The 115,954-nt window shown below is 40.9% G+C and overlaps 3 protein-coding genes and 1 long non-coding RNA gene across 8 annotated transcripts; 2 read left to right on the top strand and 2 right to left on the bottom strand.

Annotated features, from left to right (window-relative positions):
- Positions 1-3,164: 3,164 nt before the first annotated feature.
- SOD3 (superoxide dismutase 3) lies at positions 3,165-4,664 on the top strand. Its single transcript, XM_031588738.2, has 2 exons — positions 3,165-3,323; positions 3,750-4,664. The coding sequence occupies exon 2, from the start codon at positions 3,775-3,777 to the stop codon at positions 4,489-4,491; it is 717 nt and encodes a 238-aa protein (XP_031444598.2). The 5' UTR covers positions 3,165-3,323; positions 3,750-3,774; the 3' UTR covers positions 4,492-4,664.
- An 874-nt stretch (positions 4,665-5,538) lies between these two features.
- Positions 5,539-57,460, bottom strand: CCDC149 (coiled-coil domain containing 149). Of its 5 annotated transcripts, XM_090139599.1 has the most exons (13): positions 57,335-57,460; positions 48,366-48,527; positions 47,810-47,848; positions 36,911-37,018; positions 31,420-31,536; positions 29,814-29,986; positions 28,290-28,362; positions 26,595-26,679; positions 25,284-25,428; positions 18,760-18,836; positions 17,407-17,439; positions 13,620-13,727; positions 5,539-9,571 (listed from the first exon to the last, which is right to left on the bottom strand). In XM_090139599.1, exons 1-13 carry the CDS (start codon positions 57,380-57,382, stop codon positions 8,979-8,981), a joined length of 1,761 nt encoding a protein of 586 aa, XP_089995725.1. In that variant the 5' UTR covers positions 57,383-57,460; the 3' UTR covers positions 5,539-8,978. The 5 variants fall into 5 exon arrangements, with proteins under 5 accessions (XP_089995725.1, XP_031444293.1, XP_031444294.1 ...); XM_031588433.2 differs by lacking the exon at positions 17,407-17,439; XM_031588434.2 differs by lacking the exon at positions 17,407-17,439 and having other exon boundaries at positions 5,539-9,568.
- A 13,457-nt stretch (positions 57,461-70,917) lies between these two features.
- Positions 70,918-79,535, top strand: LOC149918264 (uncharacterized). Its single transcript, XR_016466488.1, has 3 exons — positions 70,918-71,056; positions 77,567-77,722; positions 78,774-79,535. It is a non-coding gene; the product is annotated as an uncharacterized LOC149918264 (long non-coding RNA).
- Positions 79,536-82,470: 2,935 nt separating this feature from the next.
- Positions 82,471-100,219, bottom strand: LGI2 (leucine rich repeat LGI family member 2). Its single transcript, XM_031588435.2, has 8 exons — positions 100,038-100,219; positions 99,817-99,888; positions 96,790-96,861; positions 93,379-93,450; positions 92,762-92,833; positions 91,619-91,788; positions 87,360-87,524; positions 82,471-84,809 (listed from the first exon to the last, which is right to left on the bottom strand). Exons 1-8 carry the CDS (start codon positions 100,217-100,219, stop codon positions 83,992-83,994), a joined length of 1,623 nt encoding a protein of 540 aa, XP_031444295.2. The 3' UTR covers positions 82,471-83,991.
- Positions 100,220-115,954: the final 15,735 nt, after the last annotated feature.

Below are 115,954 nucleotides of genomic sequence, written 5' to 3'. Positions count from 1 at the left end.
ATGCTATGCAGCAGAACCGATCAATATCTAATAATGGAACAGGGAGTTAATGCAAACACTAATAATATCCTAAATGATCTAATAGTTGGGTATCACCTCTACTTTTTAAATTATATATTTATATAATTTTACATCCACGTGTGGAGATGAAATTCTATTATATTAGGCTGACAGAACCAGGAGTTTCTGAGCACAGCTTTTTCAGGAGGCTTCCTCACAGCCCCTCTCTCATAACACGGCTTCTTCTCAAACTATTAAAGAGGAAGCATTTCCATGATTTTTCAAACTGGTGGTTGCAGGCTTGTTTGACAGTCTGCATGATTCTTCTATTTTTTGTTTGTAGAAACTAGTCCCCATAGTGAACAGTTTTGTTTCCCTTTTGTGTATTTATTTAACTTGATTTTTTTATGAGTAATGCCTTGAAAAGCACATAGCTCTTTCACAAGGAGATTATAAATGGATGCTTATCTCAGGCACCAAACATCCCTTTAAATAGAACCACCAACTCAAGAAATGGGAATAAACAGGAAGAGAGCCTCGACCAGCGCCAGGCTGCACCATGCCAGAACAAGGTTTTTCCCGCTACCTCCTCTGGAAGATGCAAGGCTGCCTTGGCTGGCTGTCTCTTTTATGGAGCATCGCCCTGCCATAAACTCACTGAGAGAAGAGCTGGTGCTGGGGAAACAAGCAGGGCTGCTGCTTCCTATGAAGAGATGCTCCTGCACACAGCGCTCCTTCATCACGTTTAACTCTGTGTGACACAAATCAAACCGAGTGAAGCTGAGCAGTGGTGTGCTGCAGCAGTGCCACCCCCAGAGCAGCCAGCCCAGGAGGGCACAGCAGGGACTGAGATCCCGGTGCACACTGGCAGTTGGTGTTTCTCTGGCCAGAAGCTGTTGGTTGGTTGGGACCATGAGGCCATTATTTGTCGCCTCTTTTCAAGCAGGAAACTAAAACATGAGGGTGGGCACCAATAGGCTTCAAGGACACACCTGCTTAGTGCTCAGCTACTGCCATCCTGTGCCTTCTGTGCAGAGCATTAGAAAAGCCCTGCAGAGTGCAGCCAAGGCCCCCCAGGCTTTAGGGGCAGAACCCCAGCTGGTGCACACAGCACAAACACTGCTGAACTCAGCATTACTGCATGTAAGCAGCTACACTTTTGACCCCAGTTCCTATTTTAAAATGCCTTCTGAATGCACCTCTCCAGTGCAGAGGCTGCCAGGAATGGACTCAGGGCAGGGTGTGTGCTGTGCACTCTGAGCATTGGTGTCCTGAGGGAAAGACATCAGCTGTCCTGTTCCACAGATCAGGATCTACAGCCCAGGGCTGAGCAGCACGTTCAGTACCGCAGAGTCCCAAGCAGAACTGAACCTGGTGTTTCCCTGCTGACGATCCCATCAGGAGATGTTCCTTTAGTGATACTCTCTTTCATACAGGAAGACACCAGCACACAGAATCACAGAATGGCCAGGGCTAGAAGGGACCTCAAGGATCATGAATCTCCAATCCCCCTGCCACATGCAGGGCCACCAACCTCCACATTTCATACTAGACCAGGCTGCCCAGGGCCCCATCCAATCTGGCCTTGAATACCTCCAGGGATGGGGCATCCACAACCTCTCTGGGCAGCCTGTTCCAGCACCTCACCACTCTCTCTGTAAAGAATTTCCCCCTGACGTCCAACCTAAATCTTCCCTCCCTCAACTTTAAACCATTTCCCCTTGTCCTGCTGTTATCAACCCTTTCAAAGAGTTGATTCCCATCCTGTTTGTAGGCTCCCTTTTAGGTACTGAAAGGCTGCAATGAGGTCACCCCGCAGCCTTCTTTTCTCCAGGCTGAACAAGCCCAGTTCCCTCAGCCTGTCCTCACAGGGGAGGTGCTCCAGTCCCCTGATCATCTTCGTGGCCCTCCTCTGGACCCTCTCCAACAGCTCCCTGTCTTTCTTGTACTGGGGGCTCCAAACTTGGACACAGTACTCCAGATGGGGCCTCACAAGAGCAGACTAGAGAGGGACAATCACCTCCCTGTCCCTGCTGGCCACCCCTCTTTTGATGGAGCCCAGGATCCCATTTGCCTTCCAAGCCGCAAGGGCACACTGCTGGCTCATGTTAAGTTTTTCATCCATCAAGACCCCCAGGTCCTTCTCCACAGGGCTGCTCTCAAGGACCGCTCCTTCCAGTCTGAAGGGATGCCTGGGATTCCTCCGGCCCAAGTGCAAACTCTGCACTTTGCCGTGTTGAACCTCATCAGGTTCACGCAGGCCCACCTTTCTAGCCTCTCGAGGTCCCTCTGAATGGCATCCCTTCCTTCTACCATGTCAATTACACACAAACAGCAAAGTATCCTGGATCTGACCTAGAGCACAGCACCCATAGGATCAATGCACATTTTTACCATTCCAGCAGCAGACAGCCACACTCCTCTCCCACATGGCAGAAGACGTGAACTGGCAAAATATTTTTCTTCACCCTTTTCTTTACCCTTTTCTAATGCTGAGAATCATTCTGCGGTTTTCCCAGCAGCTCCCCTCTCTCTCTCTGTCTCTCTCTAGCCGCTCTCCTGTTGGCTGAGCCCTCGTCTTGGGCACAGCTCAGTGAGGCACCGGGCGGAGCTATGCCCCTGGAGCCCAGCTAGTTTCAAAGCTGGGGGATGGTGAAATGCAGCACGATGTGTGCCAGCTGGCTTCTGGGAAACGGCCCCGCTGGGCCCCCACTGACGTCTGCCGCTTCACCACTGCTTGGGAAACAGGGAGAAAACAGCTTCAGTGGTGCAGGGAACTGGGCAGACTGCAGCCCAATGGCTTCACAGATGTGCCTCAATGTATGACAGGCTGAGTCCTGCCTTCCTGGCTTTAAACCCACTGAAACTTTGCTGTACATCCACGTGCTGGGCACTTGATGTTGCTAGAGGACCCGACTCAATTTTACCTAATGAAGAAATGGAAACACAAACCACTCGGTGACAACCAGCACCAAAGCTCCCAGACCCGATGCCGCTCGCTGTGCAGAAGGGCGCTCAGTTACACACTCACATGGACATCGAAGGGAAAGTTGCTGTAACAGTCGGTAACGTTATTTACTTGTGTTTTGGCCAGTTTCCTCCCGAGCCTCACAGAGCAAGGACAAGCAGCTTAGCCTGCCCAAGACAAACTCTTGGTTCCCTCTGTCCCTCCCACAGCACAGCCAGTGACCCCTCCCCTGTGCGCCGTTACCCAACTCACAAACAACGCTCCCGCTCACATCAGCAGCTCCGGTTGTGTCCGATCCCACCTCGCTGAAGGGGAGTGGAGACGCAGGGCTGCTGCCGAGCAGTGCTGCAGACAGGTAACAGCTCCTTGGTTGTTGCTTTTTGTTTGTCATGCTGAACTCCTAGCCAGTATGGCAGTAGGTGGACCAAAATGAGCCTCCTGGCAAGCGGTCTTGCTGGACTTTGTAATAGGAGAAAAGTCTCTGAACAAACTCAAAACAGATTAAGCAATGCTTCGTATTACTTGGTTTCTGCAGGGAAAGAGAGGCGATTTTTAAGGTTAATATCTAGCGTAAAATACAGAATAACTTCTGTTTTTTTAAGGCATGGCTGTCAACTGTATGTGTCTTAAGTGTGCGTGCATTTTGATTTGGTCTCCATTCAACATGTTGGCTAGATGTAGAAAGTAGCAGCCCACAGGGACTTGCTCGGCTGCTCTGCTCTGTCCCAGCTTGCTGCCCCCAGGCTGCAAAAAGCCCCTGACTCTTTCTGGCTCCTTGCAGGTTTTGCAGGCTCTCAATTGCCAGGATGCTTCTGCTTCTTTCTCTGGTCACTGGACTGGCCCTGTCTGCCTTTGGTGTCGTGACAGAAACAGGAGCCGATCCAAGCTGCGCATCACTTCATGATGTACAGAGAAAAGTGAATGACCTCTGGCAGAGCTTGCTCTATCCAGTGATGGCTGATAATGAGACTGATGGGCTGACCTACGCCACCTGTGAGATGAAGCCCAGCTCCAAAATAGATGCTGACAAGCCACAAGTGACTGGACAAGTCTTATTCAGACAGCATTACTCACAAGGAAGATTAGAAGCCATTTTTCACTTGGATGGGTTTCCACTGGATAACAACCAGTCTGGCAGAGCTATACACATCCACGAGCTCGGAGATCTCAGCAACGGCTGTGACTCCACGGGAGGACACTACAACCCCTTCAGAGTGAACCACCCCCGCCACCCCGGGGACTTCGGCAACTTCTCTCCTAAAGAAGGCAAAATCAGAAAATACAAATCCAATCTCTTCGCCACAATGTTTGGTCCGTATTCCATCCTGGGCAGATCCGTTGTGATCCACGAGCAGGAAGATGACATGGGCAAGGGCAATAACAAGGCCAGTCTGGAAAATGGAAATGCTGGCAAGCGTCTGGCATGCTGTGTGATTGGGATCTGCAATAAGAACTTGTGGGAGAAGAAACAGGTTGAGTCTACGGACAAGAAGAAGAGATGGCTCCGAACCAGGCTCAGCTGAAGACCTGCAGTCGAGCTGCCACCTGGGCAGCATCAAGTACCTTAGGGTGCACTGTTGGCCGCTTAGATGGCAAAGGGGTTCCCACTTCCATTTTCTTGCTTCTCTGAGAAATGCATATCACTTTGTAGAGCCACCTTTCTGTAAGCTGATCAATAAAAACAGCATCAACTCAACACTGTGATACAGTGATTCTTCTTTTCTTGAAGATAGAAGGTTCCCTTTTATGCAGTTTGGGAGTTGAATGCATGTGACTAAGAGTGCTAAGATGAATGGCCAATAAAGAGGCTGCACATCACAAGGGGCTCTTAAGGGACCATAAGTTAGATACGAAAGACAAAAATAAATATGAATAAGGGGAGAAATTGCCTCTGATTAGATGCTGTCCCTTATTTAGCTGCAAACCTGAGGGTAAAAAGATCTCTGCTTTCAACAGCTTTGGATGTTATGCTGTAAGACTTTGGTAATGGACTTCCCTGGGGAAAGTACGGACATTTCTATGTTAAGCTTTGGGTCCATGATGTTATCCTACCTGGATTTCCAAGTTTTACTCTCAAACATATCTAAGCTTCTTAAATGGTTTGGACTGTTTATACACAACTATAGTTGAGTCACAGTATTTACATCAGAAAGCAGACATAAATACTCCAGCTTTCCATAACCCCCCAGCAAAAACTCCTGAGAGCCTCCAGTTTGTGACTAGAGGCAATGCCCAATAATGGGTTGCATTCCAGTTTTAATACTGCTTAGATGATGACAATAAAAATGATGATAAAATAAAAACGGCAGAAATTAGTACTGTTACTTTCAAAACCAAAAAATCCCGAGTGCGTATCTTCACACAAAAAATTGGGAAGTTAATCAGCCAAGTGAGACTGGGAGAAGTCACAGTGAAAACATGTAAGTCAGACAATGTTCAACAAACTTAGCAGTCTCACTCAAAGCTTTACTTTTCTCATTTTAAACAGCTGAAAATAGTAGAATACTAATTCATGACTATCGTTCATCTGATACTGAGAGGAGGAAATAAGCAGGTAGAACAAGCGTATCAGGAAATGTATGCTTTTATTCAAGATGACAAAATATATTAATAGAGTTGAACTATGTTGCGCAGTTAATCCAGGCAGGAACAAAAGAGAGGTTTGCAAATAAATTATACCATGTCATTTAAGAAGTAAAACTACAAAACAGAGGCTGGTAAACAAAACTCTATCTTTTAGAAACATAGCAGACTTTCAACTTCATCTCAGTTAAGATTTCAAAATACATTCCTGAGCTCATATGGATTAAAGAAATTCTGCTGTCTTTATTATACAAATTACTGTACGCTTAAAAATAGTCTCACTTAGAAAAGAGGCAACGTTCTAAATGATGCCCCTTAACCTGTCGTTTTCACACAATTATTTTACAAATTCACTGAGCGTTCTTTTTCAAATAACCACAACAGTTCTTTCAAATGAAACCCTTCTCATAGATAATGCATGAATTTGCTCACAGGTGAGGCAATGTGCTTCAAATCAATTTATGGAATGCATCCTCTCCATCTCCTTGCCACAACACTCCCCTTTGCAGTTTACTTCCCCAGAGCTCAACAGCAAAAGGTTTTACACCTGGATGCGATTTCTCCATTTCTGAAGTCCTAGAAAGAGGGAACAAGTCTAAAAGAGACACAACAAAATAGTGCTGATTCCACAACAAAACAGGAATGGATTTAAAACAAAACCAACAAAAACAAACAAATAACCCCAATAATTCTAACAGCACAAGAGCACCACTTGAAACAATATCTAAGACAGCTACTGACAAAACTATTCAATGTGAGATCACAGAGAGCAGTCTTGCTCTTACAGCTGCCCCAGTATTGAAGCCTTGTGTTCCTGGGAGCAGGCTAAAAGCACAGCCAGAGTGCCCGTTCACTGGACAGGATGGGTGGGAGCAGTATTGCAGCAGTGATATGGCACTCTAAATGAGCTCTCCAGAATCCAGATCTCTCGCTGCAGTTTAAACGACTGAGGGCTAATGAAGTGAGGATCGTTACCAAGATGACCTAATTGCAGGGTTGTACACCAGTTTTCTTCTCTCAGGAAAACCACACTAAAAGAATCAATGAGTGAGGCGCTGAAAAGCTGCTGCTGGTCCACAGCTACTTCCACCTGTTCTGATTTCTGCACTAAGCCTTTCATCAATTAATTGCATTAATTGGCTGTTGAGGGACAAGGAACAAATGTCAGCTCACACAGTTGTGGATCTAAAGAGATGCAGGACAAGGAAACAAAGGTCAAAACCAACCCTGAAAATTTCAGAGCTCAGCTATGTGAAATCCTGCCCTTTTTACTGGCTTGCATTAGTTCTGACTGCATTGATATTTAGCTGTGCATAGGATTAATCTGTGAAAGATGGAAAAGAATGCATCTCGAATAAAGTGATACCCGATGTAACATTCAAGCATTAAAGGAAAAAAAATCTGCCACATTCTCCTGGAGATCTCAGTTTCTGCAGCTATTTCTCTTCTGACTTGTCAGTACTGCCATATAAATGAGTCAATAGTGCAGTCAGTTCCAATTAATGGGAACAGCAAAACAATCTTTCAAATGCTTAAGTTCTTCTTGGTTTTCAGGTGATGAGGAACTTAAATTGTCATCAGGATAATGAAAGAAAAACTTTTTACTGCTTCATGTTCCTAACACACTTAAATATACAGCTGTTTTTTCCCTAAGGGCTGCTGCTTAGCATCAGCAAAATGCTGCAATGTCAAATTACCTTTAAAGAGAAAGGAAACGTATTTGAGGAGCGCTGTGACTACGGCTTTATTGCCTGCACAGACACTGAAAGGGTTACCTGGGTGCACCTGGTAGGGAAAGCACAGGACAACAGCGACAAGCCACATTTTTCACCTTCTCTCTATCATTCCTTATATTTGTATGTAATCATTTACATACAGCCCTTCTTCTGCTGAATACAAATTGCTCATGGACTCTGCCACCTTGATTATAGCAGCACCTGCTAGCTCAGTTTCCATATACAGAAGAGTTTGTCAGTATCGCTAATATAAACTCTGTTTATTCAGTAGCTGACAAGTGGGCTGTAAAAATTTGCAGCTGGCAGTTATTTGTCAAAGGAGAACTCAATCTGGGAGGGATTTTCCTTTTTATTAGTAGTATTTTATTAAATTTGGTTTAATTCTCTCTGATTGGTTTCAAGTTCTAGGAGTGAGAAATGAACATTTACAGACAATTAGGTCCCAAGCCAGCAGAAAAATTGCCTTGACGGCTGCTGGCCCATAGAAGCTCCACAGCTGCAGAGACTGTTCCTTATGCTACAAGCAGGAGAGGAAGGACGTGCCTCCCGTTCTCCAACAGCTGCTAACTTCATCGTTAAGTATTCCCTTGTTGCTGCCCTCCTTGGAGCAGAGTGGCACAGCTCCAGCATCAGGAGTGTGCTGGGGAATGACACAGCAGCCTCTCTCCCACACAGTTATTACAGGAGTGTTTTCTTATGATTGAATATCAACACAGACAGAAGTTAAAGACAGCAACAACACAAACCTACTACTACACCAAAGATTGGTGAAGTGAGGAGGAAACAAATATACGAAGAACGTTTATGTTTTCTAAAACATAAGAAAACAAACACAGATTTGGAAAGGAGGGCATGTAAGGAGGAGGCTGAAATCTACCACCCGCTTCTCCAAGGGCTGTTCCAGCTCCTGAGGGCTGAGGGATGCAATTCTGGAAACGTACATGAAGGAGGAGGATGAGGCATCACTGGTTCTCTTCTTGCTGCTCCCTTAGCTTTGGAAAAGTATTGCTATTTCTCACTGAAAGACTTCTGGCTCCTCAGATGATACTTCCTTCAGAGCATCATTAATTCACATTCTTACTATCTGGTGAAATAATTTCGTATGTTTTCATGAGATGAGCTGGGAAAGGGAGGGCAAAAATTTGTACAAACTTTTGATAGAAAAGTTTGAAATGAGATAATGATGTACACGCAGGGATGGTTTTCAGAAAGGATTCTGTTCCCTTATAAAGCAAGGGTAATTTTATTCTAAGTATGCACTTGCAGAGGGAAACAGAATGCAGTCTGAAAAACAAGGAAAAGCCAGCAACCTTAGGATACTTCTCAATTTATCACTCCAAATTCTCCATCCTTGGAAGACACTTCTAAGCATTAGGATATGGTCCAGCACTAAGACCATACACCTCACATGTACATGATACATCATTTACACTGGTCTCTTTGCTACACTGTTGTAAATTATTACACAGAATCAGAATAATTGTATCTCATTAGCTTCAAGTTCTTCCCCTTAGACAACTTACATTTTTGGTATACTGCAGTCAAAACTAACAATACTGGTATCAGACCAATATTAACAGACTGATGTAAAAAATCAGCTCTTCGACAGACTTTCTCTGTTCATAGTCACAGTAGCATACGCACTTGCAAGAGGATTACAGTGAGAAACTTGAGGGCTTGGATTTCATACCTCAAGCCAAGCTGTTATCCAAATATTCACAGTTTTCAGAAGGATCAGATGGTTCCTTGTTTTCAGTTTCAGGGAGCTCCTCAAAGCTGATATTTGTGTGCGCAGTTGTAGCACTGAGACTCCCATGCCTTTCGGGGTCCTCACTGGGCATCACATCCACGGTGTTGCCATTCTGATTCTCTCCTTCATGAGTAATTTCACAGTCACTCTCTGAGGCTTCATCACTGCCTTTCAGGCCCTCAGTTTCAGCTGTCTGCTCATTTTCTGAGGCTGAGGGGTCTGTAGGGTCAGACGGGACCAGGCTGAGTAATGGGAAGCCTTTCTCAGATGAACCATTAAGCTCTGCTCTAACCACAGTCTTCTGCTCTTCAGATGAATTTTCCGTTCTTTTTCCTTCCAGTTCTGCAACTGCCTGTTTTGTCAGTTTAATTATTTGACTTCCAAGCTTGTTTATTTCTTCTTCCTCAGAATGTAACTGGGGTAATGAAGGATAAAAGTGTTTATTTTGGTTTCTGTTATTCAAGTTTCTTTCCTCTGAAGCCATGGAATCACGTGCAACAGCATTAGTTTCTTCACTCTCCCTCTTCTGTTCTACTGAAAGAGAAACAGAACAGCAACATATGTCATCTACACATCTGACCCAGAGACCATTATAATAGCATCAGAGCACAGAGATGTTTACTTCAGTGAGGAATTTCCAGTAAATCTCTATCTTGTCCCAGATCCATTTCTTAGATTATAATCAATCAGCACAAGCATCTGGCTGGATCAGGACTTGTCTTCCCCTAACACTGACAACTTCCAAAGTTATAGTTGATATCATACTGCAGAACAGCACAGGCAAACCTTTTCAGAGGAGCATCAACTCTTAATCCAGCTGCTCAGCTGCAGAATATTTTTGGCACAGTCTAACATGAATCCCCAAACCAGAACCACTTTTACGGGTTAACACAAACTTCATTTCTCTTTTTGCAAGCTCTCATCCACTAAAAAGTTCTGTTATTGATCCCACATTTTTCTAACATAAAAGATTATTCTAATTTGAGTAACATCATAAAACAAAACAGTAGTAGGAGAATATGAAATATACAGAAAGCCAAACACTGAATAACGTGTCAGAATAGAGAAAACAGCAACACGCAAACAAACAGCTTTGTAAAGGAGAAAGAATTTGTCCTCCCCTCTGCTAAGTACAAAAAGCCTCACTGAAAATAAGCTCGTGAAGTCAAGTAAGAAAAATTAGGAAATGCCAGTAGTATGGCAGCACTGACAGCTTCAAATGACTCATGCAGTGCATATGCATTACCTTTTAGTATATGAGCATTTACTCTATTTCTCCCACAGGATCCCACCTTGCTCAATGTAAGAGCGGCTGCAGGGAGGGATATGAGCTATACAATAAAGAAGCCTACTGTCTCTATCAGACCTGCCTCATTTATAATTTGGAGTGAGAGAGACAAGGTTGGCACGAAGGGGACATTCTAACTACCATTAAGGAAGATGGGATTTAGGCCTGTGGAAAAGGCAGGGATAAATTAAATTTCAAAAGGTGATCACCCACTGGATCTAATCCTCATTATCTGAGCGCTCAGCTGGAAACAAGGAGCTTGACTTGCAGCACTGCTGTGCTCACTTTATATATACAAACACACACACTTGAAGTACTTGAACAACAGTCAAAACTTAGCTACCCCGAGTTGGCACTCAAAATTAGTAGGGATGCTACATTACTCTCTGTGCACCTCAGTTTCTTCCTACACCATTCCGCCACTCTGCTGCAATTTTGTGAAGACAACTTGCTTCAAGGCACCACAACACCAGAAAAAATTCATAGCAAAACAGCACTTTTGTCTTCAGAGAAGGCTTGAGATGGTGCACAGCCAATGCAACAGATATAAAGTGTGCGACAATGACAACAGAAGGGAAACAGTTCATTAACAGCTCCAGCATTCAAGTGCAGCATATCACACAACACTGGATATTGGGCAGATTGGATTAAGTAAGACTTTGTGTCAAAAGACAGACTTTAATTCATATGCTTGTAGTATGTCATCAGGCATTTTCTCACAGGAACTGCACAGTACACCCTACAGACTTCTATCACTCATCTTAACTACAACGATGATAACAAGTACAGACTACAGCAGGACTTGATGAGATCAGGGAAAGCAGACAGATTAGACCAAAAAAGCCTGAAAAAACCCTCTGATTATCCGTAGATATAACTAAAGCAACATCAGACATATATTCTTCATCAGAAATTTCTGCTATATGTTAACTCAAAGGCTGAAAAGGTTTCCTGGGACAAACACACACCAAATAGCAATGGTAATGCTTAAAGGAGCACAGTGTGCTGACAGGACATCGGGCCTAGTATTTAATGATACGCAAGAATTTCACTTCCATCACACGTATCTGTTGTCACTTAACTGATCGTTCAGCTGATAGTAAAATAAGAGTGTCTTTTGTTTTTATTTCTGAAATACTTCTAAATTAAAGGCCTTGCTTGTTTGGTAAGCAAAGGCTGATGAACACATTCCCATGTTTTTCCTAGTCACCCCATTCCTCCTTGCTTCGGAAACACACTGTAGGGATTAAAAACTGCAACACACACCAAACTCCTAAAACTCAACAACAGGCAGTCATCTCTGTGCAGAACACAAGTGAAATGTTGTCCTCATTTATTTAATCTGTCAGAGAGGTGGGTTATGAGTTCCCACTTCAGGTTATCAGGTACGCTGTGCTGCATGCAAATTAAAAACAAGCTGTATGTGCAGGCAGAGCAGTAATTTCTTAATCCACTGCAGTTTAAACACAGGATTTCTCTGTGATTCTATTATAGTTATGAAATGAGGAGGGGTAAAGAGGGTGACCAACTGGAAGCTAGTTCTTCTGATGATTGGCACAGTCCTAATCCTTGGCTATGTTCTCTCCATGGCTGTTTTCTTTTCATGTTCTCTTCCTTTGTCTAGAGCTTTGCTCCTGCCTGATATCCTGTTGTTCACCCACTGCCTCCACATACTCTGAACAATTTTCATCCTCCTTTTAGTGTTTATCACCACATCTTACTTTCACTGTAAGAATCTGCATTCTTCACTCCTATGCTTTGAGCTAGATGGAGGTTCCTCCTCATGGAGAATTTATCTTTTTCAACTCCTATCTATTCTAGCCTTCCCATCACTTTAAAGCCTTCCTTTCCTCCCTGCTTCAAGTTTTGTTCCCTCCAAGTTTATATTATCTAGAAGGAACAGCAGGTGCAGTTTTACCTACACTAGTAGCACAAAGAAAGCTCAACAGAATCACTGTTCTTTTTTTGTTGTTTTTAGCAGACAAGAACAATTCAGAATGGGGTGGGAACTCCAACCTAACTTCTCACAGGAGAAACCTTTTCCCCAGCTTGCAATTTCCTTGTCTATTAATTATAGGTATAAAATTCTTGAATGTTTACTTAAAACACAACAACGTCGTCATCAAAACTAAACATGAAAAAGTTACGTGGTTTATACAAAAGCTGCAGTAGAAAGCACAGCATGGTAAGCTTCAGCCTAGAGGTAAAGCTTGGCAGGGTAACAAAGCAACAGAAACAGGGTTTGATGAAAACTGACAGGCAGCTTTAATCAAAGCTGTATACTAACTTTACCTAGGACAAATACATAAAGGAAATAACATACCACCAAGTAAATACTTTCAGTAACTGCAGATTTAATTAAAAATCAATGATTAAGCTGGCAAAAAATGAATACTTACGAGCTGTTATTACCGGCTGGAGATCTATTTGTTATAGTTTCACTTTATTTTTAGCAAAAAATATCAGCTGATCAAGATTATAAAAACAATCAGTCTGACTGTCAGGTTTTATCAGATGATAATACGGATAATAAAGTCAAAATTAGGCCACATTCTATTTAGTTTCAGGACTAATGAATAAATTGTTTATGATGCTTCATGGTTTGCTGAGCAAGATCCGGGCATACCAAAATATTATGCTGTTAAAGAGCTTACCCAAATGCTGAAAGGCAAGCGTAATAATCCATCTCCCATCTATTATGAAAAACTCAGGAAAAAGTTGAGGTTATCGGAAAAACACTATCTTTTTGCTACTGTCACATAAAGCTTGAATTTGGAGAGGTGTAAAAGCTTGCTATTGGGGAAGGTTTTGAACAAAACACATGCAAGACTATAAAAAAGCAGTCAATTTCTCCAGGAAAACGAGGGGGATATTTCAATTTAACAGGCGCAATCAGGAAGCCTTTCATCTAGATATCAGCTATAATGCAGCAGACTGCTATGCCAGTTCCACAGACTGCTTTCCTACTGTGCATTTTAACAGAGGGAAAAAAAGCAGGAGGCTAACATAGATGGCACAAATAACTTCTCACAGTATCAAGTTATCTGGCAGGAAAATTCTTTGAAGCGTATGACCTGATGTCTAGCATTGTGCAATCTCTTCAACAGTCATTTTCCAGTGGTTCCTTTGCTATATGTACTGGGACCAGCTGTCCCTTTCCCTTGTGGATGATTTACTCAATCTCCATCAGCACCAAAACTTTGCCTTCTGCTATCCCAGCATGAAAATTTATTTTTATTTGGAAAGAAATATGTGCCCAGCTTTCATCGAGTTCCTTATACTTCAGGTGCTCACCTTGTACTTCTGCTTGCTGTGGCTTATCAGTAAATGCTAACAAGGGTGACCTAGACCGCTGTATAACAGGCAAGGATGCATCACTGAACGTTATCGTATCCTTTCCACCTGAAACAAGGAATGTGTTAAAACCATTAATTCACCAATTACATTCATTGTTCACTAATGACACGCAAACATATCCTACCATTTAACTTTTTTTTTTTTTTCTCTGCACTGTTATGAAAAGAAGTACAGAACAGAAAAAGCATCCCAAATGATCCTTCTACAGTACTGAAAAAAGTACTCTATCCTGGAACTGGGATATGCAAGTTAAACACTGAAAAATAATTTATTTTAACTTTTAATATCAAGTAGAGGACAACCTTTGAAAGAAGAGCGGGTGCTGTATACAGCTAATTGCATTAGCCATATAATTCAGAATATTACAAATCAGATCATACCAAAAAAAACTGGAAAAATTAATTTTGGGTAAGGCTAGAAACCAAAACACGGATCATTTGCATGCTATTGCCAGGGGTGTTCAGCACTAATTCTTCACTTTCTTACCACTTCATGGACATACCATGCCGCCCGATGTTACATATGTAATTTTACACTACAGGCTAACACATATTGTCCTACAACACTTCCTTAAAATAAAGAGGTAAATGAATAAAAATTAAAGATTAGCTTAACTAGGAGACAGGACAGAACAGAGAGAGCATACATTGCTGGGGAACAGGAGGGATTTTAATCTGAAAACTCCTCAAATATTTCTGAATATTTTTGTTTCAAGCCAAATGAAAGAGGGCAATTTTCCAGCTCTTTTGCAGAGAAAATTGTGCAAGAAACTCTTCAGCTAAGGACTCTGCTGTATATGCCTAGCCTTTACATATTCTAGCAATACAGAAAGCAACACCTGCAGACCCTTTAGGAAGTCCTCCACTGTTCAGGATACTCATGTCTGTAATGACTGACACTACCTTAAACCTAGAGGGGAGATGGCAGGAAATTTGCAAGATCAGCTAAGCATGGTGCTTGAGTGGCCTCCAGAACAACTGTCAACTGATAACTCATGGCTGGGAAGGTGGCAAGCTACTGCTCTATTTATCTCCATAACAATGGACATTTATGTAACAACCACTTCTCTCCTCTAAATCTGTTTGTACATTTCACCTTAAGGCAGCATCCTAAATCTAATCACCCATCCAAGACAAAGTCTTTCAAAAGAGCACCAGGTCAGGAGATACCCTGAATAAATCCTTCACTAAGAAAGTTCTGGAACCTCCCAAGAATGAATGAAAGTCAAGCTGTTCTCACAGAGTCAAACTGGGCTGCTCCATTTCTAACAGCTTTTGAAAGCACTGCCTGTTACTACCTTGATACTGAAGGTATTAATGACTTTTTAATATCCTTATAATGTTGGGGTATATACTGCAGTGATACGAATGTAATTAATGGTTTAAAAACAATGACCTTGTCAAGCTTTGATTCCACTATCAAGTATGCATCAGAATTCTGCTTCACTATAGTAAGTAATAAAAAAAAAACTAACAAAGCAGAGCCCTTGCATCTAAGTGTAAGGCAAAATTAATTAAAAGGAAAAAAAAAAATAAAGCCAAAAGAAATCAGATGGCAACTTTAAAGTGCAGAAATAAACCCTAGAAAAATGCACTTCAAAGTAACATTGAAGAAATTCTGTGTATATAGTCAAAAGCCAAATGGACCAAAAAAGTCCAACAGAGGTGGTCAAACTAACAGACTATGAATAAAGAATTTTGGGAGATGCAACTGTTAAGTGGAAAGCAGAGAGGGTTTTTTGGTAGTAGTTGTTAGATTTAAATAGTAAAGCCTAAGATAGAAGATTGCAACATAAGCTTCAGAAAAGAAATGACTTGACTTCCAGCCAAAATTTACACAGGAAACACATTCGCTTTCAGATTTTTTCTCTGAAAACCAACCCAGTTACAGAAAATAGAGCCAAGTTCAGTATCCACACAGCTCAGCAACAAATGTGGCCCAAAGAGTCCAATGCATATTATTTATTAATAGTGACTCACATCCATTCATGAAGGAGGGACATGGCTGTTGCTGTAGCATATTCTGTGAATCATTATCTGAAGTTGGATTGCACATGAAGACTTTCAATTAGCTGCCATGTAAGCTCAGTTTTATAACCTATACTGCTTTGTGCAGATCTCCCCTGTTTAAAGGATTTTAAAAGGACTCTGATGAAAAATATAGAGATCTCAAAATAAGGGGACAATTAAGTTATCAAAAGGAATAAATTAATTTGTTTTCTTCTCCAGGAGGAGCACACATCTCTACAAGATTCTCAGGCTTGAGGATCCACTCATAACCTCTGCTCTGTGAACTGCCCTATTCCACAGCAGCTGCTGTGCCCATTAATTTGACCTCATCACTGCTTCATGCTGATTACTGCAGAGGAAGAGGCAGCACAGAAACTTTCCTATCATCCCAGACAGAAAAAGGCTGAGTCACAGCTGAATCTTTTCTTAGTCTTTTCTTTAGTGGATATCTGGAATTTTCGCGAACTGATAGATTTATAAAAATAGAGAATTACTTATCTGAGTACCTAGTGACATCTTTTTGTAAGAGTAATAAACTGTGTTTCCTCTGTATTAATGCTGAACATACTAAACATATTTGAACCAGCTGTGATGGATGTAAGACAAGGCAAAGAATTAAACGCTTCTGCAAACATCACTTTCTCTACTTATTTCTTAAAACAAATGGTCTCATAAAATGAAAATCAGAGATATATCTATGCCCAAGATTATTTTCTATTTAGCAGTGAACCTCACAATAGATTCATTTAATTACAGCCCATTTTTCCAGACATGGGAGCTGAGAAGTTTGTGATAGGCAGAACTTTTACAGAAACTGAACCTACACAAACCATTTCACCATTTCAAAAATAAAATACACATTTGCTCTTGATTTAGCTTTGCTGTTGTTCATTCACGCATTTCATAAAAACAGGATGACAAATACATCACCTAACAAAAATAATTAGAGGCAGTCAAGCTCTTTCTTGCTAATATCATTTATTAACACAATTTGGAAGATATTAACTCCACGGTATCAGTGGATGTTATAAATGTTATATGGACAGCGATGCCTAAGTAGGAACATTAACTTCAAATTAAAACTCTATGATTTGTAATGTGTGTTCCTTTCAGTGGTAGACTAAACATCAGCTTTTATCTGCATATTTTTCCAGTGACAAGAAGTTCAACTCACAGTCAAATAAAGCTTTTTCCTCTTTCAATTTGAGACTGCCTAGATAACTTCCGTGAGATATCCTCCATGTTCTGCCCTTTGCCCAACCTAGCATTCAACTGCAGAGCCTACTATGAGACTTCCTACTCTATCCATTTCATACTGCCTTTTCATGGAGCAGTAGCTTTCCACACCCTGAGAAGTGTTTACTAGGCTCTCTGTGACCACCTTGGAACTACAGCGCACTTGGAAACAAAGCTACACTCCTAATTTAAAAGTGAGGCAGCAAATCAACAAACCAAACTTGGTGCTCGACAGAACACACAGTCCAGTGTAAAATTCCAAGATGATCTATTCTTACTATTTCCCTCACTTCAAACAAATTGCTTTGTAGAGCAGCCTCTATTTCTCTTGTGGTCATCTTAATTCACTTGACTAAACATCTTAATCTGACAGATAGAAAAATGTTTAGATAACATTTCTATTTATTTACATGCAGAGATAATATTTAATGTACTGCTAAAATAAGTTACTAAAAATATACATGTCAAGCAGAACCTACTCCCAAATCCCACTGAGACATTGTAGCTCAGGCCTTCAGGCAGCAAAAGAAAGGAAGGAAAGAAACAGTTGTTAATGTATAAATATTAAATGTATGTCTTACCTCCACAGATAAACAATGGAGCCATTTGTTCCCACATTTGTTCCTTTTTGTTGTTGTTGTTGTTTTTAAATACATTTTATAAAGATTAGAAACGCTGCTTTTGTTAGTGTACTAATTTCATGGTTCTGTTTCTGACAAAATCCCTACAGCACATTAATTCGGTAGGTTTATGATACATTATTTTTGCTAATGTACAGAACTACATCAGCAGAGTCTTGACAAACGTTACACCTGCCCCCCTGGGACAAAGGCATTCAGCGCTCCATGCATATGAGGTGACTACCTGAAGAGTAAGCCATGGGAAGAAATTTGGGACCTTCAGTTCTGGAAAGCATCAATGAGAGAGAGAGCCAGTTCCAGAAAGGTGATTCAGAATACCTACAATATTAGGCCAGAAAGCTAAACCACACTAGTTTTTCACATCTCTTCAGCTTTGTCAAATGTTTCCTTCTAGATGGAATGTTTAGGTACAAAAACAAAGAGCCAAATAAGTTTAAGTCTAACCCATGCTAGTTCCCACCCCAAGATAGGAAGCTGTAAACAACAATGCCTAATGGTGCAAACACCAACAATGGAACAATATAATTTACAGTGGTTAAGAAAGATACAATTAAGTGTAATGGGGAGAAGAGAAGCAAGAAGTAAATGTAAATTAAATATTGCTCATTTTCCTAAGAGAAAGGTCTATTAGGAAGCAGATTAATCTCCCATTACTTGTGTAATTCAAAACCAAGTACAATACTTAAGATGCTATAGGGAATAATCCTGTTCTGGAAGGACAGACTACAAAATTTCAGATCATTTACATTTCCAGTTTCTCCGAGATTAACATTCTACAGAAAAATATTACAAAACACAGCAATAAAATTCATGGAAGTAATAAGACGTACAAAGTCAATATATAAATCTGTTGAAAAACGTCATGTTTAATATCCTGTGTGTATCATCTTAAACAATGGTTTAAATAAAATAGTTCTAATTTTGTTTTTTAACCTGCAAATTATGGAGAAAATTTTGTTATTTCCAGTATTTAATTTATTTGTAGTATCCATATTTGAAAGAAGGCTTAAAGAGCCTTGAGAGTTTTGGCTTCAACTTAACATTTATTGAAGGCCTCAAATTTTGCAAGCACACAGAACAGTGCATTCACAAAATAACTGTCATTAAAACACTACAGCCAAGCTTTTCTTAAATGCGAATATGCCCTTGAAAATTAAATAACAAAAGCCAATCTCCTGAATTTTTACTGACCTGGAAGACTCCACAAGCCAGCAATTTCCAAGGTTCTCAATTTCTTTTCTAGTTCCGCCACTCGATTACCTAGAATTCTTTGGAAAAAAAAAAAGAAAAGAAAACAAGAACAGAAGTCAGGGACATTCAGTTGAAATGTGATTCTCTATTATATTAAGGTAACCAAAGCCTAATTGTTTGTGTGACTGCAATTGAATTTTGTACTTGTTACTTAATTAGTGCAGTAAACCAGTTAACAATTTTACTGATTTTTACTAATGGCATTGGACAGCCTCCCCCAGAGTTCAGAGAGAGCAAAATATAGCTGCCTAATTTATATCATGATTAAAAATTAAAACAAACAAACAAAAAAGAACAAGAAAGATTAAAAAAATAATCTTGGATTAATTGGACATTCAATCTTTGCATAACGCTAATGACTAAGAATAGCAACTCCCAGTATTTCTATTTTTTCGCTTGCAACTATTTCTTCCCAGCTACTTTCACTTTCTCCGCTGCTAAAATCAGAAGATAACAGCTATGCAATCAAAATGTGCAAAACTCAAGACAACATCTGGATTGATTCAGCAATCCCAAGGCACAGCTTTGGCCTACTCTTATTTACAAGGGTTTGTCTGTCGGTAAGATTGCTTAATACAGCACAGAACAGCCTTTTTAGGTTCTGAACTGTTGTCTTATTTACTAAAAAGCTTCAAGCTCTTTAGTGCTTTCACCACTCAGCAGCTCTGTTTTCACTGCGTTTCGTGGGTCATCTCTTCTTTTATATCTGATTCCTAAATAAATACTATTTGCAGTTAGCTCTCCTGCTGGATTTAACTTTTAGACTTAATTCTCTCCCAAGATCAAATGAGAGATTCGTATCTTGCAAAGCTCTTTTTTTTTCTAATGAATTTTTGAAAATGTTTCTCTCACAGGCACAGCAAGTCTCCTAGAATCAAAAGTCTCTAAATAAATCCCAAACAATACTCAACAGAGTGAAAAAGCTAGACGAGACAGCAATTCCAAACATGACAGCAGAGATAATGGACAGCAAGCTGTACTCATCAAATTACAGCAACAGGATAAGTCAGTTAAATTTGAACTGAATGCTGAGAAGCAGTATATTGCAACACAGCAAGGCAACAATATCCTCCCAAGCTCACTAGAACTGTGTAATACTGCACTGCATGCTCTCCACCTAGGGCTTTATGCTGCAAACATTTGAGCATACTGGGAATGTCATTACTGACAGAATGACAGAATCTGGGTCAAGAAGGACAGCAAAACCAGCAAATATTAAACGGGCTAGAGAAATTGATTAACAAGGACTATGCGTTTTTGAATTCTCCAGTGTGAGGGCTCTGCAATGATATAATAAAAGCTTTTAAGTATTTTAAAGACTACAAAAATAACAATTTGAGAGGGAGACTGTAAAAGAGAAACCTTAGAATGAACATCAAAGCAAGCACAGGGCGGTACAGGGATATACAACAATTAGAAAGCAAACAGCCCATCACATTTACAAGCAGAGGAGAAAAGACATGTGGCAGCAGTTATTTCTCCAGTGAAAGTCAGCAACCAAACAGGCTACCAAGGCTATGATAGATCTATTACCACCTTTTCCAATAACTGCTCGAGACTAGATTTCGCTTTCAGAACGCTTCCTTCTGGTACAAGGGACTCAGTCCTATTAACTTTGTTTTCATAGCCCTGTGCATTGTGCTGGCCTGAGGGCCCACTGAAGGTCAGCTGAAGGATATGGAACTCCCCTGGCTTAAGGACAGGGAAGAAAGACAAATTGTGAAATACTCCTTCCAGTACGTTAGCTTTGTGAGGGAGCCAACAAAACAAAGCTGATGCAGGTAATGGTTGTCACTACAAACGTGGTGCGATTTTGCACTTTTGCCAGGAAAAAAGAAAACTGGTTATTTCAATAAGTGTCTCACCAGTAGGTCCAGAACAGAAAAGGTGGAAAAGACATCAGCTAGGTGTATCACAGACCGAAACTAACTTGACCTTCTACATTAAGTTCAGTTACTGCTCCTCTCTCATTATTTAGAGAACAGCAATTCTCTTGCTTCTCTTAAACTTTATAATTCATTTATCTGCTGTACTACAGCAATTCTAAAGATTTTTGTGCAACACTATCCTGGTAATTCCTACTGAAGCCTCAGAAGAGATCCTGAGCATTTTTTCTTTTAAATCTCTGTTGCAGGTTCTCATGTAAAAGGATCATTCTGCAGCAATGAATGCTGCTCAGCAGAAAGAGAGGACAATCCTTAACCACAGTCCTTTCATTCAGGCACAGAGCACATCTATAGAACATGATTCTAGTTTGCTACAAACCACATTACTGGAAGAGAAGCATGAGAGTAATTAATCCTACATAAAGCTGTGTGTGCTAATGAAAGCATTTACTGAAAATCCTGAAAACAACATGGTTTGTCCCCAGTTTCTCCTTTTCCCTGTGTCCCTCCAAATAATTTGCCATCTTGATATATGCTATGAAAAGTCTAAGTTGTGCTGGCCTGGAACAGCAGGTATTTCTGAAGAGGCTGTGTGGGTTGCTAGCATCCAATTCCCAAATGTTTTCCCCTCTCTAGCAACAACAGACCACATCCTTTAAAGAAAATGGAAGGACTGTGTCACTGACAAAGATGCCAATAGCTATTCCCACTGCTCTCTGGTTATGTGCTTAATGTAACAAGGGAGTTTGTCCAAACCTCCCTCCAGGATAAGGCTTTAGAGAAATACATTGTTCAGGTGACAACAACAAGGCTCCCACCTGAACACAGAAGATCCTTCTGGCAATTCCAACTCTTCCCAGCACAGGCATAATCTCAAGGGAGCTGTTCTGATTTACAGTACCTGAGATCCACTCAAACTCATCTTTAACTTAGACTTACTTACAGAAGGCATATACCTTCATATAGACACAATCTTCCAAACACCCATAAATAGGGTCTGTCACAATAACTTATCTAGTTTTACACATCACGTGGAAACATTTATTCACAGGTTGAGGCAAGCTTTTTAGTTCTTTAGAAATAACAGAATTAGTGTAACACGTCTAAGCAGGAGAACAACTATGAAGCTCATCTGGCTTGCATGAATGCTGGCAATTTCATGAATAAATTGCACTAAACAAAAAAAACCAATGTAAAAAACTGTTTATTGCTGGAAGCGAAAAAGATTTTTATCCACTTCTCAGAAGGGTTAGAACTGTTTATTTTCACATTTATTTAACTATTTAGTCTTGCAATACATTACTGCATACAGAATTCATTTAAAACTTCTTTTTTCAAATTAAGCTGATGTGCTTGTAAGGAAAAAGGATGTTACTTAAAATTAGCAGCAGCACCGATCATATGGGGAAACCAACCCATCTTCTTTCTAAATAACTTATATATCTCTTTAATCATGGAATCATAATACAGTTTAGGATCCTTTCCGACCCAAAGACCATCTAGTTTCGATCCCCCTGCCATGGGAAGGATTGCCATTCACTAAATCAGGCTACCCAGGGCCCTATCCAACTTCACCTTGAATGCCTCCAGGAATGGGGCATCCACAGCTTCTCTGGGTGGCCTGTGCCAGTGTTTCATCACTCTCACAGTGAAGAATTTCTTCATTATATTTAATCTTAGTATACCCTCTAGTTCAAATTCATCACCCTTTGTTCTATCACTAACACTCCCTGATAAAGACTCCATCTCCAGCTTTCTTGTAGGCCTTTTTCTTGTAAAAAAGAAGCTAAAAAAATTACAGGCTGGACTTAGCCCTTTCATTTGTAGGCACTTAGTCCCAAACTTCGTTTTACTATACCAGATATTTAGAAAAACAGTAATAATCAAAGTGCATCTGTTTCAAGAGCAAGTGAAAACAGATATTTGTTTTAAACTGGCTAATAGCAGAAAGTTAACTTCAACTGTACACTCAAATTACAATCCATCCAGAAGAAAACCTACTGTCTTGTTATTATTTCCATTAATCAAAACACGAATTTAGTGTTATTGTGAAGTTAAATAGCCTTGTTTCAATAGTCAAGCAAGAAAACAGGTTATGACTTTGGAGTAAGCTAACTTGTGGGAGGGAAATAACAGTCTTGAAGAGTCCCATTTACTGGTAACAGAATCACCAACAGATGAAATACCTATCATAAACCAAATGTATAACTTTTTTCCTGAATAAAACAACCACTCCAAAATCTCATGTTCTTTAACCAATTTCATCTTCTTCACACAACAATCTGTGTGATTAATTGTGTTCTCAGAACATTGTACAATAAAAGCTTGACAAACACACTAAAAAGGTTGAAGGAGAATTCTTCAACATTCTGATTTATGACATTTTTGTCATAACATTTTTTTCTAGTTCCACTTGCTTCTCAACTTCCTAGTTGGAATACAGCAATGTTTTCAGCAAAAGAATGGATCTACTGCTAGTGTCAAGATTGTGGACCTGCCTATTCAATTGTGCAGCAACCTAAATCTCACATCTAACCTGCACCAATTAATTGAACAGTTTTCTACTAAATTTCAGAAGACATCAGACTTCACTCTTAACTTTTGAAATAGCAATTAAGTGTCCTCAGCAACCAGCTAATGCACCTGAAACCAAGGATGTTTTTTTCCTGATGTCCCATTTGCATTGCCCTCTTTCACTTTAACCCTTTTGTGACTCAGGTGCTTTTACATGAAGTTGTTCCCATTCCTCCCAATTACTTAAAAGCTTCCTTAATGAAACTAAAAGCCAAAGGTGAAAAAAAAGAAAAAAAAAAGAACAAGCGTACTGTACAGGAGTGTTCCTGAGGCCTTTCACTCAACTTGCCCAGTATTTACCATTCTGTTTTTTCTTTTGAGGCATCCAAAGCACACTAAAGTTCTAAGCATGCTTCTTCCTCGAGATAGAGATGGACTATCACCACTCTAAGATTTTATCTCCTGTTGGTCACAAAATCCAGCTCCGAATGTGTTTTTGTGCACACATCCAATCTCTATTCCAAGGGTTATACCAGCTGGGCACACAGATAAAATAACTGTATCTCTTAGTGAAGACTTGTCTCAAAAAAAACTATACACAGTAGTTGAAAATAGAGTTATTATTACCAGAAAGTAAAGCCATCATCCCACCAGTACATTTGAGAGACTAAAGGACTGCAAGAGATGTAAAATTAAAAAAGAAGCTTGCTATGGTTATAGTCAGGAGTATGCAAATTACAGCACCAGGAAGTGACGCAGTATCAGAAAGTAAAAGACAAAGACTGGAATAACAAGAGTTATTCTCTTACTGTTTTTTCTGATATTACATTAGCAGCAAGGAGGGAGCAAGCAGACTCCTCATTTATGCTGCTCAGTGCAGGAGCTCACCTTGCATTTCACAACAGCCTTAAAAGCATGAATTGACTGAGCAGCCATCAGTTGGAGCTGGGCTACATTCTCACTTTAGTCTCCCTTCAGCTGATTAGGCATTTACTTTCTCAAGAGTATTCAAGAGTGGCTATAAACTGCTCCTCCACTTCTGCTGCCACATCCCTAAGAACTATGCAGTGAAGTCTGCCTAGTATCATAGTTACAAATTTTCAAAATGAATCATCTATTCTAGCGCAATACAGTTCACTTCAGAGCTACTCCTTCCTTTCACGAAAGATAGCTGCCTGTTTCTGACATCTGGTCCTGATGTGCTTTTGAGAAGTCTGAATAATCTCTGATTACCAGTAGTGACTCAGTGTTGCAAAAAGCCCCCTTAAAACACACACACACACACACAAAAAAAAAAAAAACAGAAAAAAAACCAGAAAACCTGAGCATAGAATTGAGGAACACTTCCTAGCTCTGATTTTCATACACTACTTAAGGACAATAACATCAGAATGTCAGAAAATGTGTCAAAAACATTATATCGTGCCATGATAGATGTTATACAAGATACAATAAATCCTACTGATGAGTAGAACGGCTAAAGGTAAACAAATCTGAACTGAAGTTTCAAGGAGAATTTTAAGAAATCACATGGTAGCAATGTAACTGTGTTTCTCTTCTAAAACTTTTGGCAAGTAACTATAGGAGCAACAGCCATCATCCACAACACATAGGCTACTAGCCTGTAACAAATGTCACTAAGGCTTCTCATACTCTCTGCTAGGTGTAACATTTTCTATTTCCTCCAATGTTTAACAGTTGATCTATCTTCTCCATTTCAAGGGTGTCAATCCTCCTGGCTGCTTTTCTTTGGCCCTCTCTACAGATTACTAGCAAGAAATGCCAATTCATTATAAGAAGCCAAATGATTTACTATGGTTTGTCTTTAACCTGAGCAGTAAATCAGTCCTTGCCTAGCAGTGGCAGTCAGGTCTCTTTGAACTATATTATTTTCTCCAAACACATAGTTTATTTTCAGTTCTAAAATCCACAGTACCCACCCACCTGTTAGCAATGACAAGTTTTCTGTGAAAATTCCTTCCCATTTCCCTGAAACTCCTCCCAAAACTATGACTTTTCCATAGCTTAGTAAGTTCTGTTTTACTTAAAAGTAATGCTACTTACTTGTTGGTTTGCCTCTGGTGTTGTATGACCATGTTTTTTTCATGGATTGTTTCCAACAATGCAGTGGCCAGTGATTTGAGATCTGAAATGGACTGTGGCGTGGCTGGTAGGCTACATCCATGATCCTCAGACAATAACTCTTGGACTGTAACATTAAAAACACAAAAGCATTTTGGCTTCTCAAGCACAGAGACATCACACAAACATTTACTTAGCATTAAAGGATTACTGTCATTACTTAAATTAACATATATAATTTCCTTCAAATAACAAACCCAGAAGACCAGAAACATAATATAGGGCTGGCATAAAGATAGTGGCTTTCTGAACTGACTGTTCAGAATCCACACCAACTGCCAGAGTAAGAATAGGCAGAAACGTTTTGGGTCTGGAGCACAGGCCTTGTGAGGAGCAGCTGAGGGAGCTGGGATTGTTCAGTCTGGAGAAAAGATGCTCAGTGGCTACATACTTCAGGTTATTTCCATTTGATGTGAAAACAGCCATCCAAGAATTTCCTTTGTAGTACAGAGCCTGTTTACCTCTCAATCAAATTACAAAGTTCACCAGTGTCATCAACTTCTATAACTAGAATGCGGCTCTGTTTATATTTGTGCAGGTCAACAAGTACATGCAGAAGAGTAAAAAAAAAAAAAAAAAAAAGGAAAAAATGAGTTTTAACTCTCATGACAAAAAAATACTGATCTGACCTGTGTGTATATGAACATATTAACAAGATATACTGTTTGGCACTGAGAATTTTCTCCAGTATTCAGCTCACTATTTCTGTTTCTTTGTTTGAAGTGGGAGATTACACCCCTTTGCTTCCCACAAAGAAACATGGGAAAAGAAAACTTCTTGCAAAGTATCTGAATGTAAAACCTCCCCAAAATAGGAGTAGAAAGCCTAATTTAGGGCCCCCCCTCTATCCATCAATAGATTTTTCATTGGAGTATGAATTGGGATTGCCATTGTTAGCAGAGGAAAGAGACTGAATAGAAAAGTGAGGTCAAAGAAAAGTCAGCGTTGCAAACAGGCTTAGAGATAAGACAAAAATGCATTTGATCCAATTGACTGGTTGGGGGGTGAGGGGGGGGGCATAAATGGCAAAAGAATAACAAAAGAGAAAGCAATACTCAAAAGGCAAATTTTTTTTTATCAAGTCAAATGAGAAAATTATGAAAAGTTAGCGCCTGATAATAAACAGAAAATAAATATGTTTATTTGTTTGGTAAGGAAAGTGTTACTGAAATTGAGAAATAAGAAGGGATGAATTCATTGAGACACGCAACACCACGCTGAGTTTATTAATACCTTGTTTTGCAGACAGGACTCCAGTCAGAGCACTGCTACTGGATCTACTATGAGTCTTCGAATTTTTTCGTCTTTCCAATGCATTCTAAGGAAACAACAAATACCTTATTCAGTAAAACAGCAGGTCAGAAGTTCTACTTTGTTCCTTCTATTAGGAGTAAAAATCTGAAACTTTGGATTTGGGTCTCAGAATTTCACAGGCCTGAAGCTACACTAATAGTACCCTACAGGAGTGTGATCTTCCCAGAATATTACAGCAAAAACCATCTCTGCAATGTTAAAAGACTCATTCTGCCACATTGAAATCACAGTGCTTCAGTCTCCCCATCCCTCCCCTACCCTCGTGTATTTTTCAGACTAGCATATTTTCAAATTCATGAGTGCCAGTGAAGATACTGTAGTATTCTGTAGAGAGTATCAGTTGAGAACAAAATCAGTCTTTCCCCAGCATTTCTTTGGATAGGCTTCAAAGAAAAAACCTCAAAACTCCATTACCAGAGCTTCTAGAAGCCTTACAGGAGGACATACAGGCTTTCAGGACTTCACAGTAGAATGCTCCAGAAACAAGAGTCCAGTTTGTCCTGTGAAGTCCATGATACCACCATAATACCAGATGCTTATGCTCCAAGATACCCATGTCACAAGCACGAACAGACACTGACACAGACTTGGCAGTACTCTCAGGAATTTTGCTCATGCACAAAAAGCACGCTGTTTCACATTGACCCAGATGGTTAAGCAGCCCTACTGACAGTCCTAGATACACAATCCTGTCCCATGACAAGTAGATCTCTCCTCCTGTGCACCAAAATCACATCAGAAGATAATATAATGCTTGACTGCAAGAAAGAGCAAGAATATTTTGCCCTCGGAGTTCAGTCCTGAAGGGTTAATACAAAAGAATATATATCTTAACTCAGGAACAAAGTAATAATGAAGACATAGCACTCATTAGGGTATGTGACGCTGTTAGGGAACAGGAAGACAAGACCTGTTTGTGATGGGAGCACAGACACACTCATTCCCATACACATGACCTGATACTTTTCATCCACAGCAGGCTCCTCCTCCTGCACGACTAACGAATGTACAGCTAGAAGAGTGGCGAGGTTAGGATGGCATTTTACAGGATTATAGTTAGAAAGATTATCATGGTGAAAAGAGACGATCAAAAATGAAACGCTCACCCACATCGTAGGCTTGCAGTAGAAAACTTCAAAGGAAGAGATCTCCACAAAGAGATCCTCCCCCAGTGGCAGTCTGCCTTTAAATGGGGTCTATGAGAGGTGCAGCCAGGCTCCATCCCTTCTGGCAGCACAGCTGCACTGCCTTCACTTGTGCTCCCATGGCTGACTCAGTGCTCACTTCAGGTGATCAGTGGTTCAGGCCGTGACTCAGCAGTTCCCCCATACATCCTCCCCAAGAGGTGTCACAGAACTTAAAAAGGTCACTTCATTCTCTTTTCTAAGTCCCCCTAATGGGTACCACTTTTGTACTACACTGGCTGAGAAGTCTATAAAAGGAAGATTACTGAGCATGTACAATACATATGTGCTAATATTGTCAGAGTGTTAATGGGGGATTTTTCTTTGGAGGCACAATTTTATTTAAATACACACAAACTTGAGAATGAACAATAATCTCCACGAACAACAGAGCACAGATGAGATGATAGGTACATTGAGAGGATTTTACCTTATATTTAGTAATATTAGACTTAAGAAGGTTTACTTCCTCTTGAATTTGCTTTAATCTCTCTTGGAGGTACCTGGAAAAAAAGAAAAGAAAAAAAAAAAGAGATCTTTCATATAACATTACCTTCACTATTGCCTCAAATATTCCTCTTTACTATTTGGAATGACTCCTCCTTTAGCTACTGAGAATGCTTTTCCCTTTGCAGCTTTCTGAGGGATAAAATAACAAGATCTTACTGCTTTTGACCCCATAACAATTTTGGCAAGGAAACAAATTGCATCAGAAAAGTAGGCTGCCCTTCTCTTACATTTGTCAAGCATCCTGCACAACCATTTTACATAGTTCTTCAGGTTTTTGTTAAGGGAAGCTGGAATGATATATTTATGTCTAGACGAAATAGTCAGAAAACCTTTACTCATCTTCTCTGAACTTGAAAGTTGGTAAGATGAACACCTAACATTCATATGTATGCCAAAACAAGACTCAACTATGCAGAGGTTTTGCATTGCACTATTACTCAATTCACATGGTACTTCCCATTAGTAATCACAGAATGTAAAATCTAACAGCTGAAAGATGATGTACATAAACTAAAACAATACTGTTCTTCCTCACAAAGTTTAGGCACTTTGGTTAGACAGCAGTTTCCATACAAGAAGTACTTTTTAATGCATAAAAAGTTTATATAATATCTTCTTTCTCACAGCTCAACCACCCCTGCATTAGGGTCTGTAACAATTTAACTATTTAAAAAAAAAAAAAAAGGGATCAACACCCAGAGAAGGAGGAGGCTTAAACTGATACAGAACTAATAGACCACATAAAACAGAACAAAATGAAAATGCTGGGAGGAAGCATCTGGTTTTACACTTTCCTACCTGACCAAGTCTCTATGGTTCGCTTTAAGGTAATTGTTGACATTAAGGGAGGTACTGCTATGATTTTCCCAGTGTCTCTTCTGTTGATCTTAGTGGAAACCATAAAACTTTTTTTTCCCCATGGAAGTGGCAAGAATACCTACATGGGTGACTTCACAAGTACAGTGTTGTTGGAAAATCACACCTTGTTGACAATCGCTCCTTATGGTGAGAAGTATGTCCAAAAATGGTACCTCAGTGTACTTGAAATCCCTATTTACAATTCAGGATTAGCCCACTGCACCTCCCTATGAGTTCCTTAAGACACCGATTTTTAATGCTCTTGGTTTTAGTGCCATACAGTGACAGGAATAAAAGGCCTGCACTTCTCTTCCTTGCCCAAGACAAGACATATTAGGGAATATCACTTACATCTTTGTAGCCAAATAAAACAGCATTACTAATTTTCTGCAGCATAACTTTCCCAATATTCTTTGATGGTTAGTTACAGCAGAAACAAAATAGTCAAAACAAATGACCAAATCTTTCAGTTGTAATTTTTGGTTGCGTTTTCTTTAAGGTTTTGTTGTGACTCACTTCCTGGTGCTCCTTTTGAAGCAATATGCTACTAGTTCTAAGGAATCAGTGAGGTGTGCCATGCACTCACCTGTTCTCCATACAGAGAGCATCTATGTCAATGATACGGTTTTCATGCCCTCCTAAAACATGATTGAGTTCTTGGTTTAGTCTATCAGACTTATCTTGATAAAAAGAGCGTTCTTCTTTAACATCCTGTAACTCATCTAGTGCAGATTGAAGATCATGTCTCAGAGCCTCAATCTGAAAAGAAAGGAGTCATATCACTGTTTTGGAGTCTAGTAAAAAGACTGCACAGTGACCAAACTGAAAGCATCTATAATCAAGCACTACGTCTCTGATCAGGATGGATTTTGTACAGTCTTTCCAAAGCTCATAACTCTGGTACTTTTATCCTATTTTGTTATTATTCTATTCATTTGAATTTAAATAACCTTAGCAGTTAGACTTGTTTTACAAAATTTCTACAGAATAACTAACACATAACAGCAAAAGAAATCTTAATTCATATTATAATCTTGCTACAAACATACTAAGCTAGTTTTAGAACATAACATCTAGGTCTCTGAGAATGAACTGAAACAAATTATAACTAGGCAAATTCGGAAGATTAGTTAAAAGAAAGTCTGTAAGTGGGAATTTGTACTACTTATAAGATTTTCAGCAACAAAGCTCCATACAGTAAGAAAAGGAACTGAAAGAAGTAAAAAAAAATAAGCCAGCATGGAATTGACAGGGTGAGCCCTGCTATTAAGCAAAAGGGTAAAAGAAATTAAAAGAACACTCAGGGACACAGAGCTTCAAATTTCCAAGGAGAGGAAACAAAAAAAAATGTTGAATAAAGTCTGCAGTAAGTTGAGAACTCTCCATGGGCTGATCAAAAAACTCTGATGAACTAGAAAAAGACAACAGAAAAACAGGCAACAAGGCTACAAGCTGAACAGACATAGAACCTGGGGACAGAGATCACAGAGGAATCATACTGGAAGAGGAGTAAGAATAGGCAAAAGTCCTCCTGGTAAACTAAGGCAGTAATGCACTTGATGTGTAAACTGAAGAATAATGAGAAACTTGGACCTTTTCCCAGACCACAGAATGGCTGATTGAGGGTAGAACTGCCATTGCTAGGAACGAGCACAGGATCAAAGGAAAACAAAAATCCAGAACTGCTCAGAAAGCTATGTATCACTTTTAGGGAAAGCGCCTGATGGGCTGGATAATGCACAGTATGTGATATTGATATTTTATCAAAAGGGAGGAAGGAATGGCTAAGATACAGGAGGAAAAGAAAACAAACTTACATCTTCTACGGAAAATTTGATTCATAGGACATACATTAACCACCATATACTGTTTTGAATACTACATTTTAAACTGCTTTCACTAAAAAGTCTTTTTCATTGCCAATACTCAATTGTCACAAGCTGTTGATACTGTACATGACAAAAAAGAGCATCTATAATCTCGAGAAGAAATAGCTGAGATCAGAAATCTCACTCTTACACAAGCTTAAATTAGTGCTCAGTAAGAAATGCCCCAGTAAAAATCCCAACACCTTTACCACTATTTGCAGCAGTAGACAGTGGTACCAGTCTCAGAACGCAGGGGAAACAGCCATTTACTTGCAATAAGGCAAGGTCTATAAAACGCAACAGTATGTGTTATTTTGTTATTACTTGTTCTCGAGCCTTCTCCAGTTGTTGAACAAGATCCTCACGTTCATGTGCTGCAAAGTGGCGAGCTCCAACTTCATCATCTCCAAGTCTTTGCTTTGCTATTGTCATTCGAAGGAGCTGTGATGATAAAGATGTATTTCGTAAGCAAGAGATCACAGACTGTAGCATCAGAGTACCTCTAGGTTACAAAGTAAGGCTGTTAGATTTCATCTCTTCCAAGCCAAATAGCTGGTATTATTTAAACCAGATGGAATTTTCTAGCTGAGGGCTTAATTCTGTTCTCAGGAAAAAATTCCTGTCAAACTCTCCGAGCATAAAAGGTGCTGCATTACATCCCGCAACAATAATCATCAGAGTATACAAATGTCCAAATGCTGAAAAACCAAATAAACACAAACATGTGGTCAATGATTTTTAGAAGTGACAGGAACGAATTCTAGACAATTCTCATAAAGCCATTTTCATATTCGGATCATAAAATTATCTGCAGCAGAAAGTAAGTTTCCTAGTTAAGGGAAAAAAAGACACGAAGTAGTTCGCTCAACATCACTTTACCTATGCCACTTAAAATCCCACTGTGCTACACTGGTGCAAAATTTGCATTAACAACTGCTTATAAATTTTACTGCTCTTTTTTTTTTTTATTTCAAAAAAGTTAATTCATGCTAAAAACTAACAAAGAAATGGGCCAACAGCAAACAACTTGGCCAAGATATGCAAGAAGCTAATGAACTCATCAGCTTTGCGCTCGCTGAAAATAGCCTGCCTTGAATTAATACACAGCTGTATTAAATATCTGAGGCAGATAGGAACTACCTTTGAGAATTATCAAGTATTAAAATAAGACTCTATATGGCATTCAGCTTATACTGTGCACAGCCAGGCAAAAGCATGGCCTCCCCAGGGCCTAACTTGTAGAAGCTCCACAGAGACTGCAGAAGCTCACAATGATAACCAGCCTGAGTTTCCCTGTATTTGACTGTACCAAGGAATTAATGTACATCATTACAGTGCAAAGTTAGAAAAAAAAAATCAATCTTCTGAAGTAGAAGATGGTACATTAAAATTTGTCTTTGGTATTTATGGGATGCCAGTCACTGTAGCTGCAACATGCTAATTAAAATCCTGCTGATACAAGACAGGTTAGCAAAATCACCTTCCCTGCTTATTTCACCTACAGTTTAGTGCAATCCAGTGGAGTTTGTATGACTCTATCTGATAGGCAGCTCACTTGTTCAGGAGAAGCACTGCCCCCAAAACTAATGCTGGGGAATACATTTCCCTCTCCCCACCAAAAAAATACTGCACAGTCAGGAAGGTTGAGTGGATTGTAGAAGATACAATTCCTGTTAATTTCTTTACCAAAAAAATAGCAAACTATTAAGTCAAGAAGACAACTAGCAAATTCTGGAATGATCTCAAGGCTATGGAATTATTTTTTTAAAGACTAAAAGGTCAATAAGCAAAAGGCATGATGACGTGATTTAATGCAGTTAGAATAATTACATTTCTATAATCTTTCTCTGAGATAATCAGCAAGAAAGGTAGCAAGAAACAAATGCAGTAACATTTTAAGACTCAACCTTGTTCAAAACAGCTGGAAATAGAAAGGGGATTGCAGTTTACCAAGGCCTCGGTGCCTGCAGCACTGCAGCACGGGGCTGGGAATGTATCAGGGCTGCGACTGTGCTAAGAGCAGCATCCCTCCTGCACAGGAGGGGTGATCATCGGATGCAATTATATCCGTGAGCAATTAGTATTTGGAAGGTTAAACAGTCTGCCAGTAAAACGAAAACTATTTACTAAGAAGTCTGAGATAAAGAAAAAAAAAAGCATGAAGTCTTACAAAAAGAATGCTTGAGAACCCCAAATTCCATCAGTAAAAGTACAACATAGATAAAAGAAAGTAAAACACCAATCCATAAAACAACACAGTGCTTCTCCCAGGCAGCCAGCCAATCAGAGAGCTGGCAGGGCACAACAGGCCAAGTCCTTTAATTCTGCACTGCAAAAGCCTCACAAGGCAGCACCACCTGCTGTAAAATTCCCACTTAAAACTCTGTGACCCAAACATATACTAAGTGTTATGCCAGAGGGTTAAGAGTTTGTTTCATATTTTAGTGCTTTAGTATAATTTTTATACACTTGTCCTCTGGCTGCTGTATTTTTATTTCTATCATTCAGAAATCACCGAGTAAAGAATCACTCAAGTTCATTTTGCAGACACAGAACAGGTTAATGCTGCCCCTCAGGAACCTGCAAACAGCATTCACAGCAGAGCAGAATGGAGTTAACAGCACCTCAACAGAGGTATCTCCTGTTTGTCAAGAACCAGCATATTGTTAACTCAAACACTGTGATGCTGCAAGCCACCAGTCTGTATTGCTTATATATTACACTTCTCTCCTGATCAGTGTCAGCTAAAATAGTTATTCATAAAGTAGCAGCAATAACACAATGCCTCAGAGAGGTTTCACTGCAAGAGCTGCTGTGCCAGCTAGAGACAAAATATAACGTCTGTGCCAATGTTCTATGTCCCTGGTTATCTACAAAACATGAGAAGGAAAAAGGGAAAATAAGCACAGACAGTAAGTTCTTCATGGAAGGCAGAAACCATCATGTTTAGCTACAGTCACTGACAGCCATTATCTTTCCTAAGTTGCCTATAAAATCTTAAGAAGTGGATGAGAACTATGCAAAATTGCAACATTAAGTCCCATTTCTGCCAAAACATATGCACCACATTTAACATTCTGCACTGTTGTTGCCTTGCAATAACAAACTGTCAGTAATACCACAGCTATTGTTTCCCATGCAGCTTCCTTCCACTTAGCACTGCCCTCCACAGCCTACATTTCTTTGCGTGGGTAGGAATACAAGTGAAGACAACTGAGTCATCTAGTCTTCCAGAAGCCTCCAGTTTCTCTCCTACCTTCCATTTTCTTCTACTTATGAGAAAGAATGAGATCTCCTAACTACCCTCACTCAAAGTTTCAGTAATTGTTCTCCAAGTATTGTTGTCAGTGTTAGAAAGGAAAAGGACTGTATCATAAACATGGAATAGTTTTCATGTTTCAGAGCTGATAAGAGATTGTGATCAATCATAAAAATAAATAGTCTTAGATATCTGCTGCTGGAGTGTTGCAGTCTGACTGCTGCTGTATTTCTGAAACTGCAGCAACAAACCCTTCCAGAGACCGCCTAAAGAAGTTTTATTTCTGTCTATTTGATTCTGGTTGAAACTAAATGGAAAAAAACTGGTCTACTTAAGTCAAATTCAAGTACTTTGTCATTACCTATTAACATACTTAACGTGATTTGAAAAAAAGGTAACATGCAATCACTGCAAGGTCTTCTTACTAATCCCAGTAACTGTACCCAACTAGCAGCAAACATGAAAGCAGTTAAAAACAAGTCAAGCCATCAATACATTTCTTTATCAATAGAGCTAATGTGCGATATTTAAAGATTTTTCTTTCTTTTTTAGCCCTACAAAGCTCTTGCCATTCAGTGACAAAGCCTGCATGAGTCACCCCTGCTCAGACATAGGCAGAATTGTTCATCCATAAGCAGCTTCACTTGCTGCAAAAGCAGCTGTTTGTTCATCTCTTGCCAGAAGTAAGGTTGACGTAGAGCAGCTGGGCAGGATGCCCTCCCTCACTTTGGAAAAAGCAGAGAGCAGAATGCAGAGGAAGAATGTAAGAACAAGCAAATTATTATAGTTCTTTGTTTTTTTTATATACCATATATTATTTGGACTTTGTGCCTGAAGTAACCCAACAGCCAGTACAGGAGAACTGATGAGCAAAACAGAATGGCTTCAGGAACAAGCGTAGAATTTTATCACCAAAGTTGGAATGGAGAAAAATCTGACACAGGAGGGAAGCATTAAACCCCTCAGGGAGATGGCAATGTTTTTTGGGGGGCCACTTCAAAACATGTAACCTGGCTTCAAAATAAGCTTTATTTCTCATTTACTAGTAAAGTAAATAATGTGTTCCAAAAATGAAAATCCCAGTCTAAATTAATCCCTGTCTGATGTAATTCCTGACCACCACTCCCCATCCCCCTTTATTTAGTGATACACTATTTTGCACATTTTGAACAGGGGCACAGTGGGCAGAATGACCCTTTCTGTATTCCATTCCTTATGAGAGTCATGAATTTAAATTTACTTTGACAATACAGATATCAGAACGACAACCAGCTACTATCAAATTAATTTGTAAGACAGGTTTGAACAAAGCCACTTCAAGCACAAAGAAGTAGATTCTGTATTACCAACATCATGTATTGAGAAGGAGTTGGAATAAGTACATAACCTTGATATTTAAGTATGCTTTAATTGTACTACCTTTGTGTTCTGTCTGGATTAACAAACACTTGTTACCAATTCAGGACTGGTGTGGCAAAGGCTGTATTGGTTCTGCAGAATGGTACTGCCTCTAATGCTGTAGTATAGTTCAAACAATAGACAAACAAAAAGTACCTGGGGAATCCTTTGAAGACTTGAGCAAGTTACACTGAATGTTACACACGTGACAAATTCAGGTCTCATATGGCCATTTCAACAACTCCATTTGCATTCTAAAGATCTTTGTGACAAACAATGCATAAAACTGCTTTATCACAAAATACTTAAGTTTGAAATAAAATAAAATGGAAAGAACAAAATTAACCTGATCAATTGAAAGAAAACAGTTTTTATTCACATTTATATCCTGTAACTTTAAAGAGGTAGTTGGAGAAGGAAAGTTATCACTTCATGTTTCACTTTTTACTTTGCAAACTGACTCAACTGGTCTCAAATTCAACCTTCCACTAGTTTGATCTCTGATGGTACTTCTGCATATGCTCCAGCTGTGAATGTTACACACATTTGGCATGAGTTTAAATATTTCAATTAACAGAGACAACAGGAGTTTGATTAATACCAAATGGCAGATTTTGAGCAATGTTCCACATAACTTGCTAAATTTAGCAATAAAATAAATTGGTTATGTAACAGGATGAGAGCATTGTACTAAGCTAAATATACTTTTTTTTTTTTTGATGATCCACTCCATATTTTTGTAGGGAAAAATATGCCTTCCTGGTTTTATCATCTACTAATATCTTCCATTTTCATTGCAGTGAAAAATATCACATGCTGAAGATGAAAGGCTTATGCATGTAAGAGGAAATAACACTAATGAAATATATTTAAAAAATAACCCTGAGATTATTAAAGCAAGGCTGGGTGCAATATTTATAATTAAGGACAAGTGAGTAAAAGCAGTAAATCAAAATATCTAATGAGCTGCATTTGCTGCTCTCTTATACAGAATTCTTTTGTTTGACTGTACTGAGCATTTATTGTAATCCAAATATTCTAGAAGTTCTGTATCCCACTGTTTTGATTTAGTTCTTTGTTTTCCTAAGAAGCTAATGCAAAACTCCAGCCCCGTTTACATATTCCAGTCCATTTAGTGATAAATTAAGTTTATAATACCTTATTGTCCCCTTGTACTTCCCCGAGTCTCTGCTGAAGCTCCCTAATCTCTTCTCCAAGATGTTTATTTTGATCTTGAGCCTCACTCAGAAGTTGAGTAAGATTTGCCTAGAAAAGAAACAAGTATCAGTCAAAAATCTGTGCCTATGGAGAGAAGTGTAAGTGGTAATTGCAAAGAAACACTAGGGTTAGCCCTTATCTGCCAACAATCTTTACTTTTATAGTTATTGGTATTCAGACTTCATGCTTCACTGGAGAGTCACCAGGGTTCCTTCATCTTTAATAGCAGAAAATACATATAGCATACCCGCATGTGCTTTTCCAGAACAGCACACAAAACCCAAACAAAATAAAATGAAAATATTTACACTAGTTCTGGCATCTTGGCTGGCACCAAGAGAAAAACATAGAGTACTTTGACAGTATTTATAGAAAGTTGCCAAAATTATAGTTTTAAACTTACATGCAATTAGACAAATGGCATAGCTGAGAAATAATTATGATCTAATTATGTTCTTTAATAGTCTTTAAAGCAGATTCCTATTCAGTAAGGCAGATGCCATTCAGAGTCACTGCCCCTGTATGGAGCTGCACCACAGATATCTAATGGCACAAAACTTCAGACATGGCCTGATTTGTGGTCTTAATTAGCATAGAGACTTCATGAAGAGCAGAAGTGAAAGCTAGAGATGAATTCACCTGGAGGCAGGGAAGCTTCCTAAGTAAGTCAAAAGTCATCATGCACGTTATCTTACAAAGTCTATAAGGTGAGCAATCTGGTGTATAACTTCACAATTCCATCCACTTGATCACTAACCAAAAAACAAGCAATATCCTCCTTTCCTAAGATATCTTAAAAAGAAGCAAATACAACCAACAAATTTACTGTATTTTTTCCCTAAAAAGAACTCAAAAATACACAAATATTGATTTCACACAGGGAAAGTCTATCAAAATGACATCTCTTCTAAGAGCATTATAATTGTAGCAGCTAATACGTAGCCTTTAAAGACATCCTCTATGCCAGCTAGGTATGTCATCTATTGTCATAAATCTGAAGGATATAAAAAGAAATGGAATAAGAATTTTCAGCTTTTCTGAGGCAACATTTCTAAATTAGCCCTATACAGAGTCTCTGGATTTGAGGCCAATGCATCAAAGACTCTTCCTTGTTCTCTGTGAATATTTTAGTTCAGTTTTAGCATCCTTACTGTTGCTCTTTTTATTCCCTCATTTCTCTATTATTATATCTCTTTATTTTTTGGTCCTGCCTTTTTACCTTGTCAGTTTCATTACCAGGCAGTCTCATAGGAAGTCTATTGGTCTTTCCCTTTAAAACCTGTACACTACTGAACCAACACTACTGCCACCCCTGCAATCTCTCTGTTTACTGAATGCTATTTCCACACTTCCTGTTTTATATTTAAGTCAACTATTAACATGAATATAGCTAAGCATGCATCTGATATTTCCAGGATTAGACTATTAAACCAGAACTTTTGTACAATGGTATACAAGGAAGCTGGCTCCAAACTCCAGCTGGCCTAAAATAGCAATACCTTCTAACTTTTAAACAGGAAAAATAACTCAAGATAGTGATATGTCCTGCTAGATTCAATGATTCAAGCCTGATACACTGCTATAATTTCGACCCTTCTGTTGCTCTGAGACCAAAGGTACAGAAGAAAGTAACTTTTCCACAATTCTGGAATAGATTAAAGCATTTTTAAAATTACTGATAAGCCTAAAGACTGCAAATAAAATCGTATGAGAAAAGAGTGTAATTGTAAAAACTGTAAATAACCATCTGCAGGGCCAATATTACCTACTCATCATTTTATTTTCAAGACAACAATCATTTAAGGAATATAAATGGCTTCTCAAATATGCTTTGGTAGATTTTTTTTTCCTATGTGTTAAACAAATGAGTAAAAGTCATTTATGTACTGAATGAACCAAGGAGTTTCAGAACGCATTCAGTCAATGGTTCTGATAGGTACTTCTTAATGGCTGCTTAGAAGAAATAAAACAAAAACCCTATGCTTACATTAAACTGTATTTAATCTGAAGTACACCCAGCTTATGCTCAGATGCTTTTTTTTTTTTTTTTTTTTTTTTGAAAAAAGCTGATTTTCAGTCAAGTCAATCCAATCAGTAGAGCAAAAAAGTTGAAAGGAACACTATTTGCACAAACCTCTCTGAAAAAAAAAAAAAAATTCTATCTATAAAGTCCCTTTTTATGACGAGTCTGAACAACCCCTAACACTGCAAGAGCTATTTCAACACCAGGGAAGACCTCAGTCTCACTAATCTGTCCCTAATGGCTACAACACCAGGACTCCAGCAGTCAGTACCCAGTTTCCAGTAAGTCCAGGAAATGCATTACCATGCTTGTACTAAATCTTCCTGCTCAGATTTATTTCCCCTAAAACCATTTCTCTTGCAGTGTGACTCTATGCTGAATTTTATTTTTCAGTCATATGAATGACTTAACATGACAAAAACCTTTCTACTTGAGACAGGTATTTTGGAAGAAATTTTAAACGAAGAATTTTAGACACCAAAATAAAACAGCTTCATTTAAGCATACTAAGAGCATTACAATGAGCTAGGTATAGGCCTGCTCCTTAATGCAAAGCTTCTATTATATTGGTGTTAGACTAAAACAACTGAGCTATGTCACAGGAGCAGTCTCTAGCAATTACTCATTTCCCTGGCTTGGAGGTACCATACAACATGTAATTTAGATTGTTCCCTGTTTTAAAGGTTTTGGCAAGAACTCATTAAAGCTCTGCTAAATGTGGGTAGAAGGAGAATTATTTGATTTTCAGGTGCTCTGCTGGGCTTCAAGAGAGCCAGCCAAGAAGACACTTTGAACAACACCTGGACTTGGTACCAGTACTTTGGCACATAGAAGAGAACATACCATATGGTTGAAAGATGATAAAATTAACAATGAAGGAACTCTAAGAATATATTTTATGAAGAAAAGGGAGAAATAGTAATCCAAGGAAGGAGAAAGGTGATTCATTTTTCCAACTGGCAACTTCTCAATACTCACAGAATACATACAGAATTCACTTAGAAATTCAAGACAAGTTACTTTAGCAGGGAAGCTAAAGTTTGTATCATTTACGTGCATATCAGAACTCTCAGAAAATTAGTCAAATTCAGCTTCCCTAATGTCAGTTTCTTCAACAGTTTGATGCTAAGTGAAAACTTAAAAAGAATCCTATAACTGCCAGAGATTTCACTTCTTTCACTTACGCTATTCAAAGCTGCATCTTTGAATGATGTAGATAGATTTATAAGCTGTGGTTAAAGGAAGAGAATTGTGGAATGGCTTGCATGGAAGGGGCTTGCATGGAATGGCTTGTGTGGAAGGATCATCAAATTCCAATCCCCCTGCCACAGGCCGCTACATCACATACTAAATCAGATCGCCCAGGGCCCCATCCAACCTGGCCTTAAACCTCTCAAGGGATGGGGCACTCACAGCCTCTCTGGGCAGCCCGTTCCAGCACCTCACCACTCTCTCAGTAAAAAACTTCCCCCTGACTTCTAATCTAAACCTCCCTTCCTTTAGTTCAAAACCATTCCCCCTTGTACTATTACTACCTACCCATGTAAAAAGTTGATTTTCCTCATCTTTATAAACTCCTTTGAAATACTGCAAGGCTGCAAATAGGTCTCCATGCAGCCTTCTCTTTTCCAGACTGAACAAACCCAGTTCCTTCAGCCTATCTTCTTGGGAGAAGTGCTCCAGCCCTTGAGTCATCTTCATGGCCTCTTCTGGACCCCCTCCAAAGGCTCCACTTCTTTCCTGTGTTGGGTGTTCTAGACTTGGACAAAAGACTCCAACTGGGGCCTCATGAGGGCAGAATAGAAAGAGACAATCATCTCCCTCACCCAGGGAGAGGGAAAGATGCAGAGGTCTATATCCTTCTGCAGCCTCATCTTTTCTTGCCTCTGCAACAACCCAAAACAGAGGAAACTGTGTGCCTCCTGTCCTCTCTCAATGCAGCCATTTGTTTTTCTAGTTAACAAAGAGTATTTCATTCAAGTATATCAGAAAATCTCTCCAGAGCCTGGTCAACCCCTAGTTTCAGCTTGGGGTATATTTGAGCCTCCACAGCGTTATTCTACATGTCTGCTACAGGAAGCATGCCTGTATATTTCAGCACAGTTCAACCCCACATTATAGTACTGGACAGAAGAATCTATGCCAAAATTGCTTTTTGCTGCTAACCAAAAGCAAGTGCAACATATGGCACAGATCCCACTAGAAGCTGAGAGAAAAAGTGTGATGTGGGAGTGCCTACTGGGAAGTGCTTACTTTTTTTAGCTAGGAAAAAAAAAGCAACACAGAGCAGACAAAAAAGATTCAGTGGGACGGGATCATGAAGATTTTACACTTAGACTTCTGCTAAAATTCTCAAGAATATTTTGAGGATAGAAGGTTGAAGTGAGCCTTACTTTCAGCCATGGACAAACATCTGAAACTACTTACAAAAATACCTATAAATATGAATTTACTAATGCAAGTCAGCTGTCAGACAGCAAGAGATCTTTGCTCATTACTTACCCACAGAATTTGAACTGATGACCTCAAAGAAAAACTATAAATAACATGGAACTCCAAACAGTCATCTCTGGCATTACACACTACCCTTGAATTTGGATTCCTCAACAATTTTGCAAATCTAGCTACACATTCACAGTGTTATTTTTCTTCACATCACTTTAAAAAATGATGGATAGTAACACAGGCTTTAATATACCTCTCAATCCTCTTGCACATAAATCTTATCTGACATTTAAAAAAAATAAAAGACTTTCTGCCTTTAGATGCTGTCTGAAAAAGTAATTTGTTAAGGGGACGAGAACTTACAAAATACTTTTACAGTTAAAAAAAATATTTTAAAATATAAACAGGTATTATTTCTATACCACAGCTTACAGTCTTTTGCTTTTTTCAGCCACACCTTCAAACAAAGAACTGAGTTCTTTGAGTTCTTAGGACAGGTGGAAAAAAAAGTGTGATGAAACATTAAGCACATTTGATTGGTGTGACTGATAGCAAATTTAATTGCAGTTTCTCCTGCAGTGCTTTTATATGATTGCAGTGGCTGAATTAATACAGAAAAACTTGTTTTGCTTACCAACTACTACTGTTCACCTACAGTTTCCTTACAATAAGGGAGCAAAAATCATCTTTCTTTTTAAGTTGAAAGATTATGCACAGAAGACTTCTACGTTTGTATGTCCAAGGCACATTAAATACACAAAATGGGTCATATTTCCCCAGGAAAAACAACACCAAAAGTCAAAGCCTTGCCAAGCAGTCGAAAAAAGAGAAGGAATACCCCTCTTCTTCTAACTACATGCACTTTGAGAACCAGGAAGGAATCCCACCACAGAAGTAAACCAGTCAAAACTTGACAGGGCTTTGCTGAACAAGAAAAACTTGCTAACATTCATCTACTTACAAGATACTCAGCACTCTTGCTTATAAAACTGTTTTTATTGAGTTGTTTAATAACACCAGAAAGCCATTTATCGCTAGGCATATAAGCCAAATACTCCTACCCTCCTTTACAATGAGTTTTCTGTGTGTTAGCTTAGCACAGTGTTACACAGGATCAAACAGCACATAGGCAAACCTAAGTCACACGCTGAAGACTGACAAAGAAAGAAATGTTACCATCAACTACAGACTCTTAAGAGGATAGTTTTTGCAAAGCAACTTGCTAACATAGATCATAAGCAGCAGCAGGTGTTAGTATTAACTTGTAAAGCCTTTCTTGTTGCCCCTGGCATCCCTGGGCAGATTCAATTCCATGTGGGATTTATATCTCCCCCAATTCCATCCCAGTTGTTCATACAATGCACCTGTACTCCTCCCAGGTTACCTGTCCATGCTGTCACTTTCTGTAGGCTTTCCTTTTGTGTTTGAGTTTGTCCAGGAGCAACTTCTTCATCCATGAAGGCCTTCTGGCATTTTTGTCCAACTTTTGTCAAAGTCTGCTCTTCCAAAACCTCACCACTCAAATATTGTGAGAAGTTAATTGGCAGAGATTTCTTCATAGTGAAGTTTCAGTAGCGTGCTTCAGTTCCCTCATACTTCATACAGACAAGAGTAGGGCATCAGTTTTTTGTTGACAGTAGATGAACGTATTCAAAGAGAAATAATTAATTTTTACTTATACAAAGACTGCCATACTAGGGCAGAAGATTGTTTCATTGGTTTAACAAAAACGGTTGCTTTGAGACTCTAGGGACAACCTAAACTTTGTTATAATGCAAAGAAAGAATCAAAATCTCTTAAACACATTGAGTGCCCTGACTAATTAACAGAATATTTATCAAGAGTATTCAGGTGCAGAGGTGTGACAAGTATCTCTATTCCATCAAGGTAAGACACAGCAATCAGAAGAGCAGAGCATGTGACAAACATCAGATCTGAACAACACTCAAAATTTTAAAGAGCGACAGTCACATCTGTTAGAACCAGCATTTCATCTCTCCAAGCCTCATGCTCACTGCAAAATCTACAGGTGGAAGAAACAACAGTGTCATTTCAAAAAACATAATTCACAGCATGTTCAGGAAATTCTTGATTTTGCATACATGCAGAAAACAAAATCTCTTCCTTGACTGTACTCTCACATTTTGAAATCCATGGGAATATTGTTCTCTCAAGTGTCACAAAGGCAAGTGATCTCACTGTTCTGCACCTGCTGCCTCACGCTGTGGCAGTCAAACATGCACCTACAAACCACAGCAAAGCACACAGGTCTCAATCTGGCACATGCATAATGTTTTTCATCTTCAAACCCTCTGAACAAAGGAGGAAATCACATTAATCTTCACAGCACTCGTGAGAGATAAATACAAAATGATTGCTTACCCCGTACAGTGCTTTATCTGAAGATTTTATCTCACAGGACTCTGAACACAGCTTTTGTACCTCAGCACAAGGCTAGTAAAACTTCCTGAATTCATTAATGAACAAACAGTCACAGTAATCATTTTTTTCCAACGATGTCAAAAACGGTCATAAGGCAAACCCTGAAGTTTGTTTTGAAACTGTATTGACAGTTGAGTACATTAAGCTGGAAGCAGAAGTGAAAAGGACCGAAATGGGTCCATTTGCAACATGTCACAACATATTTCAGTCTGGAACCTCCAGCCTTTATGATGTTCTCCTTGGCTCTAAATGCCACACTCATGAATTTATACATTAACAGAAGTCAAGCTGTCTAAACAAAGTCTCAGTGAGTGGCTAATGTGCTTCCATGATGTCAATCATGACTGAAGCAGTAAGAGTTTTGGCTTGAATGAATCACCTTGGGACATGTATGGATATCTATAACGGGGTCAAATACCATGACTTTCAGGGAAGAGGCACACAGATTCTTGATGAGCTTTCTGATCTGACAAAGAGATTAACTAGAAAGCTGTGCTTTGTAGTATGATTATGTCACCATTAAGTTATGAGACTCCTAATAGCAAGGTGTTCTTAGCATAGGACTCTCATCAAGGCTCTACAGCTGCTTGGAAAGCACTGGACCCACTTGACTAAAAGAGAACTGACAGAGAGAATGAGTACTCAACAAACATGCAAGGAAGATGCAGTAGGATGATTAAGGAGTTGGAACATCTTTTATGCTCATGTGAGGAAAGGATGAGAGACCTAGAACAGCCTGGAGGAGGCTCAGGCAGGATCCCTCCAATGTCTATAAATTCATGACAGAGGGACTGAAGAAAAAGGAGCCAGAACTAATGGACACAATTTAAAATGTGGATTTCTACCCAAACACAAAACCTGTGAGACACAGGAACAGGGTGCCCAGAGAGTCTGTAGAATCTCAGTCCCTTGAAGATGTTCAAAACCCAGCTGGACAGGGCCCTGGACAACCTGCTTTAGCTGACCCTGCTTGAGCAGGGGGTTGAACCAGATGATCAAGGGGTGACTTCCCACCTCAACCATTCTGATTCTGAGCTGTTTAGTCCAATTTAATTTGTGACTTCACACATTTAAAATACAAACATAAGACCTTACCAGGGAGCACATGCATTACAGCTTTACTCTTGACACACAGCAACAAAGCTTCTCTCAGACTGAAGTTATACCAAAAATTTAAACAATGTGGAAGACAACAATAATCATTATAAATCAAGCTAGAAATCCCACTGATCTTTTTTTCTTTAACTTTTCCAGCAGTGCTGTGCTGCCCAACAGATTCCTAGTATTTGTCATAAAATGTCAATGTCATCAAAACGTTCTGTATCACAGCAAATGCATATAAATGCATATAAAATGCATATCACTGCAGAATGGGAGATTTTCAACTTACGTAGGATGCACAACAGAGGCTCTGCAGGCAGACTAATATTTTAACATGCCTTTCAAAATAGGCAATGTCTATTGTTTACGATCTCTGGTGAATTCTAACATCAAAAATCAACTCTTCATTTTTCCTACCTTCCTGAAACATTTCATCACACCATTATTTATCCAAAAATTACACCTGACATCACGTGACATTACAAAACTACATTACCTTCAGCTGCAGCACTTAATATTGAACGTTTGGTATAAAGAGGGGCCAAGAACACATTCATAGCTCATAGGCTGTGACAGCACTACTAGTGGTAAAACACCTACTGTGAGAGAAGAGATTACAGCAACACAATTTCTCATTCCCACTTCTGCTGCTTGGCAGAATGGTACACTTCTAGATTATGTCAGAGATGTGTACCATCACACACATGGCCTCAAGAGGAAAAACACTGAGGAGTGTTGCATGTAATGATACCTTTTAAATGAAACCAGTCCATATGTGCTTGCTGATTGAAATTGCCCAGTTACATGAGATCTCCATTCCAGAGAACTCTGTGCTGTGACAAATGAGAAAAAAGAATGCTATTGAAGAAAAGATGTTTTAAGAAGTCACAAAGCATAATAAAGGTGAAAAATGAAGAAATGGAGAAGAAAGTAGCAAACCCAGCCCAACCATTACTATTAGGATTGCGGACTGACGTTTTCAGCAATAATTTTTCATCTGCAATACAGAAACGTAACAGGCAGCAAATTGTTCAGCATGTGATGTTTTCATCTCACTCCTGACCGCAAGAACAGCATGTACTGTTGTGTCACACAAAATTCATTACAGGATCAGGATCTTTTATAAAGTGACTGCAGTAACAAACTTCTCCCAGCACGTAGCTAGATTTTCTGGGTAAAAAAGGGATTGGAAAAGTCCAAAAGAGCACAGAGAACATAACTCTTTCTTGAGTAAGAAAAGGTACTCAAATAAATGCATTTACAGTAACAGTGGAAAAAATACGACTTTCTTTTATTATGCTTCGGTGCATTTCTCAAAGTAAAAGTATTCTCTTCCTGAGAAAGGTTGCCCTGACTACTCCAGATCAAACATCTTGTGTGTTATAGACACACTTCCTGAGAAAACAAAAACTCAAGAAGGGTGCTAACAGCCTATTAATATACAGGTTATAATACAAATTGTCCTTCGGGGAGATCTCTAAAATGACTGCATCTGAGAACAAGATTTTCTTTCTTTCTCTCTTATCTAGCATGAATACATCATTTCCTCACAGAAAAAGACTCCTAGCTAGATTAAATGACTTTCCAAGCACCATGATGAAATTTGCCAAAACTTAACATAGTCACAGCATCTGAATTCAGAATAAATTCTACCAGTATTTTAGAAACAAGCATCAGCTTTATTTGTTTTGAAAAAATGTAAGAAGAATTAGAACAGCGTCCATGAGATGCTGCCAAGTCTTCCTTCCTATTCATCTCTGCAATGACCCATATACTACATTGCTGATTTTATTTTTTTCATTTTATTGTATATTCTTCGATCCCAATTTGAGTAGTGACAATGTTCAAACCCACTTCATAAACTTTCATTAGAATTGTGTTAATAGAATTTAAACAAATTATGCAAAATAACAAGCACGTTAAATGGTTCTGCATTTGCAGAGACACTGAGACACTGACTTCTCAGCAGCTATTTGTTTAAGTGCATGAAGCAGTAATTACATTGCCTCTGAAAGTTTAGTTTAAAACAACCAAAACTCTATGACTCTAAAATTTTAATAAAAAGCAAGAAATACATTCAAACTCCAAGGGAAAGGATGAACAATAAAAATTCTGCCACTGATACCCATGCAATATCCATGGTTCAAGCAGTCCAAGTCTGAGACTTTCAAGACTAGCAATTACAGGAACAACTTTTCTCCTTTTGGATACTCAGTCTTCTCACATATTTTCCTATGGGCATTATATTTTTTCTAAAAGTCAAGATAACATCAGGGTGTGACAAATAACATCCTGCAATAGGGACACTGTTTATAGATTTGAGGGGGGGGGAGAAGTAGGCATTAAGATTTTCAAGGGAACCATAAAATCCAATTACTGTTTTTCTTACCACTTATAACCCACAGAACTCAAATGACTTGGGAGAGTACCTAATGGAAAACAGTACCCACAACAATAAACTAACAAATATGGGATGCAGAAAACACAATCCCAATCTGCTTCTGAAGTACGAAAAGTTCAGTCATGAACCCATTTTAGAGTTCAGTGCAAGCAGGATAAACAAGAATGATCTCACATTTCTGTACACTGCCCAGATTCAGTGCCTGGTGAACATAAAAGCAATAATCATACATTCTAATTAAATTAATATATCGGGATATTTCGGGATTGAATGTTTAGAACAAAGCAAAAGATGTCTGAATTTATAACTTGACTGTTCAATTTGCAGAAATGTTTGCTTTTTACCAGATTCCATAGTTAGCATTTTCACACTTTTGCAAAAAACTTTCAAAGCAGATAAGTAATGTTGAACAAAAAATAAATCCTACCTGTTTCCTCTTTTCAGGAGGAAGGGATGGATCTCCATCCTACAAATAAACAGATACATGTTATTGGCAAATTACTTCTTAAGCTTTGAGTATCACTTTTTAAAACATAATTTTAAGTAATTTTTTTTTAAATTGTTTCGAAAATACTGCATCTTGCTTAACACCAGTAATGTTCATTTCACCTTACATTTTTTTCTAAGGCTGAAGATTTTTTTGTCTTTCTAAAACAGCAGGTCATTACAAATTTATTTTGCATTGTTTTTCATAACGGTACATTAAGTTGCTATGGAATAATAATACTGCAGTCAGTTTTTAAATGGAATTATGACTGAAACTAATTTTCTCCAAGCACAAACTGTCTTACTGTGTCTTATATAACAGCCACTACCTCATCAGTGCGGAACAAATGAGTAATAATATGATCAGGACTGTACAACTGCAGGGCTACTATAAACAAGTACCTAAACGCTTTCTACAGCACTCATTATAGAATGCTTTTGATAGTCAAGTTGCTTCTTGTCCCCTCCTCATGCGACATACAATAAGAACAACCTACAATCAGCTCCCGGTACTTCTTTTTCAGAGACTGATGTCGTTCTCGAAGCTGGTTGGCCATGAGCTTATACTGGTCTCTTTCCTGTTGACAAGTGTCCAGCTCTTTGGAGAGGATCAGCAATGCCTCCTTTTTACTTTCGAGCTTCCTCTTGCACACCAGATACTGCAGAGGAGAAAAAACAACATGAATGTTACCAGCCACTCCTACCCCAGCCAGTACTAGATTAAACAGTCTCCAGTTTTTCATAGAGAAGATGGAAGACAACTCATTGCACAGAATGAAACTCTGTTACAAATCTTCTTAGCTTACTGTTAATCACCAAAAAGAAATTTGTTATTTCAGAATCATGAAAATCCATTTGCAAGGCCACATGCTCTCCTGATTACCGTGAGTTACAAAATTTAGCAATTCATATTTCCACTCTTTTCCTTCATACATAATGGAATGAGAAGTCTCACATTTTGGCCTGAAAGCCCAGGAAGGTTGCTGGAAGAAGCAGCCTTTTCAAACGCCCTTTTCTACTCGATTCCACAAGAGCCAGCTCTGCTAGCCACCAGCACTTCCTGCCTCATTCTCTCTGCCCTCCCTCTTTTCCACACTACCAGGGATGTCCTCTGGACTCATACTTCTTACAGGCAATGAAAGAGGGCTCCGTTATGGCCAAAAGAGCAGTACGAGGGCCTACCAAAAAGTACCTGAATCAATTTTGGTGTGTACCCTACAAGCACTGACAAAGGAAATTACTTCACTGCCTCAGTGTGCTGCAATACTGCACGTGCTTGTTGATATACAAGAATGTGAAATAATGCAAGAATATTGCAAGCATTTGAAAGGAGAGGGAAGACACAAGTGAGACTTTCTCTCCTTTCACCACCTCTCACATGTAGGGCTTATACGCAAAGAAAAGCAGAGCTTACAAATCTCATTTCTTCTACATTTATCTGATCTACTTTACTGCCTTTCCCTGTGGAGAGGAGAAGAGACCAACATCTACAGCAACTGAATTTTACCCATCAGAAGCTTGAGGCAACTTTTTCCATTTAACAGTGGTCAGTCAGCAGATTCTTCTCACCCACCTCCTGACACTACTCATTCTACGTAATATTTCTAATTCTGATGTTACTCACATGAAATGTGGCACTAAATACACTCTGACTGTGCTCTGCAAGAGACCAAATATCACAGCATTCATGAAAACAATTTATAGTTTCATTACGAACTCTGACAAGAATACTTTGTCATTATGGGCTCTTGCACAAAGCAAGAGCATCAGCACTTCCACACTCTTCAAGTAGTGCTGTTCTTTGGGATAAAAATCATCACCCATATGTAGTACTTACTTGGAACTGACTTTGTTAACCTCAATTTCAAGGAAATGAGAGAGGGAAAGGAGAGTTTAGCACAGAACTACAGGCAACATTTTCCAAAAACGGTAAGTGCTTAGTTGCAAAAAAGTCGAAAGGGAATGAGAAAAGCAATTCCAAGAAGGATTTGAACTCTCAAAAAGGACACTTCTACCTTGGATTAATTTTATTTCTGGCACTACTGAAGTTGAAATCCTGCCATAAATTTTCTGGATTATGATGCCTTCGCATCAACTTTACAAAGGCAACTGTAACTCTGTACTTATGTCCTTACTGATACCTTACACAAATGTCAAGTCCCCTGATAAAACATGGAAAGGCATCAGAAGCTAAAGTTTAATATTGTCAGCAAAAGATTATAGTGACGTGGTAAACTGCCCTAAACTTGATAAAATCATTCTTTCACTTACAGTGAAATACTTGCCTTTGACAATCTATTTTCTCTTTTTCCAGTTTCATTTCATGCCTTAGTCAGTTCAAAAATATGCCTTCACTAAACTCTTTGTAAATAAATACAATCTGACACAGTAATTACAAACTCCCCCAGTTGCTTAAAAAACACAGAACAAAGCAAAAACCCCAAAACCTGAACCAGCCCCACTCCTTGCAAATGGTCACTCCTGGGGTGCTGTGTGAAAGTCAGAAGCTGATGTGGACCGTGAGCTAGACAACAGAATCCTTACCAGGCAGGAAACACAGTGACAAACAAAACCTGCTTCTGCCACTACGATGCACACCTTCAAGGCACACCAGTGGGGCTTCACCTTTTACAGCAGCATTGGTGAGAATAAGGAAGGTCTCCATTATCTGTTATACCAGCAGTGGCTGAACCCTAAGCAGGATGCAGAAACAGGAGTTCAGGGCCTACATGAAAAGCAATAATCCTCTCCTCCTTGCATAGAATAAGTTTTAACTTGGTTAATTAAATGCTGATGATGGACCTTATGGAAGAAAGTGGCCTGGCATCTCTTACTCTGGATTTTACCATAAAAACCAGCATCTAGTGGGCTTTTTGAAGCCATTTTTGTCTTCTGCATATATTGAGTTTCCCAAATACATGGCATAAAAACAGCAATAACGTACAGTAATTTGTTTCCATGGGTTTATGGTACAAGAAACAATAAAGTCACAGCATTCTTGTGGAATTTGATTATTCGGCAGAGCTATGTTTCCAATTCCAATTACCATTTTTGAAAGAAAAACGAATTACACAAAGAAAGACCTCAAGGAAGTTATTCAATATAGATATGCTTCAGAATATATATTAAAAAAAAGAAAAAGAAAAAATGTGATAAGTGACCGTAAGTTGACTTAACCGTGTGTAACAGATAAGAACTATACTTGCAGAAACAACTGAGTCCCACCAACAGTCTTCTACACATGAGCAAAGGCGTGCAGCCAAGCTGGTATGTTTTCAAAAGGAACACAGGACTTTAAAAGTCTTTATGGAGCAATGCAAGCACTAAGAAAAAAATTCCAACACAGTCTGAGAAAAGGAATTCAACAGATGCTTCTGGCATTTGTACAAAGATTTCTTCCACTGCACTTGACAAAAGAAGGCAATGTCTCACATACAGCCTATCAGTGAGACAAACAAGTGCATTCTGTTATCTATTGTAAGAATACAGTATATTCTTGTTATTTTTTGTTTCCTTTTAATCGACATTTCAAAAGAATCTTTGAATTTAAAAAACAAAGTTAAACAAGAACCAGCTACTACGCTTTCAGTCTAAAAGCTACTGTGTACAACTTCTCATATCTGTCTAGTGACTTTTATCTATATTCGCTGTTATCTGTAATAAAGCAAATTATAATTGCTACAAGGAAGATCATAATAATTAAAGGAATATATATGACATCCTACATTACTGCTTGAACTGCTTTACAACCAGATAACTATTTTAGAGGAGCTGAGTAAAAAAAGACTGACATTACAGGAGAGTGGAGCTGCTCCAAGGTGACTCTACATCAAACACTTACTATTTGTCCACTGCTATTTTTAGTGATAGATCCGGACACATCTCATTAATGGCACCACAGACATGGTCTAATAATCAAATGAAGCTGGGACACGTCAAGGTTTTCAACCTCCTTTTTTTAAACAAACAAACACACCAAATTGCTATCATAAAATAAATTTGTACAAATTACTGGCAAATAGTTGGCTATTTCATGGCAATTGGTGCCAAGAAGGAAAATACCTGAGGCTAAAAGCAAAGATATTTTTTCCAAGTTCTGCTTTGAAATCAATGTGGCTCGTACTTCACGTTCCCTTAACGCTTCAGGATTTTGTGTCCTCCCACATGCATGGGCCACCATGAGGTACGTGGGCCTGGAAATCCATCATTCACCACACTCTCAGAGAAACTGTAACCTCTATTCAACATCCTTTGGACAATAGATCCAACTACTAACTAACTGCCTTTAGTTTTATCAGATTTCACTTCACTTTGCTCTTGCAAGTAATTTTGTTGTTCAAGTAACAAGTTGAAGAGCCCCAAAATGCACTGCAACATCACTGTCTGGGGTGTTTGCTGGCCAGGTTTCAGTAATGTTGCTTCCCTGAAGTTGGAAGAGTTTAACCTGAAGTTATCTGGAAGAGCCAAGCACTCAAACTCAAAGCAATATGCAATTATTGGCCATTTGCCTCCCATCTCCAATAAAATCCAAAACAATGTACTTACCTTGGGTGTAACACAATACCAACTCCTGACCAGCACTTCCTCCTCTAGCTACCTCCTAACTTCTGAAGTTTGACACAAGTTTGTATCATTCACTGTAATGTAAGCAGCTTGCTCAGGACACCAGATCTTGTCCTGGTGACAATATTACACCAAATCATCTTCGCTGATCCTTTAAGAATTGTCAAGTCATCTCGTTTGGTAAAACCCCCTCACAACGTGACCCAGCCCTATGTTTGCATTCCAATATTTGCATTACGAACTTCACCATATTTGTTCCCCAGTGTCCTTGTGACTAGGATTCTATAATTCTATGGTTCTATGACTATCTTAGTCCAACCTGGAACATGGAGACACGAGAAGCAGACACTTGCTTTGCTGCCTGAAATCCCAGCAGGCAGGTCCCTAGCATCTCTCACAGTTACCAAGAACTATGGAAAAAAGTAAGTCACAGTGTAAGATCCTTCAGCATTTCCACTCTCTTTCCCAAAGGAGGAAGTCATTAATTACAGTGTCAATTCAATCACCCAGGGACCTCAGAGCATCCATTTCCCTCATTTTGTTGCTGGCATTTGCCCTTATTCTGAAAGCCTCTAAGATGAGTGGTTCCAAACCCTGCACAATCCTCTCAGATAGGTTTGGTTAACTACACTTCACACCCTGTTTGAGAAGTCAGAAAATTAAAGATACATTGTAATTATGAAAATCTCACTAATTTTCCTTCCTCTTCTCTTTAGTTCATTGTGCAACAATAAAGGTTAAGTCACAAGCAGGTTAAGTTTCCCACTCTTAATCAGAATTCACATCAGGAACAGCGGCTATTTCAACTAGAACTGCTGCTCAGTAGTTGTAGTTTAGATAAATCATTCCCCAAAACTATTCTTCCAAGTTTTAATCTGGCAATTTTTAGGGAAGGAAGCCCAAGAACACATTCCCTGTGCAGTGCCAAAGATCATAGTTAATAATCAAGAAATAGCCTCTTGAGAATGACAACTTAAATGAAGACTAAATTTCTTCCAACTAATTTTAGGAAGCACAGTCATGCATGAGTAGCTGTAAATAGCATAAAGTAGATGCTACAATATGTGGGAGGTGACAAGGAAAGAGTACCATCTTGATGTTGGATTTAATTCTGAGAACTGGCAAATGCAAGAGGGGAGCCATCAGAAAGAAGGGAGGAGAGCCACTCTAACCTATGAGTATCCTAGGAAACCTTCTTCCTTTCAGTGAAAAACACCACCAAAAGTACACGTCCTCCAAGCAGTATGACGTCAGAACTGGTGCCGACTCTCAGGAAAGTTAATGGCAGAACAATCCCTGACTTCAGTAGAAAGCACTGTAAAGACTGTACTGACAGAAGTCAGAAGGACAGAGATGATCTTGCACAGTATGCAGAAGAAGTGGTTTTTATCACAAATGATCTTCTGATACTGTTCAACTCATCTCACCACCCCATGATCATGCTAATACTTATTTCCTGATCACTATTTCTGTCATCATCTCTAGATCACACGAATTGCAAGACAGATAACATGAAAGTCAGGCAAAAACTGAAATCACTCTTCTCTGTAGCAGAACATTCAGAGTTGGTAGCTTCTACAACCTCTCAAAACTACCTCAGCTATCCTCAAACAGCGTCCATACACCCCAGCTTTCACTCCCATTAATAACATTTAGTTATGCTTCCTCTCATCTATAAAGGGAAGAAAACTGAGCCAGTAGGGAATTGACTTACATGAACTGTCTAAATTAGTAACTTAACTTATCCATAAGTTAAACTGGGAAGTAAATATGGACATTTAAAAATACTTAACAGCAAACAAAAAGAACTCCACAATGAAGATTTTGGTGATCAAAATTATTTTCACAAACTCTTTTCAGTGAAGAGCCCTGTATAACATCTAACCATAACAGCATTCTAGCAGTGCACTCAACCAAACAATATCAGCCATACTACCCTTTTTTCATCCTCTTCCTGGTGGGACAGATCTCTTGTTTGCATCATGGATTTTGGTGTGTTTTTTTTTTGTTTTGTTTGTTTGTTTCCCAAATAAGGAGACATTCAAAAACATGTTCAAAGAAACAAGCCCTCCCTCCTCTTGAGATAGTATTTTGAGATTTATTAAAATCACATGGTTTTGGAGGATTTAGGTCACCATCCCATCTCAGTCCAGCCAGCAAGAAAGTTCTTGCTATGACATTTGTGTCAAACAAAAAATTATTAACTAGATATTAATTTTACAGCTTTACATTGTCTTTTAAATAACTTAAGCATGGGCTACGCAGTAATGGAAATGGTAGACAAAAATCCAGACTTCAGGTAAAAATTATCTTGTAATATAACAGAGTGCTTCACCCTTATATATATTCATGCATGAAGAATTCTTGAACTCAGCTCAGGAGTGGGCAAAAATTACATAGATTCTCACTTCTGTAGCTTGCTCTTTTGTATTTAGTTTGCAAGATTGAAAGAATGACTCCTGTTCCTTCAGTATTTACAAAGTTGGCTTTGACCCAGCATGCCTTTCTGTGTCAACCTATTCAAAGTTAATGACTATTCAAGGTACATATGGCACAAAGACTGTTGAACCAGGTGCACACTATGCCTGAAAGGCTGTAGCACAAGTGGAAACCACTTGTAAGCATGGAGGCCAAACACATGCAAGAAGCTGGTGATGAGCATTATAAAAGCAGCGAAAGAGATGTGAAAGAGTGCAAAAGGCGCTAGAGTGGAATGACAGAAAAAAAGACAAAAATAGTAAACACAGAAAAAGAAAACACTGAAATAAGCAAGCACTCCTTTTTCTAACGAAGAACTAAGACCCAAACTACAGAGATATACAGCTGTGTGTACAAGTATTTGTGTATACACCTATCTGTAAGGATCAAAACTGCACACTACCACTTTTCCTAACACCTGCAATACCAGACTTAAAAATCTTACAATTGCTTTGACAAGTATTTCAACAGAAGTGCCTTACAGCTTTCAAATTTGGAGGACCAAGTGTGTGGAAATGAACAAGTATGTCACATTGATTTGAAACTACTGGCTTCTGGCCTTCTAGGTCAAGATTTTAAATCCCACTCCATGTTTTAACTGTCCATCAGCTATGTGAGTGTGTTTGTTTAGAGCTACCATGTCTCCTCCTGCCAGTGTTAAACCTTATACTTTGACAGTGCCTCAAAACGCTTGTGTAATGTGTAGGGAACAAATTCTAAATTGCCTAACTGAAACTAAGAGCTCTGGAAACTAAGCTCTATATCCTACCCTGAAATTGAACGTTGAGAAATTGAGTAAATCAGAAAAACAAATTACAATTTATTTAATAAGCCAGAGCCACTTTCTCACAGACCTCCTACCATGTAAATGGATAGATCACACAAAGTTAATCACAGTAGTCAAAGAAGTAGGAAGGCAGAAGAGAAACTGCATCACTTTCACTGTGTTCTACAGACTTCATGTAGAAACAAAGTTTATAGCCTGATATAGGAACAGATAGAAGGGATGTTACTATGTCTCTAACTGTTTCTGAAAAACAAAAATAAACAAAAAAAAACCAACAGGAATTATATAGCTAACGTATTTGCAAGAATGTAGCTTAGCACAGCCATTAAACTTTGCTACAATCAAGAAACCCTTAAAACAGAAGTGTTCAATTTCTGGATTGAGTTTTTAGGTTAAATCATAACAGAAGTCAGAAAGTTCTACAGTAACTCTAGAGGGTATTCAAAGCTGAGAACAGAGCTGTTTGCTTTGAACACACTTTGTGAACCGTCAGTAGTTCTTACCGTTCCCTGACACGCAGCACTATCCCTGCCCACAAACAGAACTCCCATTGGGAAGGGAGATGTCAGATGCAGTGCTGCACAGCCACGTACCGAAAGCATGCTTTTCATTTTCTTATGGGTTATCTTGTGTCTTTGAAAGTAGTGTGTATGGAAATACTTCAGTTCTGAATGCAGTGTACAGTTCTGGCATTCATGAATTCTGAATTCACTGGGACACATCAGGTTTGGCACTGAACTCGTGTACCTTTGACAGGGCCTTAGGCCATGTTTAAAAGCATAACGGAGACAAAGTCCTCCGGAAAGAGGAGTTCACTTCTGCGGACGGTACCCTACAACAGTTAGGTTCTCGTTTAGACACGAGCCTTTTGTGAAGGCAAAACGAAGTTTTGTTTGTTAGCTGTAAACATAAAATGGTATTTTGATGTTCTATAGCAATTCAATAAATCAGAATGCCAAACTGCTCAGAACAGCATGGTATTGCCTACTGATTTGGCTTAACACTGATGACACTCCTTTAAATGATCCTGGTGTCAGGTTGGTTTGAGTCTGGTAACGTATCTGAGATGAACACGTGCACTTGCAGGCATCGAAGAACTTTTAACGTGGAAGCAGCAGATAACATTTGCTCATCTTTATTCTGAAAACCCGCCTTCTACCTGCCTTAACGGCACTGTGGATGACAACACCCTGCCCTTTAAGGTCCGAGCACTCTAAACGCTGAAGTGCCCGCTCCGTCCCGCCACGCCCGCAGCCCGCAATGCCACGCAGGCGGCAGAGCTGCAGGTGCCGGACCTCCCGGCTTCTGCCAGCACAAGGCCTGAGGCCTCAGATCCGCCCGGATTTCAAACCAGCAGCGGCACCGGTGCGGACACCCCGCCTTCCAGCAAGCGAACGGGCGTTAAGGCGGGCGAACCGCGCAGCAGGGCCGGCCGCGGGACGGAGGAGGCAGCGCCGAGCGGGCTCAGCCGTGCAGCCGCCGCCGCACCCCGCCCCGCTCGGCCCCGCGCGGCTCCCGGCTCACAGCTCCCGCCCCGCATCCCCGTCGCTGCCCGGCAGCGGCCCGCAGCCGGAGCTCCGCCGCACCGCGGCCGCCCCTCACCCCCGGGCACGGCCCCGCGCCCTCCCGCCGCCTCACCTCGCTCACCAGCCCCTGCCAGTCGCTCTCGCTGCGGTGGGAGCTCATGACTCCGGCCGGCGTACGGCGGCGAGCGGCTCCGCCCGCACCGGCGCGGCCTTCCGCCGAGCGGCCCGCGGGGAGAGGCGGGGCCTGGCCGGGCCGCGGAGCTGGGCCCGGGGCCGCCTCCGCGCTCCGAAGGCAGCCTGGGCACGGCGCGGCCCGAGGAGCGCTGGTGTCACCGAGGAAGCACGGCAGCCCGAGCGCGCTGGGGACGCGGAGCTCTCCGCTCCTCCGGGTACCTCGGGGCTGTGCCGTACCCTCGCCCGAACTGCGAACGCAGCTGCGGTGCGGTACGGCCTCACAGACAAAACCCACCCAAGGCACGACCACCTCAAAAATGCCTAAACTGGGAAATCTGGGTGTGCTGTGGGGGAGAAGAATTCGATGGATCAAGAGCCTCAGATTTAAATGGACAAGTAACGTAAATCATAAAATGGCTTAGGTTGGAAGGGGCCTTAAAGACCATCAAATTCCAACCCCTGATGTGCGCGTGCACATCTTCCACTAGATTAGGCTGCCTAAAGCTCCGTCCAACCTGACCTTGAATAATGCTAGGGATGGGGCATCCACAGCTTCACTGGGAAACCAATTCCAGTGCCTCACCACCACCATACTGAATATTTTTTTTCCCCAACATCTGATCTAAATCTGCCCTCTTCTAACTCAAAACAACAACTACCCCTTTTCCTATCATATCTGTCCACAAGGAAGAGGCCACTTTCTATCTTTCTTACAGGTCCTCTTTAAAATACTGGAAGGTCTCCACAAAGCTTTCTCTTCTCCTGGCGGAATAACCGCAACTCTCTCAGCCTGTCTTCATCAGAAAAGTTCTCCAGCTCTTTGATCATCTCCATGGCCCTCCTGGGAACTCACTCCAACAGGTCCCTGTCTCACTTACTTTGGGGTTCTCAGAGGTGAACACTGCACCCATGGTGGTGTCTCACAGCAGTGGAGTGGAGGGGAAGGATCACCTCTCTCACCTTGCTGGCTGTGGTTCTTTCAGTGCAGCCCAGGATACCTTTGGTTTTATGGGCTGCAAGTGCACATTGCCACCTCATATCAAGCTTGTCATCCACCAGTACCTCCAGCTCCTGATCTGCAGGTCTGCTCTCTATCCACTCATCACCCAGCCTGTACTGATGTTTGGGATAGCCCCCCACAATTATTCTTTGTTTTAAATAACACAAGAAACAATTCAAGATGAAACAATAACACACAACACTCCTTACCACAATATCTCCATTGTTAGGATGTTGTTTGTGGTTTGGCATCTAGTAACAGTGTCATTCTGTTCTCTAAAAGTCAAGAGTCCTTCTTTTACAACTTCACAGCCCATCAAGCAGGTAACCCCTCAGTCTCAGCATGAATAACATCATCTCTTGCCCTATCCCTACACTTTCTTCTTCATCTTTCCTGTAGGTCCTCTTTAAACGCTGGAAGACTTTAAACACTGGAAGGTCTCCCCAGAGCCTTCTCTAAATGAAATAACCCCAACTGTCTCAGCCCTTCCTCACAGCAGAGGTACTCCAGCCCTTTGATCATTTTCATGGCCTTCTTCTGGACCTGCTTTTTTCTATTTCAGGTAAGTAATTAGCAGCCTATGTGGGAAGAAGCATAGGCCACATATAAACTCAGAAGAACTCTATTTGAATTAAGATTAACAAATCTAATAAATATCTATAGTTACCTGCATATACATATATATATATATGAAAGACCAAAAGAGCTGCTGGCTTTGGTATGGAGCTGTAGTTTGATAGGGTATATGCAGAGTTCATACATTTTAGGTGCAAATTATAAATCAAACTTAGACATTTTCTCCAAATTATAGACCATTTTCTTCTAAATTAGCTTTTTGTCATCTCTAGGCATTCTGTAACTTCAGTGCTCTAGAGGGTACATTCATCTTTCCTCCCTGTTCATATTTTTCTGTGGTCTGTTATTGCACACATTGTCATGTGTGCAATACATTGCAAGCCTGCACATCCTCTCAGGCTTCTCAGCAAACCCTTGCTGAAAAAGAAAGCGTGTCGTTCGCACAGGCAAATAGCAAATAATGAAAATTACATGAAAAATAGCTATAATTTAAATCCACTGATTAGAATTGTTAATGGTATTAGAAACCCCATAATTTTCATATTACTGTAACAGTTAAAGCTTTACCATTACGAGCATAGTTGAATTCAACAATCTTTTTCCTAACTTTAATTCTCATTTATGGAATGTGTCTCTGTTTTCTTGGTCTTGCAGTACTCCACACTCAGAATGCTCTTGCAGAAAGGGCTCTGCTTGTAAGATAACTCTCTAATAACCCTCATTTTTTGAGGGATGTCACTCATTTTAATCCCAAAGCTGCTTGCAGTCTTAACAGACAAAAGTTTTCATTTTTATTGATGATAATTATTCAAATGAGAAGTAAATATTCATGAAAGAGAGGTTATAAAACGAAAAGAATTCTCAGCATTTCCAGCTCTTATGATTTTATCAAACATCTGATGAGAGCTTGTGTTTTTCAGAAAGCCCAAGCTCTTGGATGAGAATAAATAATTTCTTCTGAATTAAAAAGCAAGATTCAGGGGAATAAATAAAAAATAAGCTGAAGTATGCTTTGAATGGACTTAATAGGATAAGAAAGGAAATAAAAGAACCCGAATATGTATTTTTAAATAATAACAATTTGGTACTTGATACTAAAGTCTTTTGGCAGCTTCTTCACCTTTTCCAATTCTCTCTGTTTTACTTACCAGTAAGTAAATACCACTTGCTTTACTCACCACTGCAATGCTCCTACAGAACGGACCTGGCAAGGATGAGTTACTCTGCTGGACTATGAGCAGATGTTCCTACCTCAAATCACATAAACAAGCCAAGAAAGTGGTTGAAAAGAAGTACTATCAACCCCAATTTAGAAATAAGAAGCGGAAGAGGAAAGCAATTGTCTTGCCCAAGAAAAGCAAAAGTCTCAAACAGAACCAGGAAGTGGAACTGCAAATTTCAGGAGTTCTGAAACGTTCTGTTGCTTTGTCTCCACGTTACCTCCTTTGCTTTCCTTCTCTATATGTTCACTAGATACATTTAGCTGCTTCTAGTGCTTCATCTCTTTCCTCTGCAACACTTTCTGTATGATCAAACTTCTTGGTATCTTGAGTTCATCTTTTTTTTCACTAGGTTACCCACCTTCCACTTCTTAAAATATTTTCTACGTTTCATTGAGAAGGCTACAGACTTTCTAGAAAGTTTTATGATTTATTTATTTTTATTATTATTTAATTTATTTGTGTGTGTGTGTGTGCTTGGACAAATTACACATTCAGAGGTGGATCCAACCTACTCTGGCTCTTTTATGCAGTTTCTCAGGTAACCATCTCTAGGAGATTTCACCAACAGTTTTCACTTGCGGATGGTTTAATCAACAATTTTAAAACACAGCTTTCAGAAATCTGTGTCTTTGTAAGACACAGAGAGAGAAAACAACCCTGTTTTTTAACCATGGATTAAGCCAATGAGTGGATCACTTCACATTTTGCTGTTTATTTTTGTCATCATTTATCTACTGCACTAACATGATCATTACATTCATGTCCAGCTCTAAAGAAATATATGATCAAAAGAATGGTGTAAATCCTTAAGATCTAGGCAAGCTACATAATTGAAATGTAATGAAAATATGTAGTACTTGTCCCCTGAAGGATGATTTAATCTGACTCTACACAGATGTTTCAGGGTTCCATTTAATCAGGGTTGAAATACCTCTGAATGAGGCTCTAGCCTATCATAGATAAAACAGATATTTTAGTACCTTTGGTAATTTATAACAGTGTTATTCTGGTTTGCATTCTTGTTATTGTTGCTGGATAAATACACACTCAAAGCCTCATGTGTGCATTTTGGAGGGAGCATCCCATGTTTTGGAGTGCATTTATGTGTTCCCCAATTTTTTTATTTCCTTTGATTTTTGCCTTTCCTCGTCAGAGGCTGCTTCTTGTCCATTTATATTCCAGCTGCACCTTCTCAATTTTCTCAGGTTCATTGCTGGTTTCACTATCCTGTATCAGCTCTTCTACTTCACATGCATGATCTGTCAGCAGGACAATATGATCTGCAGATCAGAAGCAGTTACTCATTTATGTTGAATCCTTTTGTGCCCAGTCAAGTCCGTGAAGGACACATCTTAGGCAAACAATAAAGGATCTTTAAAGTGATGGTGTTACTTTTTTCTTCCTCAACAGTTTTGGTCCCTTATTGTATTATGTTCTTTTGTATTTTAGATGTTGAGTGTTAGATTAAAATTGGAAATAGTTTCTTTTTTTTCTTTTTTTCTTTTTTTTTCTTTTTTGCTGTTATACGATTGTTAGCTGGAGCTACTGGATTCTGGAGTTCAGAGTTCAGTGGCTGCCTCCTCCAGAAAAAAAAAAAAAGAGAACTTGGGAGAAGAGACAGGATGACAGGACCTGACTGTGAATTGCAGAAGACAGCTCTAGGAAGGGTGAGGTCAGGCTGAAGGAAGGAAAAAAATACTGTATTGCCTAAACCTTAGGAAATATAGGGTTCCGTGAAAAACAGCTGCTTGATTGCCTACTAGCTTGCTATAGTGAAATGCTCAGAAAAATGGGTAGAATTGTGGACAGAGGTATTTGGTCTGGCCTCTAAAGATTGTCAGTAAACACCCATTACACAGAACTGCTGGGCTCAAACGCTCTCTTGAATGGACATAATCCTGATGTGAACTTCAGTGAAATCCCATGGAAGCAGCAGGCTATGGATGAGCATGTGGAAGGTGCTGGGCACAACCGGAATCCAACTCAACCAAGAAGGAACCAAGTCCTTTAATAGCACATGTGAAATTAATTGATTAATAACTTAATGGATAGTTTTGCTAGTGATAGTAGATAGCTCTGTAAGGTTTATGAGTAAATTATTTTGCTTTTACCAGCAGAATTCATGGTCCTCCTTTCCCTCGACATAAAAGTAAGGAAAACTCAGTAGAAACTAGCAGTAAAGAAAAAAAATACAAAAACTGAGAATCATATAGAATCATGGAATGGCGTGGGTCAGAAGGGACCTTAAAAATCATCTAATTCAAGCCCCCATCTGTGGGCAGGGTTGCCACCTTGTTGTTATAATCAAATATAGACTTAGTGTAAATAAATTCTGTTCTCCCAGAGGCATCAAACTCCTCCTGTCAAAAGCCTCTCACTGCCCTCCTTCTGCATTATTATTATTTCCCTTAGAATATCTTGCTACTGATGGAACTAGAAATGCAGTATAAGATCAGAGAAAATATTTTGTCAAGTGACTCAGACAGGCACAACTGATGGGTACCAAGGAAACGTGTACTGCATTTTATGTTCATCTAAGCGTGTTAGAAAAATTTAAGAAATAGTTCATTTTACTGAGGAATTCAGGTAGGGAATTAAGGCTACTTTCTGTTACTGTGAAATTGAAGAGTGCCCTAGTACTATCATCAGATCTGACATATGAGTGGCTTTTCAGACTTGTAAGTTCGCTTTTCAACCAGAGGAGTATATCAAATCCCAGAAAGCTGTCTGGCCATTTCAGAGACATTTATTGCTGTGACCACACACTCTTTGGCACAAAGACTATCACTTTCCATGTGTGGTCAATATCCAGCAGACGGTAAGCAAAAAAATGAGGTGGAGATCCTGCTCTTCCTAGTCATTAGGGGGGAATAAAAGAAAGAAGGATGGCTGACAGAGAACACAAAAATAAAACTGAAACAGAACTTGTTAAAAATATCACAGCAAAATATTTTTCCATTTGAAAACATCTATTTGAAAGAAAAGAATATGTATCAGTTTTAGTACACATTTTTTCTGGAGTCATGGAGGAATTTCTTATCAAAACTGACTACACACCTTAGAATGGATAATAATACCATGCAGAGCCACTAAGCTGAAGTTTGTGTGTTCTGTATTCAAATTCTGAAGACCTTTTAGGGCTTCAACTTCAGTCATTTCTAGGGGAAGTTTCTTGAGCATTCTTTTTTCTCTAGAAGCTTTGCCAATTGGTGAAAGCAGTGCAGTGTCAAGCGAAGCAATGAGCTGAATCTTGGATTCCTATGTTTCAGATAGGGTCATAACTGGTGGGATATAACCTCTTTCTCTTCACATAAATATTTAGTTATTAAAAAAAGCAACAGCTTTAACAAAAGAAATTAAGGAATCTGTTTTTACGTTCCAGGTTTTAAACAAGCAGAAAGAAAAAAACTACCATAATTCCTGTGTCACAGTACCCATGGGAGTGAATGCTGCTCTAAAATGTCTTGTCTTCTCCCCTACTGCCTTCTTGTACTGATCATGCAAAATCAAAGCACTGGACAGACACCTGCTTTATTTTGTCTGTATTTTCTAATTGCTCTGTGTTATAAAGCTTCATCTTACACCTCATAGTACCAGGGCGCTTACAAGCTCTTTTTAAGAATACATTCCTCTTCTAGCTATTCTGAACAATATATACATATTATGCAAAAACTGTCAAGTTATTCCAGAATTTCACTTGGCTTTTACATTTTACTGATGAGTTTATGATCCTGTTAAATTCTCAGGTAACAAATGATTGGTTCAGCGAAACCAATCTTTAATTTATTCATTGCTGCTTGTCTTACCTTCGAATTTCATAACTTTTGCTTTTATTCTTGCCTCTTAACTGCTAATTTTTTAAGAGTTCTCTTTCACCAAGAAGGGTTTTGTTTTCTTCATGCCTCTTGGTCACTGAATCAATTGAAAATATAATCTCCTATTCTGAGTGGATGGTACCATTTATTTACTCACTCTTACAAATGGTGAAGGCACCAAACCAAGCAGAACCAAGTTTGTACCAAGCAGAACCCCTTAAAACTAGGTAAGATAAGGTTAGAGAACTCTGATCTGTGTTTAGCAGTAGATAGAGATCATGGGCTGAAGTGGGTACTATCTCTGGTCATTACTTTGTGATCCAGAGGCAGTTTGGAGGGATAAATGAGAATTACAACAGCTTCTGAATCACAACTTTAAGCCAATCATACTGAAATAAATGAAAATTGATTTGAAATAATTTGTATATGCTACACAGGTCTGTGGTATCTTTAGTTATCTGTTTTACATCTGCCTTTTTCTGCAAGCGGTATTCCCTAAACCAGCCAAGAGCAACAAAAGGGTATGGAGGTCTGTATCAGCAGTATGGTGTGCTTGGCTGTATGTAGAGGTGGGGAGGCAAAGACTTGCAAGCCTCTGCTGAACAGGTCTGCTGTATGTTTTTACCAACATTTTGTCAATGAAAGGTTTTCTCTGCCTGAGACTTAGAAGTTTAGCTCAGGAGCCTTGCTGAGTTAAAGTATTTTTGCTTTACAGAAATACATACATTTAAAGCCTGGAACAAATAAAATTAATCTGTGCTTTCTCCACTGGAGGTGGGGCCCAGAGGACCACTCTGCTCACCTTCAGGGCTAGAAGATGAGGAGAGACCTACTGTGGAACACCAGGTGCTATGGGGAGCCAAATTCCCACCCACACTTTAAGACACCTGGCCTTTCTGCTTTAATAGAAGCAACTGCATTATCGCCTGAAGAAGTGTACTGAGAAATGTGGCCCCTTGTTATTTCAGTGTTTGAGGGGGGATGGCAGGCAGCTCGCATACAAAGAATGAGACTTTGGTAGAATATCTTGAGTTATTAAGAATCCCTCTATGAGCTCGAAGTGTTCGCTCGCAGTCATTCTCAGTACAATACTCTTCTCAGTCTATCTCAAAATAAAGAGAAAAAATCCTCATAGTAAGAAGAGATCAAAGCATGGTTAAAGCATGTGGACGCTTTGCTGATGGCCAGCACCAAGTGTCCTCAAAGTCTTCATTATTTATGGCTTTCACTAACAGCACAATGTCATTTTTCTCAACTTCAGTGGTTATGCTGATTCTGACACACCAGGAAAATGTATCTGTTTCAATTTGGAATTTAACAAGGTGCACAGATGGTGTTAAAAAGCAGGTAGAAGTGGTTAATCACCTGTGAATTTTAGGCATTTTTCTGCTATCCACAGAGGACTTTAGAAGTGCATTTAATGCACAGAACTCCCCACAGTGATTTGCATTTTTGAAGTTGTTTTCAGATCAGTCACTCCAGTGAGGTTTGCGACTCTTCACTCCAAAGCTACAAAGACCTACCCATGTCCACATTCCTACCACAACAAATGATTTGGGTCCTGCATCACGTGGCATTCAGTATTCACGTTCATGCACATCCGTACCTCACTGCACCCTGAATTGTTTCATTTTACTGACACCATCTGTTTCTTGTGCCTAAACCAATTTGTATTCCATTTCAGGAGTTGTCCCCTATGCTCTGCTTTCTGACCTTGTAAATCGATCTCCTGTACAGTGCGTAACAAATACTTTCCTGAAATCTGGATGAATTATGTCAATGATTTCATCTTTATCAATTCAGCAGTGCATTGAAATGACCCTAATACATTTGTCATACATGATCTTCTTTTAACAAAACTATGCAGCTTTCCCCTTACTAAATCACATCCCTAACTGAATTATAATCTACTCCCTTACAGATGTTTCCACTATCTTGCTCACTTCTAAGGCCAATCTTACAAGTCTGTATTTCCTTGGGTCTGCCACTGAAGTCAGCAATGGTGAAGTGCATTTCAAGTAAATATCATCAGTATGCTACTTAAAAGAAAGAAAAAAAAATTAAAAAAACTAGTTAAATATACTCCTAGTGTTCAACAGTGGTTTTAGAAATTCACTGAAATGAAGAGAGTAAAGGGAGATTTCTTTATAACTGGCAGTTAGTGGCATTGATGGATCACAGCATAGCCATTCTCAGTATGGCCAAATAATTTCACTGTATAGAATTTTATATAGCTACAGCTAAAATTCAATGAACTGATTCAGGAGGTTCAGTATAAACTATAACAATAAGTTAAGCCCTTAAATTGATTTGATATTTTAAAAGGATAGGGGGCAGCAAGATGCTTGCTCATCTCGTCTTCTTTCACAGATGTAACTTTAACTGGAACTGTAAACCCGAAGCAGAATACTGGGGGATAAGGGTATGTAATGTGTGATTTAAAACCTGTCCTAGAAGTCAGTGAGGATTTGAGTACATGAACTCTAAAACATAACTGGAGCATTATAAGGGTCCATCCAGAAAGAGAGGACGATATTTTTTTAGAAGAATAAAGATAAATTTCATATCTTAAGAGGCTATTTTTGAAGAGTACCAGGCAAGATGAGAAAAGAAAATGACTGTGAAAGAAGCAGCAGAGCAACAGAGCCATAGATAACCACTCATCCTACTATCCTCTCAAGATATGAGCTGGGGATGATTTCTATCAAGGATTTCCAAATATAACATTATTCGTCTCTCATTATGTTGTCAATCTAATTTGAATGCAAGTTATTCAGAGCACATGACTGTTTTGCCTTTGTGTTTGCCTGTAAAGCACAGCATGCTCCAAGCCAGGAAAAAAAAGAGAATTCTTGGATTAGAGGAAATAATGTTCTAATTGAAATTCCTGTATGTAAATGTTTGTTTTGTAATAAACTTTGTGAAACCTGTCCCTGCCACACCACATGGAGCAGTTCTTCAAAGGAAGTAATTGCATCTTATTTTATACTAACTCTAGACAGCTTTTTCACAAAGAAAGAATGAGAACAACCCCTAACAAATTACATGAAGTTTTGGAAGAATAAACCTTCTGAGCTCACAGGATTTGGTTTTGACTCATCACCTCAAGTCTACAGAGCTCTTATATTGAACAAGCTCCATGTTTGAGATGAAATCCTGAATTCACACTGAACTGAAACTGAATGTTTTTCAGTGACATTAGAAAGGCCACAGTTTCAATTCTTGGTTTGGATATAGGAGTTATAAAAGTTTTTGCATGCTGTGGTATGGCTACATCAAAACTGAGTTCCATAGAGATAAACTACAGGTAATGAAGAAAACTCTATTTTACTAGGTCAGTGAGATCCAACATACTCACTGTGACTCAAATAGTAACTCCTTATATGCTGACAAGCCCTTCTTCCTTCCTTTAACTCTAGCTAATAAAAGCATGAAAATTTAACTGAAGACAATTAGACAATTAGAGCTTGAGAATGTGTCTGCTTGCCCTTCGTTAGCCAGTAGGTTATCTAGCTTTCACCCTCCCTTTAACTTTCCCCTTCCCCTCCAATAACGATATATCTACTTTAAATCACCCTGTTCTCATTGTGCTGGTTCTTTTTTCTGTCTCTTGGTATTTCCCTTTCTACCTGTGCCTGACCTTTGCTCTATAAGGATCCCCTTTTCTCTGTAACTTCGTGCCTTTGAGCAGCGTTTCCTGCTCCCCACCCCAGGCTGGCTGAGGAACAAACTCTCTGTTAGGAAAGTCCAGATCAGAGGTGCTTTCTTCTGCATGCGACAATCATGGATCTGCCCACACGTGGTTGGATCATCACCTGTCCCAGTTCCCTTGGCAACACATGTGAGCCAGATCCAGCCCAGAGGTAACAATTAGGCCACTCACTGTGGGGATATGCTGTGGCTCCCACAGAGCCTTTGCTCCCTCCCTAGCATGCGAGGCAGGACTTTGCAAGTTGCCATCTAATGGTAGAAAGTGCAATAATTTAACAAATAGGATGAATACCAACTATATAATGCTGGGATATAAAAGATGTATTCTCGAGCTAAGCCAAGTGATGTGCAGTGACTATCCAGCTGAGAGTTTAACAGACAAAGACAACTCTTTTTCTGTCTCAGCCACCAAAGAAACTCAGCCAGCAAGCAAGCCTGGGTGCAGGGCCTTGAACACCTCCCCAAGCAACAGGAAAATGCTTTAAGTGTTACTCATGTAAATGCATTTTGTGCTTATTCTGTCAGGGTACACAAAGTAACAGCACACGAGGAAATATGAACAAACAGTCTTAAAACCCCACTGAAAGCAGGCCACACTGACCAGATCCAAAGATAGATTTTAGGACCATGGTCTTGATCAGAGAGAATTTTGCTTCCATAAATACAGTTATTAAAGGTGACCTCATATTAAGGTGTTACTTTCAAATTTATCTCCCCAAAAGCCTGAGGTGCTTGGAGCAAGGCTTTTCATTTGGGTTGTGCCTGTCACTGCATGAAGCTGCATGAAACTGCAAATTTGGAGAACATAAAATGGTTTGCTTGATCCCAGAACCCTTCCAGCACAGAGACTTACTGAAATGTGCTTGCCAGAAAAAAAGTTGGCTGTTCAATGCTACCACCATCACGGCTAGGAAATTCCCCACAAAACTGACAACACTTCTGCTTACCTGTGATCTTAGGCAATATGTAAAGTTGAACAGTAAGAGAGAATGCTCACCATCATTTAATTCCTGAATATGTATGAATATCCAGATACTGCAAAAATCCCCAGAAGTAAAAAAACAAAAACAAAAACACACAACAAATCAGTTTCAGTGATAGAAAAAGTATTCATAATAAAGAAAAATCACTCTTGATATGAACACCACTGGCAAACCAAATATCTGGAACATACCTGCTGCCTTGCCATCTGCTTATCAGAGTCATGACACTGGGCTTTTCTATCTTTGTTTCTGAATGGAGTTTCACATCTTCAGACTGTTTAGAGGCAATATGAATGTGAGAAAATGAAAAGAAAGGAGATTTTTTTTCTGGTCACTTGAAACTTGGATTTGAAGATCTAAATTATCTGCCTTATGAAAGCGATGATGTTTAGTCTGAAACAGAACAGCTTTCAGTCTACAACAGGCACCCTTTGCCTGGGATGCATGCTTCCATGGGAGAAGACTTCAAATTCAGCCCATATCCATATTAGCCATATTGGTACCTGTGTACCTTACCTTGCTTTATCTGTCTTTAGAAGTCTTTGTTCAGCAAGAAAGCTTCACTTTAGTCTTTCTGCAGATTGTTTTGTTGTTTACGATCCTCCTCAGGCTGCTGTTGAAAATGCTTTTTCCTCTTCCCAGTGGGAGAGTACAACATGCTGTTACTGTTTACAGCAAATAGACTATCATGACTATGCAAGCTAAGGAGGAGCAATACATATACTGGTTTATCTGCTGTGATATTTTCACAGTAACTTGAATATGTGCATATTAAAAGTAGTGTTGCTATCAAAATGCATAATTCTGTAAAGGAAAAGAAAAGAGCTCAAAATGAATTTGTGAAAAACATTGTGAAAGAAATAACTTGAAAGTAGAGCCTGCCATTTATAACTTGTTAAGAATTGGCTTAATTTTAGAGACCTCTTAGAGGAGTGTAATACCATTTAACCTACTTAAGAGTAATATATTTGTTCCAGAAAACAGATTTATAAATATGTATCAAGCTACAAGTTATTGCAAGAAGAAAGACTGAAAACTGCATTCTGGAGAAATTGTTTTCAACTTCACTTATATTGATGCAACTCAGCCTGTCAACTAGCTGACAAAGAAGTGGTCTAACCCTAAGGAACAACCAGATTTGCAGACTGCAAAATTCAACATTGAGATTGGAGCAGGAGGCTGTCTCAGAAGAAATGAGATTACTTGTAAACATGTAATGACTACTTCTTGACTTTCTGCAAGCCTTTTTTGTCTTGCACTTAGAACTCTGCCCACATCTGCCATTTGTGTATATATACATGCATTCATTAATACACATCGCTCTCTCTTTGAAATATGAAAAACTTGTCATTTAATGTCAAAAGGACTTTGGTATGAATTATAAAATAGTATAATAATTGACTCTAACGTGACCTTTGGAGGTCATTTGGTCCAACACCTTGCTCACAGCAAGGAAACATCAAAGTCAAGTCAGGTTACTGAGGCATGATGTAGTTATGTTCTGATTATGGAGATCCCACAACCTCCCTGAACAAAACAGCATGGTATTTGACTACACTCTTTAAGAAGAATTTCCTTTCTAATATCTAACCTGAATGTCCATTACAGCAGCTTCTGTCTCCTGCCCTTCAGCTATGCGATGCTTGAACATAGAAGAAAAATTGTTCTATGTTCTATCTAACACTACACAGACCTACCCGCATTACAAAGCAAGGAGAATGAAGATATTTTCTGCTTATTACAGTTTCTTTTTGCAGGCTGCCCTAAATTAAATTATACAGTCAATTCTCCATTATCAGAAGGTAATGGCTGAATTAAATGTTTTCTACTGATGCATCACACTGGTGTTCAGATACGGGGTTTCCTGTGCCTCAAGGCTGCCTTTATGAGGATTAACTAGTCTTCATTTCAATAGTATAAGTACTCTAGATGTTTCATATTTATGAGAAATATGAGACATTAGTGATATTCACTTTTTCTTCTACTCAGAAATTAAATTATTGAAAAGCAACCCTAAGAAATAATTATGTCTTAGCATTACTTATGCATTGTGTAACTAGGTGGCTTAGCATAGGCCAAAATGTCTATGGCTGGATGTTAGGGATAGTGAATAAATGACTAGAAAAATGCAGACGGGGAAAACAATCAACTTCAGTAAAAGCAAAGGGATGCTATCAGCTCTTTGTCTTTAGAATATGAGTAGCAGAGGGGTATTTACCGATGTCATAGAACTATAGTATGATTCAGGTTGGAATGGACCTTAAAGATCATCCAATTCCAGTCCCCTGCCATGGGCAGAGTTGCCAACCACCAGGTCAGGCTGCCAGGGCTCCATCCAACCTGGCCATGAAGGTATTAACTATTGAAGTAGCTAGTTAATAGTATGCATTTATATTAGCTAACATAGATAGGCTGTGTGGGACATGTCTGTATCTTCTTAGTCTGGACTGGTTTACTCAATTTTTGATTAACTGAGATACTGAGAGAGCCTAAATTATAATTTCCTTTTCAAAAATTAAAAATTATATTCATTGTAATGCTTTTTGAACCCATAACTAAATACTAAATTAGGTGAAAGTCCCGTCAGTCACAGTTGCTGAGATATCAGCTTGGGACAGAGCAAAATACAACTTAGGTCTTCAGCATCGTGACCTGAGTTTGAACCGTTCTAACAACATTATCTAACATGTTCTAACAACATTATCACCCACAGTTCTGTAATGCTGAAGTTGACGAGCTTCAGGCAGCCTTCACAGCTTTAATGCAGAGGAATTTGTCCTGTACTCACTAGGGGGAGCCCATGTGATCCCAGGAATGCTAAAGAAACACTGGTTTTGACAGAAAGAAATGGAGTGGTTTAAAGGCAAATAGCAGCAGCACCGATCTTTTCCCAACCTGGCTAAAAATGATCCTAGTCCCTTTTTTTTTTTTTTTTTTTTTTAATGTTGATCTGGGGTTTTTATACAGACTGCAGTGAGAGAGGGAGAGTTCTGGAGTATTATTTTTTGAGAACCTGGAATTTTACAAAGAGAAGAATATTTGTGCTTCAAATGCTAACATGGCCAGCAATGCTCTGGTCTGAACAGAATTTAACGAGGTCAAATAGCATAAGTGCTGCCTAGGTGCTCACTTAAATATCCCCCGATCAGCAGAACAACATTAACATACCTAGACACTGCTCTAGGCCCAAGCCCTGTTTATGGAACAGTGCATGAGATGACCTCCCCAGGCTCCTACATTGCACTGGCTTGAGGGGAGGAGTCCAGCCCACTGGAGGAGGAATGGACTCACCATGCAAGCAGCTGGGACAGACTTCAGCTTTGCCTGGTACCGTGCATATTATATGCTTGTACAAGAGATGCTACATTGCCTTGTTCTTCTTTTCTTCATCCAACTGTGCACTGCTGCTGTATCTTTGTCTGATGCATGATGAAACACAACCAGAAGATATACATATTCTACCACCGATCACAGCAGAGGTAGCTGAAGCATCATGGGATTACTCCTGTCACATGGAAGAGCAAAACAAACAGGGGCTTCCTTGAGGGCTTGGCTTTCCAGCACTGCACAGACGTGCCCATAGTGCCATTAGCACTGCATTTCACTCAGTTGTCTGGGCTCTTGCAATGCTTCCCATTCCTGTTTGAGGAGGCTTGTTTAATTTTGCTAACAACTCTGAATGAAGATAAGGCCCATGTGTGTAATAATAGACTAAAATTAAACTTCAAACAAATTATCTGTTAGGATTTAGGAGAATCTTATCTGGGGAGGAATTAATCCTCACTGCTTGTTTTGGGGCTTTAGCGGGCCACTGGAGACTTGAAAGAGAACACTTTCTCAGTCTGGCACACACACAACAACTGGGAGCAAAATACTTAATTTTTCTGGCTACGCTGAAAAAACTAAAACCCCAAAAAGACAGCTTAATGGCTGAAGTGTAGCTTGAACTGATTGCAAACCAAATGCAGCTGCTGTACATCATCAGCTGTCACTGTCAAAGCCCCGGTCTCCTTGTGACTAATGTCCCTGCTTCCTTCGTCACTGCTTATCAGGATAATTCTGAGAGCTGTCTCCTAAGCCCTCACTGCTCCACGCTGCGTGGTTTGGAAAGTAGCCATCACACCATCCTGGTGACACAAGGCTGCTGTGAGGAGGATGCTACTCAATCTCACTTATTAATCAAATTCACCAGAAGGAGTAATAAGCACCTATGGGACTTGCTGCTGGAAAATGCTGGGGCAGATCAGGGGGAGGTTGGGAATGGGATGAGACCTGGGACTGGCAGAGACTGGGCATGGTTGGCCCCATTTGAATGTGACCACTTCATGGCGGTTTGAGGGCTTTAGTTTCAGGGATGATTTCAGACTAACAGTTTTGTTCTGCTTCAACAACCTGGAAGTAATTCCCATGACAAAAACATAAAGAGCTCTGGCAATACCTTCTTAACTCTTACCATAGGAATACCTCAGATTTCCACCCAAAATAAATTCTTGATGGATTTCTTTTGTTTTCTCCCTTTCATCCATTTTTTCTTTCAGCTTAGCTGCCCACTCCAGTTTGGAGTGTGAAAGAACAGCAGCAAGAGGGAAAAAGAGAAAAAGAGAGAAACAGAGGAGCTTCACTAATCAGGAGGAGATAAACAGGCGCTCTTTAGAAACATATACTAGACCAGATAGTCAGGAAAATCACATGGGATAATCTCCAGAGTTTACTGAATTTTTTATTTTATTTTTTTTTTAAATCAGTATTTTTCTGGCAGTTCTGGGGCCAGAGAGTCTGCAGGCTGCAGGGTAAAAAGCACTCCCAGGACTGCACAACTGTACAAGAACAGGAACTACCTGAAAACACTGTCTCACATTTCTGTTATTCTCAACCACACAATGGAATAAGATGCAAATTTTAAGTGGATATACCCAGATGCCTGAACTCTGCAGAGGCTTCCACTGAAACTGATGAGTTTCTACTAACCATACTATTTAAGTATTTTCTATATTTAAATACATCACCTTGCTATCAGATGGTTAAAGTTCAGAGTACTTTAAGCTAACTAATGAGTAATAGCATGAGTTCCGTCTGCATCCTGAGACTATAGAAAACTGAACGTACACAAGGGAGACAAGGAGACAAGTCACTCTTGGCCTACCTCAGTGATGCTCTTTGTCAGGAATTTAAACAGAAGAGCACACACTGAAGCTCACTCACCCACTTGGCTCCCCTTTTCCCATTCCAAAGCTACTCATGACCCCACGTCATTTATCGCAAACGTCAGGTGTCAATAGAGGAATTGAGGGCAGGTGGACTGCTATCTTTGAAGTAACCTTTTCATCTCAAAGAGAGTGAGAAGGGAAGACTTCACTGCAAAAACCAAAAGCTGGCAAAGACACCAAACATACAGCCACTGAAGCCTGATAGCCCATCTCAACAAAGAGAAATGCAGGGTTGTCCAGCCCAACAAACTGGAAGATCCACCAGCCTAGACACACTGTGTTTGTGAAGCACATGTCTCTACCACCTACTGCTGTGCAAAGGGCAAACCTCCCTGCTCTTTTCTTCCTCGTAGCACCCAGCAGTGCTGCAATTACACCAAACGAACGTGGTACTCTGGGCATTTCTCTTATCCATCTGCAAAATGTAAGCCAAACCAAACTTGCAGCAACTGATATTGTTCTCTCTTACTATGTACTGAAAGGCATTGAAGGACCTGCTGGCAACTGCTACCTGCATGGTCTTTCTCAGTAGGCAGCCAGGCAGGACAAGGCAGAACTCCCTAGAGGTGCGTGGTCTTTTTTCAGTTCAGCCTTTAAATGGGCAGAGAGGTCACTACTAAGCAGCCTCTGGTCCGTGCAAAAGGAGTATGTTATCTTGGCAATACTTCAAAAGCTTTCTGACCTGAGGATTGAAAGACCAAAGGCAAGAAGTTATGTAGTTTGATATGCTGAACACATGGTATAAGACTCTTCTTACCTTTCTTGAATTTCCATCTGTGTCTCCTGCACAGCTCTTGACAATAAATGTTATATGTTTTATGGTAATAGATATTACTAGCAGAAGGCAAATTTATTTTCAAAGGACTGAATTTGTTGCCATGGGAGACTATGCAAATAATATGGGGTTAAACACAAAGAGACAAAAGAAAGCTCTTCTGTTAAAGTAAATAAAATCTCCTTGCTTTGTATTCAGCTCTGGAAGGTTCACGAATATCCTTGTTTTCCGTAACCTTGCACATTATTGAGAAGATCTTTCATTTACTCTTATTTTTTGCCATTACCCTAAGTATACTATTTCCTTGCAACTTCTGAGACTGAGATGTTTCTTTGTGCTTGACATACCATCAACATCAGCATGCAAAAGGCTTCAGAGAGAGTAGAAACTAACAAAACAAAAAACGAGAGGAACCTTTCATAATCATTACGCTCTTGATTTTCACATACTTGTGCAATATGATGTATCCAATAGTAGATTTTTCAGAACATATTTTTAAACTGAGAGAATTCAGATTTGATGACATTGAAGAAAAATCTCAGGGAAAGAGGCAGTTTTGCCTTTCTTACTCAGAAGTTACCTCACACCATAGCTGTGTGCTCACTGGGAGAATACTGTCAGTTTTATAGAGGAACTAGTTGGAGGACGGGTATTGATTTGAGAACACAAAATAAAAAAATAGTGGAATTTTACAGATGTGATGCTCACTGGAAGAAGCACTCATAATTGGATGGCCACCAGAATGTACACACAGTTGTTATACCCAAGCACTGCTCAAGGTCACACTGCAAAAAGGTAGGCTGTAGGAAGCCCCAGGACCCCCCTTGGCATAGAGAGATTTGGGCTTTCCTACTACCCAAGTTCTTACAACTAAGTGGGCCCAGCAAATATTCTCCTTCATCCACCCACAGGAGAGACCTTGGCAGAAACTCATGGCCTACTTCAGATCAGGGTGTTGCAAAAGACCATTTAGCCATTGTTGCCATAACTAGATAATTTTACATAATTTACCTCAGCATCACAGTCCACATAGATATCTACAGAGAGCTGGTCTTGGGTTGAAAGAGAAGTTCCTGAATTAGCTACCAGCATAGACAATTGAAGGTGAAAAGATGCATGGATCAACCCAAGTTGTTTTCAGTGAAGACAAACTTAATGCCTTGGGTGCAGTTGGAAGCAGTAGGAGTGACTCACTCTCTTCCCTAAATTATACCAGTGCGTGGGGCAGGCAGTAGACATTAGCTCCCAGTTATTCCAGAAGTTAGTACGCTGTGCCAACTCATTACTTCCTAAATAGCTTCAGTGTCAGTGCTAAGTGGCGACTTAACTGACTGTTGACATTCACCACAAGGTCACCAAGCTAAGTCTATACTTAGGAACAGTTTGTCACTGCAAATGACATGGAAGTGATTTCATCTATATATGTCTTGAGGAGGATAAGAGGAACAGAGAGCTAAATAGTCTTAGAATGGCTGGATTTTCAATGCAAGTTGTTATTAGCAGTATATTTCTTTCTTGCTCTCCTTCCATAGGAAGGACTTGAACTTATGAAAAAACAAACACCAGGCAGCACTCCTGTGCTATGCAACCATGGAGTGCTAGCACGCACTGCCCGGAGGCTGGATGCTGGTTTGGGCAGCCTTGCCCTGATGGAGCAAGAGTGGGACCAGACAGATCCAGAGGGCCCCTATATCTTAGCCATGCTATGTTCTGTGACTTTTTCTGTTTTGGCTCAAGTCCTGTTCCAATAGTCTTCAAGTTACCCGAAAGCTTTATCTCTGCTGATCCTTTCTATCACAGGTCTAGCTAGCACAGACAAAATAAAAAAAAGAGGATAGAAAACACTATTAATATTCAGGTCACTGAACAGAACTTGGAGGAGTCTCAAAAAGCAGATACCAAAGACAACAACACCGATATGAAATTGAGTAACAGCTGAAAAAATGAACAGTCCTGCAGTGTTTCTTAAGCAATCTAGTATGCTTCTGCTGATGACTGCAGTAGATGTGCAGCAGTTCTCACTGCAGAAGTCTTCCAGTTTTGCATTGCCCCCTTTATGGCCCATATGAGGACCTCCCCTATGAGGAGGGGCTGAGAGAGAGCTGGAGCTCCTCAGCCTGGAGAAGGCTCTGAGAAGACCTTACAGTGGCCTTTAGTACCTGAAGAGGGCCTACAGGAAAGCTGAGGATGGACTTTTGATAAGGGCATGTAGTGACAGGATGAGGGGAAATGGCTTTAAAGTGGGAGAGGATAGATTTAGACTATGTATTAGGAAGAAATTCTGTACTGCAAGGAGGGTGAGACATGGGAACAGGTTGCCCAGTGAGGCTGTGGATACCCCCTCCCTGGGGGCATTCAAGGCCAGGCTGGATGGGTCTTTGAGCAACCTGGTCTAGTGGGAGGAATCCCTACCTGCAGCAGGGGGGTTGGATCCAGATGGTCTTAAAGGTCCGTTCCAAGTCAAACCATTCAATGATTCTGTGTTGCAAGTGGGTTGCCCAGTGTCTGTGGTCAGACAGCAGAGACCTGCACACTGATCCATCTAGCAGCCTGCAGCTCTCAGCACCTCCATGAACTCTCAAATTCAAAGGATGATTTTCTTCTCCTTGACATGTTAGCACATCACCAAGTAGACTACTCTTATCTGCACCTCTCTTCCTGCCCTAGTATGAAACCTCTGTTTTGCCTAAAGCTCCACATGGTCTAGAGCCTGCAACCAAGCCACATCACAGAGACGAGCAGTGCCACGTTCAACTGCTAAGATCCAGAGTGAAACAGGACAGTTAAGTCAATGACTTTTTAAAAGAGAGATTTTGATTTTGCTTCATTATTTTCACTGATTAATAGCCTGACTTTCCCTCCATCCCTTCTATACGGAAGCTGCTCCCTTCTTTGAGGAAAAACAGGGCCAGGAGCTGTCTCATACCAAGCTACCAGAACTGTCATTCTGCGTCCACCATGACCAAGGACCAGGATCTGCACCAGTTGGTCCCCATTGACAAGGATCTGCACCAGTTGTCCCTCAGACAAGAAAAGGCAAGTTATCCAGCCTGCAGATATCAATATGAGTTGTCCTACAATAAAGATTAACATCTCAGTTATAATTTAAATGAAAATGGCATATGGATCTTAAAGCCTAATGATTCAGACATAACCTCCAAGAGATTAGAAAGAGAGGCAAATATATTAGGTGCAAAGAAGAAACAAAGGAAATTCAGTGGAGACAAATTCTCTGTTACCTCTCATTCTACCCCAAGATCTGATTCGTATCTGAGGAAAGGAACAAACCACTGTTAGTAGAAAGTCAGCATGAGATTAAGAAATGTATTTGCATAGAAGTATGCTCAATATTAAGTCAACAGTGACTAAAAGATATTAAAGTGCCAATTAGCTTACTCTGTCCTCTTGCATCAGATCAGATATATCCTTATTGCACATCATGATAAACCAAGCAGACACTGGCAGCAGGAGCCCTGGTCTCTTGCCCACTGAGTACTGCTCTAGCAAAGGGCAGCTCCATCAAACTTGCCTGTCCTGCTGTTTTCACAAACCTGAGGCTTTTCCATGTCATTGTATCTCTCTGCACTTCTTTGTTAGAAAACAAAGCTCCAAGCTCACCACGTCTGCAAAGAGATAGGGAAGAAAAGCAGCTCACAGAACCCCAGTATTTTAGGATTTTGCAGGACAAACTTCAAGCAGGAGGCTCCTTTCTTAAAAATCGTAAAAATCAGGTGGTTGCTCTTCATACGATGGAGGCAGGTGCAATACATTGGTGGGGAGTAACTGCAGGACTCAGTAGTTACTCACTTCATTAAGTCTTAATTGTAATGATTTCAAGGTGCAACCCCAGCAACATAATCAGATCCCCAGGTGACAGAGGTGCAGATAATTGCAATGAGCTTTCCTCCAAAATGAAAGACCTGTCGTTTTCTCCCCAGACACTAATGGTAGAAAACAGAGTCAGAAAATGCTGTCAGCAAGAGCTGAGAGGAGCTGGGATCCAAGGAGACCCCTGGGCTACGGAGTTTGGAAAATATCATTAAGCAGATTTGCTGATTTAACTTTTATTTCCCCTTTCTAATTCTAGCTTGCTCTGAGAAGCATCCCAAGTAAATCTCCACCATCCTGTCCTCATTGGCACTTTGTTTTCTACTAAACTCTGGCAAAACCACATGCCATGCTGGCAAAACTAGAAGAGAAAGAAATGGAAGAGAGTAATCAGCACCCAGTGAGCAGTACTGCTGCTTCCTTCCACCTGCCAGCTCCGCGCTGACCCTAGCAGTCATGGGTGATGAGGATTTCATGACCCACCGCCCTTTCATTCACCAGAAGAAAATGGAGAAGTAATTGCCAGGGCACACCTGCAGCTGGGGGACAAGTCATTGCCCCGGGTCTGCTGAGTCAGAAGAACAAGCAGCCACTGAAATCAGAAAATGAGCATTCTTGTACAATCCAGAGCTGATGTCCAGGCAGGAAATAGAAATGGACTTTGGAATAAAAATCAACAATTGCACATGAATAAAAATGGGAGCAATGTTACCAGAAGCCCTTCATCCTGATGATGTCATGGTTCCCAAATGCCCTTCAGAAATGCAAATTACCTACAATGTAATAAAAAGGGCATTTTCTAGAGTGTGCAGAGCTTGCATAGTTTAATTAAGCATAAACTAGGGTGACTCTGAAAGGGAAAGTGATGTGGATTGCATTCTCTGAGTGACCTTGGAAATGCATTTAGATGCTTTGTCTATAAAGCAATTAAACACACACTTCAAATTCTGTCATTTCTATTCCTTTCCTTTATTTAGAAGCATATATTCTTTTTGTTCTCCCTGATCTCACATTGATACATCTCAGTGCTTAGAAAATGTGATTTGTTTTCCTCTAGCATTTGTCTGCAGCCTCACCATCTCTGGTTTTCTAGTCCCTATTCCAGTATTTACTTATATTAAACTCCTGCTACCTGCTTTTCTTGCTTTTCACCAAACAGCAACCAAGCCATTTCATTGAAGCAGCAAAACTGGAATAAGGAGATGCCCACAGAAATCTCTCATCCCAAGACCCATCCATTCTCTCTCAACACATCCCACAGCCCTTTCCTTGCTGGCCTGTCAGACCGCATCACAGCCCTCTGTGAATGTTTGCAGTGTGACTCCGAGCAGCTCCTAAAGCTTCCTTTCTTCACAGATCTGCGATGTCAGGCTGTTTGCCTTTGATTTTACTGTGTGTGCTTCTGCACAGAACCATGGCCAACTTGCCGTGTAGGCAGCTGCCCACTAGGCAAAAGTTCCCAGACTAAGTTTTGCCAAACACCACTGCAGATCAGCTCAAGGCTCTGTGGCAATCGCATATAGGGGAAGGTAGTACAGGTGACTTTCAAAGGTGAACAGAAACCGACTTGCAGCTGATGTTTAGACCATGGCTAGACATTTCAGTGAAGCATGCACAAAGACCACTGACACACAACGAGATGGAATACCCAAAAGGGAGAAACCAGTCCTGGAGCAATTGCATCCCATCGTGGTATGCAAGCCCCGCTGTGGTTGTGCAGCTGTAAATTAGCAACAGAGAATGGTGCTGCTGCTGGAGGAGGAAGGGGAAAGAAAAAGAGTGATTCCTTGCATTATTAGTGACTCCATCAGTGATTGTGCTCAAGGGTTGCTTGAAATAACATGCATTCATTGTTGGTACATCTAAATTTATTTTTCAGTGTCAAAGTAAATGCTGACGACTGCATAAAATTTAATCAATCTTAAGAGACCTCACAGTAAAGATGTGAAAGTCTGTGGATTAATTTTAGGGTTTGGTGCCCATCCACTCCGCATTAAGAAACCCGCTTAAGGATCTTACGTTTTGAAAACGAGGATCTCTTGTGTCTGCGGTGAGGAAAAAAGACGAAAGGAAAAAAAATGCCTGTAACGCGAATCGCGGGACGCTGCAGCAGCTGCAGTGCACACTCGGTAACACTAGAGGGGGTGTAAGGAAAGACGGAACGGGGAAACCAGGGGCCGGGGATGCACGTCCGACTTAGCCTGGCACAGAAACTTCGGCTAAGAGCAGAGCTAAGAGCAGAGGACGGCTTCATTCCTTTCAGGCTCTCAGAACCACACACGGCTCACGAAAGGTCCGGGCTGCTGGGAGCCGGGCGGGGCCCGGCCTGTGTGCCCGACCTCAGCTCGGGGACGCTTAAGAAACACGGCACAGCCCTGTCAGTCTCAGTAACTACATTTTATTCATGGATTAAAGAGTACATACAGTGTCAGTAGCACGGAGTACATCACCTCTTTACTAAAAAGAGCCGAATGTGCACACAGCCTTCATGTGCTCCCGCTGCAGCACTGCGTTAAACCTAAGCTGACAGCAACTACTGCTCTTTACAGAATCGTGTGTATTTTAGAACACCTCAGAAGTTACCAGTGGGATGTTCTGCCATCCTGCCTCACATGAGATTTTCTCACAGCTGCAGTCCATTCTGGATATGCATAGATTATTCTCTACTTGCAACAATTGCTATTACAAAATACAGGAGACACCACTGTTGTCGCATATGAAAAGGCAGAATTTAGGTGCTTGGTTGCTTCACCCTGGGAGCAGGAAGAGCAGAGCAAGACTATGAGATGCTGTTAAGCCCTGAGGAATTTACCCTGACCCCTTTTTCCCACCAACCAGTGCTGTTCCGTCCTCTCTCTGGATCCTCTCCTCACTCTGTGCACTAACCCAGCAGCACAGGTCGCACAGCTCCTGCTCTGTCCTCGAGCGTGATGCTGAGCCCAGCTCCCCAAGCCCCCGCAGAGCCCCTCACACCCATGGCAGCCCGTCCACAGCATTCATTTCCCCCACTTTCCTCTCCTGGTCCCATGCGAATGAGCCAAGTCTCCTGCTGATCACTTCATCCTCTTTATTAAGCCCGTCTCTGTGGAGACCGTTTTAATTTAATTCAACTTGATAGCCGAGTCTCAAATCCCCTGGACTCCCTCACAACAGTACAATCTCCTGGTATTGGATACAAAAGCACTTTCTCACCGTCCTCTTGCTTCCCCTCAAATAGAAAATATCAAGATCCAATTTCTCTAAGCCAGCTTTTAGCTCTTGGATGTGTGCCATCAATGAGTGCATAGCACTAGCAGCAAGCCCTAAAAGAAAGTGCTGAGAAGTGCCCCTCCTCATCAGAATACGTGACTGTATTTAAACACATTAGACAGGAAAGAAAGAAAAAATGCCTTCCTACAATACAACTTAAAGTGCTTGTCAGCCAGTATGGCTGTATGAAGAGAGGCTTTTAAAAGCTAATGAGGAAAATGGTAAGGAGTTTCGTTCACATGAACTATTTCTTACTTTTGTGGCTTTGTTAGTTTGATCCTAAGAGAGGTATTGCTAGAATGTGGAGTGCAGAGCACCAATCAGTGCTTCAGAGGCTGTACGGGCGATACTGCCCATGTAATTAAAAATAAAACCAAAATGACCAACCATACGGGAAGAAAATAACATATAATTTAAAAACAGAGTAAAATGAATTATATCTCTGACAGGCCAATAATAACACTTTATTTCAGAGCAGCACAGCAAAACTTGGAGAAGGCTGTGATATCCCAGTCACTGTTAGGTTGTGGCTTCTCGTGGGAGCCCTTCGGCACAATCCTCATCTGCAGCACTGTTCAACCTGGATATGGGAAAACCTGCGAAAACATCTCTGGTTTTGGTAATAAACCATGTTTCACATGTCCAAGGCAAAAACGTGAAGCTCACACAGCAGAGATGGTGAGATGCTCTCAAATACGGAAGAACAAAGGAAAGCTTTGTTTGCTCTGCTTCTTTTGCTGAAGTCTCCACGGCAGAAATGCAGCAGCAAAATCCATGAGAAAATAACTTGATAAGCTACATAACATGAAAATATAAAAAAGCATAATTTATACATGGAAAAAAGAAAAAGCCTCTGTGTACAGCTGTGTTGGTTAGTATGTTAGAGAGCCTTTCCGGGAAAACAGATGCCAGCTGCTATCCTGACAGAGGCTCAGTGCATACCAGGACTGCCTTATTTAAGATGAATGAATGCCTTAGTCTGTAGCCACCCAAAATACCAAAGCAATATGGTCCGTTCACATCTTACTGTTTAACCTGCAAGACCTCCAGCAGCATGGCAACCTGGCAAAAGCCTGGAGCCACCAAGAGGAAACTCTTGCTCTTGGAGGCAGAAAACAGTCTAGCTTGGAACAGCTCCAGTTGCCCTGGTTTCAAAAGATTTGGTGATATTGAAGTCATATCTGGTCCTCAGCCAGGAGGACTCCCCAGATACAGCTTATGATGAATGAAACCTGAACTTATTGCTTGTGAGTTGTGCTGGAGGAAGAGCTCTAGAGAATAAATCATCTCACAGCGTAGAGATGAGGCACAGCATGGAGAACATGAATGTATGTTACAGATTCAGTTTAAGCTGTGTCTCATGGAAGAATAAGTCAACTGATCTCTTTGCTAATGTACCCCCGAATGTACTGGAACCATCAAGAAAAGTCTGAACTAGGTCATTCTGGAATGCCTATTAGTACACAAAGTGGACTCAATCTGCATTGTTTTCATTCATGGCACCAACCAGATCTCTTTTACTTTCTGTCCATATTAACTTGTTAAGATCACACGGTTTGGAACTGACACACCTTTATTTCCTGGCCATCCAAGTTCTCTGGGCTGAGCTATTTGCTACGTGCAATTTGTTGCTGAAACAGTGATTAAGAAAAGAAAGATAGTAACAGATTTTGACTTTCTGCTTCATCTGCAGTGAGTTAAAACCTCCAGGTCTTGTTATAAACACAAATAGATGCAGATTTTGAGAATAGGGCTCAAGTAACCAGAATAAAGCACATTCTGGAATGTTGCCATTTGCTTTTACAATTCATCAGCAACCATAAAAAACTGCCTCTAATCTTAAAACCTTTACTGAGATGTTAGTTTAAGACTCAAAAGCATTTCTGTGCTTTGGCACAGAAATTGTACGGCTTCCTTGTCCTTTTCTCTATGAGATGCTCAATTTATGGTATTTTCCTGGATAGAATTCAGATCTTTTCTAAGATATCAAAATTAATGCTAATGCACCGCACTCTCCTCTGAATGGCTGCAGGTTGCAAAATGTCTTTGAAAAAATATAAAACAGACATCTCATGCAGCAATCAAGTAAATGCACTCCCTGATTAATATGCAAGTTTTAAAAGTTCAGAAAATGTCATCATACTCCATAGGTGCACCCTGTTCTTGAAAAGGTCTCTGTTTTGCTTGTATATAAATGTCATTCTACAGGAATTTCATTCCAGCAGCTTTCATAAACTCAAGTCAATGATTATATGTTCAAATATTTGTGTGTTTCCTTTAAAACTAGAGGCAAAGAAAAAATCTCTTCGATCCGTTGACACAGCTGTGAAAGAACGTGGTGCTTGCACATAGATTTCTTTAAATAGCCTAAAGAGCTTTTTCTCACCATCCCACTGGTATATCTGGGAGAAGGTGTAGTCGCTTCCCAGGGCTAGGTAGTAATTATTCTTAAAGGAGAAAGGCTGCAGCGTCATGGCTCCTCGGGACGGAAGAGCCTGAATCTCCACAAACTGTTTGCTATTCCATTTCATAACTCTGGAGTCCCCAATGAATCTTGTGAGTGTTATGTACAGGTTGTTTTGCATCCTGAAACTCTTCACAGCCAGGACATCTTCCATGTTGGGGATTTCACCATGCGGGACAAACTTCTTTGAAGCTTTGTTCCACTGGAGTATAATGGGAACCTGTGAGCGGCTAGAGAGGATCAAATGCGATTTCCCATCTATATCAAGAAACTCAGCATCGGTGTCCCTGAACCACTCATGAAGGGACTGGTATGAGTAAAATCCTTTGTTATTCCACTTGTACACTGTTGACAAACCTGCTTTGGAGCTATCTGCTATGACAAAAAACATTTCACTGTCTATCTCAAAAAGCTCTATATCATTTGGCTTGGAAATGCGAGATACTTCAATATCCTGGAATTTGACAAACTTTGTCCAGCTCTCATCATACTTGTAAATGTGTGAGCCACCAAAGAGCTGTGCCACCACCACAAAGACTTGATCACCAACAAGAATGGCTTTACATCCCACTATGGACTGACCTAATGTCCAAAGAAAAGAGAAGCACATGTTAGCACAGTACAAAGCACCCTTTAAGCCACAGAGACATCACTGTATCACCCTCCGCTCTTTTAAATCTTCATCTCATAATCTGTCTTTTGCTATGCACTCTCAGAGCTTCTTTTCTTGCTTCCTTCCCCCCAGTAACCGGACAGATGACTTCAAATCACACCCCTCAAGGCGTGCAAGTTCCTCTTTATCCAAAACACATTTTCTTTCTCTGTCCAAATATGTGCTCCCTATTATCCAAAACAATTATTTGATCCAGTTTTTATTACTCAAAATAACAAATTATCTCTTGACTCAGCAAGAACTTGAAATTCTTTTATTCATGAGGTATCTATATTTCTGGTTTAACCAGAAAAATGAAATATATTCTGTTTTTCTTGAAGAGTCACAGCCAGCTTTTTGCTACTGTACGTAGAAATATTGTGGATATAGCCCCTGACTGCAAGGTGAAAAAGATAAATCTAACCTTGTTGTTTGTTAAGTATTTAAGTATTCCTGAAATTTTAGATTATGTTAAACTTAGAATATTTACGACTACATCAATTTTATAATCTCAAGTCACTAGACAAAATCTGCACCAAAAGGTAATAACCAAACTGTATGAAATGATCTGTTGCAGCAAAAGAAGTCTTCTCTGAAACACAGTTTATGTAGAACCACATCTGCACAGACTTCTCTGTATTTGCTCTGCTGCAGTCATTCCAACAGACTCGTGTTGACACCATAGCTGACCCCTACCCACTGCTGTTTCACAGCTGGCCTGTGATGAACTATCATCCTTCCAGAGCCAATAATGCTGGAGGGGTAGGAATCATCTTGAATACCATAAGATATCTGCAGTGTAGACAGGAATACTTGAGCTGATCATCCAGTCTCTTTCTGTTCTAATTTAGTCGAAGAATACTCTAGCAAAGATTTTACCTAGCCTGTAGATATCTCCTTTAGGAGAGGATAGCAACATCTATTTCTCTACATGCTGAGTATAAACACAATCTCAACAACTGATTTAGGTCCATGAGCCCACACTGTAAAGGGCTAAACTCAGACTAGTGTATAGCTAGTAGCAAAACTGCCCACAGAGTGGATAGCCTGCTCCCAAGCCCTGCAAATGCTCTTTAGGCTCCACAAAAAGCTCTTTGAATGCTTGAGTTTTCCAGCTCACTTACATTTCAGAGTACAGAGCTTAATCTGGGGCCTCCTAGGAATGCAGTAGAGTCATTTCAGAAATGAGTTTTGACACAGGTTCTGGCTATGGAGGTAGGGAAAAAGTCCTGAGGAGAAGTGTCTCTTAACTATGTCATTCACAGGAAGATGAACTTTGGAAATGACTCTCCACTTTGTTTCCTGAGCTCTTTTGGAGCTCTGCTAGCTACCTTTGGCCCATCTACTTCTTAATTAAATTCACTGGTACTTATTTGCCCTTCATCTACCAGAACACAATGAAAACCTAAGAATGCAATTTTTTTCATTTCCAAAATATCCTAACAGAAGTAGAATGTTGTTAACTTTCCCAAGTGAAACACACAGCTGACCTGAACAAGCTGGTGCTTGCTGTCTTTGCAGACACCTCAGAACACCAGATGAGAACACAGTATACTCTGCTTCCAAAACTTGAAAGTGAAAAAATAATCCATTATACAAAGCAAAGAACAGAAGGGAAGGATGCTCCATGGATAAATTTAGCCCGTAAGTTTTCAGAACCAACAGGCTGAAATAGGATGGAAAGAGGATGGTATATGACCAAGATCTAAAGACTCTGTTCCTGCTGCAGACAGTTCTCCTGAGCAGCATGCTTTAGGCAGCCCTACTTGAGCAGGGAGCTGCACCAGATGAACCAGGTGCCCCTTCCCATATCAGCCATTCTGCAATTCTGTGACCGAGCTCCATACAGCACTGCCTGTGTCATTAGGAACAGAATGGTTGTTAGCATTAGCAAGTAACCAGACATCAACACTGGCTTTTTATTTGGTAAGTAATCTGGCCAAATTCATGCAAATTCAGTGTTTTTGTAAAACATGGAGGCTTTACAGTACAGTTGTTACATTAACAGCTATGGTTTTGATGTATCTATGTTCTCTTCAGCTGTGAAATAAGCCCAGCCTGTCTAAATGCACCCTTCAGACCCATTTCCTTCTACATGCAGTAGAATATTTTTATCTTCTTTTTCTTTTTGCATGTACTTAGTAACAGCAAGGGCTCCCTTAACCTATCCTATAAGTTCCAGTGTGATTCAGGCAGTGAGTATCTGAGCTGGGCCATCATGTTATATTCACAGGAAGTATTTGTGCATCAGAACAATTTACAAGTTCAGACTGAAAAAGCCCAGTCTGTGTGCTACAGCAAGGTTAAACATGCATGTAAGAACAAGGTGCACTACTCATTCACATCCAAATATTGCACACTTTAATTGGCTAATTTCAACATTGACATAGGATGAAAACTAACTGGTCCCATCTATGAATCTCACCTTCTTTGTGAATTGCCAATAGTTCATCAACACTTAGAATCCTAGAGTTAATTACCTGTGATGTTGTCATAACTCCTGAAATTCATTTCAATATGATCCCACTCGAGCACCATGCAGTTCTCCATGCTGGGCTGTGCAATGGCTACAAACACATCATTTTTAGAGTTGAATGTATCCACTGACACTGACTGGTAGGGCAAAATCTGGTGAACAACAAAATCTAAAAAAGTACATTACAACAGTTAGGATACATTCTTGCTGAAAATGCAAAATAAGTAGTTGCTGATTACAAACAGCAAATGAGTGATATATTCTGAATTCTATATAAGCCTAAGATGGAAGTGTCAGTGCTCACGTTAGGCATGCAGCAACAGAGGAAAGTGTCTTCTTGCTTTAAGCATCCCTAAACTGTCCTCTGAAAAGAGAGTTGTAAAGGAGATCAAACAGGTAAATAATGACAGAATTTCAATTTTCCAGCTAGGCTGGCTGGTATCCTTGAAATCAGGATACATTCAAACAGTCACATGCTGTCAAAGAGAAGACTCTTTCCCCACAGCTGGAAGTTGCTTTCCCATCAAGTCAAATGGCCTTGGTAGAATCACTTTCAAGCTGAGAGCCAGCAACTTCCAGCTGAAGTCCAATAACTTCTTAAGACATGCAAATTTAATCACTAGCAATTTGTGTTACGCTAAACCAGGCAGAAAGTGAAATAATATCTGAAGTTTGCCTGGGGATAACCCCATTTTGGCTAGACGATAGATAAAATGGTGTAATCAAAATCTCAGTTAACGTAGCGTTTTATGGGGCATTGTAAAGTAGTTTAAGCATAAAATACAACCAACCTTCAAATTACTATCCAGTGGAAAACTTAATCTAAATACTAAGACTGAGGAGTTGGAGCAACCTGTAAAGACCAGCCCAAAGTTCAAGATTTTTGCTAAACAGCCAAATGCCTGCAGATTTAGTCCTAAAATTCACATTGAGCTAAGTCAGTAGTCAGTACAGAGCCAGCCTGGGGCAAAAAAAAGAAAACCCTGAATTTGATATTTGGCCCTAATAGCTTGGCAAAATCATCATTATCAGAAAAAGAAATAAATACAGCAGAGTTGACAAAGAAAAGCCAGCACTTAGAAGGTGCTTTGGTCTAGAAGGTACCAGAAGACCTGCATGGAATTTATGTGTAGATATAAGCATAAAGAAAAGGAAATGAATATTCCATTAAGATAGAGTTTCTCTGGAGAACCAGACACTGCCCTGCTTCAAGTTCCATTTGCTACATGCTTCTACCATACACTCCTTCTTTTGAAGGGCCTGAGCATTCAGGGATTTTGGTGAAATTCTAATCAAGTCCTCAATCTGGTCCCTCAGTCTGGCATGTTAAGAAATACTTGATTTTCAATTAAGAACTCTTTGTCTCTGCATGCATGAAAGCTTTTGCTCTTGAGGAGTTATGCTTCTGGAGAACAAAGACAGATGACAACCATCACGCAAACACAACAGGTTCCAGAGCTGCAACAGAAACAACAGTCACTATTCTTTGAGGGACTGCTACAGACAGAGCATGGGATTGACACAGTAGTGCAAATAGGAAAACAAGAAAGTTACCTTCATTCCCATGGGAAAAACAAAAAGACTGGGGAAGACCAACAACAAATTTTGCAGAAAGTAGAAGTAAGTGATAAATCATAACAGGTACCGAAGGATGGGATAGAAACAGATGTAGTCACAGAAAATTGAAATATTTTTAAAATCTTGAGGGGAAAAAAGCATAGCTCTAACACTGAAAAAGATATCTCAACAGTTTTGAAGCACTTTGAGGAAATCTGCAAATTAAAACAGACCAGTTTGTGAGTTAAAATCCGTTGCTCGTTCAGAAATGATTCAGTGTTAACACTGCTATTTTTACTTGTACCTGTCATCGGGCCCTTTATGTCACTGGATGACTAAAAATGAGTAACTAAATCAGACATAATCAGTAAAAAACAGCAAACCAAGCTGTAAATACCAGACTAATGTGGAACATAGTTACACACTAAAGAGATGTTGACACATCAGGCTTGCCAAAAATTTAGGCCTTAAAGGCAATAGAAGTGGTAAGACTCTTTTCATGGCACCTGAAAGTGAGTACACATTCCCTCAAGGGGGCTTATAACCAAACCACAGTGCCCCTGGATATATCTGTAGGAGAAATAAAAACAAACAAAAAAAACCCAAAGTGAAATGGATTAACCAGTTTCATGATGCAAGCTGTGAGAAATGGGAAAGACAAGATGGTACAACTGAAAGAGTTAGAAGTGCAGGTCACAGGTACTGCCAATAATTTTCACAGTAAGTGACCAAGCATTTCTTCCTCTGGATTTTCTTTAATTTGGCAGCACTTCTTTACATCTCCCTTTCTGTCACCATTGCATCAGTTAAGTAGATGCAATGAGCCAATGGAGCTGACGAGAAAACACTTTACCAAGCAAACTCCTTCATTACCACGTCCTATACTATTCATGCTGAAACACACCAGGGAATGAATGTGGGCATATTTAGTCTCCCTCCAGATCTGGGGGAAGCAAGGTCAGAGAAGGAAAAGGCAGTTGTGGCCTAACACCACAGGCCACCAGCAGGTCCGCTGGAGGGCTGCAGATTACAGCAAGGTAGCAACTGGTTCAATGCATGGGACATGATGCTGCCTGAGATGACACAGTCCTGAAGACTTACATTTATACTCTATTTGATAGTCTCTTATAGGTCGCTTCTGTATGAATACTATCCCTCTCAGATGCTCTGTAACGATGCTGGGGCCCCACTGCTTCTACACCTTCATTACAGACCTGAGCTCCAGGTTGCTGTCTGCTCCCAGGCCAAACAGGTTAGGCACAGTGTCCTTGTCTGGTTGGAAAATACCTTTTCCTATCTGAAGAGTATGTTATATCCATATGCCTGCGGCTAGAGCACAGGTGGCCTTTGAATGAAAACATTTGCTGTGCAATCCTTGCACCACATAACACCTTAGCTTCCCAGCAAAATCTACAGCACGTGATGTTACACTTATGCTCAGTGAAATTTCATTTATAGCAGACAAAGGGACTAACTTTATGGATGAATTTAGCCTGTAGCCATTTCAGTTCGTATCTAGATGTCAGCTATCTAGACACAAAGAAATGACACAGTATAGGGAGGTTAATTTAGGTCTGAGGGCCAGAAAGGTAAGACTTGTTTTCCCACACTGTCAGTGCTGTGCAATTTCTTAAACTAGACTGAAATCAAGTGAAGCTTACTTTTACACCTTATTTCTGCACCTCCATGGATTTACAGACACAGTAACCTGGGCAAAGTTCTAAGCTACACTGGTCACCTGCATTTGACATCCTTTTACGTGGCACGTTATCATGCTTTATCCCTGCTGTTCTTCTGACATGTTTTTTAATTTTTAATTCATTCTCTTTCCCTTTAAATATTGCCATTGGATTACCATTCATATCATGTCCCAAAACTTTATGTTACTAGTAATATGAAACGTCTCTACTGTCTCTCAATGATGAAAATTGATGATGATGACAGATGAAAGAACTTGAATGCCTCTGATATTACTGTATAGGAAAAAAAAAAGGCAAAGTGCTGACATCATATACATGAAACATGAAAACAATACCTGCAGCTGATATTCTCAGTTGTATGATGTGACTACATTTAAATACAGGCAACTGCTGCTATCTGGTCATGAAATATAAGCATACCCACATGCAAGTGTCTCTTCACTTCGGTCTGCATGCTTTACATTACCTAAAATAAAAATCAAGATCCTAAACAAGACAGTACTCAGAACATTATTGGACATTTATCTCCAATTTAATGGAGTATCATAAAGAACAGCTGGCAGTATTGTTGCCACATTTGGTGATATTAAATTGTGGTCCACTGAATAAAGATAGCAGATATAGCCAAATCATTTGAACTTCTCTTCACTGCTTTCTGTGAAGCAAAAAAGATTTTAGGAAGTTCATCTGACATAACTATATGGCCTTATTCCATACAACAGAATGCATGTTGTGATGAAAATTAGGTCACTAGCAAGTCCTAATCAAGACTTTAAGAACATGGCTATTCCCAACTCTTCTCCCATTATCACTTAATCTCAGTAAAAGCTGTATTTTGGCTTCAAAATGTAATTTTCTCATTTTATGCTTGTTCTAGTACTCCACAGTATGTTACCCTTTTTCCTCTTCCTCCCACCATGTCATGCTCATAGAGGTGAAATAGTGTAATATACACCTCTGATATTTAACTATTTGTAGTGTTCTTAGAAATGTACATTCTGAATACCTGTAGTGGTGCATTCATAATCAAAACTTGTCACATCATTTAACTTCTTATCCTGATATTCTGCTGGACCAATACACAGGACATCAGAAACAGTGGAATTTGTCATCTTTAACCACAAAAACAACCACTTGGCTTTGCAGTCACACTCAAATTTATTTCCCCTTAAATCTCTAAAAAACACACAAAAATAAACATATTTGAAAAGGTTGACAGCAATATGAATTTACAGAACTGTTAGCACCTCGACATAATGAACTTAAAGTGTAACTCTGATATGATTTTGAAATGAGAGGAGGAAAGACTTCTTAACGTGCTCTTAATATCTACGCTCCTTCACTGAAGTGTTCACCCTTGAAAAAGTTTCAGTCTAGGAAATAAGCCCAGGTATAATGCTAGTAATAAAAGCACTGTGATTCATGTAAAGTCACTCCTGTTTATAAGTTTTCATAGGATTAAGACTATAGCATAATAAATCCTCACAGAGCGCTTGTCTGCTGCAAGCCTGCATCCCATCATCTACTGCTGACACAGACAAATCCCATTCCTTCACTGAACTACAGGCACCCTTGGTGAGCAGGGTGGTCTTGCTGGTATAATTTCTGTGCAGATGTAAATACAGATGTAGGGCTAGTATTTTTAGAGTCACTCCTGATGTGGAGTCTAGTCAGCTTAACTAACGTGCCTTCAACCCTATGGCAATTCTTGTGGCTTACAATCTTTAGTTGAGAGAGCCAGGCCAAAAACAGAGGAAGCTGACTAGCAGCATAGATATACATGAAAACACTGGCAATAAGACAGCAATATGCTACAAATGCATGAAAAAGTATATTTGTAAATTCATGCCTTTGACTAAAATAATCTCATGGAATACTTGCAACATTAACAGGAAAAACTATTCAGAGAAATTGCTGTCATAAAATTGTCTGTTCCACTAAAAAAAATATATATGCAAAACATTTGTTTCTCAAATCAGTGATTTGAGCAGTCATTTTGGAGAAGTCCATCAAGTAAATAATATTAAAATGAGAAAAGACAAAACAACAAAGTGCACATTTACATACACAGCACCACACAAATGCACAAAACCACAGAGCAACAGAGTGATAATAGCAGGAGGTCAACAGAAAGATTTTCATTACTTACAGTTCAATGAGAGAATCTAAATCACTGAAGACATCCCTTGGCAGAGTTTTCAGATGGTTATTGGCCAAAGAACTAGAAACGAAAGTTAGAGCTTAGAATCATTGTTACATCATCTGTTATATCATCTTGTTGACACTTGCGAAGTCTGAACTCAGTTACAAAATGTTAATTATGGGATATTGTTCAGTCACCAGCATTGTTAATAACTACCAAGAACAGGCATGCATTCGTTATACTTATTTAAGAATGGTGGTTCCTCGAAGAATATGAAGCTGATGCAGAAGTAAAACATATAAAGCTGTTTTATTGGATGAAATGTAACAGAGAGCAATGATTGAACATGCTGGAGAGAAAGAGGAATGTTAACTACAAGTACGTAACACCACAGTGGCACAACTGGCAGCACCCACAGGCAAGAGCTGCACTCCAGCATGACCTGTGAACATGCACAGGCAGCTGGATGTGCTGCAGTGCTGACTGAGCAGGCATTTTTTAAAGGTCACTTCTTAATTTACAGAAGGCATATTACCAACAGTCAGAGGCGTTGGCTTGAAAACCATCTATCTGCAAGGAAGAGTTGTGCTCCAGTACAAATTACTGAGTGTTAAATAACTTACAGGTGGGTCAGGTCTCGAAGGCCACGAAATGCATTTCTTGATATGGTTTCTATTTTGTTTCCTTCAATGAATCTAAGAAAAAAAAAAGAAAAAAGAAAAAAGAAAGTACTTTAGAAGACTTCAAGTAACATTATGAGCACCATCAGTGCTTTAGCCTACGTCTGCAGGCTCCCGCGTAGCCCCTTCAGACTTAGACAGGGGGAAGTCTCAGTGGAGTTGGTCACACTGCCTTGCCACCTTTCCTCTGGTGTACTGCAAGAAGTGAAGTGGGTAGCACAAGGGAGAGCAAGCGACACAAATACACAGTAGCAGAGAAACAAAGTGAGCAAAGCAAAAGCCATTATTTCTTTGTTGTTTAATTCTCATGGAACATGTTGTATGAGGAAAGAGACTTGGGTAGGAGAGACTTCTGAGATGGACTTAAAAGCTCAAGTCCTGCCTTCCTCAACAACAACCTAAATACTGAAATGACAGGGCAGCACAGAGGTGCCAGGGTTCTGCAAGGTGCAGATGGACACTGCTTGCAAATTCGTGCCTGAAGGGATGATGCCCACAGCCAAAGGGCTGCATGTGCAGCGCCACCTTCACACACACAGAACCAGAAAGCTCCCTGCTGCAGTCACTGCTGGGTCACATGAACCCCAGCAGTATACTGGCATTCCAAGCCCAAAGTCTGCCTACATGGCAAGACCTCTGCTGAAAGCCTTGTCTTCTTGCTGCCATGTTCCAGTACTCTCCAGCCAGGACATCGCCTCTGCAGGGCTCCTTAACACACACAAGCCGTGGTCCTGCGTGCTGGGGGAACTGATAGCCACATATCGATTGCAGGAGTATGTTGCTCATCCTGACTGTATGTCAGCATTTAGAGAAAGAGCTGACATTTGAGCATCCTGCACCTAGAGCACTTGAGGACACATCCGTAAATACATCGGTTCTGCAAAGTGGCTGCAGCCAGGTAGCCATCAAGATATTGCGTGGTACAGCTGTATCTGGACGAAGAAAGCTGCATACTGACTTCAAAAACAGTTTATGAGACAGGAGTATCTCCTTCCCCTTTACAGGCCCTTATTTGCCATCCAGAAAGACAGAGGAAAAATGCTGCGAGTCAATGTCATTTCTTGAGCGAGTCAAGAAGGGGCTGCAGCTCACAGTGGAATGCAGGAGATGACAAAAGCTCTGTTTAGGCAGAGCCAAAATCTTTCATGAGTTGACCGGTAGCCTCACTGCATGCAAAGGATGCAGATGATGAAGTACTGCATGTGAATGGAAGGTGTCAGTTATAGGTCAACCATACTCAGTTACAAGGCAGCCTGGAGACATGAATTCAATCCAAACAGCACAAAGCCACAGTGCTCCCTGACACTGTGTCCCTGTACCCTGTACACAGCCAACTTGTCAGCCAGTGTAAATAAACACTGAACACAGTGCAACAAGATGGTGGAAATCTGGGCTGGGAGTCAGTAAATTTGCTGGATTCCTTTGCAACCAAACCCAGTCTCAAAGGGCTGCTACCCTGGGAATGCCAGCAAAGCTCCCACCTTTATCAGACATTTTTTTGTCCAGACTCTGCAAACGTAGCTGGGTAGATTTAAAGGTGCATGAAATACCATCATCAGTTTTGTGAGTGCAGCGTGACACAGCACAAGAGCCGCTCCTGCTAAGGGGTATACAGGTATCTGCTGCAGCTGCTCCCCTACTGCTCTTCATTTGGAAACTGCTCGGTACGCAAAGAGCCTTGATCGTGTTCATCAACAGTGTCTTCTCTGTAAGGTCTGATCATTGGTAACTGAGAGATATGAGTTATTACAATTGTAATGATGTTACCATCTGCACAGCTGGGTGGAAAAAAGAAAAAAAAAAGGAAAGGCCACTCATTCATGTACAGTTCCCAAAAGGCAGAGGTGAGATTTGCTGCAAGAGGAAGTGCCCTGGGGACTTGGCTGGAAGGATGACCACAACCATTAACTGAGACCAGTTAGTTGCTGTTACTAAAAAAAATTGAATCTCCAAGGCTTTACCAGTCTTAATTCTGTTCCCTGGTTTGCAATTAGCAGCCAGGGACAGAAATTGTCCATTAAATGAGATGAGGAGGAACAGAAGTCTCTTCTTTCAAACAGAGGTCTGGCCACAAATACCAGTGCAACAGCTATTGTAGTGCACGTTGTTGTGGCAAGGCTCCATTTTAGACTCATCAGCACTTCAAAGCCTAAGCAACTCATCACTGAAACAACATAAAAATATTTGCAGGGTTTTTTTCCTCCTTTTTTACCAGCATTCTGCAAATTACCTTTTTCTTTTTCCTGTAGACACATGGAAAAGAGAATGATAACTATCACTCAAAAATCTAGATGTAGCTGAATCGTGGATTCCAACATATGCCACATACAATTATCCTCTATTTCTTGGTCTGCTAATTCTACCAGTGTCTTCTTCTCCTGTATTAGGCCATTAGTCCTCAATACACCCCAACTTCATCCTACTTACCTGAAGGACTTTAGCAAGAGTCAGTTTTATGAGCATTGGTCTTCCTTTAGACAAAGGCAAATGTTTTCCACATCAACCTTTCAGCACAGAAAGGTGGGTGGAAAGATGAACTTTCTTTCAGATCATATTCAGAGTTTAGAACATAGCAGCTCGTGTCCGGTAACACAGAGAAATGGCAGTTCTTTGGAGTATGAAGTGAGGGCAACCTGGTACCAGGGCTATTACTTTTTTTAAAAGAAAAAAGGGTCACCTAAAAAAAGAAAACAAAAAAGATCGGGAAATGAAGATAACGTAAAAATCAATGGAGAAGTGAACTAAGTTCAGAAAAGGAAAGTTAAAATAAATTTAAATAATGTAAATAATTACAATAATTTATCTTATATGAAATATATATTGATATATTGATATATTCATAATTATTTATAATATAAAAAAATGAATGCCATAGGCATTAAATGGAATGTCAGAACAAAGACAAAGTTGAAGAGGAAAGTTGGGGAAAGAGGATCAGTACAGTAATCAGGGCTGCTCCAGGCAGTACACCAACGCCCTGCAACTCCTCCTCATTCTGTCAGCAGGCCACGGGAGGCTTCACCACCTCTCCTGAGATCCAAACTCCTTGAAAGTGATGGCACTGTTTTGTGAAGCCGGGACAAGCTCTTGCTCAGCAACGCTTTTTCAATGTACTGTAATTACACAGAGCCATCTTACACTCACAGCATATACTAAAAATCCACTGCAACCTCTGAAAAATGGTGAGCAACCATAAAGGACATTTGCACAGAAATAGAACATCAATCCATCATCCATCTCCCCTGCTTCTGGTAATCACAGTAAAGAGTAAGACTCCACAGCAGGAGTCTTGGTAACTTAGCAAAACACCTTGATTTATAACAGTCAGGTGAATACAAAAAACACCAAACTTACAGGTATTCTAGATGGAAGAGACCAGCGAAGGCATCATCTCGTATAATAGTAAAGGAGTTTGAGTTCAGCAAGCTGAAAACAGAGAGCAGGCAATGGGAAAGCATATTAAAAGTTGACACACTGGATTATGCCAATTGTGTTTACTGACTGTGAACAAACCCATCTTACTGACTCAAGCCGATATTGCCCCACCAATGCAGCACACATAAAATATTGTGGAATGGTCTATAAAAAATAAAAATCAAAGGCATAATGCGGTGCTAGCTAAAGTCCACCACTCCCCAGGAAATATGTTCACTGTACCATTCACCTTGGCTAAATACAGCCTAGCCCTGGATTGCTTTGTCCCCTAAGTAGGACAAGCTGTCCTTTCAGGGTAAGTCTGCTGTGTGTGGATCCCAGGTGCCCAAAACCCTCAAGCCACAACGAAAATTTTCCAGAGGCTCAGTTATTCCCAAGCTTCAAGAAGTGGTAAGCCCTTCTGTACAAGCACCAGCTTTCATTTAAGCAGTCTTGGTGGATTGGGGCTCACCTGTTTTCAGCTCACAGGAGACCTGCCTCAAGCTTGATCTGCAGTGTGGGAAGAAAGCACCCATTATGCACCACCCAATTGACAGCTGCAAATTGAGACGTGCCTGAACAGCCAGAGATAAAAAGCCACGCTGTCTCTGGGGAGCGTAACTCTGTATCTGCATGCACCAAGGAGAAGGGCTCCTGGTGCTGCATTGCCTCCTCTGGGAACTTCAGGGTCAAAATGTGATAGAGCTGCATTGAGCAGCTGTCACCTGAGCCAGGACAGCGAGGTTAGGGAGAAGGAAGCTACAGAAAAGCTTGGCCAGCAAAGCTCCTTCTTTGCTGTACGAGAGCACAAAGGAGCAGAAGACACTTCCAGTGTCTACAGTCAAGGCACAGCTGGTGATCTCGTTTGAAGAAACAGCAAAACTTTTCATCCAGTCTAAAAATCAAATGTTAGTCAAAATAAATCGTTTTTAGTAAAACCTCTGAATTTTCAGCTTTAAGTGAACATGTCTGCAGTAATGGCTTCACTATAGTAACTTATTAATTCTCTTTTTATATGGTTTTAGGCATTTTACTAAAATTAATTTTTAAGACTAATGAACGCAAAATACAAATTTTCCCTGTGATTCTGAGTTATTATGTTAATACTAGACAAATCCTTCTTAAATTATTCTGTACAAATCTAAGAAAGATTCAGGCTGCAATCAAAAAGAAATCACTGCATTACTGCTTCATCATGGATACTGTGAATGAAGATTCAGTCCTGATGTACAACAGTGCTCCATGCAGTGTTTAATTTTTCATTATTTAATCATTCCTTTTCTCCTGTTTGAAGGACAAACTCCCAAATTACACTGACCAACAACATTTGTCAGGGGCTGGGATGATGATGGTAGTGGTTACAAACCCTTCGCACTGCAGCAGAAATGAAAAGGGCAACTTCTGCCTTTTTCCAGCTGACCCTGTTAGTTCAATGTTTCCTCCTGGAAATCTAATGAGAAGAAGTAACCTTCATCTGCTCTTCCTCCCTCCTCCTGCTACCACTGTCCAAACCAAAACAGATTCCCCATCTCCCATTCTGTACCCACCATTTTTCTCAAACCACTGTCAGGTTCATCTCTTTCCATCCCAAATAGCACAGGTCCTGCTATTCCCTTCCATTCCAATGCCTGGCCACCCGTTCTGTGAAGAATTCTTCCTAACATCCTACCTAAGCCTCCCCGGCGCAACCTGAGACCATTTCCTTGCATCTCATCAGTTATCACCAGAAAAAATAGACTGGCGCAGTCCTTGCTGCACCCTCCTTTCAGACAGTTGCAGAGAGCAATAAGGTCTCCCCTCATCTCCTCTTCACCAGACCCAACAGCCCCAGTTCCCTCAGTCATTCCCCATAACTTGTTTTCCAGTTCCTTCACCAGCCTCGTTGCTCTTTTGCATGCATCTGAGCAACAAAACATCCTCTTTGTAGCGAGGGGCCCAAAAATGAGCACCGTACTTGAACTGCGGCCTTACCAATACTGCATACAAGAAGGCAGTCCCAGCCCTGCAGGCCTCCATCCCTCACCTTGCCCACCTCTCCGCAGTGTCTTTAACAAGGTGACGACCCTCCGGAACAAGGCGAGGGGGCAGAGGAGCACCAGGGCACTCCACTACCAGATGCCCTTTGGGATTACCTTTTGCCAAGACCAGTTTTAACCAATTTCTCTGTGGCAAGTGCTCAGCCTCCATTTCTGGCAAGCCATGCACCTTCTCACCTCATTTTTCCTCAGAGCACCCCTTTACTTCGGGAGTAACCCAGACCCTCCATGGTGAGGCGTACCAAGCCGGGGCTGTGCAGCTTGTACAGGCGCCCATATCTCTGTGCTGCCCTGCTCCTGCCTCCCAGGACAGCTGAATGAAAGCCCATGGGAAACACTACTCGAGCCGCAGGCACACGACTGCAGCGTGGGCACAACCACGGGACTGACCCAAGGTCACCAAGGAGCGCTGGGAGGCATTGGAGGGGCCGGCCGCCCTGGAGGCCAGGTGCCAGACCTCAGTCGTGCTGCAGGCAGCGCACACACTGCTCTCCTCGGGTGGGCACGGGGATCCTCTGTCCCCAACAGCCACGTCCCGTGCCGCGCTGAGCCGCCCCGCAGTGTCCTGAAGGGACACGGCAGTCACCGGCACAAAACCGGGCTCACCGGCACAACCTGAGCTGGGGGACAGCGCTCACGTGGCTCCGGGGGGAAACACCGCCCTCAGCTTCTTTAAGCGGAAACTCGAAGTGGAATTTAGGACACCAGATAACACTTTTTCTCCTTTAGCGCATAACTACACGTTTTATGAACTGGTTCACGATGCTGTAGCAATGCAGAAAATTAACGCCTGGGTTACAAACGGCGGCTGTGCCATCGAGATGCGCCGGCTCTGGCTTCACCCGCTGCCGCTCCTCCTAAAGGTGCGCCCGTAACCGCACCGAGGAGCGGCGAGCAGGGCGCTAACGAGATGCTTCGGTGCGATACTTACAGCAGCTGCAGGGAGGGCAAGTGGGAGAACATCCTGTCCTTGACTTCGGAGAAGGTCCCGTTCACCAGGCTCCTGGCGGAGGGAGAGAAAAGCCACATTTGAGCGAGCGCGGGCCGCCGGCGGCCCCAGCGCGGCGTCCCGGCCGCGAGCACCCCGGCGTCACAGCGAGCGGCAGCGCTGGCTCCGCGCCCCGCAGACCCGCCCGCAGCCGCCGCACTCACAGCGAGCCGAGCCCGGCGGGCAGGCTGCGCGGCGCCCCGGCCGCCCCCACGCACAGCGCCGACTCTCGCCAGCAGCTGCAGGGCGGCGCGCAGCGCGGCGGCGGCCTCCGCGGGGCGGCGGGCGGCGGCGGCAGCAGCAGCGCGGCGGCCCAGAGCGCCAGGAGCCGCAGCGGGCCCGCCATGCCCGCGCCGCCGTCGCCCGCCGGCCGCCCGCCGCCGCCTCCCGCGCCCTGACATCAGCGCGGCGCCGCCCCGCGCTGCGGGCCCGCCCCCCTCGTGGGAGCAGCGGGCAGGGGCTGCGGCCGGCCCGGGGCGGGGTGCCGGCCGTGCTGCTCTGCGAGCGGGCTGTGGGGATGGGCAGCGGAGGCTGTGCTCCGAGGCAGCGGAGGTGTTAGGAATGCCTCGAGGGCTGACCCAGAAATTATTTCTCTTCTCGCAAGTTGTTGAACGAGCAAAGCGTTTGGGGTCGGAAGGATCATTTGTGCGATGTGCACTTCAGAGGATCTCAGTATGCCTGCGGGGATTATGTCATTGGCAGGCGCGTGCAAACTACGAGCCTCGCTGGGTTTTGCTGGTACAGCTGGGCTGTGGGTGCCTTATTACAAAGCAAAGCAAAGAAGCAAGCAGTACAGAAGGTGATTTTCCACTAGCAAAGTTGTGACAAGAGTTGTCCCCATGAAACACAGCTGCTGGGGCTGTCTGGGGATGCCACTTCAGGATGACTTTGGTGTGTTCACAGAACCGCAGCATGGCTGAGGTGGAAGGGCCCTCTCTGGTCCCACCCCTGCTCCAGCAGGGACAGCAAAGCAGGGTGCCCAGGGTCGTGTCTGAGCAGCTTCTGAGGATCTCCAAGAAGATTCACAGTCTCTGGGCAACCTGTGCAACTTCTCTGCCACCTGCTCCCAGGTGTGTGCCCACTGCCTCTTGTCAAGAGGCCAAGGAGGGGCCTGGTGACAGCAGAGTGCAGCAGGAAGCCCTGTCACCTTAGTAAAAAAGAGTGATTGGTTCTGAGCACTCAGATGACAGAAGCAGGTGCATGAGAGTATAGGAATGTAAATATGCATACACTCTCACCCCCATATAAATTTCCTTGAAAGAACATTCAGAAATTTCTTGTTTTAGGAAGTGATATCTACTGTACTTGTACAGCAGCCCTACATAAAAATGAAATTCTCTCACTTCTGTGAGAAGGAAAAAGGCATTGAAACAGACCTCCAAAGAATTAGAAACAACACTGCTGAATGCTTTCTGTGGCTTTCCTTCACACCTCAGCTCATAGATGTACATGATTTGTTCTGTAGGCCTGCAGATGCATCCACCGTTTAAGTCATGGCACAAGTAAGTGCAGCCAACTGCATATGAATGATTGTACAATTAGATACACATAGAAAAGACAGCATTTTAAGTGGTAACACACTCATAGCAGCATGCAGACAGTATGTAAGTGAGCTCAGTAAGAAAATTTGATCAGAGGCATGGGGTGCACAGGAGCATGCACAAGTGCAGTATGTATAAGGCCATGGTCCTCTGAGTAGTTGTGGTATGGAAAACACTGATTTCTAGCTGAGAACGGCTCTTTGTGTTACTCTGGAGTGTTATCATCAGCATTTCTACTAATGCAATGACTCCCTTTTCCAAAATCTCAGGTATATGTTGAATTACAGAGATAAATGGAATCATGTAAACATGGAGGAGCACATAAATATTAAAAAGCATATCCAGATGTAAAAGCTGTCAGCTCCATTTCCTCAAGATCAGGAAAGTGTTGCTCACACATTATCATTCCCACTTCTCAGTTCCTTTATCAAGTGTAGTACCAATGCGAATCATTTTGTTGTGTTTTGCAGGTGCTGGACAGTGGACAGAAAGTTGCTGATAGACTCATACAATCATACAAGAATCATAGAATCATTCAGGTTGGAAAAGAATTCAATGATCATCTAGTCCAGCTGTCAACCCGTCACTACCACATCACTAAACCATGTCCCTCAATGCCACAACTCCAAGGTTCTTGAACACCTCCAGGGACAGTGACTCCACCACCTCCCTGGGCAGCCTGCTCCAGTGCCCACTACTCCTTTTAAGAAGAAATTTTTCCTAATTCTCAACATGAACCTCCCCTGGCACAACTTAAAGCCATTACCTCTCGTCCTATCACTAATTAACTGGGAAAAGAGACCGACCCCCAGTGAGGCTCACCTCGTACAAAGCAAAAAGTATAACAGGAAAGAAAGATTCCAACCTTCTGTCAGAGAAAATATAATTTCTAGGTTAATTGGCAAAGAGCAATGAGTTTTGTTGGATCATACATTGACCACCTGTCCAAAGTAAGAGATCTGAAAAAACTTTGAGTAAGAGCAAAGTATGTCAGTAAAAGTGCTCCTGCTATGAGGAGCAGGACTGCTTAATTGCTTGTGACCCTGCTGTGGCGGAAGTATGGGAAAATTAACGCTCTGAGCAATATTCATCTTGCTGAGTGTTTTCCTTTCTTTCTTCACTCATGGCTCATGTGACCTTTTTGGAGTCCAACTGTTAGAGGAGATGCACTGCAACATGCAGAGTACATTATTATTCTCTTGAATATTCTCCAGTTTTTGTACCAAATGTTTGCTCTGCTTGGTCAGGATTAAATGTCCTTCGCTTTTGCCTTCTGCAGGTTTCTGTTCTAGATCACGCACCTGGTATGTTCCTTCATTTGGCTTTTAAAGAAGTGCAAAAGCAGTTTTCTTTGCTGAAATGCAACACTACAAAGCATGCTTTCATAAACTCTTTTGAAAATTTCTCAGGAAGCAAACAGAACTGCAGCTTGCCACATCCTGCTTTGGGAGAGTTGGAAGTCTCCTGCAGTGACACCCTGCTCTCCTCCCCGGCCTCTTACTTCAGGTGTGAGCTGTGTGCTGCCTGTGGAGGTTGCTACTCACATTGCATGCTGCTGGAGGAAGAGCATTTGGTCACACGTATTGTCCTTGCTTGCATGTTCTCCACAAGGCCACTAAACATGGGTCCATTGTGGCTCCAAACCCCCAGCCCTGGGAAAGATGCTGTGGAGCAGGCAGAGAAAGCAGGGGCTCCCAGTTACCTTCAGCTATGGGTCTACCAGGCAATAGTCCTTCTGCAGAAAATGCCTTCATATGTGAGTGAGCAGCATGGTTCTTTCTCCCTGCCCATCCCTCAGCTGGGATTGATGGCATCTCTTCTTCCCCCAGCTGCTGGTGGTAACTCAGGATCTCTGTGTCCTTTGCCTTTTTCTAAAAACTTTCAAAAGTTATCAGCAGTTATCCAGAGGTTCTGGCAGGCAGACTCAGATGCAAGTAGACAATGAAGTAACAGAAATCTCATTTATTAATGGCACTGGACAAAAGAAAAAAAAGGATGATAGAGATTTGTATCTTTACGGGATGACCAGATTTCAATCACTGTTTGACCACTACCACCAAAAAATGAACCAGGAATTTTCATTTTTCTCTCTCCACCTTGAGCTCAGTAACAAAAATTCGAAATTAGACTTGTAAATGAGAGCAAAATTCATCCTTTTTAATTTCAAGGACGGAATACCTATAGTGCTTGCTATAGAAAAAGTGAAGAATTTGTAGGTGGACTACGCCCTTTGAAATCAATGAGACAGAATTACTGTTTGATTTTAATGTATGGCCAAGGCTTAGATAACCTGCAGTCTCTCAAAACCATGGGCATTTGAAAATAAATCCTTAGATAACGCATATTTCAGATAACCCATGGGAAAAACAGAGGCAGAGATGGGGAGGCTGTGGGAGAAGGGCAGCAGCCTTCGTGGGAATCACGGCAGGACACTGTGAAGATAAAGACTTTGCCTTTTTTATACCTGCTTACTGAGAAATTGTACAATCAGCTAATAAATTTTAATGCCATTTGATCAACTGCAGTTCTCTGACCACTTCACCCCAATTTTGCTTATTGATTTCATGTGCACTCAACTGCTTCAGAAGAGCACCAATTCTCTGCATTCCCAGTTTTGCTGAAAATGACCCCAAATTATCTTGGCTTCTGCACATCTGAGACAAAGCTAAAGATTAGGTCTATCACACAACAGACATTACCTAGCTAGTAGGTTGTGAAAAACATTTTTTTTGTAGTAGTAGTTGGGCATAATCTGACATAGCTTTATATATGCTAGAAAGCGCTACTGGTGTTTTCTGAATTTCATATAAGTTAAAATCCATTTGCTACCTGCAGGCGGGTTGCTCATGGCTGACAGCCCCCTGCTTGCCTTTGCACCTGGAGAACATCAGGCCTGATGGTTGAAAAAAACAAAAAAGCTGAGCTCAGAGCTGGTTCTGCTCTGAGCAGAGGTTGGACTGGATACCTCCTGAGGTTTCTTCCAACCTGGACTGTTCTGTGACCATTTGAATCCATATAAAGGAGCTCTGTTTATAGGCTCCAGGAACAAGGAGCCAGGTTGTAGGCGGTATTGCTGAGAATAAGAAATGCAGCTGTGAACTTTTTTCCTGCCCTATGTTTAAATTCTCATCAAAAATGATGGATCATTTCAGCTTTTTTTTTTCCCACATCACCCAGATATATTCATATACATGCACATCTGTATATATAGAAACAGGGAGTATCTGAGCATTTTCCTCTGTGTTTTTATCCACTAAATATATGTTTTATAATCCTCAGTGTTTTGCAAGGCTACAGGGTAATGTGCTGCATTCAGTAGTTACTCTTGCTCAGGAAATGCACAACAGTCACAAATGCTGCACAGATTGGTTGCTGGGTAAACTGTGGCTCATTTGTATTCAGCACCCTGCGTAAAAGTGATAAGAAGCCAAATACTCCTAGGAAACAGCACAAATGAAATACAGCACGCAGGAGGCGAAGTATTTATAGAAACAAAATATCAGCATTTTCCACACATTTACACAAAGCAATTTCAGTCTTTTCATAGGAAAAAAAGAACATCTCTGGCACTCATTTATTCATTTCCCTGCAGTCATATATTTTGGCCAAAAAGCACTGACTACATAGAAAACCTTCAGGTCACAACAAATTAAAGATCAATGACAACCCAAAATAGACGCTGTCATATTTTCACTCCTAACATGTCTTTGTAATGAGCATTGTTTTAGTAAGTAAATAACGTGACATTTCTGCTTGAATGGGATTTTAGTGTCGTGGCTGAACTCTGCCCACAGATCCCCAGCTTGCTATCGGAGAAAAAAAAGGTATCTGCTGCATTTAACTCCTTGGGACCTCTGGGCTCATTAGTGCAAGTCAGTGCAATGTTAAGGCCTGGCAGTCAGAAAACCAACCCACCACAGCTTCCTTCATGTGTGCATAACCACCCTGGGCTCTGTTCAGGATGGCAAAGCGTTGCCTTGCTTGGGCACAACGCCCACCTGCACCTCAAGGACAATCCCTGCAGACCTCCTCCAGCAAATGGTGCTCAGCTTAGCCAGAAAACTTCCACCTTGCTGAAGGGAAGCAAGGAAGCGGCCGTGGCAGCCTTTCAAAGGACGTAATCTTTCCATCTCACTCAAGTCCAACTATCTGCAGAGGAAGATGTGGGCCCCCAGGCCCCGCCTGCGCCAGTTCTGTAGGGTCACTGGGCGCAGCACACACGGCTGTTTCTGTCACTGTCTGACAGAGCAGCCTGCCCTACTTCTTTACATGACAGGTAGGAATACTGAACGATTTCCACAGTGGAGGTGATTGCTTAAGTCTAAGACTGACATTTGAAAATTTATTCTGTTACATGTGCTTGGTCCTTCTTATGTGTGTGGCTCATGCAGACATCCTATGGGTAGAATTAAGTCTATGCAATAACACAGAGGAAAAATATTTGTGAAATGATTTAGCTATTTCACGGTAAAGTAATACAATATTCAGTATTCGATTACAGCAAAGTAATACCCATTCATCCAATTCCAAGTATTATTCCCACTTGGTTAATGATGTGAGAAGAGGTTGGGGGATACCACTGTCTGTACTTCCTGCTGTGATCCCTTGACTGAAATAACAATTTGCTATTTGTTTGTTTTGGGACAGGGTTAGATTTAGGAAAACATGAAAAGTGAATGACAAAATCTCTGCCACAGTGGGAATTTATCTTTTACTGCTGTTTTATTGCTGAAGTTTTCATTAGAAAGGCTGGGAAACAGGAAGAATAAGTTGGAACCTTTTAACATAGAGCAAAGAAATAAAACAAGAACGCATCTAAATTGGGAAACAGCTGAAAGACATAAAAATGTCCTTTTTTTGCTGACATTCTACAACCAAGTCAGGAATCCTTTAGACAAAAATTGTGTTAAGAAGTAGTAGAAAAAATCTTACTTTTAGTGCTACCAGGTGATCTTTTGCATATCTTTATGTTAAGCTTAAATATTTTTGATCTTTATCAAGGTTAAATAAGCAAATAAATGTGCAGTGGTCTCTACATGCCAGTGATTTACCAACAGCAAAAAGGAGGCTCAGACACTGCTGGCAGCTGTGGCAGGTCCATGTGGAGCTGATAGGTTTGACGTGGGATTTTCTCAAATCTGCTTTCTGTCTGTATCTACACACACAGTGTGTGCAGGTAAAGGAAACACATTTCAGAGATGAATTCCTACAGCACAAGTTTCTTGATCAACAAGAAAGCAACCTGCAAAGCCTGTAATCTCTTCCTCCCTGGCAGAGGAGTGACAACACGTACCAACCTAAAACAAGCCTGATAAAATGGAGCAAACCAGGGAAAAAAGGATAAGGTTAGAAAACATGTAAAAAGTTGATCCTAAAGCAGCTGCAAACCAGTCTGTCCAAGACTTTTTATGGCCAAAAAATGTGGAGGCCTTACAAGTTACTCTGCTCAGGAGAAACTGATGCAATGCTGCTACAGCATTTCTTAGCCCTGTTCCTTTGGGCATTGGAGGGATTAAGCAAACAAAGGCAATTTCTTTGCTTCTTCCAAGTCCGTTCCAGACAGCATAATTTCAAATCTGCCTTTCCGGGCTTTTTCTCAGGGTAATGCTCATTTAGCGTACGTGTGACTTGCTGTGCTTTTCTCTTCCCTTGTGTCTTTAGTCAAGCATCAAGAAAGCTCCTCTTTCTGTATGATTGGGCTTCGTCGGTGAATTTGCACATCTTACACTGTGACTTGCAGTGTTAAGTGAAAGATGATGGCTTCACCAGCCTCAGTAACACAGATTAGTACATATAAAACATACTAGAGACAAAGATGAAAACTTAAACTTGGAACGTCTGTTTCACTCTTGCAGACACCAATTCCCTGATTTTCTGTAGTCTATACAATTAATGCAAACACTCCATTTTATTCTGGGTCATATGGCTAATCTGATCTGGTTTCTTCAGAGCCATAACAAGAAAGCCAATGTTTCCAATTTGTATACATAAGCAGCATATTTTTTCCTCAGATTAGGTATTTATTTCCCTTGTCTGCATTTCAATACTCATAAATCATATTGATGCAACAAAATAATTTATTTTGTTGTGAAATCTCTTACAGGGTCAGCAAGATTTTATCTAGAGCAATGCAAATGTTAGAAGCTGCAGTTCAGGCATTGCTTGTTCCTTTCAGTTCAAATAAAAAAAGAAAGGCAAGCTTGGAAAGGTGATAGCTGCGTGTACAGGGTCTAGGTGCAGAACACTGAAACTTCAGCAAAATATCAGATTGCCTTGATGGACACCTGAGAGGGCACGAGATGCTTCCTTCTCACCAGCAGGAGGAAGGATCAGTAGCAGCCAATGCGGGTAGGCTGGGGGGAAATAAAAGCTGATGCATCACTTACAGAGCTGGTCCAGTAGTGAGATGGCCACCTCTCAGACTGCTTAGTTGTTGCCTCATTCTGGTAGGTCCCGAGTTGAAAAGGTGCCCATGCCCAAAACTGTCAAAGATGTAGGGCTCTAGATCAGACATGCTGAAATGCAGGGGTGATTCAGAAACTGCACATTTCTTTGCTTCGGTCCCCGTGAAAATTTGTTCCACTGCATTTTCTTAATGTACAGATGTGGTACATCCCCTGAGTATCACAGCTGTGAAGCTCGGTGTGTTGATGTCCAGTGTGGCTCCTGCATTCCTGCCCTGGTCCCACAGCCACCAGCATTTCTTGGCTCCAGTGCAGGACAGTGCCACTCGCCATGCTGATGTTGGGGCAGGGACAGCCTTTTCTCCCACCTGTGCAAGTCTGATGTCATGGCTTGCACCAGGAGAATTAGCTCTGCTGGCTGGAGTAACAGACTATTGCTCTGAAACTGACTGTCACTGAAAACAGAAAATATCTACCAGTCTGAATTATTCATGATCTTCAAGAGTATCCTTGCTTAAGATAGAAAACTGAAGCCACCAGTTATTCTATATCATTTGACTTTGCTTTATATTTATATGACCTTTCCTTCCTTTACATTTTGCCTTCTGCTTTTACATGTAGAATTTTAAAAAGTCCTATTAAAGAGTTGGAGTGAAAGTGATTTATTCATTTTGGAGCAGTGTTAGGACCCACTTTGAGAAAGAATGGAAAAATGCAGTCAAGATCAAAGAACTTTGAACAAAGAGAAAGGTAAGTTCTTTGGGAGCGCAGCCAAAGCCCTGGGTGCAGGAATCGCATTCCCAGGAATTTCAGCTCGACAGTTGGCTGTGAGCAAACGGAGCACAGGGAAAACACAGAGATCAGCACACAAGAGCGACTAAAGGTCAGAGCAGCAAAGGAGGAGTATGAAAAATTAGATTAATTTGCTGGGAATCGCATATCATCAAGAACAGGCTTAGAGGAAGATCTGCCAGGAAGATGAGGCGGGCAGGAGGGTTTGCTTGAGGAACAAAGGGGACCAACTCGTACTGAATTTGGAAATTGTTAGCACCACCTATTGGCAACAGAATTAGATGGAAGAAGCTGGAGGATTCCTGAGTACGTGCAGATAAAACAGAAAAAAAATATTGCTAATGGAATATTTGTTTTAATAACCAACACTTGAACTATTTATAAAAACAGGATTCTTAGTTGCCCTTCTTGTGCTGTAGTTTAGGTTGATTCTCAACGATGCAGTGATTATTCGGGAAATACGTTCTATTGGAGCTTAACAAGATATGATTAGGTCAGCATTAGATTTGACCTCATTTCAGTTAAAGTAAGAGAAAATCCACTGAAAAGCCTTTCCTATGTCTTTCGTGCTTACCAGTATTTAAAAATACATGCAAAAAGCTCCATCAGCTCTAACAAGCAGCACAGTGGAAAAGATGAAAAGACAAATATCCCTAATAAAGAACACGTACCTTCTCTCTAAAGCTGATCTAATCAATCAAAATGCATTTTGCCCTACATATTTGTCTATTATATTTGCTGACCTGTGTAAGTAAAGCTTACAAATATTGGCAGTCTTGTGCTTTTCGGGAAAGGAGATTTCAAGCAAGGTGCCATCCATCATAGCTTCAGTGGTCTTAAGAGCTGTGTAGAAATAAGCTAGGACTTGTTGAATTGAGCATTCTGGAGGCTTTTTGCTACCAGTTGTCGACTGACCAGCTATAAATGGGTTTCTACAATGGCACATCTGACTTGGAGCAATACAGCTGCTGTCATAGTAAATCTACAAGCTATGTGCAATAATTTGTCTGCTCCTTCTGCCCATCTTTGCCTTTTCTTTTTATTATTATTACCACTTTTGTTGCTAGACTGTTAGCTAGAAAACTTCACTCAGAGGAAACAGGATCGCCTTAGAGGGGCTAAATATTATTGGGAAAATTTGGTGTGGGGAGAATTGATGAAGACCTATGAGGAACTGAGGTCTTTGCCCAGGACGGTGCCAAGCACCCGTGAGAGCCTCAGCTTTCCCCACAGTTAATTTGCAGGATCAGACCCTGCTCCTGCAGCTCTCTTAACATATAATTGGATTTGTTCAAAGGCGTTCCCAGACAGCATTGTTTTATCTCATGCCTTTGTTATCTTTCTTCCATTTAACAAGCGGTTAAATAAAGGGCAGCAGCAAGAGGGAACGATTCTGCTGGGAGATGGTTGTGCTTGGCGAGCCCAAGAGGCAGCGATCAATATCCTGCTACGTTCCAGTCCATTTACAAACACTGCTTTGTCCGAAATACAGAGCACATCATTTATGCCTCTCCCTGCAGTATGTGTTTATTACTTAAAAGAAAATGTGACTTTGTTTTTAAATGTTTGGCATTTCTAAATGTAGTCACTATTTGTATTAGTACTAACGATACCAGGAGTTCACAAGAATCTTACAGAGGCATTTGTGGACTGAAAATATACAAGGAAAATATAAAATTTTATGGAAAATGTTGTGTAGGTTTGGACTGAGTGTGCCTTGGGTGCATCAGGATTTATGACATTTCATTTCATAAAGACAGTTCAAATCAAACAAATAATTAGGGTGTATTCTTTTCAGAAACATAACTCTAAAGTTACTCTCCTTGTTATTTTTTGCCCCCTTTTTAAGGTATTTTTGTATGTTATCTATTTTATTGTTGAGACATGCTGGGCATGTTGCTGCTCTGCACTCCCTCTGCTATACTTTGAAGGGAAATATCTGCTCTGAGTTACAACAAGAAAGAAGAAAAACAGTTTCTGATTAACCGATAGGGCTGAAATATTCACTGTTAAAATCTTATTTTAGATTGATTGTTGGAAAGGTAGAAGGAGCAGCTTAAAATGTGTTTTATAATATGAACAGACTTCCATTGCACGTGGATAAGTTGTTTGTAAGCAACTTTCCTAAAACCAAGGACTTCAAAGGCAGGATTGCCACTGCACAAGAGGCTATGTAAATAACGCTGCTGAAGTACTTCAAATACTTAAGAAAATATCTGCTGACAGGCCTGAAAACTGGAATTTTATGGCCATAACCTGAGAACGACAGAAATGCTGATGGTGAAGTGTTTCTTCGCTGCTCCCGTGCAGTGTCTCTGGAAGGAAATCAGAGGCCTTTATATTTCCTAAGCTCCTTTTATCCAAGGCCCTTTGAAATTATCAAAGAGGCCAGCTGGTCAAAAACACCAGCCTAGAAAGTTGGAGCTGCTGATTTTGTCCCTGTATCTGCCATAACGTGGCTTTTGGTCTTGTGAATCCTATGGCAAACCTTATCCAGGCATAAAAGTATTTATCCTTGTCTAAATAAGTGAACCACTCAAAAAGCTCAAAAACAAAGAATTGAAACAATCCGCACCTCGCACCCACAGTCACACAGCACAGGCTGGAGCTGCCTGTCCCACGCCCAGTCCTGCAGGCTGTGATCTTCCCTTTTGGTGCACGTGCTCTTGGCCTGCACCAGCGATATGATCAATCTTCTGAGACACTGTCATCCCCTGCATCTCCAGGACACGGTGCTTACACCAGCGTGCTTTTATTGAGGCAGTGAGACACCTAAATACAGTGTTTGCTGCTGCAGAGTAGGGCAGAATAGCAGCAGCCTCAGCCTGAGCATGACAGGAGAACAGGGAAGGCTACGATCAGGGGCTTTGGAGCAGGGCTTCTGCCAAGGACTTCTGCTACTTTGTCACACAAAGTAAGGGTGAGGAAAGGAGAGAAGAGCCTCAGGACTGCCTGACACATGCAGAGAAGATTGGCACTGCCATGGTAGAAGAACAGAACTGTAGGAGGAAGCTGGAGCAAATTTATTGTTTAATAAATTTGTTCCTGATCAATAAATTGAAAACAAACATGAGAGCCCCAGAGTCCTGCTGCACAAGGGCCTGGGGTGAGGCCTGAACTAGCGCGAGCCCTTTCACAGCACTCTGGGGTTACAGCTTTTCCACCCACACCTAGTCCTGGAGCCATCACAGCCTTTTGCCAGTGACACGTAGAGGCATGGCACCGTGTCATGACAGCAGTGGGCCTGGACAGCACGGCCCGCGTGCCATGGGACTGTCCTACCCAGACAGATGGAGGATGCGGGCATACAGAGCGGCAACAAGCTGGTGAACTAACAGAGAGCTGCTAGCAGGTTGGGAACGTTTATCATCAAAAAGACCCTGCTCTTCCCAACATGTTTATTTTGGGAGTGCACTTATTGTGTGCGTGTGGCTTATCTCTGCGGCCCAGGGAAGGTATGGATCAGCTCACTGCTCTCATGCTGGCTGACAGGCAGCTGCCGCCACAGCGCAGGGACAGCCGCTGCTGCCCGCATCCTGCTCCACTGCAGCTAGCCGGGGGCTCGCCTTCACCCCGCTTCCATTGGAGGGATTTCTTCTAATTGCCTACTGCACGTCTTAAAAAATACAGGGAGATGAAGGTCAGTGCTCAGGAAGCTGGTGTTTGGGCAACGTTTTCCAGGTAAAAATGAAGATTTGCTTACGCTCAACACAAAGGCTGCAGAGAAAAATTAATGATCTTATCAGGTGAAGCAGGTGTTGTGGTCACACTGTCAAGGTCACTGGCATTAACAAAACACTCCGAAAGCAGAACGGTGGCATGTTCCCAGCAAGGTGCTGGAGTGTTGCAGAGATAATGTGCTCGGCCTCGAGGGGAAAAAGCGCGATGCGCTAACACGGCTAACAGCTGCTGATGGCACAGTGCTGGGGGCAAGGAGAGGAGCTCTGACCTGCGGCCTGCGGCGGAGGCTGCAAACAACTGGCTGATTTCCTGCTGCCTCGCCCCTGCCTCGGCCTCCAATGCTTGTGCCAAGGAAATGCAGCATATATGCTAAATGCTATCACGTCAAAAAAGCTGAGTCTTAGCGCCATTTGCACAGATGTAAAAATCTGCAGAAAGTGCAAGGTAGGGAAAAATGAGGCCTGTAAATGCTCATGAGAGAAGGATGTGAAAGGAGCCTCAGAAATGCAGTTTTAGGGACTAAATGCACACAGCTTTTTATAGCTGAGCTCAGCAGTGCCCCGGGAGCACTGAGTCACAGCAACTTGCTTCCACGACAAAAACACATTTGTATCATCTCTTCTTCATCCTGCTAGCACTGCAGAGCTGCTGCACCTACAAAAGAGATCCCAGCTCTCCAAGATCAGCAGACCAGGCAGCTTCAGGCTGGCAGCACAGCTCCCCTCTACCTAACTCCCACTTTTGGGTGCCACCACAGCTGCAGTGATATTTCAGCATTCGGAGCATGAAAACATCAACACTGCTGACATGGGGGCAAGCGCACCTCCACCTCATTCCTCCTCTTAGTAAACCCACGTGGCCCTTATGGTCTTGTTGAGGAAGACATGACATTGCACTCCCCACAGCACACCCAGCTTTTGTTGCTGACAGCGGCGTTCAAGCAATGAAGAAGCATTGTCCTGCCAACCTCAGGGTGAAGACAAAACCTCATCACCTGTTTGGAGCACACTGGTCCAGAAATCACTGCACAAGGACACCACAGGGCACTCTGAAAAGTGCATGTAGATATAAAGACCATCAGCAGCCACCACTGCCTCCTCGTCACTGAGAAACGTGTCACTTCAGCAGGCCTCAGAGCAAAGGAGGCTGAAGAAGGACTCATAGAGGGCCAAGGAGCTGTGAGGGACCTGGCCAGACCATCTGCTGCCAGGGAGGGATGTGCTGTGCTGCTTCCTGCAGCCGGAGGTGCTGCCCTGGTACAGAAAGCATAGTTAACACTGGGTTGATTGTTAGAAAAAATAAGAACAAACAAAAAGCCAGAGCGTGACAGCTTGTGCCATTTGCCTGGAACACAACCTCGAGTTTTAATAGCACCAGCTATATCATTTTTAACAAACATTTTTGTATTCAAATCTATTTTCTGCTTAAAAGCCCTCAAACAGAAAGAAGCCAGCAGTGTGTGCGCTCACACCTGCTGCCCTCTCATGCCTGTGAAGTTCTGCATCAATGGGGATGGCCATGCACTGCTAGGCAGTACATTTTTCTTATACGTTAGTACAGAAAAGGCTGCTGAAAAAGCCTCACAAAAATATGGTGAGGTGAGAAGGATCTTTCAAAGGAAGACACACAACTAATAGGCCGATATAAGGAGAGTGTAAAAAGAGAACTGCATTTTGATGCTTCTCTTCAGTTCTATTGGACAGATTCTTCTTTCTTCATCAGCTGCATTCCTTGTTTGACAGATTACAGAACCAAAGTGTACTTTCCACCCATAGTTCCTAAAACTCCAAAAAACAATAGATACAGCATGAACAACTTGCTTAACAGTATTGGGTCTGCAAACTCATTTTATATGCCACGCATGCTGGGCAGTCCAGTATCAAAATAAGTGGAATGTCTTCCTCTGCTTGGGCACTCCAGCCTTTTTCCAGCTTGCCACTGCATTTGAGCCCCAGTACAAAACCACTTAGGTAAGGGATGAGAGTAGCTACAAACATTTTAAAAGAGCTGACACAGCACAAAGAACTTCATGCATAGCAGAAGTCAAACAAAACCAATCTAGAAACCTCCAAAATCCTTCTACTTGTATCTGAGCCATGTGCTCTTTCAGCACCTTTCTGCCACAACAGATGCACCCAAGAAGCAGCTTTTGGAAAGAATGGATCAGTAGAAACACTACATGCTTATCCTGAATTTAGTGTATAGCATTACACCAGTAATTTGGTGTGATCCTTGGGATGCCTAGAGACAGAATATGAACACACCTACTTTCCTGTAACGTTTGTCCAAGACCAGCTGCCCACCTCAACCAGCAAAAGACCAAAAGTAATAATGTGTAAGATGGCAGCCCTATTTTTGAAGCTCTTTAAGACAGAGTAGTAGGAAAGGCAGCACCCAGGTGAAACCGCTCTGTTTCCTCTATTCATTCATGTTAGGTTAAAGAAATAAAAGCAGTTATAATTCTGCTACAGCAGACTCAGGCTGGATCTAAAGGCAAATTAAGTTTCACCATCCACATTAAGAAAGCAATTTAGCTCCTGATCTGGATCAGCTTTGATTTCAACCTCAAGTCTCCTGTTCAGCAGCAGAGAGAATTATCAAAACACTCTTTCTTTGTTTGTGAACTTGACTTTAGGACTTCAAAAGGAGTAATGTAAGCTTGGTCCAATTTAGTGAAACTGGTCCAAAACACTGGAGCTGGTCCATCAAGATAAATCTACTACTGGTAATTTGATATGACAGATGTTTGATGAGTAATTCTGACAGAGCAAATGCCCTTTTAACTAGAATTTTTAAATGGCATTATTAAGCCACTAAAATGTCGTTATGTTTGAGGGGGACAAGCATAATACATGAAAAACTATTATTGCAGAGCACATACAGCACAATCTTTCAAGCACTGGTTTCAAAATTAAAGCCATTTGAACAAAGGTTCTCTCTGAGGAAAGTCACTTTGTAACCAATTCAAGCCTTTAAATAGCTATTGTTTAAAAAAATTGTCAGTTACATCGATTATTTTTCCTTCAGATTCCAAACCCTGCCAAGCCAGGTTGATTAAAATGTTGCATTTTAAAAAATGAGGCAATCTAATTACCCTTTATAAAAAGTGAAAACAGCAACTCAATTTTTAAAGCATCGTGAACAAAAGGCTATAGCCCATCTCTCACTCACATATGGATTCGTGTAATGATTCTTCAATTAGAATTATTATCTATACAGCAGCTGAAGACTGAGAACTGCTGATACACTGCAGATGAGAACATTTGGTAGTCTCTGGGCTCCAGCCTTTCTTAAAAAATGATGATCGCACAATATAGATCGCTCAGTTTATATGTGTATTAAGCTGCAATGCCAGCATTTACATTTGCAACATTACAGTTTTGCTTTCTTAGGCTCAAGAGAATTTGCTGCATCTGGTAGCTTTTATTTGCTTTGTATCTGAGGCAATCGTTACGAATGAAGCGTGAATAGGCAATATTATTGCTCAAATAGTCCTTAGTTTTCTTCATTATCTCAGATACTACAAAGTAAACTAAGAGCGGGTCTGTGAGATGGGTCATTCAGTGTCAGTTTGCTTGCACTGTATTATCCCAGTGCTATTTTTATAAGACAAGTCCATCTGCTCCTTCATTTATTTCACCTATGTAGATCCAGACAGCATAA

The sequence above is a fragment of the Phasianus colchicus genome, chromosome 4 (genome assembly GCF_987193195.1).
Source record: "Phasianus colchicus chromosome 4, bPhaCol1.hap1.1, whole genome shotgun sequence".
NCBI lineage: Eukaryota > Metazoa > Chordata > Aves > Galliformes > Phasianidae > Phasianus > Phasianus colchicus.
Note: the sequence above shows the minus strand (reverse complement) of the source record. Positions and strands in the feature narration are given on the sequence as shown.

What these genes read in the sequence shown, in the direction of transcription:
- CCDC149 (XM_090139599.1), bottom strand. Translation starts at nt 57,382, where the DNA reads ATGAGCTCCCACCGCAGCGAGAGCGACTGGCAGGGGCTGGTGAGCGAG. An exon ending in TGGAGAAGGCTCGAGAACAA is followed by an intron (nt 29,987 to 31,419) that starts GTAATAACAAAA and finishes CTTTCTTTTCAG; the next exon opens with ATTGAGGCTCTGAGACATGA. An exon ending in CTAATATTACTAAATATAAG is followed by an intron (nt 26,680 to 28,289) that starts GTAAAATCCTCT and finishes TTGTTTCCTTAG; the next exon opens with AATGCATTGGAAAGACGAAA.
- SOD3 (XM_031588738.2), top strand. Translation starts at nt 3,775, where the DNA reads ATGCTTCTGCTTCTTTCTCTGGTCACTGGACTGGCCCTGTCTGCCTTT.
- LGI2 (XM_031588435.2), bottom strand. Translation starts at nt 100,219, where the DNA reads ATGGCGGGCCCGCTGCGGCTCCTGGCGCTCTGGGCCGCCGCGCTGCTG. An exon ending in TTGCCCTCCCTGCAGCTGCT is followed by an intron (nt 96,862 to 99,816) that starts GTAAGTATCGCA and finishes CTCTGTTTTCAG; the next exon opens with CTTGCTGAACTCAAACTCCT. An exon ending in TTATGAATGCACCACTACAG is followed by an intron (nt 87,525 to 91,618) that starts GTATTCAGAATG and finishes GTACTTTTTTAG; the next exon opens with ATTTTGTTGTTCACCAGATT.